General features: G+C 38.2%; 2 long non-coding RNA genes across 2 annotated transcripts; one reads left to right on the forward strand and one right to left on the reverse strand.

Annotated features, from left to right (window-relative positions):
* Positions 1-1,402: 1,402 nt before the first annotated feature.
* Positions 1,403-43,032, reverse strand: LOC116439712. Its single transcript, XR_004238247.1, has 3 exons — positions 42,816-43,032; positions 5,657-5,797; positions 1,403-4,877 (listed from the first exon to the last, which is right to left on the reverse strand). It is a non-coding gene; the product is annotated as an uncharacterized LOC116439712 (long non-coding RNA).
* A 2,008-nt stretch (positions 43,033-45,040) lies between these two features.
* On the forward strand, positions 45,041-75,424 carry LOC116436440. Its single transcript, XR_004237016.1, has 6 exons — positions 45,041-45,192; positions 45,634-45,686; positions 60,942-61,074; positions 67,717-67,819; positions 73,779-73,871; positions 75,352-75,424. It is a non-coding gene; the product is annotated as an uncharacterized LOC116436440 (long non-coding RNA).
* Positions 75,425-144,179: the final 68,755 nt, after the last annotated feature.

The raw sequence follows: 144,179 nt of genomic DNA on the forward strand, positions 1-144,179 counted from the left end.
TGTCCACCTAAATACAATTAGCATTCAAAACAATAGTAATAATGATGGTGACTATTGATTTCAGCACACACTAGCAGTGTAGGCATGTATCCAGGATCCTTGCTATGCTCCTAGAGATTTCACTGATGTCTGTGTTATCATGCCTGTATTAAAATTAACTGGAGTATGGCTTCCTGAACAGAGGTAGATGAATTAAATTAATATGGAGAATACAAGAATGATTAAGTGTTAACTCATCAGTATGATGAAAGTGATTATAGAAAACCTGTTAACTAGATTTTCTCATTTTGGCAGACATATTGGCAGAGAGTATTTTGGGGAGGGATCTAGGAAGGATAATAAAGCAGTGTGATTGCATGCAGCTGGATTTGTTATTCAGACTTTCTTTTTTTGGACTGTGACACTCTGTAGGAGCCTTGTATACAACAATATGTAAAAAAAATAAAATAACCTACAGAAAAGCTTAAATGATTGAGGATGGAAAAATCTTTTAACAGTGACATTTTAAATTATATCAAAAGCAAAATACATTTTTCTGCCTATTATTGACACAAGGAGTCAGTCCTCTCAATGAGACATTCACTCTTGCAAGGAGAAAAACAGGAAAACATACACAATGCTTTAAAATCTTATTCTGGGCATACAATAGAAGTAAACGTACATTTCATTGGCAGAAGACAAATGTAATGATTCATTATCCCTTGCCGTTTCTGAGAAGTACAAATAAAAGTCTGATCTCATCAGCTGTGTCTCTGGATTAAACATATTGCTATAGCCTCTTGATTTTTCTTTCTCTACATTCAGTTTTTCTGAAGCAGATTTAGACTCTTTATTTCTACAATTTAATTTGGCTGTGCAGAAAGAAATTCCTTCTCAAAATGCTTACAAATTTAGACTGACCTTCAGCAATAATCCATTGAAAGAATTACTTTTTCCATATCATGATACTGTTTTCTCCTAACATTGTTGCTTATCTGTGTTTTCCCCTTGAAGCTGTTGAGCAGCCTACTGGAGATTTGTCACATCTCCCATATGCAGTGAAAAATAAATTTGAGCATGAAGTTGAGCCTCTCTTTTATTTGCAGCAGGTGTTGGCTTACTAGCACTTTTAAATTTAGTCCCTCCTGACTATGAGAACAAAATGTTTCAAACTGGCCTGGTTCTGAATTTAAAAGCACTGTTCACATCTGAGTTGGGAGATAAAACCAAGGGGTTTTACAACTTTAAAATTAAAGGAATGGCCTTAAAAGGTTTCAGGAAGATATTTTCTAAGACAATACTCATATGTCAATGGCCCTGTGCTGGGCAAATTATTGAACACAGACAGTTGTATTTCTCAGCCCATTTAAACTTTCAAGACTTTAAAAACATTCCCATTTCTCATCCAGTTACAAAAAAAAAAAAAAAAAAAAAATATTTTTATCTCCAAATTTTCCAGAAAGAAGTAGATACAAACTGAGTCTTGAGTGGTCAGACCTCTGTGGTTGTGGAATTCTGCATCCCACATAATTGCCTTTACCTTTAGATTTGTTGGTGTTCAGGGCTTGGTTTTCCTTCCTTCTTTCCTTTCTTCTATCTCTTCCTCCCATACAGCTTTAAACAGTCACCCCAAACCTGATGGATACAGCTTTTGTTCAATCACTGTTTTATCACCAGAAATCTTAGAACAGAAAACGCTGAAAGAAATTCCTGAGTGTATGAACATGGTAAAGCGAGCAGGGCTGGAGTGTGAGTTTGCACATTGTCTCAGGTCACCCTACTGGGGCAGGAGTCAGCCTGCTCCCTGCTTTGATCGCATCCCATACCAGTTGGCACTATCTCAGTCTCATTTAATTTTTCCTGAACAAAGATTTAGTCAGGGCAGTCTCCTACTGACAGGGTTCACATAGAACCTAGCCAATCAGTAAAGCTGAAAGTTCTAGCAAAACAGGTTGGAGGGAAATGTTGTAAGGAAATGACATGTAAAAGCAGGACAGCTGCTCCACATGGATGCACTTGAACATCAGCAGAGGTTAAGTTAGGTCACATAGCTTGTCATAATTTTTTCACAACATACAGGCTCATCTTTTCAGTGTCAATCCAGTTAAAAAGGTAACCAACCATGTCCCATTAAGTTTAGTTCAGTTTCTTGGTTGCCTGCCTATCTGTTAACAGATGGGGAAGGAAGGGGAAGGAAGATTTAGTGATACACTTACCCAGCACATATGTGTTGGTACCCACCTGTTTCAAGGAGAAGCCATTGAGAGAAATTCCTCTCAGAGGAGGGGGCTGAGAGTGTAGTAGTAAATTGATGTCTCATTTCAGCCTCTGGTTAGAAAACTTCCTAAGAAAGTTGACTCAATGATGAAAATCTGTTGAAAGAAGCACTTGGAGGATGAAGTGGGTGCAGTACCAGGTATAAGTACCAACAGTAGTTACCAGGAATGAGTCAAATTTGGGCCTTCCTCTCTCTGCCTCTGCACATCCCCACTTCTTATTTCTGCCACTGCCGGTAAAGAATGAGAGTCACTCTCCTACAAATGATGAGAAATGTTTTACTTAGATATCAGAAGGGCAAAAGCTCAACAAGCTGGTGTGTAGGCTGGAATGGTGCTTGTAAGAGACAGACTGTGATGTGGAGAAAACACTTCTAGTCTTTTCTTCATTCTTTAGAGATTTTTTTCCAGAGCTTTAAGGAAATTTATTGTTTAGATGCATTCTCTAAACAGTGTGCTGTGTTATCACAGTGCAATATACCATTACTATGATAATGTTCAATACTATGAACTACAATGTATAGCATGATAGCTCTGAATTCAGTGCATTCAGTAGTCTTAATCCTGAATTTCACTGGCTCGTATGCTTTCCTATCTGTGGGAAGTTGGTGTCATCCAGATTCAACGCTGAATTTGTCTTGTAAGCTGGTTTTATGCTAGAACATTAAGTTCTGCCACAAGGAAATTGAGTATCTCCTGCTAGTCAATTAGATTGCTCTTGTACTTACTGACTGATGCATATGGCAACATACCCTGGAATCGTGGCCTGTGACTACAGTAAATAATGGGATGGCTCCTCCTCCGAGACTGAGATGTGAGATGTTATCAGAACATGCACAGTAAAACTAGGAAAGGCTCTCACTTCTATTATATGGCCATGATTTAAATTTATTTGCAATCTCTTGCATAGCTTGAATATAGCTTCTAGCTGGATTTATCTGAATTTCCATTTGCACTTAATTTATTTTTCAGATAGCTATAATACTCTCATTTTAAATGTTAATATAAGGCACCAAAATGATGACTAAAAATACAATATAAGGTAAAAAATGTAAAAAACAAAAAAAAGCATGGAAAAATGCATTGTTTTCATATTAAACAGCAATACAGACAAATACACAATTAGATAATAATGCTCTGCAAAACGTAAACTAATTCTTTCAGCCAGGCTGAAAGGTTCAGTCTTGGAAGAGTCCCTTACACTAAATAAATTAACATGAGGAAGGTTAGCAGAATGGAGCCCTTAATCAAATTAGACAACACTAGACATAATAATGTTTAAAAAACCTTCTGAAAACATGTGCTTTCTTCTCCTTTATGGACATTTGAAGGAAGTCAGTATTTTAACACTATAATTACAGCATGTAACTATTTTGTTTCCAAATATAATTATTAATGCCTCAAACTCATTTTCATGCATCCATAATATCGTGCAATCTGATTTCAGAGGTTGACCTGGTTTTGTACCACAGTTACCTTTAAGTTTAGTTAAAACATGATGACTTACATTTTACAATACAGTGACATTAGAAATACTTTTTCTCTCAAAATGAGTCTTTTCAATAACTTTTTACTGCTGATTTCAATGGCAAACTCTTACGTTCTGGAATAAAAATGATCCATGCTTCTAAAAGGAATATAAATATTTGCTTTTCACTGTGCAAATAAATCAATTCCTCTAAGTTTAATAGTTTTCCAAATATGCAAATAATTCAAATTGTTCATGGTTAGATCAGATTTATTTTCTCACTTCCTGACAGATGAAGAAGCAGAACAGTTATTTATCTTTGTGAATAAATTTAACATTAAAAGATTATTTATCAGACTTTTTGATCTTCAATTAGACTTGAAGGATTAAAAAGACTGATTCAGAATACAGTTTATTCTTAAACAGTGTAAAATCAAAGATTGTAGTTTAGCCGTACGGCAGATTGTCTTCATGTCTGAAAATGAGTAATATGGGAACAATTATTCTCTGTAAAATGATAATTTATATCAGATTTTGTTATTAATCAGCATTTTTGATTGCATTGTAGCACTGAATATTTAAAATTAGAGGTAAAAAATGGTAAATAGGACTATATCAGCTTAGCTCAATGTATTGATTATTTATTGGGTTGCCTAAATGTAGTTTTGATGCATGTATCAGTAACCTTCAGTATTTATATCCACCAAAATTTTCACAGAAGAGATTTTTTTATTAGACTAACCAATGCAGTCAGAAAAATAAACAAGATTTTTTGTCACAAAGTCCCATCTTAGAGTTTGAAATGAAAAAAACCAAACCAAACCAAATTAAAACAAACAACAACAACAAACAGGAAACCAAGCCAAAACAGAACCAAACCAATAAAACCACCCCAAACTCCTTAAATCGATGAAATATTGTCTCTTCTTTAGAACAAATGTGCTGCAATCAGAAAGTCTTCATGTCTTTCACAACTTTGTACAATGTACAAAGTCTTTGAAGCTAGGCAAGGTGTTTTGTGAGCTTTATTCACAGGGTAATGTTCATAACATTACATGATTTCCTACCGTATTTATCAAAAGCAAAAACATTTCTACCAATATGATACTGCTCTGCTTCACCCCACAGTGTCCCTTTACTGTATAGTATTATTCCTGAAAAAGAAAAAGGGAAAACCAGAGGTTATTCACTTTGACCATAAAAAACATCTTTCCTGATGTCTCTACAGCAGCTCAAATGCATTTAATCTTTGATTTTCTTTTCCTTCCAACAAATTCAGCTAGATGACAGAATAGATTTGGAGCAAAGCTAATCCATTATATTTAGGAAAAGAAATCCTTTTCAGACTGAAAATAAATCCTTTCTCACATTATGGTGAATTTATTTGGCTCCTGGAGAAGTCTAGAGAAGATGATGTATGAGGCAATGAAAGGAAGATGACCAATTCCTATAAAATATGCCAAGTTAGAGCCATAATAGGCCTTGAAATAGTCATGTATTCTAATGGCCATTCATCAGCTTAGCCAAACAGTGAGCCTATGAGCAAAACAATGTTGGAACAGTGGTAGATGGTCAAAATGCAGTTTACCTATTTAAGCAGAACAGAATGAGCTTCTTTTAAATTTTATTTTAAAGGCCCAGAGGTTGAGGTTTATTTTGAGAAATACCAGTTGTAACATTCTCTTCAGTGCAAAAAAAGGTGGTGGTTTCCTTCCAGCACCAATCTTTGAGTGGACTGCCCCTCATGCTTTCTTTCTGAAGGTGTTTCCTTCCCCAGCTCAAGGAATGACATAGGAAACAGAACAAATAATTGCCTTTGCTTACATGTCCTCATATGTATTCTGACAAATAGGCTGCCAACATGCCTAAACTTCCCCCTACATTTATTGAAGTAAGATCTAATTCAAAATCTAAAACTTGATTTAGTTTTTACCTTTCTGTGAGAATAGAAGGTCTGCAGTTGTTCACAGGAACTTGTAAAACTTATGAGTACTGATTTGAGCTGGTGTGAAAATCATATCTTCTGAGACTGGGTTTGTTTTTTTCTCATTGGAAATGTGTCTGTCCTTTACACCTGTAAGATTTAGGTTTAATCAGAGACAGAATAGCCAAAAAGGAATGGAGGTAAGAAAATTAGCCTTGTAAAGAACATCTTAACAGAGGGAGCATAGTGAAGATCACTTGATCACTTCTGCAGCATGAATTTTCAGTGTCATAATGGCATCTAAAGTAATGGTCCTGCAGCAATCCAGACTGAAAACACAAAGGCTCAGAGAATCAGCAAACGTAACTCATTTGCAACTGGACTGGTTTTCCTGAATTTCTGGTGGTGTCTTGTCTCATAGGCGTATAGAATAAATGCTGAACGCCACTTTTGGCATCCACTGGTGTGCTGTGTCCCTTGCAGACCCACATTAACCTTATGTAGCCTTTTTGTTTCTCCTTTGATAGTGACCAAGGAAAGAAACATTGTCTTTTTTCCTTTGTTTCCTATTGTTTGAGCAGTATGATCACTTTTACACAGAAATGCCAGGTTTTTTCTGACATTAACAAATTGCCTTTGGTTATGGTAGATGATGACTAAGAGGTAATGGATTATAGCCTGTAAACCTAATTCTTTTGATATATTTTACCATTTTGTTTGAGTCTATATATACTCAAGAAACACTAGCGTTTTAAATTACAGCCTTTCTGTTAACTTTAAACCCTGAATATTTTAAGATTAGCAAAACTCAAAATACAGGTTCTGAAAGTCTTCTCGATGAAAATAAAATCACTCCATCCAAGTAGGCGTGGAAATCCAGGAATGAGCTCAATCCACTGCTCATGTCTTGTAGTTCTTTAAGCTAAAAGAGATTCTTTGATTTTTAATGTCACCTGAGACTGTTTCAACAGAAGGCAAAAGAGCAGACAGCTTCATACACAGCTCTATATAACCATATGTTTTGCTCATTTTTTCTAGTTCTATCATTTTTCAGCAGGTAATATTCAGGAACAAGGTCAAAGGAAAATGTTTAGGAATTTGTGTAAGTGGCCTGCCCCTGTATGGATATTACAAACAGTGTTTGTTATTCTGACAACCACAAATTTACTGGTATCATTAGCAAAAACCTTACGAAGTACTTATTTTTAGTAGCTTAATGTCATGAAGCTGAGTCAGGGGACGTTTGGGTTGGATATCTGGAAAAGGTTCTTCACCCAGAGGGTGGTTGAGCACTGGAACAGTCTCCCCCAGAGGAGTGGTCACAGCACCAAGCCTGACAGAGTTCAAGGATCATTGGACAATGCTCTCAGGCACAGGGTGTGACTCTTGAGGTGTCCTGTGCAGGGCCAGGAGTTGGACTCAATGATCGTGATGATTCCCTTCCAAGTCAGCATATTCCATGATTCTATGATGTAGAGGGATTCCTTGTGGAATATAGGATACCCCAGGAGGGCTTGGGTATCCCAGGGCTGTTGCAGAAGTAACCCTGATGGGGCCTCAGGCTGAAAGCAGGCTTGCAAGGCACCTGCTAGCTGGCAGCCTTGAACAGCCTTGGGAAAAGGTATACACTGGTCAGCTCCCCCGCTGCTTAGAGGCTTTCTCATGGGAAAGGGGCGTGAACTTTGGAAAAAGTATAACTTGGTGTAACTGAATAATAAATCTGGAGCACGATGCTCAAATCGTATCGGTGTTCGTATTGTGACTCTGGCTGGATTCCCCTGCTCCCGGGACCCCCCCTGCTACACTATGATTCTACTTTAGTCTCTTTATTGGGATATGGACCCAGAATTACAGTAATTTTTTTGTTGTTGTTGTTTGGGAAAAGAGGAAATACATCTTATATATAAAGTCACAAGTTAATTGTTAATATATTTAAAATTATTACATTTTATTGCAGTCTGATTCAAAGATCATTGCTAATTCAGGAGTAACTGTGGCAGAAAGAAAAAGAATACACCTATGCCAAAAGAGTTCCAGTAATTATAATAATTCAGTTAAACTCATCGTGAAAACACTTCTTATTTTCTATGCCTTTTCCTGATTTTCTGCTCACTCTTCCTCTGCTCCTCAGGGTCATAAACTTGCTGGTCTCACCCTGGTCTTGGCAGTGAGGATGTTACAGGAAATTGTCAGCATCTAGAGCCCTTGATGAGAAGAAGAGGAAGCCCAGGTTTCTTCTACCTCACTCTAGGATCCATACAGGGTCACATTTGTATGTCTGGTAATACACTTTTACACCATGATCTTTCTTTCCTGGTCTGCAGCTCTCTGTCTCACATGAGTTTTTTAGCTACTACTTCTTTGTTCTCCGTGTAACACCCTTTACTTGAAATCCAGTCCTATGTTCCCGTTAGTGACCACTGGCGGGGTGTTTATGGCCATAAGGTCTCCAGTGCCAGCCATGGCCCCATCTCTTACCATCCCATTCCCATACCCCATGACACATCCTGCATCTCCACTTCTCAAGGCCTCTGCTGTGGCTTTAGGCCTATATTTCTCTACACTGCAGAATAAAATTCCTGGGAAAACCCCAGCTATTGATCCCTACTGAAGCACTGCTGGGTTGCAACTTCACAGTCAAATACCCACCTAGGAATAACTCTGAGGCAGTGCTGGCCTGTGGTGATGAGAGGCAGTAGCAGTAGGTCCCCACAACTTTTATATCCCCAGATGTTTCTTCCATTATAGGAAAGGGATAGGGAGGAGGGGGACTGTCTTCAGAAATCAGAATTATAGGCAGCAACCCCTGCCTCCTCTTTGAGTGGTGCCACAAGCCAAGGTGGTGTTGGCAGAGTGTGGAGCTGAGGACTGGGGTAGATCATATGGGAGGAAGATAGCACAGAAACAGCAGGATGCCCTGGACTGAAATTTTGCTGTTTCCACACTGTGCAATTCAGGGGAAGTTACTCCTTAAAGAATAAAGGCTCTCAGTTTTTTGTGCCTTTATACCTTGGAGAAGACAGAAGAGATAAAGAAGACATCATGGAGTGCTGAAAAAGCAAAAAGCAAAAAAAACCCTCTTTTTCTGGAAGGTTTTACAGAGCCAGTTATTGTGTACAGAGGACATAATACACTGTGAGCTACTGACAAGCTTGTGAGCCTGATTTTTGTCATGAAGCACTTGTATTTCAAAGAATAAAAGTTAGAGCACAGCAAGCACACAAATATCCAGAGTACTTCAGTGAAGAAACGTTTTGCTAATATTTATTACAGGCAGTTATGTAGGGGTGATAGATTACTAGGAAAAGCACCAGATTCATTTTGAAGGTGTTTGCGAGGTTAATATAAATTGAGAATTTGAAAACACCTTTTTCTTCATTTCACATCATTCTGTAGAAAGCGTTTTTGAGAAGGGTGAAAAACTTTGGTTTGTTCCAAAGATAAAGACTGTGTAATCTTCTGGAAAGAGTTGCTGAAAATTTCTATTTATTGTCTGTCCTTCCCTTTTGATCTTCTTTTCTCTGTCTTCTTTCCATCCAAGTTACCAAAGGATCTTTCTTCTCCAGCATCAATTTGAAGGAGGCAACATTCACCTTAAATCACTGGATGGAGGGACCTGAGGGACCTGAGCATTATGAAAGATTCAGACTGGAAGAGTGTTTTTTAAAAAATTAATTTGTAGTGAGAAAGTTTAAATGAGGGAGGGGCAGAAAGTGCTATCAGACCAAAGTGGGGATTTTATTTTTTCCATCAGAATTTTGTTTCAAAAGGCATGATGGTTACTTTGGTCTTGTTCTAGTGTAAAGAAGGTAAAAAATAAAGCCAACTGATAATTTCCCATGAGCCAGAAATACAGTTCTCTCCCATTTCTTCCTTAGCTTCAAATTATACTGGTCTAAAAATCAGCAAATCATCATCTTGAAAGAAGTAGCATTTTTCCTTCAAGGGGTCTTTTTATTTTTCAAGACACCTAGAAATATGGTAGTTACTCTGTTTCTGACATTCTCACTCCTTCTGGTTTCCTTATTTGTATTGTGTTGTATTTCTGAGGGTTTTTTTAGTTAATTAAATTTCTAGAACCATCTGAGCAAAACTACAGAGATTGTATTGCAGCCTAAAGAGATTTTTGACTCCACAGGAATGCCATTAAAAAAAAGAAATTATTTGAAATTCCATTATAAATGCTTCCATGATTCCTAAACATTCTCAAACTTGTTGCTTTTCAAAATTCTCACTCTATAATTTAAAACTGGTATCTTAGAAGATAAAACCCAGGATGTTTCTGAAGAGTACAGAAGAACTTTGCACAAAATATGTGTTTTATTTTCAGAAATTCAAAATCCTCTTCTTTTCTCTCTCTATTTAAGTTGTCTGGTAGTGCATATATTCTCATGACAGTGTATTTTTCATTGTAATCTACATGAATGCTGTTTACTAAAACAACACAAACTTTGGGGATAGGGTTTCAACATTCTCTATCAATAAATTTCAAATTTGAATGGAATTTAAACAATAAATAACTTTTTTTAGCAAAAAAAAAATTTAATTTTCATAGTCAAAGAGTTTCAAATTCATATTTCAAAACGGGACATTATTTTAGAAAATTACTTACACACAGCTAGAAAATGCAATGGAAAATATCCTAAACCACATTTGGATGTGTCAGTTTGGAGTTTGTTATTTTTTTACTGGAAAAAGCATTGTTTTGGTGAGAGATACAGAAATTATGGCCAGTTGGTGTGTGTCTGTGTTACACTCTGCTGGTGGAGAGAGTACATAAGGTTTGCCTCCTTGGGCAGCATCTACAGCTGTTCCAGTAGGAAGAAAAGTCTTGAAAATCTGCGTCCAAATTGGACCATCACTCTGTTCATATTACCATGTCCAGAGGGTCACTCTTCATTGCCTAGACAAATGTTAGAAAGCTAATTTCTGCTTTATGGGGTGGTGAGCAGGCAGGCAGTGGTGGCATAGCATTGGCATGGCCCACCATGGCAGAAGAGCTGTCACATGGAAGAGAGATGTCACAGAGAAAAGCTGCTATGAAGACCAAGAACCTGCCTGGTGTCTGGAGCACAGGCTCTGCCCAGGCTGGTTGCTCAGCTGCCAGCTGCAACCACATGGGCAGCCAAATAAGTCAGCATTTTCTGGAGGAAAAATTCACCTAAAAAAAAGCAGCACATTAAGAAAGTTTACATCCGTTTGTACTGGAAAATACCTTTGTAGCAGTCCTTGGCATGGCATGTCAGAAATGGAAGCTTTCTTTGAAATGTTTGTTTCCATTTGTGTTTAATTTTAGATTTGTTAGCAGAGTTCAGCTGTCATCCAGTGCAACAGGAACAGCAGAGTTCAAACTTAAAAGTTCTCCTAGACTCAATTTTAAACAGTCAGAAGTTATAAACTCTCTTAGCTGATATTTTAATTATAAATCAATGTTTCTTAAAGCACATGCAATATCAAGACCCAGAAAATGGCACTTTCTGTGTAGCAATAATTAAAAAAGAAAGGGAGTACCAATCTGGGGATGCAAACATTAGAACAATGTATTTTCTATATTACTTATCTTCATTTTTCCTGGTATTCCAGTCACCATGACCTGTTGTTGTGAAAGCCAGTAATAAGACCATTGTACTAATGCATGTAAAAAGTAACTAGGAAAAGAAAAACTTGCAGATATTGAGCCTAGGTTTTAGAGAAGAGATCACCATCATGCATATTACCTGATAGACTTTTCTTGTTCTAGTGTTCAAACTTGTAACACCTTTTGTCCCCTTGTACACATAGGAAACTTCTTTTATACTCTCAGGTTCAAAAACTTTCCAAATTTTTTTTTTTCAAGAAGTAACTTATTTTGTACATGAGAACAATATGCAATAATAAAACATCTTAAGGTTACTTTGATAATTTGAGCCTGTTCTGAGACCTGAATGTATAAACTTCTGGCTTCTAAAAAATCTAGAGATTCCACTTTTCTGAGTTCATTTCTTGAACTTGTATTTTCACAAGGAATTGAGTTAACCATTTAGGCATTGTCAGGAGGGCCAGTTAAAACTTATAATTAATAAATCTCTGCTGGCTATACCATTTCCAGACAAAACAAAACAAAAAATCTCAAATGCTGGCATAAAAATGGTCACTGAGATACAGGAGGATGTAATTCAGTGGAAAGGAGACCACTGCCAGGACAAGCCTTTGTCAGCTTAAAATAAAAAGAATAGCCAAGTCCTGATTGCATTGCTTTGCAATGGATGATTGTACTGAGGCAAATGGCACTTTCAGAGTACTGCTAAAATAACCTGTGAATAAAAATCTGCTCTGAGTTCTGTCGTTGTTAAAATAATCTGGGAATAAAAACCTGCTCTGGAACAATATAAAGATAGGGAAGAGATCCAATGAGAGTATGGAATCTAGATAAACCAGTACAGAAGTGCAGTGGGCTTTCTAAGACCACTCCAGGTCTGGCTTTTGAAGAGTGGTGGTTGCTGACAGTGGGGCAGCTGAACATCTTTGCTCCTCAGATCCCCCTGCTGCCTTAACCATGCATATTGACTCTCGTGAAATGTCTCTTTAAATGCCACAGTGTGGAGGGTGTAGTTTCAAACTTCATGCTGTTTAGCTTTAAAAATATACTGTAAAATTCCATGTCAGAGGAACAGTTTCAGGGACAATTACATCTGTCTTCACTGGGGTGGCAGAAAGGTCAGGTTACAAACCCAGAGTAAGTCGTCCTTTCTGCTGTGTCAGAACTATTCACATGTATCTTATGAGTTAGGGACTCGTCATTTTGCACTGCTATTTTTATACACAGCGCGTGATATGGCTGACTCTCTTCTAGTCTTCTGGAAGTGCATTCAGGGCTTTAGATCATGTACAGTATACAGTAACATGAAAAATTTTCTTCATTAGGAGATTTGGCACGCAGGGAGGCCGCTTTGAAGTCTGGTTCTGTAACAAATCTTGCATAAACTCTGTTGTTCAGATGTTGAATACTTATTAGTGATCCTTTCGCTGGAATAGAGATGTACGTTATTCCAGTTCAGATAATGTGTTAGCATAAGGAAGATATTTAAACCACAAATACTGTTAGTTGCATGTCAGACTTCTCAGATTCAGCAGAAAAAGACAAAAACAAAACAAAAAAAACCCCACAACATTTCAAGGTAAACAGGTGTAATTGACCAAAATACAAAAATTTTAAAAACTGCAAGAGATTTATTGTCTCAGCTATTCAAATCTTATTCCAAATATCTACTTACAAGTTATATATTGTCCACTGAAACAGATATCCCCAGAAATTGATTGCCCTGCAGAAATGCTCCTGGCTTACAGTGTTGTGAATTTATTCAATGTTTATGACTTAAAAAGTTAGAGACGGTAGAGAAAAAAAAATAAACTAAATCTGTTTTGACAGAACATTCTAGCTTTTGAGCCTGAAATGTTTACTTTCTAGCATGTAGGTTGGAAGTGTTTTTTTCTGGATCCGTAATGAACTGCCCTACAAAAAAAGTTTGTTTTCAGTGTTTCTAGATCTGTGTTAAGCAATTTGGCACGTTTGCTTTGGAAATGAAATTGCTTTACAATTGTGGAATCAGTATGTTCCTAAACTTATAAGTCTGACAGAATGACAGGGTTTTGACACTGGGATAGCTACAGATTATTCCAGGACTGGCAGATTTAAAATACTGAGGCATGGAGAAAAACATGTCTGAGTGAGGGGCTAAGCCCCACCCTCACCTAACATCAGAGCCTCCAAGTGCAAGTGATCCTGGAACTGCTTCAAACTTGGTTTCCCAGACAAAATAACACTTTATTTTCTTTTATTTTTCTTTCGGTGCTGCTATTCTCAGTTGTTAAAGGTGCTCAGTGGATGCAAAGGCACACGCACTATACAATACTTCTGTTATTCTATTTCTTACCTGGTAAAATAAGACAGCACCAAATAAACCCCCCAAAATATCTTCCATGATAGCAATATTCAATCTCCTTACCTAGTGCTACTTGTCAGTATAGAAGTGTCTGTGAAAGGACAGAATAGCCACTATTTCACATAGCATGCTGTGCTTCCTAAAATGTGGTTATAAAGAGGTCTTCCTGGGCAAAAGATGGGCTGACACACTCTACAGATAACACAACTCAAAGAATGTTAAAGGTGATGGTTCTGGATGCAAAGTCTCTGCCCCTGGTTGAACTTACTATTTTTGGAACATTTGAAAGTATTCTTTTGACTAATACACTTAAGAAGAAACATCCCTGACAAGCAAAATGGACTGATATGAACTCTGCTATGGGATGTTCACAATCTGTCTCCTGCACTGCAAATAATGTTCCCAGATCCCAAAGAGTTTTATATTTCTGTAATGCCTTTGCAATGTAATAACTTAGATTGAAGATAAAATAAACGAAGCCAGTAGGTTTTGATTATGCTGTGCAAGATTGACACACCAAAAAACAAGGCCTAAATTATGAAAGCCCTCCTGACCACAATAAAAAGTTGGTCAGTGGATTGGGTCTGGGATAGAGAAAAATAAGGACCTTTCTTTTGCATATTACCCATCCTAAGGAGCCAGATTTTTTTTGCAGTCTGGCTAACACATGAATTCTCATGTCTCCAGCTTCCTTGTCAGGAAGCCTGTGGATGAATGGTTCTGATTTGAACCCACTTTTATGGGGAAGGAAACACCCACACTAACAAATATCTGGGATGTTTTGAGGTAATGTTTTAAAGTGCTGAGCAATTATGTTGGCACCACATGAAGAAAGACACTGAGTAACCCTTTCTTGCTAGGTTACTGCATACCTAACAGATTTCAGCCACCTACACCTTTACCAGTGCACCAGATGAGAATTTTTAATATGCCTGAAAAACATGTTACTGTTCCACTCTTCTCTTTTACCACTGTTTTTTCTTTCCTAACTGCAACTTGTTAGGAAGTTAGAAAAAAACCCTCAACACCTAGAATAAATGGCTTAAGTTGTCTTTCAAGTTTTCATTCAGGTTAAATTAGGAAAAAATGGCTCATTTTTAAACAAATGAAAAGAGTAAAGCTGTGGTAAAAAAAATGTGCCAAAAAGATCCTGTGAAATGCATGATTGTATCTGGGCGGATAGATAATTAGGGTGTATGAGACCTTATTTTTTGAGCATCTGAAGTGTAGGTGGACTTGAGGAAACAAAGCATTAAAGCTCAATTTTACATTTATTTTATTGTCTTTGCACACTTTTCTCAGTTTCCTGTGGTGCCAGCCATCTGTCCAAGCCCATGTGTTTGATAGGGCATGTCATGGTATGCCACAAGGATCTTGGGTACCATCCTGTTTAGTCCAAAACTCCGACTCTGGATTCTACATGCAATTCTCTTTTATTTTTTATTTGTCATAGGCCTGGGTGTGAGTTCAAGTCAAATATAAAACATGAAGGCATGCTGTCCTTCAAGGAATGACAGTCCTTTATATTTAAAACAAAGAGATAGTGCCAAGAACACAGCTAAAAAAAAAAAAAGTATATATAAAAGATAAAGAGCGCTTCTCTGTGTGGTTTCATGGGCCACTTTGGAGACTGAGGTGTTGGCTGTTGCTATAGCAGGGAAAGTTTTGCACAGAAGATTTAGGTAGACTCAGTACTGCACAAAATAGGATAGCTTGCATGGCAAGATGTCTTAGCAAGTCTGCAACAAAAATTAGAGCTATAAAGCATGCAAACGAAAGGTTTTGAAGTTATGAAATGAATTAATTTTCAAGTAATAACTTCTACAACTCAGTTAACTATATCATACATAGGACCCAATGTGGATTGAAGTCTGTTTTATCAGTTTAAAAGTTATTTGAAAATGAATCAGAAAGAAAAGCTTTTGTATTTCTGTTGCTTATTTTCAGAACACATCATTTTCGGAATGGTGATACTGTTGAATTAGAATGATCCCCAAACAGTGAGAAAGAATAGTATATTGAGAGCACTGCAGATCACAAGTTAGTCTCTGATTCTGCTTCACACATTCTGTATGGCCTTGGGTAAGTGACTGAACATTGGATGCTAAGATTTTGAAACATTTTCAAGAATAAATGTATCTGCATCCATTAGCCAACTTCATTGATTCACTGCTGTTTAAAAAACTCAACTAAGAATTCCTAGAACTGAACACTGGGTGTGTATAACACAATCCAGGACATTTCACAAGATTTTTAGTTGACTTTCACTTTTGAAAATGAGTACCACGTTCTAGTTTTAAGAATTCAGTGAAGTTATTGTAAATTCTCCTCTAACGAGTAGCTAGGCTGAAAGCTGTAAAGCTACACCTTTATTTTACCCTTCATTTGTCTAATCCAGTTTTCAGTTTGGGTTGGATGTAGTTATAACTTTGGCAACTGGATTGAAGTACCCATTACGCATGTTTTACTCTCAGTATAGGTACTTAAGGGAGGTCTTTATCACTCTAGAGTTTTTGATATTCTAAATAGCTTCAGCTTCCAGGATGCCATTACAAGGCATGACTTTTGATTTCTCAGTTTCCAGATTGTCAAACAGCCCTCATAAATTGCGACCAGCTTATGTGGATATGGTGACAGTCACAGCTCTGTCGCTACAAAGGAAATGTAGTCACACAAATCCTACTTGGTGTTGTATATTGGTCTTACAGATACCTTGTAAGAGATTCAGCTGTTGCTCCTCCATCTCTCCAGAGTCCTCTCAAGGGGCTGTTGTTCTCTCCATTGCCAACCAACAGAAGTTCTGTTCTCTCAATAACATCTATTTTCCAGATATTTAACTTCCAGTGGTGGAATAAAAAACATTGCTGTCTGCTTCCACTCAGCAGATGAAGTAATCAATTTTTTTATTGGGAACTTATCCTCTCCTTTGTATTTATTGTTTTTCAAAAATATCTGCCATCACCAAACTTGTGCAGTTTGCTTTGTTTGGCTTTATTCTAAATTGTTGAGAAAAACTGCATGTTTCATAAAGCTAAGAATCAACTCCTGTGGATCCTTGTGGTCCCTAAGAAATGCACTGGCTGATTCTCATTAGTTTTGAGATATGTCATCGCTATTTTTAATACAATCTTGGTGCATCATATTAATATCATATCACTTTAGTTCTTAATCAAAATGTCAAGCAATATTGAGTCATGATCATTACAGAAGCGATGGTTTGTTACACCACCATCCATTACCTTTATTAGAGAAACTGGGATCATTAACAGAACAAACTACTTGGAAAAGATCTAACGGGTTTTCCTGAAGCATTAATCATTTTCTTAATTGTTCATTAACAGACTGTCAGCCATTCCTGTATTTACTGATGCTGGTCAAAGTGGTCTATTTTTAATTACTTTGTTTGAGCAACACTGTGAGGGCATCATTACCCCTTTCTAGTCTTTAGTCCCCTTTCTGATATTGCAAGAATTATTAAAAAGTAGTATTCATTAACTAGAGAACTCCTTAGTCAACTCTTTAAAAATTTACAGGTGGACATTTAAAATATTTTTACCAGTTGCTCTTACATTGTATTGAGGTACAGTTGGTATTTTTAGAAAATCTCTAGAAATACAGAATTTTTTTTTCAAAGATTACTAGAAAAGTTAGTCCTCCTTTATCAGCCGGAGGAAAGACCAAGCAGTGCAGAGAGATGGGGAATGTTCATTACAGTTCATTACAGTTTGTCTCTGCCACTGCTTCATCCTCAGGAGGAGGCCTGCTTTCACTCTTCCCTTGCTCCCCTATCAAGTCTCTTCCGCAGAAAAGAGTCTTCCATGAACTTCTCCATTGTGAGTCCTTCCCATGGGCTGCAGTTCTTCAGAAACTGCTCCAGTGTGGGTCTGTTCCATAGGAAACAGACCTCTGCAGTGTGGGTCACAGGTCCATGTCAACAAACCTTCTCCAGCAAATCTGCTCACTCTCCTCTCCAGCTGGGGTTTAGGGTATTTCTCCCCTCTCCGCGTAAATAAGTGAACACCACTGTCTCTGATGGACTGATTGGCCAGCACCAGGTCTGTCTTGGACCCCTCTGTCACTGGCTTTGTGCGCATGAAGGAAGCTTCTGGCAGCTTCTCTCAGAAGCCACCAGTGTGATACCCCACACCACCAAAATCTTGTCAGGCAAACTCAATACAAACATGAATGCAATTATGAAATTGCAGTACTACAAAGAACTGAGCCACGTTGAGACACAGAGTGGGGTTCTCGTAGCATAACTTCAGTTATGTAAAATTTGAATATATCTTCTAAAATATCCATTTATGCCTTGTTTATAATTACTCACAAGACATGGTTAGAGTACAATTCATCCCACAGGTGCTGAAAGGTTGAGGCTGGCTCAGCTGTCTTTTGTGGGTGCCCATTTGTCTCCAAGCAATCTAAGGAAATTAGGTTAAACTAAATGACTAACACTTATCTGGCTAAAGACAGTTGAAATAAACTCCATCCAACATGGCTGATCCAAGGAAACCTGCAGTACAAACCAAATTTTTTAACATTCCTCATGTCCTGTAAAAAATTATAATAATTACCCAATTCTTTTCAACTAAGATCAGAGTTTACTGAAGTAGAATAAAAGTGTCAGTTTAAATGTAAACTGCATTCCACATTTAGGTTTTATTAATTGGCTTTTCACATAGAAAATAACCCTTAGAGAAATGCCAATTATTGTACAGTGCTTCTCTCTAATAAGAACAAATCATCCCTCCTAAATCAAATGGGGATATATTTATAATTATTGTATGGCTATTTGATTGTATGACTGTGCATCAGGGTTTTTATTAAAAGGAAAGTGGTATTCATTTGAAATTATTAACCAAATATACTAGTTTACATGTAAGTCTGTATGTGCTTAGTAAGAGATTGCCCTTCAGGAAAAAAGCCCCCACCCTTCAAAAGCAGAGTCTTGACTCTGTTTCTCATTCTATGAAAGTGCAGTCCTGCTTCCCAAAAGAAAACAAGTTCCCTTGCTTTTTAAATTCCTGTCTCTCAACAAACCAGGAACACTGTCTAGCCCTCTGAGACAGGAAAAAACAGCGAGACTGAGCCCAATTCACTCCCAGTAAAGAGGAGAAGGGAACTGACATACTTGATTAATCATTGCTATCTCCCTGCTGCTATCAACACAATACAGCACCTGTGGCAAGGAGCCGAGCACCCCTTTATGCTTCTCATTTGATGCACACACTCATTGCATTCACACACTCAGAATGTGATCTTTCATGAGTAAGGAGTTATGTTCAGTAATGAGACATGTCCAGTAATGAGAAGTGGATTTTTCCTTAGCCAAAAGTTATCTGTTTAAAAAAAAAGAAAAAAAAAGCTTTCTGGCAGAGAAGCAATTGCAGATCTTTAAATATTCCAGTGCTATTAAAAATCTTAGACCTTAGCAAATGATTGACAATATTTCAACAACAGGGAAATGGTGACTGGGAACTTGTCTCTGGAAACAGATGGTGCTTGACACTTCTCTGGAAGAACCTGCCAACCCCTTTAGAACACCAGGTCATCTAGGCTGAAGCATAAAAAGAGAATATTCTTGTCCTAAAATGCTTACTATGTAACTTTAAAGAAGCATTTGTGTATTAGTTGCCATGGGAAGACTCCATCCTACCGAAGGTGTAAGTGCTGCAGCAGTCTGGAGAGAGCCTTGTTCTGGACTCAGCTGGCAGTTTGCTGGATGCAGAGGATTGATGTGCTTGTGTAAAGGAAGCTGCACACACATACAGCTACACCTGCACAGACAGATGTTATCTCCTTTGGCTGTGGGTGACAGACATGTGCACGTGCATATTTGTGTGCACGTATGCACAGAGAAACACACAAACACGGGTACTTCAGTAAAGAACATAAGGACTAGCCTGACTTGTCCTATCAGCTTTTGGTGCTGGCTTGGATGTCCTCTTTAAGATACCTTGAAGATGACAGGTATTTACAGACAGCTTACAGCTTTCTCCAGCTTCAGGTGGAAGTTGTCGGGCTCCCCCCACAGTGCCTAAATGACAGTAGGGTTGGTGTGGCTTAATCCCACCCCACATACTGTAGTGTGGAATGTAAACTGTTATCTTCTGCTTTATGTATTCACCTTGTGATATATGTCATGATGAACAAAAATCAGAAAATTGAGGGTTTTATCTGTCCTTCAGTTATCAGTTTCACTTTATTACTGAGATGGGTTTCTCTCTCATTAATTTCATCTGGTCAAAGTGTGCTTCAGTTTGCTGCCTTCAATAATGAGTCACCCTGTTTCCACTGTGGCTTGCTTGCTCACTGAATTGTGGGAAGAGATGTGCTACATGAAATAAATTCAGCTGGCTTCATACACCAGCTTTGATGCCCAAGACTGTGAATGAGAGAACCTCAAATTGCTTTTGCTTTACACTTCTACAAAGGGAAATGACTGACAATAGGAAGTGACTAACAAGTTCTTAATTAAAAACCACTGTAAAACCAGACCTGACACCCCTAAGAGAAAAAAAAAAAGACAACCCACTTTATATAGAAAATGTGTACACCTAGCTAAAGAAATCCAGAAACTGACTGCCCAGTGGCTGATTTTCTCCAACAATTCACTTTAAAGTATCCTTGTAAGCATGTTCTTTATGTTTTGAAAACAAGCTATTTTTACATTGTGGTCCATGTTATCACTTTGAATTGCAGAGGCAAATACGCATTGTGTCCCTATCTGCAACCCTTTTTCTTATTTTTCTTTTTTTTTCTTTTTTTTTTTCCTCTATTATGACATTGTTGACAAACTTTTCATGGGATTTTTTATAGTCTACTTTTCTAGAACTGGCTCTCTGTTTGGGAGTATCCCTGCCAGTCTACAGCTAAGCAATGAAAGAGTAGAGCATGGGAATGTTCCTGAGTTCAGGGACAGGCTTGATCCCTTTTGTGGCTTAAAATTTGGGATGAGAACCAGGCATGTACTGTAAGTTCCTTATGCCTTGCTTTCTGTAAGTTCTTAATTCTGATCGTGTTATTTGAAATTTCATCTGACCCACTTCAATAGTAGATCTAACTTTTGTCTTGATCGTACCTTGAGAAAAGCATTTCCACATTTGTCCCAGTCAGAATTCAATACTCTCTGACCAGGAGGAGGGTTCAGTGTTTATTATGAAATCTACTAATTTGGTGTATTTGTGATTTTGATTTAACAGAAGACTGCAGCAATGTACTGAAATCATAATAGAAAAATAACATAGCATTTCCATACTGTTTGAATCACAGAACAAACACATTTCTCATTACCAGGCTCTGTGTGCTCGCTGTCAGGATGCTGACATCCCCAGTCCCTAGGAAGGCATGTATGGATTAAAGCCATACCAAGCTGTCTTCCAATTCTGTTCTAATAATTGATCAGATTTTATACTTCATGTTGGGCTGAAGCAGGTACATGTCCTCCCAGCCCTGGCACACTGGTCTGGGTAGCTCAGGAAGACATAATTGTGTGTTAATTACCTCAGGGAACCTGATGATCCAACAGTTCAGCTGTCTTATCTAGGAACATTACCCTTCATTCTCCCTGGTGTTGAGATAAGTTTAGCATTCTTCATGATACATTTTTTTCTGAGCTCATTGGGGGTTTTGCCTCATATCTGAACATTCCTCCACTGTGGAGGTGTGCTGGTCAATCACAGCCACACAACAGCTGCTTTCTCCCATGTATAAATTTGCAATACATTTTCCCAAGAAATGCATTGCCTACAGTACAAATATTACACCTCAGGTTTTTCTTCTGAAAGGACACCATGCAAACTGCATGTCATAGGTTAGCAAGCATAGTCCCGGAAGGGACGTCCTTGCTAAGGGGTGCTTACAGTTTCCTCTGGGAACTGATAGAACCTATCAGCTGGCCAGGTTGAATATGGACAATTCTCTAAGCCACTTAAAGTTGTGATCACCTCTGTGATCCACATTTAAGAATAGGCAAACTCCCCCTCCAAGCTCTCTCTCGTTTCCGGTGCTGGGACAGGTGGCTGCGGGCCCCGTGTGGGGGCCAGCGGGCCCAGCCAGGCCCTGCTCGGGCCAGGCCAGGCTGGGCCACGGCCATCCTGGAGCCAATGGACCTGTTCCAGCCATGGAACCCCCCCCACTGCCTTGCCGTGGGCAGCCGGAGCGGCTCGGCTCTCCCCCCTCTCCACTGCGATAAGAAAAATTCAACATTCCAGCTGCAAAGCTGCAAGGCCGAGGTGAGATTAACCCTTTTATTGCTGTGAAGAGCTGAAAACCTGAGGGAAGAGAGAGAGGAGATGCTTAAAGCTGAAATTCTGTTGTGAAGCTATGATATATCAGAGTATCCTGTTGTAATTTCATGAAGATATGGGGGGTGGAGTGTTCAACTCGTAAGCAAAAGCACCTGCGCTGAGATAGGCAGATGCTGACGCAGCTGTAATTTCATGAGAAGTTTGGACAGGGAGAGATGAACCAGATGAGGACTTTTGCTCCAAATGGGAAAGGAGAAAACCTCAGTCCGTAGAGATGAACCAGATGAGGACTTTTGCTCCAAATGGGAAAGGAGAAAACCTCAGTTCCTAGAGATGCTCCCAGAGATAGTCCTAACGATGAAGATGATGAAGACCCTTTGCTCCCAGGGAAGGAGAAGGGCCTCTGTTTTTGTTTCTGAACGGCTCAACCTTAAAATTGTACCCCAAAAAACTTCAAGAGTGGACCCTCGAAAGCAGTTGCGGGAAAAGCTGCAAGTCGGGGGAAAGGACTCACACGCAGGCAGAGAGACTCCTCTTCCTAAATGGACTGAACAATATTTGGAAGTGGGCGGCTGTCTCGTTGTGATAATGTTTTCATAGCATGAGCAAGAAGAGACTTCTCTTTCTAAATAGACTGAACAAGGTTATTATGGAAGTGGTAAACAGACTGAACATCTTAAGGGTTGTCTTTTCACATTGTCAGTGGGAGAAGGGAGGAAGGTGGGGGGAGGAGGAGAGTTCTGAAGGTGGTATAATTTTTTTTTCTTCTTTTAGGTCTGTTAATAAACTTCTTTATATTCTTTCAAGTTTGGTGCCTGTTTTGCATTTCTCCTAATTCTTATCTCACAGCAGATAAACAGTAATGAGTATTTTGGACCAAACCACTACACTGCAGAACACAGCATCTACTTTTACTTGCTGACCCCTTTTAATTATGACTATCACAAGTTGTTAGTCACACTTTACCTTGTGCAAAATCTTCTGAAAAGTTATTTTTTTAAAAATCTTTTAAGGATTATATTCTGATTTAAAATGGGAAAATACAATTACTGTGAAAAAGTAGATACCTAAGAACCCATCATTAGCACTGAAGGAAGACAGGGAGTCAATACAGATAGTTGGCTTGGAAATCTCCTTCTGGAACTAATGCTTTTGTACAGCTGAGTCATATAGTACAGAAAATCATGTAGAGAGGTCATTGTTCATGTGAATCAAATGACTAAGAGTATGAAAATTACAACTCCTCTCTTTTACCCCTCAGAACAGAATTTTTACTCTTTCTTTTTTTTAAGCAGTAGGTGCAGAGTATACAGAAAGTGTTATTTTTTTAGTCCTTTTTCCCCTAAAAATTCCTTTACAAAGAAAACATGCAGTATGATGTTTTACATTTTACATTTACCAGTTAGAACAACATTGTTCTAAATTGGTCACTTCTACCTTTTTTTTTTTGTTAGTCATCTAATAATGTATAGGTTATGAAATAATTTACAAATTTATTTCAGTGATCACTAGATTTATCCAAAGTATGTGTCCAGGTTTGCCTTTATGTAAAGGTATATGTATGGAGCAACATCTCTGCAGTTTCTGAGTAAGGCACTGACATACAAAAAATGTAGTCCAGAGAAGGAAGGGACTCACCCAGATACAGTCACAGGTTATGTCCACAGGAGTAAATTAAATATGCTTGAGAATATTTTGATGCAAACCAGTAATTATTAAAGTTGATTTAGTCACAGATGGATAGTCGAGTTAGATGAATATGAGTTTTCTGTAGATGTTTGTCTTATTCTGGAACTGTACATCATATTGCTGAGCCTTTGTTTTGACTCTAGGTCTAAACTCCTTGGCTGTCCACCTTCTCCAACTCTTGGAATGCCTTTACAAAAGTCCCTTCATGGATGAATAAGGTGGTATCCTGCAAGTATCTATGCTTCCTAATCTCTTTCCAAACACTTCTACAGGCAGTTTTGAGGCAGTTCAGGGGAAATTAAGGATCATTCTATAGGATCTGAGTCTGAACCCTTAAATCATCTTCCACCTGCTCCCTGTCTGCTGAGTGACTGCTAATGGTGTGATGCTTATTTTGGGTCTGGGTCATTACTGGTGAATCTTTAAAAGCCGTGAAACTGAGCTTCTGTTGCCACCAGAAAGGCAAGAAGAATTGGACTGATAATAGCAATGAAGAACATTTTGTGAAGACTTTCCTTTTCTTAGCTGGAGAAATGGGGTTATTCATCACACTGGTTTAATTTATTCAGAATTCATGTTTCTATATTCATTTGCTTAATTTGCAGTCCAAAAGGGAGGCAGTGTGATGCTTCTTTGCAAGAAATGACAATGATTGATGCGTCTTGGAGAAAGTTGTAATTTTTCAGTGATTCTCTGGTCTTTCCTTAATTTCCATAATTTACAAAACTGTAAGGAAAATCAGGTTTATTCTAGTTGGATGGTCTTATTATGGTTTATTTTCTCCTTTTAAGTTAGAGAAAATTTTGACCTACTTCCTTGATTAGATAACCTAAGTTCTTTGCTTCTCTTTAATTTTGGATAACTAGAGAATCCCCTAGATTTATTTTTCAATAAGCTAAACTAGGGAGGTAGAGTCTTCTTTGTATCTGATGTGCTGATGATATAGAGATGTCTTCAGATAGTATTTTATAGCCCTATTATATGAAATATGCCGACTGGAACTTTTAGGTTTCAGAGAAACACCTATAATTCCTATATCATACTGTGACTATGATATACAATAGTGTGTGAAAACTATGATTATTTTTCCTATTTTAGTTGCAGGGATCTATATATGGGCCAATCCTCTCATCAACATCCCATACTTGAGAAAAATGGGCACTTCCTAGGAGTGACTCACCTGGCCTATTTCAAATGTCTGCTTCAGAAAGAGGTTAATATTGCCCTGCTAGGACTTACTGCTCTCTACTGCCAACATGACTGTGTTATTACAAAGACAGACCCCTGCATGGTAAACACCAGCATCATATCAGACTCCTACTTCAGATTATTTCTTATCTGGAACTGTAGTGTCCATAAGTGTACAAGCCTGATATACCCTTTTTCTCCAAACCGGTGCTGGGCTTGGAGCTTTGTGCCATGGCTGTGCCGGCAAAGGAGATCAAGAATATGAGCAACTGAAAATAGTCCCAAATCCCAGATTCCATGTGGGTCCTAGTGACTGCCTGGTGCCTATTTTGCAGTCTTTTGTCTCTTTGTTGCTACAGGCTCTCTTAAATACGCTCTAAACTTGAATGTTTCTTAACTCTATATTCTCTATTTCAAAGGGTCTAATGTATGAGCCTTGTGAGTTTTTGTGCAAAAAGAATGAGTTTACAAAGTGGGAATATATGTTCTGCAAGACAGATAAAAGCTATAATTGTAATTTTTCAATTCAGCCTACATAAACTATACTGAAACACAGGATAGCACAAGGTGCAGATTTGGTGCATTAAGCAACAGTTTATTTACAGATTTTTCTGACCAATGAATAAATAGCCTGAGAAGGACATTTTTTTTGTGGACAATGTGTCACATTCTCATATGCTGTGAACTGAAGGCTACATTATTTTACTTTAGCTAAGTGTATAATCATATAATTAACTCCATCATTATCTAGACTGTTTGGTTAATCCAGACATTTATTTTTAAGGGTATACTCAAGACAGCGTAAATGCGAATTACGATAAAACAGAATTCCCTCTTTCTCTCAACTGCCCCAAGAATTGTAAGTTCTTTGCTATGAAAAGCTATAGCTCAGGGGTTTAATACTTAAAGCTGACTTCGTCACATTGGGACTTTCTAAATATGGATTTGCTGAAGAAAATAAAACACTGATTATCTTTTTTAGAACTAAAAGAAGACAGAACAAAAACAAATGTCTCATTCAATGAACAGACACCTGAAAATGCTGGGTTAACAGCTGGACTTGATGATCTTAAAGGTTTTTTCCAATGTAAAGGATTCTGTGATGCCATGATATACAATGTTCAGCACATCATCTTCCTTTTCATTGGTTTTCTTTTTCCTTTTTTTTAAATGAGCATTGCTGTTTGAAACCTTCTGTATTCCACAGTCTTCTAATTACTTGTACTCACGGTTTCAGCAAAATTAATTTCTATAAAAAGTAGAAATTAATAAATAATAAACAGCTTATCAGAGAAGATACTTTGGACCCTGGTATTTTTCTTAGTATCCAAATTATTTGAGTTTATGCAATATATTTTTATTCTGAGGAAAAAGCATGACATTTTTTGTGTTGAAAATAACAGTAGGAGAGGCCAAAGTCATGGGAGAGGGCCATACCATTAACTTACACTCTTCTGGTGAATGTGATCATCCTTAGAAAATTAGAGACAGATAGAAGTGAACATGGCTCATGAGCCAAAAGAAAAACTTATAAATAAATTTCAACATTATCTTTCTTAATATGATGGATTAGTGAAAAAGGAATAAAAAGCATCCTGACACTTCAAATACGTAATGGAAGAAATTTTTTCCTCTCCAGTGCTACATACAAATGTATACTTGGAAATTTAATATTCTTTGTGTAAGAATCACTTAAGTTTTCACATGTATTTAAACAGTGAAGATGACTGGATGGTGGCCAGCAACCTCTTTCTTTTGTGCATCGGGCTCCCTTGTAAGCACTGATATCATGTGGGTGCTGAAATTTAATTAAAATGCCTATTAAGAAGATATCTCTAGAAATATCTTGTCTTCAGTGGGTAGATATTTAATTTATTTTTAAAATGTTGGTTTAGCTGTGCAAAGCAGAGCTGTCTTCTATAGAAAGATGAATATGAATGAAATCCTCTCCTTTTGTTTTCTAGTGAAAGCGTACTGCTGCTAAAGCTTTTAACTTAGATTTTTTCATTAGCCTGTTGCCATTGGCAGGAATTTCACAGCAACTTCTGAGTCACCAAGTTCAACACTGTGTCATAGCCAAACTGAAAAAACTACTATAAATGTATGATATTCTGTTTAAAACAAGCTGTATTAAGTGCTTTGCATTACACTTGAGGAAAAGAAGGTTTAGAGCCTCACTTTCGGACTACAAAAAATCTCCTTTTTCTAAATTCATGTGTAAACTTACTCTATTCCTTACCTTGCTTTACCTTGCCCCTGGATGTGCAGCAAGCACTGATGTGACTGAATTGCACTTACGTGGCAAGGTTTTGGTGGGTGGTGCTGCAGGGGTGGCTACTGTGAGAAGACACCAGAGGCTCCAAGACGGACCCACTGCTGGCCAGGGCCGAGTCCGTCAGCGATGTTGGCAGAACCTTGTATGTGATAACGTATTTAAGAAAGGATGAAAAATTCTGGAAGAGAGGAGTTAGAAAATGCAAAAAAAAACCCAACTCCACAGAAGGAGAAGGAGGATGTGCATCAGGCGCCAGAGCAGAGAGTCTCCTGCAGACCGTGGTGAAGACTGTGGTGAAGACCATGGTGAGGCAGCCGCGCCTCTGCAGTCCATGGAAAATCTCTTAACAGTGCAGGTGGGTCTGTCCTAAAGTAAACTGCAGCTTGTGAGAGCCTGCACTAGAGAAGGCTCCTGGCAGGACCTGTTGACCAATGGAGAGGGGAGTCCATGCTGCAGCAGATGTTCCTGAAGCACTGCACCCTGTGGAAGGGACCCATGCTGGAGCAGTTGAAGAAGAACTGCATCCCATGGGAAGGACTAACACCGGAGTAGCTCATAGGATTTTGTCCCGTGAAGTCAGGGAAAGAGTGGGAGGAAGAAGAAGCAATGGTCACAAAGTATTACCAACTGACCACAAACCCCATTCTCTGTCCCCCTGCACTTCTCACATGGAGAAGGTAGAAGAATTGGGAATGAGGTTGAAAATGGGACAAAATGAGCAGAAGAGGGCAGATATTTTACAGTTATTCTTGTTTCTCATTATGCTGTTCTGTTTGAATGGCAATCAACTAAACTAATTTCTCCAAGCTGAGTCTGTTTTGCCCATGATGGTAATTGCTGAGTGACCTCCCTGTCCCCATCATGACCCATGAGTTTTTGATCTTATTTTCTCTCCCATCCTGCTGATGGAAGGGGAGTGACAGAGCAGCTTGATGAGCTGTTGCCAAGGTCAACCTACCACAGCTCTTTGTGTTGCACAATAGGGAACGCTTTGGAATTGAATATAAGAATAGTAATTGGGAAAGGTAACAGGCAAAACAGGGACTGAACAATACTAGAGGGCAAAATCGTTGTAGGGAATTTTATTCGCAGCTGTGGTGAAGGGATTAGGGGTGGAGTGTGTGTAAATTGTCTGTATTTGTCAGTGTTGAAATGATGCTTTAAATTTTTTTTGTTGTGTCTGTAAGAAACTGAGGTCTTTAAAGAATATATGATTGCATCTAAATTTAGTTAATTGTTAGCAGTAGACAGCCAGTAGGCAACAGGTGCTGAAATACCTTTGCCAGTCCATGAAGAAAGTTAAGCACTTCCAAAGTGCCCTCCTGTTTTAGGCCGTTTTTAGGCACCTAGCCTAGTGTAATTTTCTTTGCAGGCCTTTTGTTCCAATCCTTTTAAGCTTTTATTTACCTTTATGGCTCTTTGAGATACTGCCTTCTACAAGATCTGCTCTGCAACATATATATACATTTTTCCTTTAAGCTCTCAGGAGTCACTTTCAGCTGGAAGAAGCATTATAGAAGCTATATTTTTGTATGCAAGTTATCTCTTTGTTATAGATAAAAACTTGGTTTTATGCCATAAAAAATTAATTTCTCGATCCACAGGTAACCATAGTGTTGATCGTTATTATTGAAAATGTGTATTTATTTTTCTTGAGCCAGTTTTGTGGTCTTGACTGTGGAAAGAGATTTTCTTTTACTAAATCTAATTTATTTAAATATCAGAAGTTAATTCCATCAGCTTCTGATCAGCTGTAATTAATGATCACTTCAAAATTAGCTCAAAGTGTAGGCTCAAAATGTATTTTAAAATGTAGTGTCTTCCTTGAAAAATCTCTTTCTTTCCTAAGGTGTACCTGCATCCTGGGTTTTTTTTGATCTCTATCATGAATAACTGTAGATTTATCAGCACCACAGTTTGTTTAACGTTGTCAGTATTTTTTCTTCAGCAAAAGCTGAAAGTTCAAGCTCTTAACTACACTCGAAAGTAGATTTGTTATTTCTCCAGCACATCTTTTTTCATCCCATAGATCAGTGTTTAATTGAAGAGATGATTGGAGAACAGAGTGCATTAAGAAAATTTAACCTCTGGGTTCGAATACATTAAAGTTCAAGACAAGTTCCCTGTAACAGTGCATGCATACTGCAGAACAATAAAAGACTTTGAAAGCCCACAAAGTATTTTCCCATGATCACGTTAAAAGCCCATATGTGATTTTGGACTTGCTAATAAAAAAAATTTACCAAAGTTACAGATGTTGATCGGAATTTTGGCTACACCAAAAGTCCTGCTGGAACCATTTTTTCACAGGTGCATTTAGTGGGGCCTTTTTTTTTTATTTTCCTCATTGGCAATAGCTGTCTATAATTTTTTTTTATGTCTCACAGACATTTTGTTTTTACTCTCAGCTTGGTCCCAACACTCCCACTGCACCTGCCCTGCTAGTACTTTATTGTCATGCAGAATTCAAGCTAAATTACTGGAGTCCTGCATTGAAGCAAAGACCTGTTCTTATGAAGCCCTCTCAGCTCTCTCAGACAATACCTGGGGATAGCCAGGAGTTAGAGCAGAGGAGGAACAGTTTCTAAGAGGCAGATAACTATTTTCTTTTAGTACTGGAATCTGTTTTGACTATGTTTAATTTTTCATGTACACAAATCCTTAATATCTCATGGCATGGTCTCCACTTGTGAATTACGTAAAAGTTAAGTGCTGCCTTGGAATCAGTAGTAATCCAGGGGCTTCAAGAGTGGTGTGACACAAATGTCATGCTTGCATTAGCACTGAGCAAGGGTGTGGGTGGGATTTGTGCTAACTGGGTGCTGCTGTCTTGTCTTTGCTGCTTGCTCTCTGCAGTGTATTACCACTGATAGCTGCAGGTGGCTTATCTTACAGAAACATTCATATCACAGCACTCGAGAAAGACAGGACAGAAACAGTTCAGTGTTTCCGGCCCAGCAAGCTCCTCAGGTACTAAGATAAGCAAAAAGGATGCAATGTCTTCCAATTGCATAAGCAGCAGCTACAATACAGAAAACCTTCTTTTGCATTTTTCTCACAAAGGTGTGAACCCAGTAACGTGAAGATAACCTTTCACATTACAGTACATGAAGTAAAAATCTGCATATCTATCCATGCTCCAGGTCATTTCCATCATCCCTCCTTTCTACTCAGTGTGTCTCCTAACATCATCAGCTACCATTTCATCAGCTCCTGCCATCACTTGTTCCTGATCCCTTTTCTAGTTCTCCTGGAAAGAGGACCTCCCAACAGCCATTCTCTGCCTTGATTTCCCTGTGACATGATGTGGTAACTTCATCAGAAAGCGAAATATTGAGTGTTCCAACCAGCCTGTAAAGACTCTCTTAGATGATGAAAAAGTGCACTGTTAAGCTGTAAAAATCTTTATGAGGTTATGCCTTATATATGAGGTAAACAGGAATGTGAGAAGAGCCCCAAAGGAAAAACAGTGCCATAACTGACTGTGCTGTATTTGCCAAAGTGTTGTAGTCATGGTGAGTGCAGAAATGCTTTCCTTCTTAATATATCTAGAGAAGTGATGTTGTGATGATGAAAATCTACAAAAGATAGATAGAGATGTTTTATATCAACTTCTATATCAGAGGTAATACTAGCTTTGCCATTACTGGAATTTTCAGCTGAAAACTAAGGACACTGATTCTTCAGCATAGCATATTTTAGCGGATATCCTGCATTAGAAATAGGAAGGAAAATCTGTAAAAACATATTTTCAGCATCTAGTTGCACCAATTAGGAACAGTATTTAGTTCTGTAACTATGATTTTACAGGTGAGATGATCTGCTTCTTTGTATTCACTTCCAACATAAATGCTGACAGACTGTAAAAGCAGGTGCCTGTCATTTCTCTGACTAGTTTATTCTTCACAGAAAGTTTCTTCCTAAGTTTTGTGTAAAGATGAACTGACACTAAAAGAAGAAAAACAAGTTTCAGAAATTATTTTAAACAAAGAATTCAAAATAAAACTACTCAACTAAATCTTACATTTCCATTGAGGTTATTTTGTGAAATCTTGTTTTATTCATAATAAGACAAGAAAAATAATTAGGATTTTATCATCTTACTTTTATCATTTGACTTTGAAAAGTACTGAGGTTCTACATGCTGGATTTTTTAAGTACCTAAAGTAACTTATTCAGTTTTGGTTTTTCACAATCCTGAATGCACAAATGCATTCAGGAAGCTTTTAAAGTGAAGAAAAGCTAAAAAAGAAATGAAGCTTGACCCTATCGCTTTACTTGCATTCCTTTTTTTCAGTAAGTGTATGCAATTCTTTTTCACCATTGTTGCCTTTTTAAAAAATAATTTGGTTCCAAAATTTTTAGAATTGCCAAATGATAAGTGCAGTGACAAGAAATTTTGAATGTATGTTCTTAAGTGAGGTAGATCAAATGGGAAGAAAAGGTAGGTGGCATGTAAGGTGTCTGGTTTGAGAGGAGAGTACAGAGCAGGACATGATCCGTGAGTTTAGGAGAAGAGGGAGAAAGAGGTTCAGAGTCCTTCATGGGAGAATGGAGGAAAGCCCTGGGATTCTCTCTCACTACAATATTTCTGGTTTTTCCACTGTATAACACATGCCCATCTTCTATTTCCATTCTTGTAAGGTGTTGGTGGCAAGGTTTTGGTAGCATATGGGGAAAATGCATGTGCAAGGAGTGGCCAGGGACTGCCACTCGATGGATATGGCTGAGTGCAGATGTCTCCTAAATAGACCCACTTCAGGACACAGCTGAACCTGTCAGCCAGGCTGGTGGTGTCTCTGGAAAACCGTATTTTAGAAAGGCCAAAATGCCAGACAGCACTTATTTTGTAACAATGCATCTGTTTCCTTTTATCTGATAGATTGTCCTGCCTAACAGATAACTGATGCTGATATTGCAATGCAAATCTTTTTAAAAGACTATAACACATATCAAAAAAGAAAAAAAAGCATTACATTATATCCTAGGAGTGCTTTGGGAAACAGTAGTATGAACTAGGGACAGAGATGTCTTCCTTGCAATCCTCCCTTCCTTCAGAGAGAGTAGCAGGTCCTCATTTAACATCAGGCCTGGCAGAACACTGTATTCATGGGTGTGGAGCAAGGCCAGACTAAAACACACCATTGTTACAGAGGCTACCACTGTCCCAGAGATGGAAAAGGCTTTGAGGTAAACTGAGGTGTGGGAAGTGAAAACTTGTTCTCTTTGGCTTCTGTGACTACAGCTCTCTTGGAGTGTATGATGTCACTGGGGTCTGTACTCTCTGTTCCAGGGCAGTTCAGTGGTATCCTATGCTGCACACCTGGATGTGAGAGTGTGTGCGTCTCTCCCTGTGTCACCAAGTGGGCACAGCAGCAGTATTTCTTTCACAGAGCACCATACATTTCATGGGTTTCATTTGTATCACGTTGGCAAGTGGTGCTGTGAGACTCAGATCCAAAGAAGCTCATGAATCCAATATGTTATGCAGAGATGAGCTTTTCTGCCTGTGTGACCCCTGATGCCACGCTTGCACAACCCTTCCACAATGGGACACTGGCAGAAACCCCTTTTTTTTGCCAGCCTGTTCCCACAAGAAATATTCTTGAGAACATTTTCTGTCATACTTGGTTGAAACATATTTCTCATGAATTTAAATTTAGATTGCCTTTGATTATAAAGGATCTGGTTTCTGGAATAAAGAAGAATGGGAAACTTAGAATCAAAGAATCCACATCACAGATGAAAACCAGCTAGGTCTCTAGCCACTGGGCCTTACAGAGCTGGGGCTCTGGCAGTTTGTAACTTCAAGTTCAAATACCTTGTATCTGCTAAGGTGTGAACTAGATCAAAGCCTTTCCTGCATCTGGAGTCATCATGACTTTTCAGTTTCAAGAATAACATTGGATTTTTCACCCTGCTGCTCTTACAGTCCCACAGATAATATATAAGGGAAAAAATAAATTCTTCCTTCTGGTTCTGAGTCTTCCAAATTTAAGGTTTTTTGATTTATTTCATAACTTTATGTCACTTGCCAATCTTCCATCACCTGCCTTCTTATCCAAACTGTGGATGATAAACAGGCAGAATTCTCACATTGTGACAGGAATGGATTTTGATTCTCTTCTGTCAGCCAAGCTTCTCATATCAAGTATAACATTTTTCATTGCTGAAACTGAGAACACTTCAAAAAGATGGATGGTGCAAGAAGTTCATGAAAAGCTGCTGGACAAGTTCCTGAAATTATAGGTAACAATCCAGAAGAATTTCATATGGGTATCAATAAAATTATTATGTGTGCTAGATATGCTTCACTGTAGTGCAGAAGCTTCCAGTAGGGTGTTTTTGACTCTGTGTGCATTCCCATGTTTGTGAAAATGAGGTAAGAAGGGAGGGCTTAAGTCAGGTGACATGAAGAGTGAACATATCTGTAACAGCAGAGAGACTGTCACAGAGCATTTGGCTTATGTGGCAGGTTTTGGTAGCTGGGTGATTGCAGAGATGGCCCCTGTGAGAACAGACCAGGGCCCAGGTCAGTCACAGCCAGTGACTCCATCTGACCTACCACAGGACACGGCTGAGCTGGTCAGTGAGGCTGGTGGCACTGCTGCAAGGACATATTTAAGAAAGGGTGAAAATCCTGCACAGCAGCTGTGAGAGAGGAGTGAGAAAAATATGAGAGAAAGAATCCTACAAATGCTAAGGTCAGAGAAGGAAGAGGAAGAGGCGTTCCAGGCACCAGAGCAGAGATTACCCCACAGCCTTTGGAGGACAATGTTGGAAGAGATGCACCGTGCTGCAGCAGGTGGATATGCCCTGAAAAATGGTGCATCTCATGAAGAGAGCATGCGGGAACGTGGAGAGGAGCCCACAAAGAAACAGGTTTTCTGTCATAATCAGTGGCCCATGGGGAACCCACACTAGAGCAATGTGTGAAGGACTGTCTCCAGCAGGAAGGACCTCACATTGGATCAGGGGAAAAATATGAGAAGAACTTCAGAGAGGAGATGCTGGGACTACAATCCCCCTTCCTCACCCCACTGTGCCACTCTGCATAGTGTGTGGAAGAGTTAAGGAACAAAATGAAGTTGAGCCTGGGAAGAAGTGGGGATTAGAGGGAAGATTTTTGAGTTTTGCATTTGTTTTCCACTATCTTACACTGTTTTTAATTAGCAATAAATTAAATTAATCTTCCCCAAGTGGAGTTTGTTTCTCCCTTGATGGTAATATTAAGTGATCTCTCTGTCTTTAGACAATCTCAACCCACAAGATTTTTTATCTTATTTTCTCCCCTTTATCCTGTTGAGCAGGGAGAGGGATATAGTAAATGGATGGGTGTCTGTCAGCAAGCCAAAGCCAAGTCCAGTACACAGAGACAATCATGAGTTAGTGAAATAAGTAAGTTTTGATCACTTCCTCCTCCTCAGGAAACATTGGTTGTTGTCATCTCGCTGTTCAGACCTGTGCATCTACAGGGACAAAGTGCAGCACATTCAGGAAATGCTGAGCCTTTCCAAAAAGAGAGGAAGTTTCCCAACGTTGTGATCCCTTGAAAAGAGGTGTCTTAACTGTGACCTCTGTCAAGGATACTTGGGTTACTACTTAAGGACACCTTATAGTGGTGCAGAAAATAGAGTAGCTGTACAGTCATTATATCTGAATTGGTGGTTATATGCCAGTGGGAGGGAAGTCAAATCCTCTGAGTAAAACCACCTGGGTGCAGTTTTGAAATGTGTTCTCAAACAGAAGTGCTGACATAAGGCAAATTTCACAAGTAGAACTAACTGTAGGTCTAACTCTCACTCTTGGTGGATGTAATCTCAAAGAAAAAAAATGAAAGAAATAGATACAAATGGAGATATAAATTATCTTTTATTCTATAGGTCTTATCATTATGGTCCCTGAAGAGATGTGAGAAACCTTACATCTTACATGTGTAAACACTGATACACTTTCAGGAATCTTGACAGGAAGATATGTCTGCACTTTTCTAAACATAACCAAAGCTGATGGTATTCTTAGCTTTTTCCTTCTTATCACCTAATTCCCAGTTGGTTTTGTCTCCTGCCTGCTCTGACTGCTGCAGTCCTTACAGTTTCAGCACAAGAAGCGTCATACTTCCCTCTGCTTCACAAGGGTGGACAAAAGCCTGTCAACAGCCCATAAAAAACTAAATAAAAATGAATCAAACTTTTAAACTAACATTTCCACATATTTTGTACACATTTAAGTGTTTCTAAATGCAAAAGTATTTGAGAAAGAAAAAAGTCTGACTGAAATATGCCTCACTTAGGTTTCTATTTCTGTTGGTTTGCAGTGAAAATGAGTCCTTGCAGGAGGAAGGACATAATTATTTTTATTCAAGATTCTGGGAGTATCCCCAGGTCTTTCTCTGCAAAGTTGCTTCTCATCGGATGGACCCCAGTCTGCTATGTTGCATGCAGTTATTATAAAAGGTACTTAAGTAACAAAGCTCTGTCTGTTACTTTTTTATTGTGAGGTTGATCAAACGCTGGTACAGGTTGCCCAGAGATGTTTTAGAGTCTCCCTCCTCAGAGATATTTAGAAACGATCTAGACACGGTCCTGGCCCAAGTGGCCCTGTTTGAGCAGGTGGGTTGGACCAGATGACCTCCAGAGGCCCCTTCCAACCTCATCCATTCGGAGATTCTGTGAACTGCTCAGAGCTTGGGAAATTTAATCTGCTGGAAAGGGTCTATTTCTCATATTTGCATGGCAAGATTATTTGTTTCATCTACATTTTCAGGACATTTTTCAAGATGAATAAATTGATTTTTGTATAAAAGCAGCTTCACATTTACCAGTGCTTCAACGCAAATACTCTTTAGGTCCCAGAAAATTCAAATCTTAAATGAATTGAAAACCATGTGAAGGAAATCATCATTAGCTAGTCAAACGTTTTTCTCATTTTTCTTTCCATTTCAACCACACTAACATCTCTTTCTTTCCCAGTCAGAACTGTAGATTGGCTTTGTTAGAGAAAAACACTTCCCCATTGCCATTACAGGATCTGTTTTTACTGCTTGTTAATCATGTTCTAACGTAAACTGTGCATAACTAATAATTTTAGATAGCTGTCATTTACCTCTAACCAGGGGAGCTTTGAAACACCTGTTTTAGTGTTCCCGAGTTACAATTTTGAAGCAACACATCCAAGTTTTATAGTGGTAATGAAGTTTTTTTTGGATGTGTGCATGAAAACTAAAAATCAGCTTTTGTAGATGAGTAGAATGACCGTTTCTGTTAATTCATGAAAACAAGAAATTTTAGGATAAACCACTAAAGAAACACAGGGAAATTTATCCATGCATTAGAAATCATTGTACCATTGCAAAAAGAGCATTTAATTTTAATTGTTTATTAATTCTAACCAGATTCCAAGCCTATGAATTCACAACTGTGGGAAACTGCATTTTTGGGACCTCTCAGGTCACCAGGGGTTAGAAAGAGCAGCATTGCTGTGATTTCACAGTGCCGACTAATTAGAAATCAACGACTAACTGAATAAAAGTTTCCCCCATCAGACTTAGACCGTCAGCATAGTTGGCTGAGTGATTTTTGAAGGCAGAGATGACAACAGCTTTCCCAGGAGCCTTCCTGGCCTTTATGGTAGGTGTATGGCCCCTAAACCTGGCTGACCAGTGCTTGCTATGCTTCCACTTCTCCACAGGCTTACTCTCAGTACCCTGGTCATATGTGATATCTTTTTCTGGAAAGCATCCTTCAGAAGGACAAGAGGGTTATTTTTGCAGACAACATGGGATTTAACAGTGAAGTCAGTGAGGGAGGTTTGAAATAGTGGAAAACAGCAACAAAAAATATTTAAGCAGAGCTGTGTATCTTTGTCATTACACTTTGTTTTATTCTGGTATCTAACCTTTGGTCACTCTGATGAGTCTTACTTGGTCCCTGTATCCATCATACCATCAGACAGGGAACACTACCAGCAGCATAATGATGTTCCTGGTGCCATCCCAAATCTGAGTATTCCCTGTCTTTATATTTTGTTAGTCACATGATTCATTATTTAGTATTGCACATCTAACTCTGTGGATTGATAGTTACATTTGATTTAAAGGGAAGTAGGAATGGAAATACAGGGGGAGAACACAAGTATCTCAGCTCTTGTTTGAACTGCATCTAACCCTTTCTCTCCTAAAGGTAACACCTCACTGCAATGCAGTGTGGGTCAGGATTCTCTGCTTACAAATGTCCAGAGAAGCTGGGCTTTGCTTTTGAAAAACCTTTTTTTTCTTTCTTCTTGGAAATTTTGGATTAATTTCCGTGACAGGTTTTTACTGGATTGTTACAGTTCCTCCTGATATCTTATAATGAGAGCTTTATAGTTTAGGATGCTATACCAGAAAAGTGAGTCAGATCCTGTCCTGTGATTAGTTCGTGTGTGCTGGGCAGGCAGAGACATGCTGAACATGTGGATTAACTTAACTATTTTCATCATGATGTGGTCAGTATTTTGGTATCTGGAAATGTACTAAAGAATAACTTCATTTTGCTACTGAAACCTTTACTACATTTTTAATAGGAAAGGTAAAAGTTGGGCTTTCAGTTCATTTCCAGCTGCTGGTTCCTATTTTGCCGTCAATATAATCCCTAAGCTCATAAAACTCTCCATAGGAGTCATTAATTTATGCATCTCCTTTTTATTTGGCCAGACTTACAAGATGTTTACTGAGGGCCTCAAAGACTGAGGCAGAGAAGGGGCTACAACAGTGTACACACCAGAGTTCATATATTGCAAATAATGTACAGGAATGGCTTAAGAATCTGTGTTCCTATTACACTCAACATGTGTACTGAACACACTGGATTGACATGTAAAATTTTGTCTATGTCACACAAGAAATTTTTGCTTGCCTTCCATATTCAATTTATTTCTGATAAATAATTCATTTGAGCAATTAGTTTTGAATCTTTACACCCTCAGTATGAGAGCAATTACAAGGTGAAAAATATGTGTGGAATGTAAGCTGAAATGAGTAAGAGAAGTGCTAGTATAGTAAAATATCTGAATGCTGTGAGGGACTGGAAAGCTGGCTGTCTCAAAACATTTCCGGTGTGTGTGTGCAGAAAAGGAGAAGGTCAGGCCTTGCCTTTGGTATATTCCATCCCTGCCATGGCCACCAGTCCCTGGCACACCAGAGTCAATGCTCTACACCTGCCTCTGGAACCCCATTGTAGCCCCAGAATGGCCAGATGGCTGGGAGTCCCACCTGGGAGAGGCCCAGGAAAGCCAAAAGGTTTGTAACCCAGGACATGAGGTGAGCACGTCTTGACCCTACCTCCTCTTGGAATTTGTATCAGCTGAACACTGCTGGAACCAGACTTGTTCTTTTCTTTGTCTTTTCTGTCTTTCTCTCATTCTGTTTCTTTTTCTAATTCCCTCTTCCCAGAGTTCTGAGTAGCTTAAAATTGGACGGGCTTGGAGTCTACTAATTTGAATGGGCAAAGTTAATGCTTTGAGAAGTGTTTTATATGTTTTAAACTTTTTCCAAAGTCCTCTAATTTTCTGAAGTTGCCAGTAAAGTTTTTTTGTTGTTTTGACCTCTTGAGAATATCTTGTGAGTATTTCTCCCTTGCATCTCACTCAGAGTACGTGAACAACCCCAAGCTCTTTTTAAGAGTCACATTGAGAGAGTTTTCTACAGCCTTACAAATGCACCCGTGCATATCTGACGAGAAGCCCATGAAGGTCAGATAATGAACAGATAAGTGTCAGTCCTTGTGGGAGACTGGAAATGTCACCAGATTAGTTATGTGATTTTGCATATATAAGCTCAGCTCAAAATAGATGCATTTGAAATATCACTGGGACTCTTGAGAATTATTCTAATATCCTTCCAGCATGTGGTTTTTAACAATACATATAATTTTCACTGTTCTTAGGAAGCTTTTGTATACTAGCTAGGCAGATGTGCTAAACCTTTTGAAGAGTCATTATTTGCATTTCCAAACAGATCATATCTCTCTATGTTGCCTTCCTATCTATCTCTTCAGAATACCTGAGCATGAGAGTGAGGGAATTGGATATGGCATCTACAGGAGTTACTCGGTTATTTGCTTTGTGCTCAAATGATTATGGGCACAGGCAGACAACAGTGCTAATGGAGTACAGGGGATTGCTCTCAATGCCATGATTTTGGGAAATCAATCTCAGGCTCTAAAGGCTTAGGACTTTCATGATATGAAACTAAATGGAAAAGAGCAATTCTGATTTCTCCATAGTCGTTTCAGCCATGTGGATCTCGGCCCTCTAAGTGCACACCTGCACTAGGAGCTCTGCACAGAGGTCTACAGGCATCATCAGGCGTTTCCTTAGCAACAGGAGCCATGTGTAGGCTGTCCAAACTGCTCTTTCTGCACCAGGTTTCCTTGGCAGCAAGGATACTGCTTAGAAAGGGAAAAAAAAGGCAGACCAATTCCGATACAGGAGTGAATTTCAGTAGTTTGCCTGTGCAGCCCAGGCTGCAAAAAAAAGGCTTTTGCTTATTGAAATAATTTTTTTTCTAAACACCTATATGGACCTGAGCTTTCCTCTGCTGAGACTGACAGAGAAGGTGCAGGGATGGTAGTGTGTGCCTGGCCCAGAGGAGTGCCACACTGTCTCAGCTGGCTGTGCACCACAGCGTGGTCCCAAGAGATTTGCATACCTGCAAATGCAGCATCTTCCCCTGCAGGTCCAGTGGATACGGTGGCCCTGGGGAAGCAGCTTGCACGAGGACTGAGGAGTTGTGTACTGCCAATGAGCTCAGGAGGAGCTCAGCAATTTGTGAAGGGTAGTGCTTAAATCAGTGAAGTTTCTCTGAGGAGCAGAGGTTGACCTTCACTACCAGTCATGAACCTTTTCATCACAAACCAACCTGTGCTCACCAATGCTGTAAGATTAGGGAGGAAACAGTACAGGGTTGTTGTTGCTGTTAGTGGCTATAAACATACCCACAGTGCAAGTTGCTAGGGTATATCCATCCATCACGTAAGTAAAAAGGTACATCCAGCTCCTTGACAAGGCATTGTTGTATGGTATGGAGAATCCAGAATAAATGTACCAAGCCAACTAGCCTAAAACGTTTGGATATTTCTCTGGAAGACTCCATCTGAACTGTAAACTGTTTCAGAGGTGTTTGAATTTAATTAAAATCTAAAATACACACATTGCTTCATCTAGCTATCAGATAATGAGATTTTATAGTTTATTTCTCAGTAAAACACAAAATAGAAAATGTATCCTTTTATTATTTGTGTATTTGTATTTGATTTAGGGCAACAATACTATCTGAAATGTCAAGTAATGAGACACCCTAGAAGAAAGAATAATGGAAGAAAGCTTGATGACTAAGGATACAAAGGAGTTCTCTGGAAGCAGTTTCTTGCGTTTGTACGGAAGCTCAGTGGCTTAAGGGGCAGACTTTCATTTTTATAAATGAAAGAAAATGGATTCGATATATAATGTATATATTTATACAAATATATAAACACAAAATGTTCAAATTATAAATTATTTATATTAGGAATAGAATATTTACTTAAAAACAAAGCGAGATCAGAAAACTATGTAAACTAATTCATATATTTCAAAAAAGATGAGATCATTCTTACTGGTTTTTTTAGAAATCACAGAAGTTTAGTAGGAGGTCTTACCAGAATTTTTTTATGAGCTTGGGTTTGCTCCCACTGAATTCACTGGACACAGATGACATAATTAATTTCTTCAGAATTTCAAAAAAGACTTCTTTGATAGCCATTCTAGGTTTTTCCATTTGCCCCTTAATAATGAATTTCTGTCCCAGACTATTGCTACCCTCTTCCTAACCACTAAAGCTTGCTCAAACCTCCAGGAATACTTCCAGTGTTTGAACAGGTGCCTGAACCAAGCAGCTGCGGAGCCACATTTCTCCGATGACAGCACGTATCTGCTACAACTGAGGCCCCAGTTCAGTCAATCAGTACAGCTGCTGGAACAAGACAGGTACCACAGACCCAAAAAGCCTCATGGTCTTCATTAGATCCACTCAATAATTTGCTCTTAAAAAATTTCTTGTAAGTACACATACTGTCTCTTGAAATACACCTTTTTGTCTCCATTTTTGCTGATCTGAATGGTTGAACAATATTAATAATGGCTTCTCTATACGTCTGTGAGGACTGATGCATTTTGGGGTCCTGTCAAAGTCCCAGTTTTATCAGACAGCTGAATTGGGACACCTATTCAAAGCAAAGCTTTTAAAATCCTTTCACAGTCTCTCATAAAAATGTACTAAGGAGAAAAGTAAATGCATTTACTTACTATAATAAGTGTCTCCTGCTTAGATGTCTCTAGCATTATTTATTTTAGTGTTTTGTCTTTTTGAAAACTTATATGAAGGCAGCATAAGGGAGTAAAATAGCTATTTGTCTTCAGGGCTCTATAACACCAAGAACATATTTTATATGCACCCTGATGTGTTAGGATTATTTAAATCACCAGGAGAACTAATGAGTAGGTCTTTGTATGTCCTGTCACTCAGCCTAAACTTTAAAATCGGAAATTAGTGACATAATTTCTGTGGCACATAAGAATGGTAAAGAGGAACTAAAGGGCAAGACTTCTTTTACTTCTAATTGCAGTAGACTCATGATCTCTGAAAACATCCTTTTAGCCCAGAACATCCTTGATTACCATATAGAGTTAGCGATCTACCTCTTTTGGGCTATTTTACAGTACTGCGAAAACTATTTGTACAGCCTTGGACCAATTTTGAATAAGTATGTGATAATGCCTAAGCCCACAGAGTGCAATTTTTTAATACATGTTAACATTCCAAAGTGTGAAAATGGCATTATGGAGATAAGTATGAATAAAGAACAAATTCATTTAGACATAGCCTATTGTTAAAATAAGCATTCAGACACATGCAGTCAGCAGTGAAAATCTAACCATATTTCGAATATAAAAATTTTGTTGTAGTGCTGTACTTTGTTATTTGTTTGTTTTAATTCACAGGGTTTGGGGTGAAACCAAGAGTACCACCACAAGAAGCAACTGGGAGACATGACCAGTCACACTCTTTCGGAATCCAAGTGTTACAGAGGTGATTCTGATCACTGACCGTTTCATCTTTCCAGGACATTAAATTAATGATTGTGGTGTTTCCTTATCTAGCAGCTGAAACTTGTTGAAAAATCTTACTTTCCTGTTGTGGTAAGGTTTTCCCAGGAAACCTCAAACTTTTAATGATGACTTTGTTGAAATTTTCTACTCCCTGTATTACAGAGTTACATGCTGGTTAGCAGCTTTGCAATATGGTTTTATTCCAGGCAGTAACAGTAAAATAAACAGAAATTTACCAAAGAACTGAGGTAATAATCTATGACACTTCATTTTAAGATTGATCACTATTCCTGCAGTCTTACTCAAATGCCCTGCTTGGGAATTTTGGCCAGTACACTGCTACACAAATGGAATCATAATACTGCACTGAGTACTGTGCTTCTGAGCAGTCATCATGAGGTTTTCTTGTGTGAAGAACACTCCACTAGCAGGACAGGTTTTTAGAGACAAGGTTTTCTCTATGAACTTATCACTGAGAGCAATATACAAGGCATCAGAAAACCTAGAGCATATTTTCTCTTTCTGTATCTGTCTGCTGCAGCAGTGGAAAATCTATCTGATTTACTATGGGTCAGGTATCTCTGAATACCTTTGCTACACACAGACACTCAGGGGTTTTTTATCTATTTATCTGTTCTTAACATTGGCTATCCTGCAATTCTCAATACTGAATGTAGTCCTTATACATATAAATAAGGCACATGCTGTGGCACACTTACCAGCCTCCTGAGATGCTTCATCAAATTCAAGCTGGGCAGGCACATTCTTAATCAGGCAGAGAACAGCCATTGGCCTCTGCCCTTCTGTGCAGGTCAGGATGTCTTCCTGGCAGCAACCAGCCACTCTCAAAATTGCTGCTTCCCTTTTCTATCAGCTCAATTGCTTGGCATTCACTATTGTGGCAATGGGTTTTTTCTCATTCTGCAGAGACACTGAAGTTTCTACTTGTCATCTGTATTTTATGACTGATGAATACATGCTTCTTCCCTTAATAGATGCTGCTGCTGAAGGTTGTCAGTGAGACAGCAAAGGTAGCTTTAAGCAAGCTAGCCAGGGTGGGTCATAGCAAGGGTGTTTGGGCAGTGGAACAGGGAAGCAGACACCTCACCAAGCCTGACAGAGTTCAAGACATTTTTAGAGAATGCCCTCGGGCTCATGGTGTGATTTTTTGGGGTTGTCTTGTGCATAGCCAGGGGTTGGACTTCAATGATCCTTGTGGGTCCCTTCCAGCTCAGAATATTCACTGATTCTATTTCAAGTGTGTCAAAGTCTCAGAAACATTAAACAAAATATTGTAACCATTTATAGGCATAATGGGAATAAAAAGCAGCCTTTATTGCCTAAACCACACCTAACAATAACAGTTCCAGCTGTCCTAAAATATCTTATTGCTAGCTCACAGTCTGGCAGATTTGTGGGACTTAAGTAGTCGGTAGAGAAGTCATCATGATGGGGGTGGGAAGGCATAGAAAGCATCTTAGTGGATGCACGGTATGTTGCTGTTGGATTGCTATTTGTTTTCAAGCAAACAGATGACTGGCAGGAAAAATATGAACTTATCCCTCTGCTCATTTCTGGTAGCTCTGTTGCTGCATTTTAGCTTACTTCAGGTTGTCTCCAGAGAGACTGCTGCCATCTTTAGTCTGTCCCTGTGGTGAAGTACTGGGTTCTGCTGCACAAGGTGGGCAGAACAAAGAACGTGCCTGTGAGAGGCTGTAGCTCTGACCCTTGGCTAATAATGCCCCACACCCCCCTGCTATGGCTCTGGCAGCAGAGGAGGGTTCTACAGGGAACAGGCTTCAGTGATAGCCTCTGCCATGTCCAGAGCAATGCTGTATGATCTAAAAGCAACAAAAATGTGATGGACATGCCATGGCCCAGCTCCAGTATGGGGATTTTTCTGGGGCAATAAAGAAGGGATGTTTTAGTAAGACTGAAATGCATCGCGGTGTCTATTGTCTGCTTCAAAGGGAATAATTAGTATATGGATATCTGCTTTTCGGGGTTCACACAGGTGCAAATACAGAGAGAGAAGGTGAAGCACAGAATGAGTTAAAGGATCTTCTGGAAGCTTTGTATTAATTTGATACAGGCCCTGCAGAGACCCACAAGAAAGAATGTGTAACAAAGAGTTTAATATTTCTTATGCTGACTAAATCAAAGCCCTAGATAAAAAAAAGCAGAAAACTCGGTTTTCAGTATTCAAAGTCTTTCTACATGGTGCAGGAGGATGACAGGAGAGTGACAGGAGAGCAACAAAGACTTCAAGAGAAGTAGAGAATATTTGTGTTTAAAATATTTGTTCTAATTATAGCATGAAATAAGGAATGTGGGAGGCATTCACAGCTCCTGGTAGAAGCATTTGGGCAGAGAAGGAGAATTTTTTTCATTTTCAAAAGTCTGTGAAATGGTGACTTAAAACAGGAACTGGGGTGGGCAAGCACTGCTGGAGATTTAAGAAAAGAGCAGTTTATTGAAGGGCAGCTTTAAAATATGATCACCATCTTCAAGGTATACTGGAGTAAAGAACTCATCAAAAGAGAACAAATTACTTAACTCAAGCTTCCTGCTTTATTTTAAATGCAAAATTCGTTTTAAGGTAAAGTAACTGGTTAATGAAGCTGCCCCAGACTGCTGAGCACTCGCTATTAATTTTACTAATTGAGTATGCTCACAATTGTTATGTAATAGAGTAGGCATTACAGAGAAGGGGTCTTTTTCTAAAGTTTCTTGAGCACTATCATAGAATTTATCTTACAGAAATGGATTCTTTGGGGGTTATGGTATGCCCAGGGGCCACCAAGAAATTGTTAGCTGATAACAAACATTTACAAAATATCTTTCTGAATAATTTTGTTGCTTTTTAATGGGTTTAGCTTTGTTATTGAGGGGTGTTTGTTCCTTTCGGGTTCTCCATCGGTTTATTTTAGTAAGAATCCTCATGCAGTAACAGCTTACTTGTAGAAGGTAATATGGAATTCAGAGGTATGAGAATCTTTAAAAGAGAAGGTTTTTCATAGAAACCTTAAGAAAAAGTTTCTGGTTAGTTAAATTAGGATCTCTCTCAAAGTGAGCCTTTCACAGCATCGTCTCTTGGTAAGTAGCGACTTCTGAGTGTGTGGAAGGAAGGACTGAAGCACGTGAGACAGAGCTTTGAAGGAAGAATTGGGGAAAACAGCCAGTGCAAATGCTGGTTACAGTTGTTATGACTCTCTCCATACTGCTCGTAATCAGCTTTCTTCATAAATATGTGCTCAGATTTATAGTCTTGGATCTTTTTATACTTCTTGAAAGTCAGTATGTGGCAAAACCAAAGAAACCCAGAGTGTGGGAAAACAAAGTACTGGGAAATACTTGTTTCAAAAAAATAGTGACATCAGGGAAGACAGGTGCCATATAAAGACTCATTAATTCTGATATACTAGATTTCTGTGTGGCTAATTATCTGACATTGACTCAAAATGAATACATTTTTATATAATTTCTTCTGCAGTGTGATCAGGCTTAAAATTGAAATGTTTTTGTATTCCACCCTAGATGTCTGGGAATCTTTCCTTGCCGATATAAGGTTAGCTCCAAGAAGAAAAATGGTGTGTAAAATTCTACATGGAAAATTTTAATGCACGGAATCTAACCAAAGAAATATGCATTGCCTCCCCAGAAGAATGTTTCTCTTCAGAGAACAGTCAGTATTTTTATAACATATAATCGATACCTTTTCCTGAATGTTTAGATTAGACAGACCCCCTGACAAAGGATTGATTTGCCTCTGCTGAAGCATATATTCACTATTAATAATGACAAAATCCTAGGAAAATGCTTCACCTTATTTGTTTAATTAGCAGGCTTGATACAGTGCCATTTACAGACACTGAGATAGTTCATTCACATACATTTTGTGTTTCCTTTTGTTCTGGTTCTCCATGCTAAAGTAAAGAGAAGTTTTATTCACCTTGATGGTTTCCATCTTGCTTTTCTTTTTTTATGCTTCAACAGATCCACTAAGAAACTATGTGCTGTACAAGGACATTTTTCAGAGATGCTGAAAAATTTTTCAGGCCTGAATCCTTGGTAGCACTTAGATCTGTCAGAGCTCAGCATGAGTTAAGTACATAGTGCTTTAGACAGTCTGGGTCTCAGCCCTTTGTGTGATAAAATTTTCCAGTGCTGTAGCAAATAGTAATAATCACTCACAAAAAAATTGATAGTGGTGGTAGAACAGAGAGAAAAATAAACTAGTCAGTAGGCAGGCATTGGTCTTAGCTGTAATGGTAGCTACTTTTATGTGTTTTCATGCATATTTAATATAGTCCGTGGTGTGTGCTTGCTTTTCATCTATTTTTACAAAGGCATAAATGAAAATATTGTGAAGACAAGTATTTCTAGACCACTTTCACTTCTAAGTTTTTAAGTGCTGGCACAACACTTAAATATTTCAGAGAAATTTCAGTTTCTCCTCCAGACACTATCTTTCAGAAGAACAAATTCCAGCAGATGCAAACCTGGAACATCCATCTGGAAGATGTGTATATATTTTTTTCAGGTGTACAAACAAAGAAATGCTCAGCTTAACAAATTCTGTGAAATTAAATTTATCGTCTCTGAATGCTCAAGAAGTATCTCATGATTCTGTGAAACTGTAATGTTGAAAAGCTTTTCATACCTGGAGTTAATTAAAGGAACCTAGGTATGAAGTTACAGAAGCCAATACTCTACAGATATTTCTTATAATATTTTCAACTATACCCCATTTATGTCATGATTTCAGTTTGCTGTGAATACAAAAACTAAGTCAAAATGGTGAAAAAAAGAAGCTAAGAACTTGTGTATAATTTTTAGATGTACACAGTTGAAACATTGTATTAAATGTGTGTACCTGTAATGTCCTTATGTAAAGCTTGTGTTTTCTCTATGTCCTTTCCTCTCAAACAGTGTTTGAATGTCCCAAGCACCCTTTGTTCTCCAGACATATCATCATCAACATCATCATCATTATCATCATAATCAGTTAATGACAATTTACAAAGATATTTTGATCTAGCTTTGATTGGATGTCTCCAGTTAACTGGAAATTAGCAAATGTAATGTCCATCTACAAGAATGTTGCTGTCATGGAACCCGAAGTCTTGTAGAGTAAGGACAAGTCCCCAAGACTTCCTGTGATTTTATTGTTTTCAAGAAATGTAATGAGAATAGCTCAATAGCAAGACAATATTTTTTACTGCATGACATCTATTTACATTTAACATCTAGAATTGAGCTGCTTGATCAACATCTCTTTACTAATCCAAATTATTCAACTCTCTGCTCGCTGAAAATTGTTTCTTTTCACTCCATACAAACAGGAACTGGGGTTTGTGGGATGGTGCATAACCTATACCAAATTGCAGAGAGATTATGTAAAAGCTTATTCTTTCACTGCAGATTGTATGTGCTATAACATCTCTTTTCCCTATGCAGACATACTACTTTAAAGTTGTGGTTGGTTTGAAACTCCTGCAGAGGGCTTACCTAAGTGTAAATAGGATGAAGAAAAATCTCCCTGAGGGCACATTTTCAGCGTGATAGTAGAAGTAATCATTTTGATCCTGTTAACATCTAACAGGATTGTTTATAAAACCATTCCCCTATCTACCGCTTGCTTTAAAAGTGCCTAGAGGACTGCCCTTAAATATCATGAGACTTAATCCTACTCCCAGACAAAAGAAGCAGGACCTTAGCCGTAGTGTGAAAGCAGAACTGAGTGTAGCTCATGGAGGTGAGCTAACTGCAGGCATGGGGAAATATTTGGCTGCATTTTAAAAATAAAACTAAATGTGTAAATCCTTAATATTGTTATCACCTGAACTCACATGGTGCACTGATAAGGAGAGTGGGGTTTCATCAGGACTAAGCTCAGAGACAGATTTTAGTTTAGGATTAGTATATACATTTTTTCTACCATGTCTATGTACTAAGAGTAGGATATAGCCACCAAGCTAAGGTGTCACAGCTGAGTGCCCTTGATAGCATTCATTTCAGAGCTTACTGAACTGTGCTTTCATATTACTCTTCCCCTGTTTCTCCTCAATTTTGTTTGCTTGTATTTTCTGAATTCTTTTGCAAATTTACACACAATAGCCCAAGATAAAATTTCAGCCCATAGATGTTTAGACAGCTTTGAAACACAGTAAAATAGACTCATTTGCCCTCTTCTGTTGCATACTACATCAGTATATTGCATTTAATCTTTCAAAGTAATTATTTTGGAGAGAAGATTTTAGGATGCTATTTTATCTGGTGCGGTGGGTTGACCCTGTCTGGATGGCAGGTGCCCAGCAAAGTCACTGAACCACTTCTCTTCAGATGTACAGAACAGAGAAATTATAAAAAAAGGCTCATGGGTCAAGATAAGGGGAGGGAGAGATCACTCATAGATTACTTTCACAGGAAAAACAAAACTGACTTGGGGAAATAAGTTTAATTTATTGCCAATCAGATTAGAGTAGGGTAACAAGAAATAACATAAAATTTAAAGAAAACTTCGCCACCACCCGTTCCTTCTTCCTGGGCTCAGCTCTGCTCCTGGATTCTCTACCTCCTCCCTGCAAGTGACTCAGGAGAACCAGGAATGGGGACTGCAGCCAGTTCTTCACACAGTGTCTTTGCAGCTCCTTCCTCCTCAGGGCAAGACTCCCCACACTCTTCCCCTGCTCTAGGGTCTGGTCCCTCCCATGGAAAACAGTCCTCCACGAACTTCTCCGATATGAATCCTTCTCATGGGCTGTAGTTTATCGTGAACTGCTCCAGCTTGGATTCCCCATGGAGTCACAAGTCCTGCCAGCAAACCTGCTCCAGTATGAGTTTCCTATGGGGTCACAGCTTCATTCAGGCATCCTCACACTCCAGTGTGGGGTCCCTACCACAGGCTGCAGATAGGAATCTGCTCCACCATGGACCTCCAAGGTGGTACCCGTATCCTCATTGCTTTTGACTACAGCTGCCCTCCTAATTATACAACATTTTGGAAAAGTGCACAGTGTTTCTGACATTCATTCTGTAACTGTTCTTTGAATGCGTCACATGAGGTTTTGTCATTCTTGACTCCCTACTGTTAGAAAGCATTAACAGCTGCTAGGCACCTTCAAAGCTGATCTAATATAAATTTGTCTTCCTTTGATAAGCTCAAGGATTTTGTGAGTTCCTTGGTTTGTATAGGAAGAACCTTTTTCCAACTTGTCACTCAAGGCTATATGATGTGAGGAAAGATTCTATAACTCTTATGCTGAATTTTAGTGATTTACATGCAACTACTCTTGTGAGTAGTCCCAAATAGTTCAACAGATGTATATGTTTGAGTAAATGGTGTAAGGATTAAATAATCTAGATGAAAATAACTCTTCTTACATACGTATGTTTGAAAGTTATCTAATAATAATATCATATTCTCTGAAAAATTTATATTCAGCTTTTACTCTCTTTTTAAAAATTCAACTCTGAAAGCTTACGAAGTATTTTTCATTTCATTCTGAGATTAGCTGGTTGCCCTTTAAATCATGACCTAAATCTTTCCTCCGTATCTCAAGATCATGTCCCCACTGGCTGCTCTGTGATGGGAGCTCCTTACGTGTGAGAGCAAATTCTTCCTCCAGCTCCACCTAGAGGTATGAGTTCAGGCTACTCAACGCTGCTCAGAATTGAGACCACACATAAGTTAAGTCGCTAATTCTTTTGGTTCAGTGGCAAACACCTTCTTCAAGACATTTTAAAAATAAGGTGATGGAAGCAACAAAATCTGTTGCTCACAAATTTAGATCACTTGGAGCATTCACAAGCACCCAGAATCCCGTTCAAAGCTTCAAGACACTTTCCTTTCTAATACACATAGTCCTTAAGAAATACTGACATCTGCTGTCAATATGGGACTGGAAACAGCCTGGTAGGATGTTTTGTCTAGCTTACTAAATTCTGCACCTAAGATGACCCCAAGTTTCTCTGTGCTTCAGAGTATATTATTTCTCCTAAAATAAAACATGCTGGCTGTTAGTAGAAGTGAGTATAACTTGGGGAATAATTTGAAAACAATATGGAACCATTTCCTTTGTTGTCATTGTCCTAGGACTACCTGAGAACTGGCAATAACCAGATGGAATTTTGTGTTGATTTCTAGTTAATAGCCATTTTTAGAGATTTTTACACTCTTTTAAGTGTAAAAATCTCTAAAAAGATATTTTACACTTTTTTTTTTACGCTCTTTTAAGTATTCACCCAATCACATCAATAATAGAAGTTATCACTAATAAAGAAGAGAATCAACATGCAGATTTCTCTAGGTTTTTGTAAGTTAAAATAAATGAATGGATGAATGGATAAACATAAAAGAAATAAAGACAATAAGTAAAATAAAAGTTCAGGATATTGTCAGGGCTCTGTTTTGAAAGCCTCCATTTCTGTTGATCAAAAATCTATACTTTAAATTACATACATACAAGTAAGACTCTTCTGTGTAGTGTCACTGTTCTTATTTGCTCACTAAGCTTTACGTGGGATTTAGTTTTGGGCAGTTAGGTTAAGCATCTAGCCAAAGGTCTTCTGAGATTTCCTGACAATTGAGTAAGATAGACTGCTTCAGCAAGCAGCTCAAGATGTCTACGAAAGAGTCGAAAATCTCTTGCTGGATATGGCCAGGGTTTTCTCATTTTCTCGCTGCTGTGATGCCTAAAATTAAGTGAAATGAGTTTTGAATGAAAACTGTCACTGTGGCTTCGCAGTCTGAACAGGTAACACTATCCAGAGATTGGAATGGGCTTGCTCTTTAGGTCTTGGTGGCTGAGTGTGTCATAAAGAGAAATAATTATGTTTGGTTACTGGGTTGCTTACCATCAAGATATCATATATAGCTTGCACTAAAAAATATTAATGAAAATATTTATTTCTCTAAACAACAAATATTTCCAAGTTATTTGTCAACTGTTCACACACTCCTTATTACATGCCTTGTTTCACGTGTCCTAAGTGAAACATATTTCACTCTAGAAGACAATCACATAAGAGCAGATTGGCAGTAGGAAGGCCACTAATTCCTCTTATATTACAAATATTCAAAATAACTCTGTGAAGGTCATAGAAAGGCAGCACAGATTTCAAATACATATGTGATAGTTATTTGGGTGTTTTAAGGATTATGAAGTTATAAACATCTATCTGATTTGGTTCCATTTTTCCTACTGTTTAAAATATTCCATACCTCATTAATTTGTCAAGGCTCTTAGCTATAAGAAGTCCAGGTTCATCCTATGCTAAAAAAAAAAAAGCAAGAATCATGCAAGCTTTGAAGGTTTGAAGGTACAGAAGGTACAGAACAAAAATATACAGTCACTGGGTTTTATTAATCCCTCAATTAATTCTTCAACCAATAATTACAATAAATCTTCTTTTAAATTTTATTTAAATTTTAGTTTATGTTACATTATTTTTCTTGACAGAAGGACTAACTATACTGAAAAATAAGTAAATCAATAAATCAGAGGTGATTGAAACATTTTTAACATGTAGAGTGGAGTTAAAAAAAGTCACACATTCTTTTTTAGTTTAAAAAGCCATCTTGTGATCTACCTTGATTATTCATGAAATATCATAAAATATTCTCTCTCAAATGAAATTTTGATTGGTGATGGCAATGGAAAATTTCTGATGTTCTGTGTCTCCCATTCTCTGCTTTTTGCATGCCCCTGTGTGCAGAGTTCAGTTGACCCATTAGGTTCCAGCTGAAGACAAAGGTGTCCATGTGTGCTCCCAGGTGAGGAGGCCAAACACATCTTGGGCTGCATCCAAAGCAGGGTGGGCAGCAGGTCAAGGGAAAGGATTCTGCCCCTCTGCTCTGCTCTGATGGCACCACGCCCTCAGTACTGTGCCCACATACGGGTTTCCCAGTACATGAAAGACGTGGACCTGTCGGAGTGGGTCCAGAGGAGGGACACACAAGTATGCAGAAGGCTGAAACACCTCTCCTATGAGGAAAAGTTGGGAGAGTTGGGGTTTTTTAACTGGCACAAATGAAGGCTCTGGGGTACCATACTGCAGCCTTCCAGTACCTGAAGGGAGCCTGTAAGAAAGGTAGGAACAAACTCTTTAGAAGGCCTGCAACTGACAGGACAAAGAGCAAAAATAAACTGGAAGAGGGTGGTTTTAGATTGGACATAAGGAAGAAATTTTTACAGTGAGGATAGTGTGACACAGAAACAGGTTGCCTGGAGAAGCTGTGGATGCCCCATACCTGAAAATGTTAAGTGTTAAAAGTGAGGTTGGATGGTGCTTTGGTGCAACCTGGTCTAGTGAAAGATGTCTGTATGCATGGCAGGGGGTTGGGCTAGATCATCCTTAAAGGTCCCTTACAACACAAATCATTTCATGGTTCTGTGGATATCCTAATGTGAAAATGAAGGAAAAAGGGACTGGGGAGATAATTTTGTCATTGTGAAAAGAGCCACAATGTTACCAGGAGTGGTGGGCAGAACTCTACACAGCTGTAGAATATTTGGCATTACCTTAGTGAAGAAAGGTGATAATGTCCCATAAGAGACTTGTTTCATTGTCTCAGATGTTTTCCATTAGATTTTTCTCCATTCCTTGTGAAGCCTTTATTTTCTATGATGCAGACAGCTAGAGTAATTCAATAACACATATATTCATTTTCTCAATTATGCATCTCAGATGCTGAGATAAAGAAATGGCCAGCAACATCAAAGACAAGTATTGAAAGGATGAAAATGGGAGAACAACCTCTTTTTTGTAGGCTGAGGGAAAATATGGTAGAAGTGAGGAAAAGGATCATAAATATGTGGGAGTGCAGTAACAGTTGCATATGGCTGAAAAGAGTGGACTGACAAGAAAGTGAAGAAACAGAATTATACTAAGAGCACTGCAGGGGAAAAAAAGATTGCTATTATGGAATAGAGGAGTGAAGGCATAGAGCATTTGTGGAAGAACAGGAAGAAGTAGATTGATGTTTATATAGAAACACTGATGATAAAAGAGGAAAATACAGGTTGGAAATGGGTGGTTGTCACAGCTAGACTATCTACAGGTCTTCTGTGGTTGCACCTCCAGTAGTAAATTAAACAGTGTCTGGAAATTTTCTGGGGTGCTAGCAATACTACTATATACTTTAGAATTATTTGAATGATCCTTGAAACGACTTTCATGCATTTCCAAGTCCAGTAGGTTACCATACATTAAGCATGGTTCCCAGTAGGCTGTCCTCATGCACACACCCTGGAGATAAAAGTATTTCATCAAGTCTGTATGAAGTGCTTTATTCCAGGCTGTGGTCCTGAGCACATTTCTTTTACCTGTATAGATATAACCAATCCATCTTGTTCTGAAGAGTAGTTGTGGCTAAAAGTCATTGTTTTTCTTCCAAAACCCTGAAACATTTAGAGTTAGCCACAGGTAGACACATAAGAAAGGGTCCAGGAGAGAAGTTCCCTGAGAAAAACCCAAATAGTCAAGGCATATAGACAGCAATCTGCTTTGCCAAATGACGTAAAAAAAATTGCAGTTTCCCAAATGTCAGAGGGAAAGGATGCAACTGCTCTGGGGTAAAGGCTGTGCTGCTGTTTAGGCAGTTGGAGTAGATGACTCCTGTAGGTCCCTTCCAAGTGAACCATTCTATTGCAATGGACACTGAAGAGGCAGCCCTATAGTCATGCAAAGTTTTTTTTCCACCTAAAGCAAATAAAATGTGGTTATTTTCCCGTCTTATCATTCCAGAACTTAATTTCTTTCAAACCCTTCAATTTTATGGCTGTGGGTAGAGACACATGCTGTGTGTACACTTACAAGGACCCTAGGAATAGAGGAACGTGCATGAAACCACTTTTTGCTTTATTCTTTTCTACATAACTTCACCTGCAGTTTTCAGCAGCTCTTTCACATAGGCATAAAGGAAGGCTGAGTCAAAGAATTAAATGCATTTTATTCTTCACAGCATGTAAAGCATGTAATTAGAAAGGAAAGGGCCTATTTGAGGTCACAGATTGCAGAGGAAAACAGCATTTACTCTCAGCCCACAAAAGGTCTAGATTTTGATTGACTTAATTTGAACCCCTAAGGTTCTGGGGGAGAAGGAGAGTTCAGTTTCCTTTGTTTTGTTTTGGGGGTTTTTAAAGAGCTAGTTCCCAGAGAGTCGTTTTGAATATTACAAAGAAGAAGTTTAAAAGCCTTTTTCAAATATCCTCTTTGCTCCACAATAAAAATATCTGAGCATTCAAAGCTCAATTAGCTCTACACTTTAAAAGTATTTTCTAAAAGTACAATTTACAAGAGCTAAAGAAGCACTCTTTTCCTCTTTTTACAGCAGGATTATCATATTCACTTCAAGGAATTTACAGACTAGGTATGTAGAAATACGTATGACAGGAGAATTTTAATTTAGCTGTTTACCCTAGATTACAAAATCCTGTGTTGCAAAGACTCCTAGATCTCCCCATTTCCATAAGACAAGATAAGTAGGCACATCCTTAAAATGTTCCATAGCGCTCAAAAAATTAAGCAAGGATCCCCATATACTTAGAATCATAAAAATGTTTAGGCTGCAAAAGACCTTCTAGATCATCTAATGCAACCATTAACCCAGAACTGCCAAGTCCACCACTAAACCATGTCCTTCAGTGCCACATCTACATGTCTTTTAAATACCTCCAAGGATGGTGACTCTACCACTTCCCCGGGCAGCCTGTTCCAATGCTTGAAAACCCTCTCCATGAAGAAACTTTTCCTGATAAAGTCTAAACCAGCCTTGTTGAAACTTGAGGCCATTTCTGCATGTCCTAGCACTTGATACTTGGGAGAAGAGACAAACACCCACGTTGCTACAACCTCCTTTCAAGTAATTGTAGAAAGAAATAAGGTCTCCTGTGCAATTCCTTTTCTTCAGACTAAATGCTCCCAGCTCACTCAGCCACTCCTCATAAGACTTGTGCTCCAGACCTTTCACCAGCTCCACTGCCCTTCTCTGGACTTACTCCAGCGCTACATGTCCTTCTTGTAGTGAGGGGTCCAGAACTGAACACAGGATTCGAGGTGTGGCCTCACCAGTGCCAAGTATGGGGGACAATCTCTGCTCTGGTCCTGCTGGCCACACTATTGCTGATACAGGCCAGGATACCACTGGCCTTCTTGTCCACCTGGGCATACACTGGCTCATGTTCAGTCAACTGTTGACCCACAGCTCTGAGTCCTCTTCTGCTGGAAAGCTTTCCAGTGCCTCTTCAGCCAACCTGTAGCACTGCATGGGGTTGTTATGACCAATAAACTTGTTACCTTGTATGTGCAATATTAAATGCATCAACCCAGAACTTTTAACACTGTAAATGTTGGACAAGGCTGGTAGAGAGCAAGTGAAGCAAAAACAACTTTGCTCACAAACCTCAAGACTTTTCAGTCATCTTCTCCCTAAAGGTCGTATTTCCCATTATTCAGCAATGTAGGTTCTAAGGACACCTATTCAATTTATCAGTTAAATTAACTTATTTAGGCAGTATAATGATCAGTAAATGCTGAAAGTTTGCAAACCAGATGATATTATGCACTGGAGCATAGCCCACCCTCAGGATCTCACTTCCTTTTAATACACAATCACCCTGCACAAACAGCACCACACTGCCTTCCACAGTTTTGTTGGTTTATTCCTCCAGTCACTGAAACCTCTCTGCAGGCTCAATGGTTAGCTTACAAATTGGGGTTACATGGTCAGATTGTGCATATTCCCTCTTCTCCCCTCAAGATCTCCGTAACCACCCTTGGAGCTCTAGTCTGCTGGATTCAGACATACACCCCACAAGGTGAGACACACTTCATAGCAAATGTTTCTATTCAATCTGTGAGAATCATGATAAGGTCTGTACTGTGATGCCCTTTACTATTTATTTATTATACTCCCAAAATATGTTAAATTTTGTAATGAAAGAGAGGAGGAGAGGTCTCTTGAAAACATAATTTTAGAAAAGAAGCAAAAAAACCAACCTAGGAGATAGAATTGTTGTATCTTTTTTAGTGCACCACTGGAAGTTTTCTCTTTGAAATAAAGTCCATTTATCTGAATCTGAGGAATAGACATTTTAGGTATATTTCTCTTGTTTTGAACTATTGCATTAATGAAAATCATATTCTGTTGTTCATGCATTCTAGTTTCTGGAACAGCTAAGGACATATTGCAATAAAAGATTTCATGCTACATACTTCTCAACAGGTGTCAGCAGGGCAGTTTACAAAGTAAGGAAAGCATAAACAGGGCAAGGGCTTTTATGCCATGACTAAATGAATTTCTAGGCAAAGTGTTTTAAAAGCATGAGGGCAGCTGAGTGCTGAGTAAATTTGCATTTGAAAATGTACCCATTTATTCTCTTCCTTCAGTTCTTCAGATACAATGAGTCAGGCCAAATGCTGACGTAAATGAAATCCAGGCTACTCAATTCAGAACATCCCACAGGTGATGGCTGTGTTAAGCCAACAGGGCTGGGAAATTAATTAGAAGCTGGATCCAGCAAATATTTAGTCATAATTTCTCCAGGAAAATAGTGGATTGGAGGGCTCAAAATAGCATGGTCAGATGCTGTCGTCTGGATCAAGCAGTGTGATTTTTGCCTATTCCAACTGCTCCTTATTTATCACCTTTTGGAGATATCCTGTTCTGTAGCTTTTCTGATCTCAAGGGCTGCATGGAAGTGGTTTCTAATGTGCGCCAGGCATGCTCAAAACAGGAAAGGGAACACTGAAATGGCACTGAAGCCAAGGGTTTGTTTTCCCTCCCTAGGTCTGCCCGGTAACTTCACACATTTTTTAAAATGCATGTGTATATATATATTTGTATATAGTGAATAGTTTTCAACTGTGCAAGGGAACAAAATGATGAGGGCACTCCTGAGGTAGTTTGCAATCATGACCTTAAAAATACAACTTTCTCATACATGTGTTCTCATTTGAAAAGTAGTGAGAAGGGATTAAGAAAAAAACACCCATCAAATGAGTATCTCAACATGATTATTATCATTGACAGGACAAGCTGTTTGACACTGAAGCACACCAAAATGATGACTTGTTTTCATTTTAAAATCTTCCTTTTGGGAAAGAAAGATTAAAAAAATCATTTCATTCACTTGAAAGAAATTTTCCTTTTTTTTAAATTTTAAATCACAAAAGTGTAATCGTAACTATACATACTGAAAACAAAAAGAGTGATTTAGGGAAGCTTCTTTAGCACTGGAAATGCACCATCACTTGTACGTAATGTTGGTAATTAAAAAAGATTCTTTTGAAGAATCTGGAGTGCAGAAGATTGTCTAGTGATGCCGTAGAGTCAGAATACTATTAATGTATTTTACTGAAAATCAATTTTCACTATATTGTGTCCCTATTGCTTTAAAATACAGACATTAGTGCTGGTGTAAAAGAGTATGGAAATTGTGGTGATACAGACATGCTTTCTCTTAAAAAGAAAGATTACTCTTATTTGTAGTGCAAAATGCCCTATTTAGTAGGCACCAGTTATTGGGTTGATTGGAACAGTGTAGTGAGAGAGAAACATTAAATTTCTTTACCAAAGGAATCATTAATAGACCTGGTACATAATTTTTTGTATAAATGCAATATTCTTGTATCTTTTGGGGTAGAAGGAGGAGAAGGAAAAGAAAGATTACCACATTTCTAAGAGAATTTTAAATCGTAAACTTTTAAGATATCTACTAATGATCTGACTAATAGGAAACAATATCTGTTATAATAACTTGCCCATACATTAACAAATAGACATAGCATAATTATTTCAATTTTAGAACGAAGCTTGAAAGGGTATTTGGGTTTTAAACTAACATTTCATTTAGAGAAAAATGCTGTTTTTTCAAATTACACTACTCAAAAGTAATTTCAGGACTCACACAATCACAGACCTAAGCAGTCATTGCAGCTAACATTTATATGAATTGCCAATAACTCACTGAAAGGGAGTGAGCAACACCTTCACTGAGCATCCTGTGCAACTCCTAGGGTAGGGAAGGCTTTCAATTAACTTTACAGCTCTGCAGCTTGGGGGAAAAACCCACTTAAATCCTTTTTTCATAATGGCCTACTGTAATGCAGAAGCCAGAATAGAAAAGGAATGATAGAAACATTTTCCACATGCTTGGGTTAGAATGTCTTAGTTTTGTTTCCATATGTGTGATGAAAGACTTCCTGAAATTTATATATGGCCTAGTGTTTTGAAAGTTCATTCTGCATACAAGTTAGATGACCTAGTTATCAACAAGATCCACCAGGCAATCTGAATGGAAACACAGAATAAATTGAGACAGAGTATCACAAGTTCTTCTCAGTCAAAAACCCTTTTCTGTCAGTGTACATGCCAAAAAAGTTGGTGTCACAATAATGAGAGTTACTTAGCACTGGAGCATATTTAAATTATTCAAACTCTGTTAATTTAGGTTTAAAATACTCAGCATTTCCATAAAAGGGGTTGAGCAATGCCCATATCAGAAGCCCTAGTTATCACCAACCTTTTCACTATCCAGTAACATCTGGGGAGTAAAAAGGCAGAATTAATAAGATATGTACCTTAGACAATGCTTCCAAAGCTGCATGTGTACCATTACGGATCTCTTTCAGTATTCAACTATCTCACTAGTGGTGACTTATTTTCAGAAATGTGGAGTGAATTGTTACTACTAATTAAATGAAATCCAAATTATTTATTTGATTACTAGAGATTGGTAGTGAAATTTGTGTCAATTTTGAACGTGGGATGGATTTATTTTAAGAGATGCTCAGCATCCGACATTCTTTGGTGCCTACAAGAACTGCGTTAATGATAGCTGCCTACTCAAACAAATGTTGGAGGACTGCGAACCATTACTTATATTTAGGTTTTTTACTTTCAGCAGAAATATGTGGGTGATACAAAGGAAAAGATGTTCTAAAGATATCATAGAATAAGTATAGATTGTCTGATGAGCTTGGAGAGTCTAGATCACTTTGTTTTAGATGGATTTCTGTCAGAAATTATTTAGGTATATCCTGATGAGTTGGATTGGATTACCTGTAGCACTTGTATTTCCAGCAGTTTTATAATTCTACAGATAGGAGAATAAATATTTGGGGTTGGGATAAGAGGAAAATTGCCCAGTTTCCTCAGCAAGATCAAATTAAGTACCACAACTAGAATAATCTAATATCTAATGGTTTAATTTGGAAATGATGACATTTCATTCCAGTGTACTGAAAGGTCTGGCTGATGTTACTGAGAGAGCTCTCTCAGTTATTTATCAACGGTCTTGGGAATATGCAGAGGTTCCAGATGACTGGAAGCTAGCAGATGTTATTTGAATCTTCAAGAGGGCAAGAAAGAAGACCATGATAATTATAAGCCTGTCAGTGTCACTTCAGTGCCTAGTAAAATTATGGAGAAGATTATTGGGGGAGTTATTGGAAAACACTTGAAAGACAATACAGTCATCACTCAAAGTTAGCATGGGGTCATAAAGGCAAGATCATGTCTCACTAACTTAATTTCCTTTTACAAGAGGGTTACCTGACTAACAGATAAAGAGAAGGCACCAGACATGGGGTTTTTATTTATTTTAGAAAGGCTTTCAATACTCTCTCTTACAGTATCCTTCTATAGAACTTGTCCAGCACACATCCAGTTATATCACACAATGTGTGACCAATTGTCTGAAGAGTTGGACCCAAAAAGTGTTGGGAGACACGGGTTAAAAAGCAGAGGTTGGTGAGGAGATTGTCAATTGCTCAAGTGACCTTGCAATTGGGAATAGCTCTTGATTGGTCTGTGAGACCAGTAGGCCAGGAATCCTCTAGCATGGACCACATTTAACAGTGCCTGGGTCTTTGCTTGTGAGACTCTGCCCAGTCATTGCTTTACCTGGTTAACAAGATAATGAAAATAAATTTACTCTTTCCATTCTAGCCACAAGTTTGTGGTTGTTCCAACTGCCTGCTTGTGTTGACTCACACATAGAGTTGCAGTAAATAGGGCAACTTTTGGTTGGTGGCCAGTCACTAGTGGTGTTCTCCAGGGCTCAATTTTATGGCAAGTTCTCATCAATGGTTTTATCAGACCTGGATGCTGGAATTTAATGCACACTAAGCTTGTCAGCTAAGCTAAATTAGGAGGATTTGTCTTCCTCGAGGATAGAGAGGCCCTTCCACAGAGACCTTCATGGATTGAAGGGCTGGGCAGTCACCAACCACATGAATTTTAACAAGGGCAAATGCCAGATCCTGCATGTGGGATGGCATAATCCTGGAGAAAGGTATGCACTGTGGGCAAAAGACTGGAGCGCAACCCAGCAGAAAGAGATGTTCTGGTTGATGACGAGCTCAGTATGAGTCAACAATGTGCCCTGATGGCCAAAAGGGCCAACTGTATCCTGGGGAGCATTAGGCCCAGTACAGCTGGAAGAAGTGATTTTCACACTGAAATCAGCATTGTTGCAGTCTCACCTCGAGTACTGTGTGCATTTTGATTTCCAAAACATAGGATGGATATAAAAATATTAGAATGTACCCAATTTTGCAAGTTGCCCTGTGGGGAGTCTATTATCCTTGTGGGTCCTTTCAGTATATTCTATGATTCTAGGAATCCTGGAATACTGGGAAAAATTTTTAGGAGGGAAAACATTTCCCAAGGAAACATAAAGAAGAAATTCATTCTTTTAAATGACAATATGTAGTTCAATTTTGAAAAAAGTAGCATGGTTTATTGCCTGAATTTTTCACTATGCGTTTTCTAAGAATTTCAAAAATATGTATGTTCAGAAAAATGCATTAATCAAATGCTTAATTGTACTAATTAGGCATCTCTTCCGGCCTGATGTTGTGAGAATGATATGAACTACTTCTATGCATCTGGAATGGAAATTTGATCAAAAATTAAAGGGAAAAAACCCCCACTAGAGAAAGACACACCCTACTTGGTTTCTATGAATGGTAAGTTAAATGTATGTATTATCTCTGTCTTAGAACAGATTTTGCTTTATTCTTTACTGTTTGAATTTCTTATACAAAGACTTAAAGCAGATCTTATTCTTCATTTATTTATTTATTACATTTATTCTCGGAATTCTTTTTATTACATTCACCTAGATACAATTTAGGTTTGTGATTTACTGTCAAGTTCATTATTTAGTATTTTGTGCTTTATGGTGTAATGGTGTAGAGTTTATATCAAAATATTTATTGTGTTGACTGCACTGTATTGTCCTCAATATTATGTATTTCAAGCTGGTTTTAAATCTGCACGAACATATGTAAAACCTTTAGAAATTTTCTTTTGTACTTTCTTATTTGACAAGTGTTTCTTATGAAGTATTCCATTTAGGTGATTGAAAGTGATTTTAAGGAAGCCGTGATTTATTTATATTAGTAAAAAAGTAACATTTCACTCTTTTTTTCCGATTAATTATGTTTTCCAGTCCACCCAGTTTGGGGATAAGAAAAAAGACTTTTTCTTACTTCTTTTTTTTTCATATTTAATTTTAATTTTGGTCTATCTCACTGAGTTCTGGTTAAAGTATAGCAAGTATTGTCTAAACCATGTGAACAAATTATACCCCAAACTAAACTGTCATAGTTGATTAAAAAGAACTTATTATATGATTTGAATGCCTTAGTGGGCTAGCCAAGTTTGGAACCACCATCATGTTTGCTTTTAACTAATGATGCAGAATATGGTTTTTAATTAAACTCCGTTAGGATTGATTTAGTGTTAACAACTTATTGAGACAGTTACCCTGTGATATATCACAGAAGTGAGGAGAGATACTGCCTTACATGAAAAAAGAGATGCTAGAGAACATTGCAGTGGGAGGACTTAATGATTAATGCCTACCATTAAGATATACCTATCATCTGTATATAGTCCATCTTTCTTTCTTCTACCAGACCTTGAAGACCTGTTCAACCCTGAGCATATTCTCAAAAAAATCTCTTTGTAACATAAAGATAATATATTTCCAGACAACAGCAACAGAACAGATTGCCTAGCAGAGAGTAGGAGATAATTCAGCACCCTTTTCCTTAGACAAACGAACCAACTTACGAGCTTAGAAACACTTTACTGCTTTATCTCATTGGCAGAGTTTTCTCTTTGGGCCACAGAGTTTATTTGCCCACATACACCTCAGATCTGGCTAGATTAATGAAAGCTACAAACCCCTTAAAATATACAAAGTCCTTACATTATGTCCCAACTGACTTTATAACAAAAATATCCATAAAACTCGATGCATGGATACTTGGATACACAGCAGTCCTGTTTGTGAAAATCCTACTTCTATCTCATCTTTTTCACAACTAAGATTACAGAAGCATGGGATGGTCTGAGTATGAAGGGACCTTAAAGACCATCTTGTTCCAACCCACCTGCCATGGGCTGGGACACCTTCCACTAGACCAGCTTTCTCAAGAATCCCATCCAACCTGGCCTTGAACAGTTCCAGGGATGAGACATCCATACCTTCTCTGGTCAACCTGTTCCAGTGGAACATTATGATTCTCAGAAAATGTTGGATCGAAGGGAAAGAATTCTTTCCCTCTCCCCAGAAAATCACTGCATTACTGCAGTCAGGGAATTTCAAAAATCAAGCATGTGTGGAACACGCTCCAGAGGAACAAGTGCCTAGGTATTGACAACTCTTTTAGTCATTTTATCTCCTACCCTTGTTATGTAGCATGGGAGATAAAAAGTGAGCAAAACTGAGCCCAGTGGAGCACGAGACTCGGTAAGGATATGGAAACTCCCTTTACAGTAATTATGCAGGTACAAAAGAGGCCTGCAAGAAGACACCTGGGAATTACAGCTTGCTGATCACCATCTATCAAACACTGAAAAAGCACAGCCATGTGATATGGTGGAAAAAATGAATGAGGCATCGATTGACCTGTGAGAATTATTCCCTCTCCTCCTGTCCTAGATATTGTACCTCACATATTCTTGGGTGGAGGGCAAAGGCTGGAAACACTCCAGAAAGTCAAATATTGTACAAAGGAACAAGATCCCAAATTTAAGAGGGTCAGTGGAACTGAGCAGCCACATGCACATTTAATGACTTCAATTCTGTCTTCTCTTATTGATATGTTTGTGAACCTGATCACTTTGACCTCAGGAACAAAGGGCTATAGCATCAGTACTAAGAGTATGGGATTAGCTCCAAGGCATTTCAGGATTTGATTGGTAAGGGCTCACTGCTTTGATTTCATGGCAATAATGAGTGAAAAATGAATAGGAGCCATTACCATAGGGTGAGTTGTTAAGGAATTTCAGTCTTGCGAATGTTGATTTCAGAGTTCAAATCTACTTCGATCTATCTGTCTTCTAATAAGTCCTATCATAGAATATTCAAGTTCCTCGGCTGGTACACACAGACAGACACACATATTTACATACATGCATATCCATGTTTAATCTCCATGAAGTAGAGTCAGAATGAAGTCTTTCAGTGTTCTAACTCAATGAACTGTAGAGAGCAGGGCATATTTGACCACAGAACTATAAAGCCATCTTATCTTCAAAAATCTGAGCCCAGGAAAACTTAACACTTAATTATAATGCTTGGCTCAGACATTCCCATGCGTGGCAAACTGGGACTTAGAATGACAGAATCACTAAGAATTGCTGGGGTTGGAAATGACCTTTAAGATCATCAAGCCCAACCATCAACATAGCACCACCACCATGCTCACCATTAAACCATGTCCTCAAGTGCCATGCCCACACATTTTGAACACTTCCAGGAATGGTTACTCTACCACTTCACTGGAAAGCTTGTTCCAATGCTTTACAACACTTCCCATGAAAAGAATTTTCACAATATCCAACCTAAGCTTCCCTTGGAGCAAGTTGAGGCCATTTCTTCTCATCCTATTACTTGTTACCTGGGAAAAGAGACAGACCCCTGCCTCACTACACCCTCCTTTTAGGTAGTTATAGAGAGCGATAAAGTCTCCCCTCTTTTTCTCCAGGTATGAGAAAAAGTAATGGGAAACTGCCAAATAAAATCTTTTTCTTTTACTTGAGTGAATTTTCATCTTGTCTGTAAAGGGATCTTCATTCTCTATTTGTGAACTAGTACTCTGAATTAATCGGTTTTTTCTGTATGAAAAAGAAATAATTGCTTTAGAGAAAACACATTATCATTTTTGCCTTCTTTTTGCATGTATTTTCATGGCACGGTCATATACAACATTTTTGTTTTGTATTATGAGACATTCTGTAAAGAATTTATTTAATATTGCTTAGATTTGCAGCAAAACTTCATTAGTACTCAGAAATACATTCATCTCATTGATTTCCCTGCGTACCAGTCCACCACCGGGAAAAGACAGCTGCACTTTAGCGGTAATTGAAGTAATAGAATCACATTCTTCGTACTTATCTGTCATCATCTATTTTCACCTCTGCATCTGTAGTGCTTTGTGAAATGCCCTTTGCCATTCCAGATAGTTGCTAAACTGAATGCTTTATGAACTGCATTAAAAATACTTTTGTAATTGATTTATTGCAATATTCACATAAAATGGCAACAGAGGGGAGGAAGAAAGGAAGTGATTAATTGTATGCACTTCAGAGGTGAAAGCTCTTATTTTCTCCAGCTAGTTGTTGCTTCAACTAGCAACAAAGTTCAAAAAAGGCTCTTAAACTGTATTAACATAAAGACACACTTCTGACTAAATAAAGCTTTGGTCTTTCAGACATTTTATACTTTTCTGTCATGGCAAGCAGTCTAGTGTTCATGGGTGTGCCATGCCCAGGTTGGGATTTGGGCATCTCTCTTGTATGACTGTAAAACTGTTTTTTTTAAATATCTGTGATGAAGATATTGAAATCTTGGCCAGTCTTTCTAAAATTCCTGAATTCCCTGTATAGCAACAGAAGACAAAGTAATTTCATTTCAAATTAAGAGTTTAAAATGAGTCTTCATGAAACTATTTCTGCATCAAAAGCATTACATTGATGAAATTGGGTACTATGCTGTAAGTGATTTTTTCCAAATGTAGGTGAGTTGTAGAAGCTGGAGAGAGCTCCATGAATGCAGGGATACAGACGAATAGGAAAAACACTTTGAAATCAGGCTGATTTGTTCTTGATATATCTTTTGTTGTGACAAGAGATAATTTTGAAGTCATCTGGCATGCAGCCTTGATTGCCCAGGACTAAAGAACATAACTTTAATAAAAGTATAATAAAAAGGCTCTTTTCTGCATATTTCTACCTGTGTGTATTTCCTCAGGAAATAGTTCAGCCATCTTGTACACATTCACTGATACCCCTGAAGATTGTTAGGCACCGGAAGAATTGGCAGCCTGAATAAAGGTCCTCAAATAACAGCACATCAAATTTCTTGCTCTTACGTTATGATTAAAATCCAACAGAAACAGAATGTTCTTTGAGGTGTCATTGTGACTAAGGGAGAAAAAATGCCATGAGAAAAAGGTTATCATGAAACAGCACACTGCTTTTACAGGTTCTGTTAAAGGACCAACCTGAGGTGAGCCAAGACAAAACTCCAAATCAGCAATGGCCAGTTGATGCTGGATGAACAGGGAGTAAAAAACTGAAATGCAGATCTTTTGAATGACAGAAAAAATGCAGGTTTCTAAGCAATCAAGTAGGATCTTGCACCCACATGGGCAATAGTTTACTCTCTACAATTAATCAGATCTGACTGCCTTGGAATTGGTGGGTGGGACACCAAATTTTCCTGTCCAATATATGACAGTCAGGACTGCAAGGAAACATTTTATTTGGCCAGGTATTCACCCATGGCTCTTTCCTGTGGAGTTTAAAGTGCATTCCTTTCCTTTGCAAATTAATCAAAGGTTGCTCTTTTAAAACCTGATCTGAAATGTCGCAGCTGCCTTTTCCACAGCAGCTCAGCACTTAGAGAAGATGGGTTGAGCAACACTGATTCCTGCTGCTCTCTGAGATATTTTTAGGTCACTTTTGTTTCCTCTTTGTTGGCTGATCTCCTCACCAGGCTACCTAGCCCAGGAACATTTTCCTTACTTTCCTCTGAAACTGAGACACTCCTTATAAATATTACTATGGACAGAGAAGAGATCAGGATATAAGAAGGACATTGACCTTCTGGAGTGAGGCACAAGGAGGGCCACAGAGATGATCAGAGGGATGTAACATCTCTCCTACATAGACAGGCTGAGAGAATTAGGGTTGTTCAGCCTGGAGAAGGCTCTGAGAAAACACTATAGCGTCCTTCAAGTACCTAGAGGGGGCCTGCAAGAGAGATGCACAGAAACTTTTTACAATGCCACATAGCGATAGGACAAGGAGTAATGCTTTTAAAAGAACAGAGAATAGGTTTAGATTAAATATTAGGAAGAAATTTTTTACTATGAGGTCAGGGAGACACTGGCAGAGGTTGCCCAGAGAAGCTGTGGATGCCCCATCCCTGGAAGTGTTCCAGGCCAGGTTAGATGGGGCTTTGAACAACCTGGTCTAGTGAAAGATGTCCCTGGGACACCAAGGGAGATTGGAACTAGAAGAGCTTTAAGGCCCCTTCCAAGAAAAACCATTCCAGGATTCTTTGATTTTATAATCCTGTGAGGGAACATTGCCCTCTGATGCAGGCTTCCCATGAGAGACAGTCACAGTTCTTTTCCTATCCTGAAGGGTTCAAAGACATTTTATGATCAGACACCATGTACTAAGCATGAGTTAAGCACTCAATGGCACAACCACTATGTCAAACTGGGGCAGATCTGGGCACTTATAGAATCAGGCCATGGTATCTGGTGACATATACATTGTTCAAAAATATACAATAATATGGTTTTTTAACCATCTCTGGAGTTAAACAGATGCAGCCTAGCACTTCTCAGGATCACTAAGGCACTAAATTCTTCCAAGTCTTTCTTAAGGCACATAAGTCCTTTTTTGGATCTGGCCCTTAGCTTCATCCAGACTTCTTCCAAAATCTATTTATAGCTGCTCGTTATGGCATATGACATAGCGCATAAGCTTCAATTTGCTCAGATGGACATACACTACGTATTTTCCCACTTTGACTTCAGGAGGAGAGAGTGACACAAAGTGTACTAGAAGTTTATAAAAGTTGCAGACAAAGTAACATTTATGTGTTTCCAAGAAACAGGTAACTCCTGGCTGTTTGTTCCTTCCATACATTTCAAGAGTCTAATTTGAGGGAATTAATTTATTGCCTGTTTCTTGGAAATTCTTCCTATGAATTAAGTTTTGAATGTTAAACAAATTAGTTTTATATAACTTTGAAGAATAGTGAGCTTAAAAATAGTCACAGTTATATATTCTGGTCCGTAATGTGGAACAATAGGTTACTGTTGCTTTTTTACCCTTTATTATAATTAGGTGTTTTATTTTGCTGCTGCAAATACCCCTTGTGCTATTTGGACCAAGAAAGGTACAATAATATAATGGCTCATGGCAGAGATAATGCTCATAATTGAAAGGGACTAGTTTATTTTTGGAACCAACACTTTAAAAAATGCAAATATATAGATATTATAACTAATTATGGTTATATGGGTTATGTATTTTCAGCTTTAATATATTTTTCTTCCTTATAATAAATCCAGATAAATATTATGCCTACTAGATTTTTCGTGAGACAAGAGGGATCTCATCCGTAACAAACATCTCTTCCTCACTTCCCCCCAAAACCCTGGTGGAGTGCATTCTGTAAGTCAACAAATCTTTAATGTCAGATTTATAATGTGGATAGGAAATCAAGATTCAAAATACCATACTCATTTCACATTTTTCTTCAGGAGATGCTTATTTTAAAATAATTACCAGATCATTTTTAAGACTGCCTCTATATATGGTATATTCTCTTTCTCTTGTATACTCTTGACCCAGAACCCCTCATTTTCCAGAACATTCAAACAAAACACACTCCAGAGTGATCACAGACCGAGATGTAATCAGGATAATGTCACTACAAAGTTGGAATGCCATTAAGCTACGCAAAGAAGTTAATACCACTTTGAAATAAATATTCAGATTAAACAATGGAATGTATGGAAGGCCCAGATAAATTATTTCTATAAAAGAAACTACTGAAAATATCACCATGTGCTTGAATAAATATCAGATATTTGCCATCTAATTTTCTGCCTTACATATTGTTTGTTTGAGCCTCACAATTACACAGTGATCTCTTTCAACTTCGTTACAGTCCATAGTCGTTTCTTCCAGTGATCATTCTTATGGCACGATAGGTTTTTCAACCTCATAGACATTCTGTTCTCTGCTGGTTTTCCACCCACCCTTCCCTAGTAACTAACTGCACAGCAGCCCACTCTCAGCAGCTCTTTTCACAGATGAAATATAGATCTTGTAATTGTAATACAGCTTTGATTTCCTCGGACTTCTCATATGTTCATCTGAAAATTTCACTGCAGTAGTTAACAGCATCTTTACTTTACACTTAAGAAATAAAATATCCATTTTTAGATCATCATAGAATCATGGAATGGTTTGGGTTGAAAGGGACCTTAAAGATCATCTAGTTACACCCCCCTGACATGGGCAGGGAAGCCTTCCACTAGACCAGGTTGCTCAAAGCACTATCTAACCTGACCTCGAACACTGCCAGGGATGGAGCATCCACAACTTCTCTGGGCACCCTGTGGCAGGATCTCACCACCCTCACAGTAAACAACTCCTTCCTTATGTCTAAACCTATCCTCTGTCAGTTTAAAACCATTCTTCCTTGACCTATCTGGATCACATCAAGCTTCCCGTCTACCAACACCCCAAGATGGTCAATTTCTCTTGATTTCACTGACCGATGCCTTTCCTAGATGGACCACACTATTTTACAGGAGTTTTCTATCCTCCAAGTTACTTCTAGCACATAACAACTGAGTAATTATCATTTCTTGAATTATCTAAAATTGAATATTCAAAAGCATACATGTATTATTTTATTAAGCACTCTTTGAGATCAGTACTAAAATGCTTATTTTAGAATACAGAAGGAACAATATTAGACCAAAAAAGCCACTTGTGAAAATTTTAACCCTGGGTTTTGTTTTTTTTTTTAATACACAGTCCTGAAAATACAGGTATTAGAGAAAATAGAGAAATTTTATTTCTAAAAATGTTCTTCTCCTACACGGTGCTTCAAATCTCACACCTCTAACCCCAAAATCATGAAGACAACTGGATCCAGACAATTTCTGAAGCTCCATGGAGCCTTCCATGAGGTACATTATTACAAAGATACTTCTTTGTACTCTCAGTGCATCCCCACATGCTGTTCCACATCCTTCATTTGTAAGTCTGAATCACAACATGTAGCAGCAAAAAGACCTACCACAACCTAAAAAGATTATCTTTCACGGGATGTTTGTACTACATGTCAAAAATATTTTATCATACGGTATATCCAGAATAAACAATGGATTGTACCTTCAAGATATAAGATAGAGGGGATGAAAAGTCCACCGAAACCAAAAGCACAGAGTTTAACGACAGACAATCAGTAAATCATGAACTACAAACATTCATCAGCCAGTCAGTACAAGTATTCTTCAAAGAAATATTTGTTTAAACTATTACATAGTACTTCTATTTATATACATTGATTTTATTTCTACAGGCTATTTACAGATTCTTTTCCTCATGCTGGGGCATGTTTGCTTAAACACCCATTTCTCGCTAAGATGTTTTAAATCAGTTAGTGTCAAAGAAATATTCAGATATTACTATACAGCATATGTATTACTGCATGTTACACTCATTTCTATTTCAGTCAGATTACGGAAGCCCGAGCACTTTGCTATTTGCAAGGGACATAACTTCAAAAATCAGAAGACCATACTTAACATACTCATGGCAGTTAATTTCTGTGATTTCTGGGGTGTCTAAATTCAGAACTGTGATTTAAACCAGATTTGCCAAGAGGTACATTTTCTGGCTTCATATGCATTCAATATATATTTAATAACATTAATCACATTTTGGTCACAACATCTACTGATATGTTAATAATTCAGTATTTTTGAAAAAGAAACCATTCTTCACTTGGTGAGTCAAAATAGGGGATAAGAAGAGTGTCACCATTTGCAAAATCGCTTCAGTTATCTTGTACTTGATCGGATGGACAGCTGATGAAAAAGAAATTCCAGGACACATTCCACATAATTTAAAAAACAAACCTTTATTCTGTGATTCTTATTTCTTGCACGGGTGTGCAGAACACTTCCTCCCATGCTCTCTCAGTAAATAGAATCTACCACTATTTAAATCACAGTTTTCTTTTATATTCATAACCAAACTGGAAAAAAATTAAGAAATCAAGATATTTGGGGTTATATTAGAGCTATGCTTAATATTTACAAGAACTACTAAATATTTTAAACTGCTGCATCTTTAAAAAATACAGCAAAACATAAAGGGTCAGTCTTCAAAAAAAGTGCTATTTAAAAAAAAAAAGAGTTAAATCAAGAATTGCAAAAAGTTTGAACAAGATATTCTGACATTATTTTCATTTTTTCTCCAAAAGCATTTAATGTTATTCAGTGAAATGAAGGGCCTCAGCACACATTAGGTCTTATATCCCCAGGCCATGCCCAGACAGCCATGTGTGCGACCAGGGCACACAGAACGAAAGCTGCCCACCACTGTCATTCAACTTTGAGAGCATTACGCCAGAAATCTAATAGAAAAACTATCAACATTCATTTGCTGGCTACATTGTGTCTGCTCCTGGGTGCATAGATATGCACTGAAAGACCAGATGGTTGGATTAGACTCAAGTCTATAATAAAGCAAAACATAGAGGATTTTGTACTTTTTTTTTTGGTACTGTTTTTTTTCCTTTTCTCCCCCATTTTTTTTTCTTTATAATAGCTGTTCTGAATTTTCATAGATCCGTTATCTTTACATGCCAAGATTTCTTATTTCTAATTTTTTTATCATTTTGACTGAGTATCTTATAGCCTTTTTCAGATAAAAGCAGCAAGAGTGTGTTAAGCAATAAGGTGAAATAAAAACAAGCATAGAGAGATGATCAAGTCAAAAACTTGCGGGTGAAGAACTTGGAAAAAAATGCAAAAAATGCATGATTCATTAATGATTTTGAGCTTATGCTGGTAGCAGATGCTTGGCTAGACAAGAAGGAACAGAAGTACTGAGGCCAATGATGAGCAGTGAAGGACTTTGAAAATCCAGCCTGGTTCATGTCTTACTTTGGCACATATCAGGGACATTTCACTGCAGGTGATGGAGCAGTCTCACTGAAATCTGCATGAGACCAGTTTGTTCTCTTCCATATTATCTCCTGGGCTTGTAAAACACATGTAAACAAGTACTGAAAAAAAAACCCCACCATAATTTCTTTGCAAATAATTTCTTCAGACAAATCAAATAATTTCTCAGATACTGAAAATCTAACTAATCTGACATGATTTGTGAAAATTTAATTCCTACTACTATAATTCATAATCAACTAGGAACTTAAATATTGACTTAAAAATGCAAATTTTGCCTTGAAGGATTGAAAATCCTTGTCTGGAATGATTTTTGATCAAAACCCTGGACTTGAACTACTGATTTTGATGGCACTGAAGAAGAGAGTTTTATAGATTCACTTTCTTTAGAGTTAAATGGCTTTGATAATTTAAAAATAATTACATCGTTTTATTTTACTTTTTTTGCCAAAGATATGATTGTCCTAAGGAAAGACTCCTACAGTCAGATTGATTACACTCTGGTATATTTACCAAGTCGGGATTTTTTTTCTTAGATAATTTTTACATTTTCAGAAATGGAATTCTACAGCAAGAATTTCATAATTTTTAAGCAATTTTGGGTGTCATTCTTATGGACTCTAGGTGTGTTGGAGTTGGGGACATCATTGCAGAATTGCTGGTTTTTCTCCTAAAGATGCACAAGTGAATAAATGAGAAAAGAAAACATGGACATCTGAAATTTTTATGATCAAATATTCTCACTTGAAACTACAGATTTTTTTTCCCTTCAGACTTCAATCTGACTATATTCCAGCTGATGTGGTCAGTGGCTTTGTTCCCTAGTGAAAGGATAGCACAGTGTGTCTTGGAATTTGAAACCATTTCTGTAGTAGACATAAAGTTTATTTCACTTGGAAAGAAAAAGGATATTTGCCTTTGACTTCAACAGATGCTTTCTAGCTCTAACCATTCCCGTGTGGATACACACCTAGCAATCTAATAAACCACAGAAATGCATTACTGTCCTCAACTATTTGATGTCTTCCTACTTCAGATCAGATCTATAATTTATAAAGGACTTCAGTTAATTCCAGACAGTAGGCTCATGTTTCACATGTCAAATACCTCATAATTTAATTTAGAAGAAATCAGCAGTGCTGACAACTGAGTAGTCAGGAGAAGGAACTGGAGTGCACCTCATGGCATGGCATGGCAGGAACTAGCACAAGTCCCATCATTTTTTACTTGTTATGTGTTGATTTTTTTCTGTCAACTTTGCATATCAGATCAGTAATTATGTGTTAGAAAGGAACATAAGACCATTCATCCAGGGTAAGCATGATCACGAATGACAACATGTCAGAGAGACAGAATGTGTTGACAATGACATATCCCTGGAAGTCTACTTTTCAGTCACGATTCATTAAATCACATTCAAGAGTACATTAAATAGAGGCCAACTTACCTGAAAGCTGTTAATAGGAAAGCATATGTTTCTGTGTGTGTACAGAGGCATACTTTTAATGCATAAATGGAACCTCAGGAAAAAGATACATGAATTTGGTTGTTGTGTAATATAATCCTTATTTTGAGGTAATTCATTTAAGCATGAAAACAATTTGGAATGGAATCGTTGGAGGGAGTCCAGATTAGAGCTGTTAAGATGATCAGAGGGCTGGAGCGCCTCTCCAATGTAGATAGCTGGGAAAGTCGGGGGTTTTAAGCCAGGAGAAGAAGAGGCTCTGAGGAGACCTTATATCATTTTCTAGTACCTAAACGGAGTCCCAAAAGAGCTGCACAGGGCATAGAGTGATAGGACAATGAGTAATGGCTTTAAACTGAAAGAGGTCAGGTTTAAATTAGATATTAGAAAGAAATTCTTTAATGTGAGGGTGGTGAAACCCATGAACAGGTTGCTCAGAGAAGCCGTGGATGCCCCATCCCTGACAGTGTTCAAGGTCAGGTTACATAGATCCTTGACCTGCCTGGTCTAGTGAACGGTGTCCCTGTCCCTGGCAGGGGGGTTGGAACTAAATGATCTTTAATGTCCCTTTCAAGCCAAACCATTCACAATGCAAACACAGTACGGTGTAGTGCGATATAATCTGGTTCATTTCAACTGTACTTTAGAAAGATTTCCTTCAAATTTATGTCGTGCTATTACCAGAGACGTTTGGTCATTGTGAACCCTTCAGACATTTTTAAAAATATTTTAATGCAAGTACTCATTATGGGGTAAAAAATCTCCTGATGCGATATTGTTGTTAACGCAAGTGACAGCATACTAAGCAAAATGCAAAGAAGGAAAAGTCTGAGAAGCAGTATCTCAATACAGCACACAATGGAACTGTCACTTGTACATATTTGCATTATCCAAATTGTTTGTATATAGGATGAAGCAGAGCTAAGCTTAATTTAATTATCCTTTAATTTCTCAGGCAGCTCACTGGACACCTAATTTTGCTTTCTGAAGCTCTGCTTCTGCTTCCCATTCTCCGTCTACTTCAAATGTAGAAGATTCCCCAAACCAGGTATATAAGCACGGTTTCATCTCACACTTAACTCTGGAAGATGCATAATTCCACTTGAGATTTGTTGTGAGGTACATTCCTGAGCTACTCGACCTGACTGAAGTGCAGCCCTTCAGCCAGCATGGATTGCAGCACTTATGTTCACTTCAAAGCAGAAAAGCACAGGCTGTAACCTGGAGATCTCTGTGCTGCCTGGCACTGCAAAGGCTGTTTTCTTGTTAGCTGCTACTCTCTTGCTGACTTTGTAGGAGGAAGAGGAGGATACATGGAGAGCAAGGAAAAGTCTTTATTCTTTTTCAGTTTGAAGTTGTGTTACTTACACAGCCTTCTTTGCAGACTAAAGCCTAGATGATGTGTAAAAATGTCATTACCAGTCTTACTGGTCGTACCAGAGAGTATTTGCTTTGTTAGGACATATAAAGTGAGCACATATTCTACTTTTACGCTGATGTCATGACTTTGCTTAGGATTTCATTCTTTGAAATTTGGTTACATCAGCAGAAGAAGCTCAAAGGACTAGCCAAAATATGTGAACAAAGCTGTGTCTTCTCACCAGCGCTGCCAAAGAGAACTGAGTTTCTTTTTCATGTCTCCAGTCATCCTCTGGTTTGATGTGAAAGAATAGTCTAGAGAGAGTTTGATTTGACATTGAAACAATGAATGACACAGAGCATATATTTCTTTCTTACTTGTTCATAATGTTGCAGCCCCTTTGTTTTTGTGTTCCAGGTTTCACACCTATGCTGACTGGAAAAGCAGTGCATTGGTGGGGGGGGTGGGGGAGGGGGGCGGGGAAATGCTTAAAATGTCATACCTGTTAAAAGAAATGGAAGCCAAACCAAATAAATGCCACAGAAGAGTGGTTACTAAACTCTCTGTTACTAATTCTAACAACTACGGTTCAATATGAAAAGTCTAAACATCACCATCCCTACCCATGCTGGCTTTTTCTCAGGAGAGGAAGAGGCAAGGGACCTTTCACTGCAAACAGAGGCAGCATCCAGAGAGCCAGCTAACAAAGTGCTGGCCCTACAGGTGTAGACTGTAGCACACCCGAGCAACTCAGCAAGGGTCTTCAGTGACCATCCTCTCCAGCTTAAGCAACTAAATTCTGTCTCTGGAACACTTAGCCCTTCTCAAGAACACTTAGCGTGAACTCAAGCACACGTAAAGCTCTCAGTAGGGTTCTTTGTTCAACATCTGAGAATCCTGTTTAGCTGAGTGGGGTGATAACGTTGCAGATGACTGCTGTTTAAGTCTGCTTCTTCTTTTAGACTCTTAAGAGAATAAGTAAAATATTTAAGTCTGATGTGTTCATCTGTTTGGTTTCAGTTTGCATTCACCCTTCACCCCTTTCTTCTCTCTAAGTTAACCTGCAAAGTAATAATCATGTCTCTGATTTCCAGGTATTGGTTTCCCTATGTGTCTCACTTGTATTTAGGTCTTCTGTGTGTAACAGCATTGATTCACTGTGTTTCAGATTCCACTACAGATCAACATGACAGACCATTTCTCCTTGAAAAATTGTCTGCAAATTGAGATGGGGGAAAAAGATGAGATGAAAGATTTACTGACATTTAAGACAGCAAACAGCTGCATGTGTAATTGTGTAGTTAGCATATCTTTACCTAGTTTAAAAATATCTTTCTAAAAGTTCATCTGTACCAGAGAATAAATATTTTTATTAGCATACAGTTAGCCAAGCCATCAGACTGAAGGCCAAACTAGTGCCAAGAAATCACTTTGTTATAGTTACTACACATACCACAGAGATGCAATTTAAATTTAAAACACCTGACTCCTAAGCCAGAGTAAATATTTTACTAAAAAAAGAGTAGGTTCTTTTCAAAATGTTCAGAAAATTTCTTACCTGAACATCCTTCAGTCTTTTCAACATTCAGTAAGTGCAGTGTCTTTTTCTTCCCTAAAATAATTGCTTTGTTTCAAAAGCCTATTCTGAAACTCATCCCCACAGGTGTTTGACCATTGTCTTCAGGGAGTCTCTTCTGCATCTTCTGTGTTGCTTGGTGATAGGATTCAAAATAATTCTGATTCTGGAAAGAGTGAAATAGTTCTGGTGCCTTCACACCCTGCTCTGGAAACCCTCAGCTCACCAGTATTGCAAGATCGGAGGGTGCTTTTCTGTTCACTGAATTTTAACACTGAAACACCAAAACAACTTAAAGGCAAAATTAAAAATCTCATGCATTGCACAAACTATTGAGTCAACAGCCTTTTACAAACCTAATTTGGAAAGAATACAGATTTTAGGAACTAATTCACGTGGCCATGGAATGTTTTAATCAAAAAACCTACATGTATGTTTATACATGAAAGATGTATCACTAACATAAAGATGGGACTTGTAAAGTGTTTTATGTACAGTATGTATATATACAGGGGTGTATTTTGTGAGAAGCAGACTTCAAAAGACTCTCTATCCTCAACTGTAACAAAATTAAGATAACATACATATATACTATCTTTTGATATATTCCTTGAATGTTGTGCTTTAGTTTGTAATACTCATTTCCAGTGATGAAAATTAATTAGTCACAGCTTTTAACTAAAAAAATTAGCTGCTACTTATTATTTGCAAAAGTCTGGGCCACCTAAAATGCTTATTCATGAAAATTAGAGATAAAAGAACATGTTAAAGAAGTACTTTGTTTAAATTAAATATAACATTAATTTAAATTCATCTTCACATAGGAAAAATACTGTGCATAAATAATTCTGTAATTTAAGGTTATTAGGAATCTCATATATTGCTATTCTGATATTTTATATATATATTGTGTGTAAATGTGCGTGGAAATAGTCTTTTGAAGAGAATATAATTACTCATTTCTTTCACTATTTTTATGTATTCAAGTGAAAATTTGAATATGAAATGAACGTTCATCAGTTATAAGCTTTTGGACCCAATGGATAATCTGGAAGGGCTCTCAGTAGGATTTTCATTATTATCTTTTATGATATTTATTATATTACTCTAATCAAATATGTGCTTCTCAAAAGGCACTCGGTGGCAAGACCAGTTTCTGAAAGTAATTTTCCAGATCTAGAAGTAGGAGAGGAATCAGGAGTGTACACAAAACGGAAGCAGTCTCTGGCAAAAACCAAAAAGTTTTTTGGAACCTTAGATAATAGGAACTCTTTGTAACTATTTTCCCAGCACTCTTACACATGCTGATACAAGTGAGGAACAGAAAGGATCCCGGGTAAAACAAAATCCGCTCGAGGACCTGCTTCATGGCACTGCATGTCAGTTGCTCCACAGTCCACTTAGTCCTATCTACAAATACACTCCATGGCTATAAATTAATTATTACAGTTTGTCTTGGTTTGAGGCATATTTGGAGGGAAATGTCTGAAATGAACATCCCTCTGTTAGAAGGCAGATTTCAGCAGCCCCTCCCCCACCAGGTTTGAAAATAAATTCCTCAGAGAAAAGTGAAAAAGAACTATTTATTTAACAAGCAAAGTGCACGCAGGCACAGAAGAAAAGAATGAATAATGTTAGATAATAAAACCTCTCGCTGTGGAGAAGACCTGGGAAGATTTTCAAAGTCCTTTGTGGGTGTGGCTCTCTCGTCTCTGGAGCTGGGGTGCAGCTTGGGCCCCTCTGGACTGCAGTGTGGGACCTCCCAGTGATGTTCTGGTGTTGCTGAACAGTCCAGAAGAGGAGAAGAAGAAGAAGCTAAAGTCCCAGGAAACTCCTTGCTCCAGCTACGATCAAGAAGCTAGCTAAAAAACAGTTTTAACTCTCCATCTCTCTCCTGAGAAAAGGAGCTGAAAGCTGAGGAGAAGTAGGAAGGTGTTTCCTCTGCTCTGCCGCAGGAATGCAGGGGTGTGTGTGTCCTTGAGCACAAACTGCTCTGAAAAAAAATTTGCCGGGCTTCTCTCCCCGCTTCTCCTGAGAAATAGCTTAAAGACACAGGAAGGCACAGGATTCATGTCTGGCATAGAGCAGGTGATAGGGAATACAGTATCATAGTCACCCCAGGACACAGCTGCAGCGAGACTGAAATGACAAACCAAGTCAGTTTACGAACAAATTTATACATTCTAAAAAATGACAGTCCCCTCATGATCACAGCAATTTTCCTGCCATCACACTTTGCTGTGCTTTCAACTACTGTCAGTAATACTAATTATTCTTTTTCCATAGAAAAATTAATCATATTATTTACTAAATAGGTTTAAAGCAGCACAAAGGAGTGATTCACAATATTCCTCTCATTTTTCTCTTTGTTCTATCCTGACGCCCTCCTCGATACAGTAATTACTAGACATAGAGCCTCTCTATTTCTATCTATATTGCTTTGATTTATAACCTATCAGCCCATTATTTGGTTCAAGAGGAACCCTCCGGAAGCATAACTGCACTGTTAAGTCATGACTGGTTCCTTGCTAATCCAGCTGCCTACTGTCTATGAAGAACTGTTCTTGGAATCAAACTTCAGACAGGTCAAGGTGCAGAACTGCCTTATTTCCTACAAGGGGTGCAGAATTGTGAACACAGATACCTTGAAATGATGATCAAGAATACTGTCTTGGAGATTATTTTAAACAAGGCCATAAGAGGCAGAATATATATTTAACAAGTCCTAGGATCTAGGGTCAGGTCATTGATTTTTTATGTATTTTAATCATTAACACAATCTCAGAATACAATCTCTGCATATGACAAAGAAACCATCAGATCGAACAGCAATTATCAACAATCATAAATGAAGATGTTGAAGAGCACAGGGCCTAAGATGAAGCCCTGTGGAGCCCCACTAGTGACAGATCATCAGCCTGATGTCACCCCTTTCACTATAACCCTTTGTGCCCCACCCGTGAGCCAGTTGCTCACCCATCCAATGATGTGTTTATCCAGGTGTGGGCTGGACATTTTGTCCAGAAGGATACTGTGAGAAAAAGTATCAAAAGCTTTGCTGAAGTCCAAACAGATTTCATCAACTGGCTTTGCAACATGAAGTAGGTGGGTTACCCTGTCATAGAAAGAAATCAGGTTCAACAAGCAGTACTTTCCCCTCATGAAGCTGTGCTGGCTGTGAATGATGACTGCCTTTTCCTTCAGGTGTTTTTCAACACTTCCCAGAATAATCTTTTCCGTGATTTTACCAGGCACTGAAGTTTCTCAGGTACTCCTTCTTGTCCTTCTTGAAAAAGAAATGTTGCTTTTGAACCTGAAATTTCAAGTGGTTGGCAGCTGGAAAGAACCTCACGTTTTTGCTCAGTTTACAACAGTCTGTCTCAAGGAAAACACTTTCATGTTGACAAGACCCCATTTTACAAGATAGATTACACTAAAATATGTTTGGCAAGCTCTGTAAACAGAAATAAAAGACTGTTGCCAGAGACAAGAGGAAGAAAATCCATCATTAAAAGGAAAAAAGACATGTATCCGGCGGCAGGGAAGAACAAACATGCATATACTACTTAGGATAGATGACAAAATTAAGCTAGCAGTGTAGTTATCTACAACAGAGAGAGATGCCCTTAAAAGGAGTGAATCATTTCTTCCTAAGATGTACAGTGAAAGTAGGCAGAATAATATACCTCTTCCCACAGACAGTAAAGGCAGTCTAAGCAAGATGGCCTAATGCAGATGTTAAATTCTCAGCTCTGTGTGTGTACAGTCAAACAAGAGGAATCCCATCCATGGGGTCACATTTGACACCTTTTACCTATAGATCCATTTAATTGAACAACAAAGGTAAAGAAAATTGTCAAAGGTAGAAAAGCATGTGCATTGTAAGTGCTAGGACAGACATACAGGCTCAATGCAGATGGGACACACAGCATGTTTATTGTTTTATAAAAACCACAAGTGAAAATCTAGGGACTTGAATGACAGAGGCTGATGCTTTCAGAGGAGCTTCAAGGCTCCTTGTAGATTTCCAGCTTTTATGGCAGTGTTAGAGCAAGGCACGTCTCATCCTGCCTCACCAATATTGGAAGTTGGTACCCTAAGTTACCTAGCCTGGCATTTTCAAAGGAACTTAAATCAGTACCGTAGCACAGAGCAGCAGAAGACATATCTAGTCAACATTCTACCACTGTTTCTTTAACAGGTATTTCCTAGAAAAATTGCCTTTTCACAAAGCCTGAACTGAAGCCTACTCCAACTGGTCAAGCAGAGGTACTCATATTAAAGAGTTTCAGTTTCAGGAAAGTGAAAGACTTGAGTATCTCTAAGTGTATTTCTTCCTATAAATGAAATGCTTTTTTTCAGCCAACACAAAATATATATAGGCACAGATTTAACAGAGCACTTTACTCTTATCATTGCTACCATGACTTTCAGCGCCTAAAATATATCCTTATGGAAAATCTCAAAGGATTCAGGACTGTGACAACACTGTTGGCCTCTTGTCCTCATATGTTTCACTACATTTGGAATATTTAAAACTAAATACATGCACCATAAAGGTTCAACTGCCGGAAAGGCAAGCAAGACTGCAAATCCTCCTGATTCTACTTCAGTAAAGACCAGCTTCCTGAAAGCCTTCATACCTCTAAGACTGGTGCAATCCTTTACTTTACAAAAGAAAAATATTTACTCATCCAAAGTAGCTCTTAAGTCCAAGATGCTGCTGCCATAATGTCACAATACTTAGAAAGAGTTTAATTCAAAGGCAGAACTTTTTCTTTTAATGTGACTTTCTACCAATGGGAGAAAAGTCAGCTGAGGAAGGAAGACACCACCTCCCGGAATCTGATTTCTTAAAAAGAAGAATTAGTTGCAGTAAGATTAGTCAAACCAAGAGCTGCATTAGAAATCCTAAAACTTAAGGCATCTGAGTCGTCCTTTCCTTCTACCCTTCACTCAGTTTTCCACTGGCTCATGCTACAGATATTTAGCTTGCATCTTGAAGTTAATATTCAGGGAGTGGAGACAAGGAAATCCATTCACAAGGCTATAGATCAAAGCCTGAAATTTCATGACACACAGTCATCTTATCAGAGACTGCTGACTCAATTTTCAGAGCATGCAGACAGTCCGTGGGCTTCCTGGCTCTCACTTATATCTGTATTTCTAAGTCAGTGAAGTCAGTCCTTAGAGATTTCTCACGAGTCATTCCCCATTAAAAAGTCTTTGGTACTTAGCTGATTCATAAGCAACAACTCAGGACTTAAATTTCTTGAAGTTGATCTATGTGTCTTTTCAGCCTCTAGTTTTAAAAGGTTGATTTAAATATGAAAAAGGTGCTACAGAAAAGCTGGAGCGGGACTTTTTGCAAGGGCATGTAGTGGTAGGACAAGGGACAATGGCTTTAAGCTGGAAGAGGGTAGATTTAGGTTAGATATTAGGAAGAAATTCTTTGCTGTGAGGATGATGGGGTGCTGGCACAGGTTGCCCAGAGAAGTTGTGGATGCCCCATCCCTGGAAATGTTCCAGGCTGGATGAATGGATCCTTGGGCAACCTGGTCTAGTGGAAGGTGTCCCTGCCTGTGACAGGGGGTTGGAACTTGATGATCTTTAAGATCTCTTCCAACTAAACCCATTATATGATTCTATGATTTCATGCATAAAAGCCTTGCTAAATGACTAGAAAGAGTTTTGCCTAGTGGCTGTAACTGCTGGCACATCTAATCTATAAATTACTCAAAACACCTTTGAATCAACACCTGCTTGGTTCTGTTTTGTATGATTTTAAAACTGCTTTTTCAGAGCAGATAGGCTTAGACATACGTAACTGCTAAGAAACAAAAATAGAACATTACTAAGGAGCTAATACTGCACCTCATGTTCCAGGACTTTTCTGACTTTATTTCCATCAGAAGCCTGTAGCATTGAGCAATTCTTTTAGCGTGTGCTTGCTCTCACTATGATTATGTGTAAAGTTACATGATCTTCTCAAATCCATTTTTCTTCAACTTTCAGGAAAAAATTCCCATGCAGGATGGAACTGCCTGCAGACACATATTTTTAGAATAGCTATGCACAGTAATATACAAGCCTTGGTTAAATGAAATATTCCTTCTAGGTTTGTACTGGGCATTTGCAGATGTTCTGGGGATTGGATATGCAGATGTATGATTTGAAAGACATCCTACACTTACGGCTTCTCCTACCGTTGCTTTTTTGTCCTTTTGAATTTAGAAAAAGTCTTTCTGACATTCCATCAAACAGCAGGACACTTGACATGGTTGTGATGTATTATATTCCCAGGGTTATTAGTATGGAAATAAGGCTTATTTTCTCTATACTTTACACTGCCAAGCAGCATTCAGGGATCCCTGGATGTTGCAGGCTATTTCTAAAAAGTCACTTAAAGGCAGGCTCAGTGTCAGTATATTTACCTTAACAGGATGGAGGAGGAAAGTGGGATCTATACATTTAAAGCAGCTAAAACCCAATCAAAATTTCTAAGTCCACAAGCTGTGAATATACACAGAGATACATATTACTAGTTTTAATGGTATGGAAATGAGTGGTGACAGGACACCACCAAGCACCAGTGGCTAGATGCAGGAAAGGACGGATGCAAGGACTGTGTATCTAAGCCATGTGCCTCTGTGCAGGAAGAAATACTTATCTGGCAGGGAATTTACCCCATGCAGAATTTTACAGATGCAAGTTCTTATTCACGAACCATGTTGCACTGTGTTATGCATTACAGACGCAACTTCAATCTGTACCACCTACCTGATGTAAAAGACACTGCAGTTAACAGCTATACTTCCTACATGTATACAGCATTGTATTTCTGTTTGTTCAGTCTTATTTTTTCTAGGAAGACAAATAATGTAAACTTAGGATTAAAAAAAAAAAAACCCAAAAAAAAAAAAAAAAAAAACCAACCAACCAAACAAAAAAACCCCAACAAAATAGCTTTCCACAAAACTTCAACAGAAATTTAATGCTGCTATTAACAGGCAGCGTTTCTTGGTTTGAAAAACACTTTTTGCTGTTTTCCAAAAGCAGCAACTGTCTTGCTCTTTTTTTTTCCCCGAGTTCGTCTGATCTACTTATCTCATTTCCAGCTTAGTCCAACAAAGCCAAAGATTTCAGAGAAGATGGCAATGCGCTCTGCAGGTTCTATTTGCTAAATAAGGAACATAAAGCAGAGGAAGTCTTGCCAGAGCTGGTTCTGTCTGGGTTATGAACCTAAATGAATTCAATAAACTTAAGGAAACTTCTTTGTCTCTGGAAACAAAGTCATGAAGCATCAATGTGAAATAGTGCTCCTGATCTCAAAAGAAATATATGCTCATCATAGAATATTATGGGCACTGAGTTAAGAATTAACAAGTCTATAAAGCAACTTTCAGAAAACTGTACAGTGGCTGCTTTGAACGCCAGCCCAAAGCATTCAGCCAGAACTGAAGGAAAGGTGCAACATTTACTATTTTACAAATTTTGCAGGACTTTAATTGGCTACAAGAAGGTGTGGATTCTGCAAAGCAAAGTGTTGTCTTCATAAAATAACTGATTTCTGTTATCTCTTTAGAGTGTCACTGTGCTGATGACACAATATACAAGTTATTACAAATCATATTTTCTTCTTGTTAGCAATATGGTTTGAATTCCCAAGTTTAGGAGACATTTCTGAGGTAGCTGCATATAGGACTATTTTGGATCAAAAGAAAAGAAAAAAAAAGTAAGTTTTTTGATTCACAATGCTGTCTTAACTGAGGCTGAACTAAAATTAAGAAGTATTCTCTAACACCACAGATGCTATTTTTAAGCCAGTAAAATTCACCAAAGTTCTTCCCTAAAACCTCTCCCAGGCAGTTCAGCAACTGCTCATGCTCAAGCCCTCCCTGGGTGTACTATTTAGGACCTCTTTCATTTATGACCCCTGAAAAGTTCAAACCATTAAGCAAAATTAGAATTTACCCCCACCTTATTAAAAACACCTAATCTGAAAAACCACATGGTTTAAGTATAGCAACACTCTTGTGCTGCTCCTGCACAATTTCCCAGTCATTAGAGTAACTCTTTCCAGACACAGAAGGTTCAAATTTAATAAACTTCTCTGCTTGTGGGAGCATCAGTTACAGTTCATAGAATCATAGAATTATTTAGATTGGGAAAAAACATTTAGTTCATCAAGTCCAGCCATGAACCCAATGCTACCAAGTCCACCGCTAAACCACGTCCCTCAGTGCCGCTTCTACACATCATTTAAATACCTCCAGGCATGGTGACTCTACCACTTCCCTGGGCAGCCAGTTCCACTGCCTAACCACCCTTTTGGTGAAGCAACTGCTCCTAACACCCAATTTAAACCTCCCCTGGAAGAACTTGTCCCATTGCTTCTGACTTTGGAGAAAAGACTGAACCCTCTCGCTACACGCTCCTTTCAGGCAGTTGTAGACAGTGATAAGGTCTCCCTGAGTCTCTTCCTCTCCAGGCTAAACAACCCCATCTCCCTCAGCCATTCCTCACTGGACTTGTGTTCCAGACCTTTCACCAGCTTCATTGCTCTTCTTTGGACTTCATTGCTGAGCTTTCCCACTTCCTGGAAATTGAAAGTACCAGAGAGGTGACTGTACTCTAATGTGAAGGCTTCTTTCCCTTTACTACTGAACACTACTACTGGGAGTAGCAGAAGTAAAGATTTGTTGAGTGAAAGACTTTGGCTTTCTAGCAAGGTGAGCAGGACACTTGCACCAGAGAGGAACAATACTAGTGTTGTCCCTGTGATCCCCTCGTTGATTATTTTTGTGTCTTTCATACTTATTAAACCAGGATAAGATTCATAGATCTTTTCCTAGTGACAAGGGAGACTACTGCTTTCATGCAATTGTAAAATGCATTTCTTCTTATGAGATTCAAAGCCTTTCATATCCTGCAGTTCCACTCATTTTGTATAGAAGCAGAGCAGAGTTATTTCTTGAGAAATATTTTGTGCTCATTTTGAAATAGAACAGTTGTGACAACCACTTGTTACTTGGCTTGACTTGAGAACTCTTTTTGTCCCTTGGGGGCAAAGCAGATGGAAATCTGTACAAAGTCTGGAACACCTCATCAAAAAAGCACATGAAGATCCATATCTGCAACAAATACGGCAAATGTTTGGACCATACAATTTATCTGCTCTGTCTGCTGCTGCCTGCTCACTTGCCCATCCTTCTGGACATTGAAAGGGCTCATTTTTCTTCTTTATGCTCCCCTGATTCATGGGCTGAAGTATGACTGAAAGTCACCAGAGGATGGTTCTGTGTATTACACCCCTTTCTTATAACAATACACAGCTGAAGAACATAAAGCACTAAGTCATAAGGAGCAGATCCTGTCAGCCACTTCTGAGCAGTAGTTTGTGTGTGTGTGTTGAACCATTCATTACAAAAGAAAATTTTGGAGTGCCTGCTGCTTATAGGAGAGGTTGTTTCCAGATCATATATGGCACTGAGGGACATGGTTTAGCATTGGACATGGCAGTACTGGGTTTACAGTTGGACTTCATGATATTAAACATCTTTTCCAACCTAACAATTCTATGATTCATTTTAGATTGCTTTACAGAAAAAACAAGGTTTAGGACATCATCCTTTCTTTGATATGTGTGTGTGCCTGTGTGCCTACATTGCCTACTTCTGCCGCCTTCAGCCAATTCTGACATTGTGGGAAAGGTCTCCCAATTCCTGTAAATTTCATGAGGCAACTGCACAGAAAAGTACTATGTGTGTCTTGGCAGAGGAAAAGGTCCAGCTGTAGGAGGTCTCTCCTTGTCTTACATTGATCACAAGGGTCCCGAGCCTTCCAAACAGGTAATTTTTGAGTGGTGATAGTATGAGACAACCACAAAGCCAACTGCTGCACACAAATACACAACAATCAAACTTCAGATATTCTACCACTCATGTAAAGTCTTGTTAATATTCTTGTTTTTCTAAAACCCTGTCCAAACTGAGGAAATTGAATACTACCTAAATATTATTAATATTGTCCTTGGCTAACATTGTATCTGACAATATTTAAGGACAGAAGAGCAGTAACAAACATTAGCTAATACTTTTGAAGTATATTTTATTTTCCTAGTCCAGAAAACCCTTAAATATATTCTATTCTATCCTATAAAGGGGCCAGTACAAAGCCTTCACTTTTATAACAGTTCTAAAATTCGTCATTTTCAGCCAAACTAAATCAAGTAGTATAGAGAGGTAGATTTCTCCCAGTGTTTGGGCTTCTTTGTGGATATTAATAACTTGGATGATGATACAATCTATTTCTACATTAGCAGATATAAGTATTTTACACCAAAAATATGCTGTTTGGCAGATCTTTTAACTATGAGTCAGACAGACAATTGTAACCCTACATCAACAATGTCTGTCAGGGCTGTCTGTTTGTAAAGACAGTCTTTTTGAGAAGTGTAATGCAAGTTTCTCAGATGGCAACAATCATCAGAGTCCCCCGAGCTGTCAGAGAACTATAAACAATTCAAGTTGTAGTTCAGCTCCTTAGCAAAGCCCAAATCACCTCCTTTAATGCATATTCCAGAGCTTAAGGCCCCGCAAATCAAATCAGTGTTGCTACATAAAATGTTGGAGCTCGGAGCAGTTGGCCTAGTTCAGGATGTCACAACAGCAGCTGCAATGCTGTCAGCTAATCCACAATTAGCTTAGAACATCAGTAGGTGAAATGAAATAAGCATTCATCTTGCCGGTGGACTACTCAAATCTGCATACAGTAAATTATTTTTTTCCACTCCTGTTGAAACCCATTTAGTTGCCTACTGAGACTGCAAGACCCTTCATTCCTATTTCTGCTCCATCAATAAAGTCAACCAAGCCTAGGAAATCATATACGTGACCAGATGAAAAATCTTCTCAAGTCTGCGGACCAGTTACCAAATGTTCACCATCTACTATGTGACCTGAGGCACTTCCATCACATGTGGTCATATTCACTACAGACACTTACACATAAGTGCCTGCATCTGAATTATTCCATTTAAACCAAATCAAAAACTGTGCTCACTGTGCTGACAAAATTGAGAAGCTCCCTTGGAATGATAAAACTTCCATTGTTTCTGTGGCCTGTATGGGTAGAGAATTGCAAGAGAAGATTCAAATATCTGGTAGGACAAGGGTGACAATGAGAGAATAGCTAGAATAAAGTTAACAACAGAGGGTTCCCTGGTTCCCTCTGAAAACCTTTGATGAAATATGAAATGTTGGAGGTGTGTGCAGAACATGAACAAGAACTGCCATTTCACAGAATATCAATGGAGTTCTGTCATGGGGAATCAGAACAAGTCAAGGCAGCAGTGGCTGATGGCTCTTACACAGTAATGCAATAGTTAATTAGGACATAAGGTCAGAGACAGCATGAATGTGTTTTATGTAGTAGTAATGAAGATAGAACAAAGAGAATTAAGTTATGCACAGGCTAAAGTAACAATGGTTTTTGCCAGGGATCTTCCTCTGGTCTGTCATTTCTGGATGTGGTACTGGAAGAATTAAGAACCCTGTGGTATGTGTCAGGCTGTAGGCAGCCTGTGTGAGAAAGAGAAAAAATGAATCACACAGCCAGTACTTCTTACATAGCAAGATGGGATTTCATGCTACCACTAACATTCATGCAGTATTATAAGACCACACAGTCCTTTCCAAAGTACTATGACCTATCATAGATGCATGCTTAAAACCCAGAAAAAAAAATGGAACATCCAGCTAGGATAGGCTGTGTAAAAGCTATTGCTGAGGCTAATTCTGGAAAGAAATGAGTTTAAAGGAAGAATATGTGAAAAAACTGAGGGCATTTTGGAAGTCAGAACTGTGATGTGATTAGGTTATTATGCTTGACTGTACGGGCACTAAAACAAGTGATCCCAGTAAAATCTCTTAAGGAAAGGAATTAATACAGACAGGAAAAGGAACAGAGATATAGGGCCAAGTATAGTGCTCATCAATTCAGATGTCTATTGGTTAGTGGATGTATACTAGGTAGGACAGGATATGGATTGCGTTTTTCCCCTCCTAATTGGAGCAGAAGGACAGGTGAGTGAATTTTAATGAGAAGATCTTCCATGAAAGCCACATGCACCTACCTGGAAAGTGATAAGCCAGCGGTCAAGGATGTTGAAATATCTCTATTGCCATGTAACATAAGCCGGCCTTACACTGCAAGAAACTGTTAGAAAATGAGCCCATGTGACCATCACAAGGCCTATATCTCACACTGTATTCTTGAAAGGTTGTTCTACAAGATTTAAGTGTAGTCGTACTTGACTGTTCTTTTGAGGTGTGGTTTCAACAATGCAGCTATCTTTGTTTTAACAATTTTGCTATACACCAAATAATATTTGCTATATAAAACCCTTTTGCTAATGCACAGATCCTTCACAACTCAAAGAGTACCTGACTGCCACTACATCAATCATGCTATTATATGTGTGGTCTTTTTTTCAAGCGTTATTAATTTACCATGAACTTTACTGTCAAGGTATTTTGATAAGGCAAAAAAATACTGTCAATGTTTTTCAGGCATGTCCTGTTCTTTTGTGGATCAATCTGAATTATGAGCAAGTGTCAGGTGAAAACTCATGCACTTCTATTCAAAAAAGCGCCAACTTGTTTGACTGTTAAACAGGCCTAAGCTTTTCTCATAGCAGTATTTTGATCATTGTTTCCCATAGCAGATGCTAGAACATAAGTCATGAAAACTTTACAGTCTAAACAGCCAGGTTGTTTTTCTAAATTGTATGTAAGAGTTTGGAAACAGGACGAAAATGAGCATTTTAAAGGCAAAAAGCAGGAATAATGAAAATAATGATTCACTGGAAAGGAAAAAATAAATATATTTGCTTATAAAGAGAGGTAACTAGCTGTGAAAAATGGACAGCTGACCTAATTCTTTCAAAACTGTAAGTTCTTCAACTGAGTACTTGATAGCAGAATGAGAATTAACACAATAGATCTTACAGTGTCAGGAAATCAAAATAAAGGGGCAAAGATTATTTTGTGTGGACTGAGGCAACGGCCAGCCATAATTCTGCCTAGTACTGTCTAACTTTAGCGTACTTGATCCAATAGCTGCCAACTGTGAACAGAAAAGAAAAATTGTAAGATCCTGCTTTAACAGGGTAACTCTAGAATGTAAGCAAATAGCACAGGTTGTACAAAAAAATCTAAAATTGCAGCTACCACATTGTACATCATTAAAATTCCTCCTCATTCTAGCCTTTCCCCTCAGCTGGAATAATTCTGACACGAGCAGTTTTGAGGCCATGTATGGAGCTCTGAAGACAGATCTCCAGACCCATTTCCTGAGCCATGAACAAGGATAGTTTGTCTTCAAGCTGCTGTAATGGATTGTACCCTGACCTATCTGCTGATGTTCAGTTCATCAGCAGCTCGTTTACAGAATTACTATCAAAGAAACCTGCACTTGGTGACCATTTAATGCACCACATTGAAAGCTGTTGTAGGTCAGCTCTTGCTTCAGAACTGGTTTATCCAGCCCTGTAAGAAAAGCAGTAAGATATCTGAACACAAAGCTATGCCAGTCACCCTCACCTGTGCACACAGAAACAGCAGCTCTTGTTATCTCACCAAGTAAAATATTAAAATAATTCATACTCCTTAGGGTCTGTATACAACTGGCAAGAATAATGTCCTTGCAGCACCTGCATTCATCAACGATCATAACCTTTGTGAAGAAATCCTGGCCTACCTTACAATAGAAATAAACAGATGAACAGACTTCTTTAGAACTAAGACAAAAATATTTTTTAAATCCAGAACCAAGAACTAAATGTCAAACTCTTGTTTTATTGAATCCCAGAGGTATTTCTGCCCCTGCTATGTGTCTCTGTAGCATTCTCCTGCTATGGCCACCTACACAGTTCTGTAATCCTCATTTTTTCATCTCTTTATGTTCCACCTCTGAGGGAGGCTCTGTAAGCCATTAGCCAGCAGCTCAGCTCAAACTTGCAAATGTTAGACATGCTGAGAGGACATGGGTAGGAGGAAGGAAGACAGAAGGAAAACAGTCCCGTGAGAGATGCTGCATTACAAAAATACCTGAAAGCCTTTCTCCTAAGGACTGTGATGTTTCTTTCCTACTCCTTGCAGCATGTCAGCATTTCAAATGCCACTGCGTGCTCCTGGAGACCAACCAAAGCTGTTGGACCTTAAAGAAGATGCTGTATTATTGCTGTCTGTTTACTGGGATCTGTGCCACCCAGCTGGCCCCTGCAGGAAAGACAGGAAGGTCTGAGTTTGGATTTGTTTACCATCCTGGTGGCGCCTTCCTGACAAACAGCAGCAGCAGCAATATTCCAACTCTTGAGCTGGCACTTGATGGCGTCCCTCCCTGTGCAGGCAGTGATTCTTTCTTAGGACCCTGACTCTTATTTTCTTAGGCTTTTTTGTGGGTCTGCAACCACGTAGCACAACTGAGACAGTCTTGCTGGCACTCAGGCAGTGTCAAAAACAATGAATTGGATGGTAAGGAGGCAGTCTGGGTCAAGATCAGGCCCAGAGACAGCAGTTGAGGTTATGTGCTGACCGGTGCTGTCCCATCAAGCCTGCAGTGTTGAGGGAAGCCTTGGGGAGCCAAGCCAGAGGGTCAGGGTCAGGATCAAGGATGCAGGAGACTGGGTGCAGGCACAGCTGCTGCACAGCTGGTCCCTGCTCATGCTGCATCCCTTCAGCTTAAAAGCAGATCCCCAGGGAGAGAAGCATCACACCTGCCCCACAATCGTTCATGTCTGGGAGGAGCTGATCCTGTGTTCAATTCCTCTCAACTCCCTAATGCTGCCAGAGATACTCCCAGGAGAATGATGCACTCTGTGTCGTGACAATGACTGCCTGAGGACATAAATCCACTTTCTTTTTGGCTGGCTAACAGGGCAAACATCTGTCTGTAACAGCAGTATGTGTTCTTGCTGCTGTCACTGGGGAGAGATGGTGGGAGGTAGACACAAAGATCATCACAACACTATAAAAAATGCAGCTTTTTTCTTCTGCACTTGTCCTTAACTCTTCCATATTCTGAGAGGAAATATGTGTGTGGATTTGCATAAAAACCATAGCATCTGCTTCCATTCTTGGCAGGAGGAAACATGATACATATTGCAGGACATCCTCAGCTACATATCCTTCTGCAGAGAAAGGATTGAGATGAGTTTTTAAATTAAAAAGAAATTTATTAAAATCCTGGTAGTGTTTAAAAGTTGTCTGTTAAACAGAAGTCAGTCCATTTGCCACCCTATGACAGGAATTTCACCATGTGCAATTTAACTTTCCTTCTGGCTACACCAAGTGTGTAAGAAATCATTTGACAGAGATTAAAGGGGAAAACAAACTTTGTCCTACCTTCCCTGCAATAAAAAAAAAATCATAGAATCATAGAATTGTATAGGTTAGAGAAGACCTCAAAAATCATTGGATCAACTCGTTAATGAAGTACTGTCATGTTCACCACTAAACCATGTCCCCAAGTGCCACATCTACACATTTTTTGAACATGTTCAGGTGATTCCACTACTTCCCTGGGGAGCTTGTTCCAACGCCTGATCACCCTTTACCCTTTCCTTGTCTGAAATACACAAGACCTAAGTTCTATTGGATGGAGGATTTAGGAAAAGTTACATGCAAAATCCCAGGGTTACTGATCACTGTAATCCTAAAGACCAATGAGAAGAAGAAAATGGTTTCTATTTAAATTCATCCTAGACTAAAAACAATTACTCCTCTGACAAGAAAGAAAGAAAGAAAGAAAGAAAGAAAGAAAGAAAGAAAGAAAGAAAAGAAAAAGTAATGTAGAAATTTTTCTGACACTCTTATTTTCCCTTCTTTTGCTTCAGGTCAGACAAACCAATGTGGACACCAATATCATTCATGATTAATAAAAATTGAAACCATTGAATTTACTGAATACAATTTAATATTTAAACACAGAAAATGTCACCATTAAGACTGTGTTTCCTCAAATCTTTTCTTGCTTTATACAGGGCAAAGAATTGAGTCAACTATCTTTATTTTATCCTTAGGCTTCATGGATAAAACATTCATCTGCCTTTCTATGTTCTCCTAATGACCACATTTGCTTTAACAATTAATTTCAAATGTTAGCAGTGTCCTGTATAGGAAGAATGATCTGGAACATAATGGAAGATAATGCTCCCCCCCAGATAATTATACTTACTTAAGTGTTCTCATTAGTCTTAAAGGTCAGCTTACAGCACTTATACATGTTAAAATATGGTGGCAAAAAACTCGGAACATACAGGCCTGCTATACTCTGTTTCTGTGCCCTGAAATACGTTTGAATAGAAGGCATCATTACCTCAGTGAGAGACAGCACTCAGGATAGTACTTGTTATCTCCAGACTAAAGCATGAGAAGAACCCCTGGTCTCAGAACCACTGCACAATCCAAAAGTCTGAGTATATTCCTTCTCTACTAGGCTGGGGAAGCAGTTGAATTTTCATTACGTGGAAGTTTTGGTTTCATATTTTCCTCCCTTACGAAGAGTTGCGTAGGAGTATAGCCATCCCAAAATTCTCCTCCTTTCTCACTGGAGAATACACAGAGTGAGAAGAAAGATTTATAGAGAATTGGTTCCTGTCACTCTTAGAGGCTGCACAGGTTGCTTATTTTTAACATTAACACAGTCAAGGTCATCACGGTGTTGAGGGAAAAGGCAGTCTATTTCCTGGTGCAATCAAAGTTTTAATTTGCAATCAGATCTTCTTAATAGAAGTAAAAATGATACTGGATTAGGATAGGTCACAGTGACCGGGTTGCCTGGCTTCTTTTCATCTTGTGTGACTTTGAGCAAGTTACTTATCCTCTCACTGTTCACCCAGCACTCTGTGATTCATGATGTGCATTATAACTGCAGCTACAAAAAAATGACTCCAGCAATCACTTGTCATTTAGTTGGATTTTATTTTTTAAAATGTATACACCAGACCTTGAGAATTCTGCCAGCTAACAGATTAATGACTTCACAATCCCAGAGCATTACACAAAATTTATTACTTAGTTCAACTAATTTCTGCAGAAGCAGGAATGTAAAGCAATGACTTTTTGACTGAGGAAAAACACATGTCCTCAATTTTCCTTGTTAGCCTTACCAAAAGTGGGTTGTTTTCTCATAGCAAGTCCTGGAGTTTCACATATATGGGCTACTTCTGGGCAACAGTAGAGAGACCTTCACAAATAAACATCATTATCCTTAGAAAGGACTGATTTGGGAAAAAATGCTATTCACTAGAGACAGCCCTTCTGCTGGCCATTTTTTTTTGTGGAAGTGTGGTTTTGAAGATTCCTGCCCTGCTTAGTGCAGCTGTATAGATTCCTTCCCAGAGTGACTGATGCTCAGTTAAGCATTCCACAGCCACTCCCGTTCTCCTGGAAGGGAAGATCCTACTCTGGCAGCCAGCAGACAGTCACATCAAGCTGCTCCTACTCTGACAAGCCAAGCTGCTGCCAGTTGAGCATCTCGGAAAGCAAGATAGGTGTCTGAGAAATCTTTTCCTCTGGAATCACCATGCATTTCTAGTAAGCTTTTCCCTTCAAACTGCATATCTCAAAGTAATCAGTGAAGCTAAAATCCAGACAGGACATGACAGGAGATGCATAGAAAAACACCTTTTTTGGGAACATGCATGCAATATGATTCTCTTCCATCTCGCTTTGCTTTATTTCTATGAAATGTTCTCCCTTATAGCTCTGTAAGAGAGGGCTGTCTGTTATTTGACCCCAATGGCTCTTTGGGGGCAATAATTTTTGTTTCTGTCAGCATCCCTCACTAGGCGTTAAGAAAAACAAGTACAAGGATGACTGATCTAAACGTGTGCATCCTGCACTTATGCTATGGCATTTCATGACGTAGCTCCTAAAAGAGTTCTCCATTCTGTTTAGAATATGGATATAGATATAAGTATGCATCACAAAAGTCAAATGAATAAAAAAAATCAGTCCTTGTCTGAAACAAGCAGTTTCTCTGTATGCTGCTGTGGTCTCTTGCATCCTGGATGGAGGAGGGCCTGCAAAATGAAATGAATCATCATAACTTTTATACTGAGCATGAGTTCCTATGAGCAAAATATCTTGCTTCAGATGACAGCAGTAAGAAAACAACCCACTTTCCCTCCCCTTTTAATCCCCTCCAGAATGCTGTGACTGTTTCCTTTACCACAGACAGAAAGCTATTCTGCACACAAAGACTCAGAGAAATATAAAATGCTTTTCCTTTTATAGGCATTTTACATTTGCAGAAGTCAGCTAAACACAGTCTATCCCTGATGAAAAGTCTGTTTTTTGCCAGAACTGGTGAATTTGGGTAGAGGGCTGCATCTTCATACAGCTTAGAGAACGACTGTTTACTGTGGGTTTTGTCTTGCCTAATTGCAACATTAACTAACAAGCCTCTTCGCTCTCCTACCAAGCAATGCTGAGACCTACGATTAATGAATATATATAGTTCCTTTCTTTTCCTCTCCATGCTTTCTTCTTGGCATGCAATTCATACTCAGAAAGAAGACTATGCTGAAATGCTCAAAATCTTGCAGTTTTAGGAGCTCATATGATTTAAGGAGCAGCAGCTTTCCTCAAGCCACTAACATGGAGATGCAATTATGCATACAGGGAAGAGCTGCCAGCAGAGATAAGGCAGACAGGGGTAGGTGTGAGCTGTAGGTCTGATTTATTAGGCACTAATGCAGGCATGCGCTATGTACTGTACAAACAAATCAGGACTGAGTGCACATGCCTAAAAAATCGTTAATTTTCTCAAAAAGTCCTGTCCTACTGGGGATACAGAAAGATATGTGACAGAGACACACAGGACTGTGCATTTATGGGAGCCAGTTTTGGAAGCACCATTTTCTTTCCAACCTGCAAAATAGAGCAATTGTTGAAAAGATTTGCACTTTTTCTCTCTTCACAGATGTCGAGTTCCTATAAGTAATATTTCTAGTAGGTTATTCAGTTTATCTAAGCACAATGCATTTGAAGAAAAGAACAGGGCTTGAATGATAGAAAACATGTTTCTATGTTCATCACAATCATGGTCCTCAGGGTAAAAAATGTAATCAAATTATTTGTCTTCACTGAGGGACGATAAGTGCTGAGCCTGGCACTTTCTGTACAGCTGTCTTCTGTATTATTCATTAATGTTTTTAAAGTTTTTCAGCTCAGTACTATCACCTCAGCCCTTCCCAAAAAACGTTTCCAGTGTCAGAGATGCCTCTGAGATTATATCAACCATAAAAGGGATTGTCCAGATTCAAACCAGTTAAGAATGTACCATTGATTTGGATACTTCAATTTGTTCTTAAATCTTCAGATTTCATTGAATTTTGGCAATTTTAGTGAAATCTCTGAATGGTGAGGTATATCTACAACTGCAAACCACTCTTTCCTTGGATTTCCTAAGAAAAGAAAATTTGATAGTAGCAGTGAGCTACTAATATCATAGATGCTTCCCTTTGCCAGTAATTAGCATGTTCCCATTAACTGCCTTCACCATGAAGGTGCTAGGCGAAGTCCTGGACTGTCTTCTGAACATAAGTCTGAAACAAGCAATAACTTGGCTGATATCAGATGATTTGGGAGCATTAGTCCATGAGAAACATTTGATGCCTTGGGTTTTAACTTTTATATTTTTCAAATCCTGTACTGCCTAGTGTGTAACTCCAAAGTTTCTTGTAGCCTGTTTATTTCTGCTCTCTCAGGCTAGGTAGACATAACAAAGCCTCTCCAGGCCTGCTCTCCAAGGACACCCAGACCGTCCTAGGCCCAAAAAGTAGAAAACAAAGAGCCTCTGAGAGGGGGGAAAGCTGAGGGGAATTACATCATTAAACTGAAGCTTTAATTGGAGAATTAACCTTGTTATGCAAATGAACCAAACCTATAAAAGTGTGAAGAACTCGTGACCTGTTGTCCATCTTGGGGTCCATCTTGGCAATAGCCTCTGGCCCCCAGGGGGTACCTTTGAAGGCCTTTCAAATAAATATCTACCTTTATTCTCTTTCTCCTGTCTAGTCTCTGTTTTTAGGTGGCCTCTTCAGGCATGACATTCAGTGAAATTATAATTTCTGAGGTTATACCCAGACTGTTTTCCTTGTAAAGGACTTCCACCCTGACTTAGTATTTCATCCTTCTATTTATCTTGCATCTCTTACCTTACATTAAATATAGATGTATAACATAGCTATGATTTTTTAGTCTCCTGAAGAACAGGCCACAAAATTTGATGTTGCTTACAGTATCTATTGTAGACATGCAGACATCTCATGCTGTAATACCCAAAAACAGGAACAAAAAGGATGTGCTGAAGTAAGCAGGCATGATCTGTTACCTTGCCTTTCAAATCAAGGAAAGTCAATAATATATAATGAAAATCCAGTGTTCTGTAATGGAAAAAATTAAAATCAAGTACACACACTGCAAAAGACTGGAGAACACACAAGTAGGTATAGAAATTTACACTTTCTAAGGAAAATTTTGTCCATAATTAATTTCAACTTTGAAATAAATCACCACTTAAACTCATTATCAAAACATGTAATTTTGAGGCTTTAGAGAATTTAATCTGTTTAACATGCAAATCATATGCTCAATATTGGGGTTTGATTAAGTACTTGCAGGTTTTTCTACCTTGGAAACAAAAATATAATTTAATATTTATATTAAAGAACATCTTTCTCACAACATTTCCAGTTCTTTCTTCTCCACAAGCAATTATTTTATTTTTCAATAGCCACAGCTGCAAATCATATAATTCCAACAATTGCAGGACTCCACCAAAGAAGAGAAGTCCAAAAGCGTAAGTTACAGTATAAATATTTTTACAGATACAGAGGAACCCACATATTACCTGCTGGTATACATGACCAGCTTATTTCTGGATAAATGATCATTTTAACCAAAATCCAGGTTAGATCACTAGGGTACTGGCAAGTTATATAGATGAGACTTGTAGTGAAATGTAGCAAAAAGGAAAGTAAAACGTCTTTACACCTCACTGGATTTAAAAGTGTGAAATATTTTCAATCTTTTTTTCCATGTCAGTTGTTGATAAATTCAGTTCACACAGTCTTTTTCCATCTCTATATATGGACAAATAACGACAGTCAGAAATGCCACAAGCCCATAATAAACTGTGCCCAAGTTTCCCTGCACTGTATATTTTGACATAATTTCTCACGTGATTGCTGTTCCCACCATCCAAATAATGATGTTTTTTCTCAGCTCAGCAGAGTGTTATCCAACAGAGTAGTGCCTGGGATGTGGTGGGCTGATATTCAGTCTGATCCTCTCTTGGGAAAGGTTTGAACCCACTTTTTAAGAGAAGACCATCACTCTAATGAGCAGACACTGAACACCCTTTTCTCCTTCTCCACTTGTAATTTGAAATAAAGAGCCTTTGCTGCATCAAGAAAAAGCAGGACCAGAAGATCAAAGGAGGTGATTCTTCACCTCTACTCCAATTTAAAGTACTGTGTCCAGCTCTGAACACAACATAAGAATGACATGGACCCATTGGAGCAGGTTCAGAGGAGGGTCACAAATATGATCAGAGGGCTGGAACATCTCTCCTAATAAAACAGATTGAGAAGTGAGATGATTCATCCTGGAAAAGAAAAGGCTCCAGGGAGACCTATTAGGATCTTTTCAGTGTGTAAAGAGAGCCCACAAGAGACATAAGGGAGGGGCTTTTTACAAGAGCATGTAGTGATAGGACAAGGAGTAATGGCTTTAAACTAACAGACAGCAGGTTTAGATTAGATATTTGGAAGGAATTCTTTACTGTGTGGGTGGTGAGACACTGGCACAGGCTGCCCAGAGAAGCTGTGGATGCCCCATCCCTGGAAGTGTTCAAGGCCAGGCTGGACAGGGCTTTGAGTAACCTGGTCTAGTGAAAGATGTCCCTGCCCATGGCAGGGGGCTTGGAAGTAGATGATTTTTAAGGTCCCTTTCAACCCAAACCATTCAATGATTCTAAATTTCCAGCAGAAAAAAACATGGATTTTTCACTCCAATAAAGTAACTCCCTACAGCTCAGGGACTGTGTGAAAAATGCCAGTTTTTAAGATAATGCATCATAGTGACATGTCTTACTGAGGGTGGTGATCCCCAGTGTGTTGAACAGGGTTTTTGAGGATCCCATCCTCAAAGCCTGGAACAGACATCTGTGGAGGGATCCCCTGAGCTGTTAAGACAAGCAACAATGAAGTCAACCAGCAGTGCAGCTCTAAACTCTATTTATATACATGAGGCATGTTCGGTGTCCAGGACTGTGCCATTTTAAATGCATCTCTTTACAAAATAACTACCTGAACAAAATTGATATAAAATCTGTATGCCCACTATTTCTTAGAGATAAAAATAATTGTGAAAACCTGCATGAACACTCATCTATGAAAGTTAATTTCTCAGAAGAACTGACATAAATTTTAAAAAACACTGGTGTTAATTTTGGCACAGAATAATTTGGAAAAAATTACCAGGAAGGCAAAAATTTCTTGATTCATTGCTTGCTTATGGGTAACACTTGTCACATAGGATTTCTTACAATATGAGAAGTATGTGGTGTACTTAATATCAAGAAAATTTATTTATTCTGTAATCTGACATGGTGATATCCAAAAGTCAGCAGTGTGGGGTGAGCTGATCAAATGCTGGTGATTTCCTTGTTGTTTCCAACTTCTCATAACAAAAAAGGTAAAATTTATCAAATGCTTAAGTATTCTCTGTGGATAAAAATGCATGAAAATATTTGTCTTAAGATATCTGGTCCAAATTATGAATTATTTTAAAATCCACTGATTTCATATGAAGTGTCTTTCTGTGACTGACTGATTTTTATCTGGATCATAGATTTTAAAGCCAGAAGGCCCAATATAATAGTTTGTACTGATTTTCTGTCATAAAACCATAAAATACGAACTTTTCTCCCAGTGAATACAGGGAGCTTTGATTGAATGAAAATTAATACTTTTAAAAGCCTAGACCATGCTAATCTAATGATTTCTTGTGCTAATGTACTGCAACTCTCAATAAATATTTCCAGTGTCTAATATCTCATGCAGATGTTATTTCCAGTTTGAACCCACAGCAGTTCTATTTTCAGCCATTGGGCCTAGATTTTATTGTGATCTTCAAGACCAAGGCTGATCTTTCAGTACCTTTTTCCTTAAAGTTTTGCAGTTGAAAACTTCTTAGCAAACATCACCGAAGACATCTGCCTTAAACTTATTCAAAGCATCAGTGTGGGTTATTGTCTGATAGAATTCTCCTACCAATGGTATCATATTAATCTAATTTTTCAGGCTGTTGATACACCAATGCACAATTCTTACTATTTCTTTTGTCTTCTTCTTCAACACTGCTCTGTTTTGAAGGTTTATATACTTCAATATAGAGTTCTCGCATTGGATGTATTTTTCAATTTTGTTGCAGTGGAGCTAATATAAAATGTAATCTTCTGCCAACACTTATCTGAGGAACCAGCTGCTTTATTAGGCAGTACAAATCCTAAAATGCAGCTTACAATTTTCCCATTCTAACTAGTTAAATATGTAAATATAGAAACTCCTAGAAACACAGACCTGAAACACAATATTATTGCCATTCTGAGAATAATTTAACCGGAAATTGTCTCCTGCCTCCTTTGTTTTGGTGTTATGCCAATTATAATATTATATGATTTTTGCATTTTAGAGCCATCCTCCTTTTCCATATCAGACTATTTCACAATTATCCAAAGAATTGTTTAACAAGGTCTCCTGATGAATTAAAAAAAAGAAAGGGGGAATTCAAACTTTTTGTCAGCTCAGTTTCTCTTTGTATTATGCTATGTTTTTAATGGGGATTTTTTTTTCTTTCTTTATAACCAGCTTATTGTTTTTCTTATTCAGTCCTGTTTATTTATCTTGCATAACCACTTTAAAAAATTTCAGTAGCCCTTTATTCATTCAGCAGAAATATTTACTCCTTTAAAAGAAAAATTCTCTTATCCTGTATGCACTGCGTCAAAGCCTTTTTGGTTCTGTTCATTTTGAAGACATGACATTTCTTGATAATCTTTACATTAAACTAGTTTGTGGTGACATTTTGAAGTACTCATTATCCTGTCTGAAGTCTTGTAAGCGTTAGCCTTTAAATTGGCTTCAGCTTTATTATAAAATGGAAGCTAAATATTCAAGTGGGTGACTTTGGTACATCGTGAAATTTTAATAGATGTACACAGTTAATTCATTAGAATTAAATGTATATGAAGGACACAGTTCCCCAGCCAGAGCTTTTTTCCTATTTTCAAATAACAACCATTGAAATTCTGTTGGGATTTTATCCATTAAAAACTCATACTAACTCTGGAAAACTCAATTTGTGTTCCTTCCTGCAACATAGATTTTTGTGTATGACTGGCACATAATTCTTATTACCTTAGCATATGAAACTCTCAGGATTATATTTACTTATTTAACAATCTACAATCAAAACTACTTCTCTAATTTCTATAACTCACCAGAATGAGATAAAAACATCAAAGTTATGAGATGATAAAATCCCATAAACCTGGTTTCCCATGAATACTAAACGCAGATGGGCTTTCTAAAGGACTGGCTGTCACCCGCCTAAATTACATCAATTGTGTTGAATTGAAAGGCCACTAAAAGTTGTCACAGGTACACTCATTTTTCAGCTATATTCTGCTCTCAGAATGGTGTCAGAAGCATAAACATCTGGCTCAATATGTAACAGCCACTCTCCAGCAGATTTCTAGAATTGGAAGTTAGCTACACCGAGAGCCAGTCCACAGCTGGTCAGTCTCCTTTCTTTTGTCATTAGCCTTCAATTCATTCAGCACCCATGAAGAGCAGATGAACCAGCAGAGGAAACTGGGAATTATTCTTCCACCTCCACACTAGTCACACATACTCTGACCTTTCACCAGAGAAAATAAAAAGATCTTCTGGTTTCTCAGATGAAGAAAACAACAAGTGGATACACATTCTTGATGGAATATTCTTCAGTAAGATATAAAGTCTACTTTAAGCTTAATATTAGAAAATGAGACCGCAATGAATTCATAATTCTCAGGATGATCGTTTATGACAATGACTATATTTGACAGGAAAGAATACAAACTCTATTAATAAAATACCTTTGGCAGGGAAAAGTAATAATTCCAGAGTATAAAATTTCTTTTCATCTGTGTTTGTTTAATCACAGATTTTGGCTGCAGCAGAAGAAAGCACTGATGATATAATTTGATACTTTTCTTCTCTAATCTTACCTCTGTTGAAATACAGATGATTTGATATTTGGATTTTGACTGAAATGTCTCAAACACAGATGTTTTATACAAGTGCATTTTCAGTAACTTTGATGGCATTGTTCTCAATTTATGGTGTCATGAACTAAACCCAAAGCTCTTCTAACTTGAATGAATGATGGTAAAAACTTTAAAAACTGCAAATGCTATGATATTCTTTCAGAATACGCAACTTATTCTGACCCCTAAAAAACTCCTTCCTTTTAATTCTCTGTCATTAGAACAGAACTTGGCGTTCCCCTTCCTCCCTTTTTTTTTTGCCTTTTCATTTTTTCTTTCCATTTAAGGATTGCTCTTCACCCAAAGGCTGGCTGGGCACTGGAACAGGCTCCCCAGGGAAGTGGTCACAGCACCAAGCCTGACAGAGTCCAAGAAGTGTTTGGACAACGCTCTCAGGCACAGGGTGTGACTCTTGGGGTGTCCTGTGCAGGGCCAGGAGTTGGACTCGATCCTGGTGGGTCCGTTCCAGCTCAATTCTGTGAGCTTCATCTAAATGATACTGTCTAAATGATACTGTCTGTAATTTTACCATTCTTCCCAGAGGCTGTCACAGCCCATTCTGAGCCATAGGGCTCAAACTTTTGCAGTTCTGCCATACCACAGGTGGACCTTGTTTCCTTGCTGCAGTACCACTAAAGAAAGCATATCTCTTACTATTCAAAACTAAAAGCATGTTCTGAATATTTTCACAAAAATCCAGAGCCATTATATTTTGGCTATATTTCCATTACGGTTCTGTGTATTTATATTCTTTTTCCCCTTAGATGAAGTTCCAACCAAGGACGAAATTCTGGACAATGAATTTTCTTTTTGAGAACATAAGTTTTGCTGACAACTGATTATTCATTTTCCCCCCATTTCCTTATGTTTTTACATCATGAATATTTCTAGCACTGTCTTCAACACATTCCTCTCACAAGTACTGTCAGTTTGATTTAAGAAAAGAAGGCTCCGTTCAACTCCATTGCCCAGAATTATACCAAGCTCTTTAACACCACAAAATACACTGTGGGGGATTCATAAACTCATAGAATGGTTTGGCTTGGAAAGAACCTTAAAGATCATCTGGTTCCAGGCCTCTCCTGTGGGCAGGGACACCTTCCACTAGGCCAGGTTCCTCAAAGCCCCTTCCAGCCCGGCCTTTTACCCTTCCAGGGATGGGGCATCCACAGCTTCTGTGAGCAACCTGTTCTGGTGCCTCACCACCCTCACAGTAAAAAAGTTCTTCTTTATATCTAATCTAAACCCGCCCTCTGCAGATGTTTTATCTTGTAGCAGAGAGCATTTAGGTGCACAACTGCATCCAGTATCTTAATAAACCATAATACTATGATCCAAGATATCTGCATGTCCACCATGTGTTTGTGTGATTTTGTGTGAAAGTTTACTTAATAAGGAAGAACAGACAGAAAAACAACAGCTTCTAAAAAATGTCCATGTTGAGGAGCCCTTTCTGCAGTGTTACCCTTCCAACCCCCAAGGCAGGGAAGAAATTTTTTAATGGAAAAGGAGGAAAGGGAGTTAGGGTATAACTTGCAGATTACTGTGCTCTCCTTTTTTTCCCCGCTAAGAGTTTTAAAAGCCTAATTTTGGACCATCAGGAACATACTGTTACAATACCGAATCTCTTGCAAAGTTTTAATTCTTTAGTAGGTGTAAGAACAGAAATAAGGAAAATGCAAATCAAGACAATTCAATAAAGGAAGACAAAGGGAGGCCAAGTAGGCAAAATGTCATGGACTGTTCTCATCAGGTCCCCATCAGTGCTTTTGATAGCAGCATAGTTCTATTTAAAACTACAAATAGTATACCTTGTCAACACAGATATATTTTTTCTATTTCAGACCCAGAAAGAAACAAAAAGGTAAATCAAAGACCAGTCTGAAATGACCTTATTTTTGAGTATTAGACACACTATTACATGTTTCTTACTGCTCATGTAAAACAATGCCTTGCTCCTATTTAAGCTATTAGATCACCCTCTTAAATCATAATCCCTTCCATTTCAGGCACTCATTCCTTTAGTGAGACCAGTAACTTTCCTTTAACTGAATCATGCCTTGTATTTGACTAATGCAAACCTTTTTGGAGAGACATATAGCTTTGATTTAAAAATAGCAGGAGATATGCCATTTCCCTTACAGAAGCTCCCCAAGCTTAATCACTGTCATTGTTCGAAATCCTGTCTCTTTCTTTCAGCTGTCAGCTGCTAAATTATGGAGGCAGTCAGGATGGTAGTCAGTGTACCCCAGGGAAGTAGTCTGTCTCTGGGCTCTGTCTCCAGAGAGAGGACCCTCGTAGGGATAACTCAGAGCACCAGAAATTTGCCTTGTGCTCTAATTGTCCCCATGAGCATACTTTATAGATGGGAGAAAAAACCTTTTAGAAGCAAGGCCTGGGGCTGAGAATTAACCTGTGCAAATTTCACACCCATCTATTTTTCCATGGAGGTATGTGTACTGTGTAATCAGGCTGTCTTTAAGTTCCCTTTTTAATGAGACAAACAGTTAAACTACTTAAGTGCAACTTCTCTCTCACCAATCCAGGAACTATCTATTTGGTTTTTCATTGGAATTTTTAATTTAGTTGGTACAGGAAACATACACACATCTTATTGGGTTATCTCATTATCGCATTTAAATGAGGACTCACCACATTTGTACAAAGAGGCAACTTTATTCTTCTTATTGGATTCCTACCTGCAATCTCCTTATTTAAACATTCAAGAGACCCAAAGGCCAAATTGCTTGTTTAGGTGCTTTTTGGTTTTTTTTTCCAGGAATACAGTGAGGTCAAAATTGATTTCGTCTTCTGGGAGCACTGAATTTCCTTCAGAGAGGGAAGGCACAGTCAGAGGTGACCTCACAAAATCATTTACTTTGAGGCCAAAGGGGTTGCTTGAGCCTACATCATACAACAAAAATATATGATTTTAAAATATTCCTCATTCTTATATCTCTTGCTTGCCTGCTGTAATGTCTCACCCATCTCCCAGTTAAGATTTTCCCCATATCTATTCAGCACATTCACTGAGTTAAATTAAAACAACTATTTCTTTTTTCACATTAGCTGTACGTTGAGGACAATGCAACACCTTCTCCTTTTTGTCCTCCATTATCTGTATCTTTTCCAAATTAACTGTTTTACTTTTTTTTTTTTCTTTCCCAGGTTCCAGTCTTTGGATGGCTGTCTAACATGATTTCCCTCTTGTTGTTGCCCTTGTCCAACATGTGAACCTGTCTGCAAAGCAGAGTGGCTGGAGGTGGACACAGTACTCTACACAAAGCCTCTCTGCTGCCCGATACACATGAATGGAAATGATTCCTTCATGCACTTTATGTTGCTGTTAATATATCCTAGACTGACATATTACTTCATTTGGAGGCCTTTGTTTTTGCTTTTTACAGCAGCATTATGTTTCTCTTACTCAGTTTGTGGCACTTATTATTCCCAGACCCTTTACTGCAGTAATGCTGCCGACACGAGTCCCAGTTTTGCCTTTATGCATTCCGTTTCTCTGTTCTAACATGAAGCACTTTGCCATCATCTGCACTACTTTATTCTTGTTGACATCAAACCATCTGTCTAATTTAGCACAGACATTTTGAATTTTTATCCTGTCGTTCAGTACTTGTGAGGCAGGAAGACACCCATAAATTTTACAAATCAGTCCTAATGAGAGGTCACAGTCATTAACAAAACTATTCAATAACACCACACCAAGACAGACCTCCCTGGTACTTACTGGAAATGTCCCTTTTCTCTGACAGTGAACAGCTGGTAAAGAGTCTTTTAGTATGGTACAAAATGTCCTGCTTCTTGTGTGCTTTTCAGGCATTCACCCATTTTACTTTATTAGAGATTTCATCATACAGATCTAGATAACAACCAGAAAGGAATAAGGTACCATAAATAGTACAGCAAGATAAGAGTAGAATATTTACAATATATAGCAGCTCACAGTTGGTTTTACTTTATTACAGAAGTGCAATTTCTGTAATAAAGGCAATGAAAATGTACGAAAGCAACTATAGAAGCAGTAAGTGTGTTTTCCAGTTACTAGTACATGATGGGAAAAACAGCACTGCTATAGAAAAAAATGAAAAGGTTATCAAATTTACCCATATTGTAGCTGTACAGGAATTATCTACAATTTCTATTTTTTTATCAAATGTTTGGAATATAATCAGTTCCAGTCTCATCTTGTTCTTGTTTGCTTTATGGGCTGTCAGAGTATCAAGAATTTCAAAAACTAGTTTTTCCAAAGCATATACATGTCTCCAGAGAGAATGGAAATGACATTACAGCTAATATGGTTTCCTTCTGGCTAGCACTTTTCTTCTGCCTCACTGTGCAAAATCAGTATAAAGTAAATGCAACATTGCAGCAAAAATGGACCCTGTTTGCCTAAACACAAAAAAATATGGTTAGTTTAGCTTTCTTCTGAAAAGATTCAGAGATGTGTTATAAACAAAAGTCTAAAAAATTACTGTAATGGACTTTATAGTTGATTTGGGGAAATCATATTGGTCATAATGAAGTCATATCACAGGCCTTGGTTTGTTTAAACACACCTTTGTGTATTTCTTGTTTGGAAACGAAGAACCATATCAGTAATAATTTCATTTTTCTGTTTCTCTGGAAGAGCAGAGAGTGAAACGCACATTATAAGTTCTGAAATATGATTTAACAAAACATCACTTGCACAGCTTTCCACTGACATCAACTTTTCCTGTCAGTGTGTGCAGTAATGTTTTGAGAAAGAGGTATCTGAATAAAAGCCTGAGCAAACATGCTCGAAACACTGTTCTAATTTGCCAAATTGTCTAAATCACTGTCTTTCTGGATTTTCATTGTAATTGCAAAGAAATTTGCTTTTTATAAATGTATATCTTTAGTTTACATTTAATAAACAAATGTGTTAGCATTGTCAATATTACCCATGTCAGCCCGTTTATTCTGTGTATATGCACATGTACTTCTAAATAATTGTCCAAATGCAATTATATACACCAGTATGATTTAAATGGGTTTATATTTGTGAATATAGAAAATATAATTATATAATTAACAGAGTGTGTGTCTGTGTGTGTGTGTTGGGAAATAGTGACTTAGACTGAGAGCAAGGCAAGAACTACAAGGTTGGCCAATTTGTTTTTCAGTGAGTAAGAATTAGGAGCAGTATTCAGAATTGCTGAAAAGGTAAAGAATTTGGAGACAGAAATTAGGCCTATGACCAGCTTTGTGAATTCAAACGAATCAACACAAACTGCATGCTATCAATGCAGAATAAGATCTTGATGAACAGATAAAGTCCATTACGCCTGTTTTGGAAAAAAATGAGATCAATGAAACAAAGGATATTTTTGTCTGAAGGGATGCTTAGTTTTGGTTTTAGAAAATGAAACAGCAAAAAAAACCCGTCTTAGGCCTATTCTATCAATGTGGAGATATCATAAATCTGCTCTCTGAAAAACTAGCATAATTATGGTTTCTGCTTTATGTATTGCTAATATGTATTAATACTTCAGCAGGTTATAAAAATATACATAGTAGTCAACTCAAGATTACCTTCTTTGATTGATTTTCTAAACTGAAAAACACTGGCAAACCACTCTGATATCAGTATAGTCTTAAGAACATATAATGAAAATGAACTGAGTATTTGCTCCCAGAAAAAGATGCTGTTTTAAAATAATTTGAGATCCATGTAATAATAATAATCATCATTATAATTACTATACAAATCATAACCTGCTTAGGTTTAATAAAACATATTTTGTTAGTTCATTTCAGTTAGTTGCTCAGATCAGCCTCAATATTAAAGTATAATTATAGTATATGCAAGGTGAATTAATTTCTCTGAAATTAATTACCATGGAGATGGCCTCATTATAATCTATGAAGAAGTGTTCATTTATTTTTTAAGAGCTATGTGTTTCCATTAAATGCAAATCAAAAAGACCTTAAAGTAAATAATTAAAAGTTGAGGTGTCCTTTACAGAGATCTTTAAGCAAAATAGAAGAAGAAAATTCTACCTAAAGTAAAATGACAGATTTTCTCTAAGAATCAAATCCCAGTTTTGGATTACGCCACTCTCCCCGTGCAGAGAAATAATTTTATTGGCTTCTGTCATTTGCTCACTAAGGGCTGATCAGTACAGACTCTTTTCTCAGTGTCCCTCTTGCAAAAAGCTGATGATCAGAGCCTTAACAATTGCCTGCCAGGGTTTCTCTAAATTGCAGGTTAGATTTGATGAAAATACAGAGGAGAAAACTCCTGGTTAAAACACTTACTGACTCCACTAACAAAAATAGGAGAAAAGGCCTCTACTACTGAATATCAGTTTTTGTTAGCTGGCATCTGAATATAATGAAATCTATAGTTCAAATATACTCTGCCTCATGTAGGCATCCACTCAATGCCTAAAAATTGGTTCCTTAGTAAAACAATATTTGTGAAGGCAGTTTAGCGCAGCCAGTGAAGAAGCAGTGCTTTTAGAGGTCTTCACAAGAGCATCTTTAGCTACATTTAAATGCACAGGATCACCCTCAGGAAGTGCTCAGGTAGTTTCCTCTCTCCACCTCTGTTGTCACTACAGGAGTGTGTGCGCTTGCATCAGAAGAATTGTTTTTTTGGGCATTTACAGTGTAGACATGTGCAAGTGGTGTCACCTGGGCAGGAAGTGCCATCATCGAGAGACTTCATGGCAAGTTGCTTCTGGAGTGCCACTGCACCGCCCTGGTAAAGAGTTGAGGTGAAGAAAAAAGCCACACATTTCAAAAGGTTTCCACATAACCCTGGTACAGCAATGACATCAGTCCCTTATCACATTCAGACCATTCTGTTATTAGCTAGCACTCCAGAGTTCAGTGGAAAATAGAAATATCAAATCACATGGCAGTTAACTTCCTAAGCATCATGTGACTTCCAGACTCTGAGGTCTAATTTCTGGGTTGGCTTTTCTTTTAGCATATTAAGGCACCTAGAAATGCACATAGGAAGTTTTCAGAAGGACCTGCCATTACAGACCTTTTTGAAAAGTGTATTTACATACCTGAGCATGTGGCACGTTTTTCAGTGCACATGAAATGTGTTCGCTTAATAAAGAGAACTGGTGAGAGCAATTAGGTGCCTGTTCACTGACTGCAGGATTATAGAATCCTGAGATAACTCAGGCTGGAAGGGACCTCAGAAGGTTTCTAATACAACCTCCAGCTGTGATCAGACCAAGTTGCTCAGTGCTTTTATGTAACTGAGTCTTGGGCTTCTCTGGAGATTGCACAATCTATCTGGTTGACCATCTCTGTGAGGCAGAAAAAGCTTCTCAGCTTAATTTAGTGTATTCTGAACTTCAATATTCTGGCTTCATCCTCTCAGTACTGAAGGGCTCCTAAGTTCCCCCAAATCACTTTACTTGAGGATGAATGAGCCCAGCTCCTTCATCCTCTCCTCATAGAAAAAATGCTCCGGCCCTCAACCATCTTTGTGGTCCCTGGTTGAGCTCCCTTGAGTTTGGGTCTTTCTTATATTGGGGTCCCAAAAATGGATGGCTTATTAAGGTGTATAATTTCAAATATTATTTTTTCTGCCACAGGGCAATCCAGTATTTTCCAGTTCTTTGCCCACAACACTTGAGCTGGCCTATATAGCACAAATTGAGTCCATGCCTAAAATGCCACTATACCTATTTCTAATTAAATCAATATTGTGCAAGTCAGTTTGTGGGAAAAGCCATTGTGTTCCCCAGCCACTGGTGAATTTCAGTTGCATTCAGACCACTATCTGTGACTTAAAAGCCTTCAACACAGAATTGTTCACAACAAAGCCAGGCACTGAGAGAAATAACTAAACATAATTCAGAGCAAGAGTGGCAATCCAGTCTCATTCAAAACCCTTTTTCCTCTTAGCCAGAAATAGAGTAGCAAAGAAAAGAAGGCTGAGCACCTGGGAAGTGCTGCCTGTGGTTGAATTGCACTGTGCACATAACTGGTGATGTGGGTGAATATTCAGTCAGAAGTAACTCAGATGAATACCTATTTTAAAGGTGTCTAAAATGCCTGGTGCACATCCAAATTACAAAGGACAAAGTTAGTACACAAATTACTTGCCTTTAAAAGTGGCACACTGTATTCTGTTCTCCGAACGAAAAATTCTCAGCACTTGGGATTCTGAGCAAGCTGTTAACTTATTTTTCACCCTAATTAAGTGCACACCATACCTCGCTTTTCTCAGTCCAGCATGGACTGACAGAACTTCTGTAGACAGATTGCTACACTTACTGTGCAGCATGAGCACGTTCACTTTTTCTACTGCCAAAAAAATAATAATTGAAAAAGAACAATAAAAAAAAGGAAACAAACTTAGAGAAAGGCTAAATGGGATTATCAATGCCCTAAACATAAATTGCTATTCTGGAGTAATCAGATATGCTCAGCCTGATTCTAGGGGCTCCCTAGGCAGACAAGACCTTCTTTTTTGTGCCCCAGGTTTTGTAAGTAGCAAAGCTGTAGCCTCCATTCCTCTCTGAGCCTTCTGAAATACATCCTTGGACTGAGAAGAATGAAGAAGACTGTACAAAGACAGTAGCCAAAAAATCTGATGCTAAAAAAGAAGAAAAGAAGAAAAAGGTTGGAAACATCTTAGTTACTGAACAACTTAAAATTTTTTTCACTTTATTATCATATATTTTAGTCTTAGATTTTTCAGGAAGGCTATTTTGTTCTTTCAGAAAAGCAAGGAGATTAGTAAAAGTATTGGCAAAGCAGGAACAAGATTCAACTTAAGGCAGGGCAAAAACATTGTAAGAGTTTTATTAACATTTTTAATGTATTTCTTTCTCTAAGAAACCATATGGATTCAATGTCTGGAAGGAAACAAACAGAAACCTATGTAGAAATCAGAATTGCTACAAGTTGAGTAAGTGCTGGGTAACTTTTTCTGAGAGTAGAATTTAAAAAGATATTACAGGCTTGAGAAAAGCATGGTAATACATGTCCAGTTTAGAGGTGCTAAAGAGGGACATATCTACTATCTCTGCATTTTGAGCACTATAATAAAATGTTACTATTATTTATACATGATCAACTGTTCTGTTAGTGGTGTTGCACTGTTATTTCCTTGGTAGAAAGATCTCATGATCTCTCTAATTTTCTAAAAGGCCTGGAAAAGTATCTGCTGCGGCTCACCAAGGAGTCATGAGGTATTATTTTAGGAAACATGGAGGAGCTGCTGCTGAGATAAATAAAGGAATATATTATCCACTACTAAGGCATTTGTAGTGATTTCAGAGACAAAGCAGATAATCAAAATTTCATTCAGTTGTGGGACATCTAAAAATCATAGTATAATTAGGCACAATCCACAGGTTTTTTTGTTAAAAAGATTGTCTGTAAATTCTGTTTATTTAACCAGTTATGGTAACCAGTGTGTGGTAACAAACTGTTCACAGATAAAACCAGTTTCTGCTGAAATTTTTCCATATCAGATGACCTGAAGGAACAAAAAAATTCTTCCCTTCTATCATTTTCTGTAAGGAGATGGTTCCTGTTTCAGTTTGCAGCTTTGGATCTATACTCCACAGTGGAAATAGTTGTTTATTTGGGCGGTTTTTACTAATTTATTCTCATTTCGAGGACTAAAAGCAACATTTCCCTGATGTTCATTTGAAAAACTGTGATAAACATCCCTTTTGGATTGTGAATAGATCGGAAACTGGAAGAGGGTGCACAAAGTTAATAAATCAACTGCATCAGTGAGTTTGCTGATAGTGTCATAATACCACCAGACAGAAATGCTCTCAAATAGCTGTTAAGTACCCACAGGAGAAATAAAGCTCCTGTACTTGAAGCAAACTGGCACTGAATGTCTGGGAAAATGTGAACTAGAAAAAGTAAAAGGAACTCTTAGATGATGAAAAAGAGTAACACTGAGAAGTGAAAAAATACATGGGATTGGAACTTCTGCCTTTCACCAGCCCTTGAGCACAAATCTACTATGCACATGTAATGTGTATATGTGATTGCGTGCAAGAGTATGTACACAGTGCCAGAAACATCTGCCTAAAAAGTGAACAGGAAAGAGAGAAACTGAAGTAAGCCTCAGGTGGGTGAGAAATAGATCTTGGGCTCTACTTCTGAGATGGTTCTGTTCAAGAGAAAAATGTGGCATGGTACAGACGTTACAGTGCATTTTTCTTCACCACAAAGTATCTGAACATCTAGAAAACATACTAAAAGAAAATTATTTTGGTACAGAACTTGCAGAACGTTGTTAAATATTTTCTTGTTTTCAGTTTCTACTGAAAATATGAAAGGTCATAGAAAATAAGGCTGGACTGGGATGTCAGAGGTATTGCCTAGACCAGCTCTTTATTACAATACAGTTAACTGCAATTAAAACATTTTGGACATCTGTTCAAAGGTGACTGATCACACTGATAAATCCTCTGGTTTGTTGTATTATCATTAACTTAAACCTGATCCTAGTGACAAAAAACAAGTTGTTTTGTTAGCCTGAGAGCATTTTGTTTCTTTTGTTGTTGCTGTTGTTGTCTGCATTAAGCTTTTATGTCAAAGTTAATTTCATGATTCTAAGACAAACCATAAAACTAAAAACCAGTAACAAAGAGTGCATAAAGTCCTGTTAGATTTTTGCCTTTTTTTTTCATTTTGTTTTGAAACCTTTTTAGTGCAATTATCAAAAACCATTAGATGGGTTCAGTTTAGTGAATGCACCGCAGAAGGAAATATCAGTTCTGTGGGGAGCTGGTGTTCCATCTCTGGAAAAGGGCTTGCTGTCAACAACTTCCTATCCATCATGGAGAGAGCTACACTGTTCATGTAATTAACTCCGCAAATGAACCAGAAAGCAATCAGTCAGTGATATCTCTCCAAAACATGCAATATTCACTGACGACACCTCTACAGAGAAGAATCATTGAGCCATATAGTTTGGTCAGGAAATGCATTAATTTATGTGAATATAAGCTTTGTCTCTGTGTGCATGGAGTTTTAGCAGTAGCAGGATCACACATCCTTTCTCTCAGACTTGATATGTTGTGCCAGATGGTACATGCACAATCCAACTGATTAATAAGTTCCTATAAAATGATCAACCATATATTTTCCATATAACTTATTGAGGTATCAATGCAATTCCTTTGTGAAATTGTTCTTACTGGCCTCTGCAGTTCCCAGTGAAATACTAGGAATAATAAAGAAAAAAAATTCTGTTAGCTATTGATGGCCTTTTCAATACCTTAAGTCCTTAAACCAAAAGAGAAGCTGCTGTCACCCAACAGCAGTTGGTGACAATGGAAAGACTCCACCAAACAGAAAATTTCTGAGCATTGCTCTCTGCAGGAATTTATCCATATATATATCTATATATCTTAATTTCAGTTGTTGGAAGAGTGAAAAAAAATTCAAGTCAGCCTCAAACCTTCCAAATCAGACTATTCTGTGATTCTGTGGAAACAAAGCAAACAAATAAACAAAGCACTTAAGATAAATAAATTTTTGTGCATAGTCTGTGCTTTAATCTTTTTAGACATTTTCATTAAAGAATTGTACTCACAGAGAGATGATATTATGAAATACTTTAAAAACTTCCTTCGCAAGAGCAGAAAAAGTTGGAAATGGGTCTCCTGTACTCTGCTACCAGTGAAAGGCAGCAAGAGCAGCAGCGTGGTCCCTTGAATTTTTGAGAATTGCATCCTTATTCCTGAACATTTATATTTTTCTGTGTTTATTCTACATCCTGAGTTAATGTGTGTTTTTGACCAGAATAAGAAATAAAAATGTTCATTAGATAAAAGAAAAATTTTTGTATCCTGTTTGGGGCTCACTCTTCTAATTCAATAGGATAAAAATTACTTTTGAAATTGGTTTTTGGGTACAGTTTCTGTTGAAAGACAGCTTTATTATTTATTTTAAAGAATACTTAACAAAAAAAACAAACACATCCAATTTCAGATGGTAGTGTCTTGGATTTCTGCATCATGTGCTCCAATGTTTTGATTTAGGCTGGTTCTCACCCTACTTAAAACAAGTCATGAAAAATGCATTTTATCTATTGATTTTGTGCTTTTCATCTTTACAGTTCTTGAGGCCTTCAAGAAGTTTCTAGTATTTCATTTCAGAGTTTCTATTTCAAATAACATTTTTTGCTTTTAGTAATTAATGCTAAGTTATAATTTGCTTGGATAAATAAATTCCCATTTATTACTTTATATTTATTAAAAGGAGGTAGTACCTCTGGTCAAGGAGGAATTTCCCAACATTCTCTGGTCTGTGCTACCCCCTTCACACCTCACACATAACCTGGAACCACCTACGCTTTTTTTCACAGACGCACCACCCCCTGAAGTGACCATAACTCCAGCCTTCTCCTGCAGGGGAGGTGACAATTCCCAGAACACTGATGAACATCTCTTTCTGTCTCTCTCCTCTCCTGTGATAATAGTACACTGTCACAAGTGAGCCATCTATTTAGGAAAAAACCACTTCTTACAGAGTAACAAATTACTTCAGCAAAGTAGTGCAATGCAAAATCTTCAAATAGGTCCACGTGAGGAGCTTTCTTTTTTGGGGGTGCTGGCCTTTGTCAGGTTCCCTCCCCTGCACATGGGCCATTTGTTGGCTGACTCCTCTTCTAGGAAGAGCCTTTAAGCTGCAGGGTATCTTTTTTATCATCTTGTTCCCGGCCAGCAGAACAGCTGAGTCCTGTGGCTTGGACACATGCCATTGCCCTGCAATTGCCTCCCTGAAGTTTGTTGTGTGGTTTCTTATCTATACTGCTTTCAGGCTTGTTTTTCCCATTGCAGCCTACTAAGTCAGGCCGCATTCACTCCACAAAGTTTATAAACCAATACACAGTTCACTTCTCTGGAAAGGTCAAGAGCAGGCTTTCTATGACTAGCACTGTTCAGTATTCTTGGATGCTGGCATAATATTTGAGTCTGTCATGTAGACAAACAACTACTTCAGCAATTTTGGTACTTAATACCTTAAGATTTAATGGTTGCTTGAAATAATTATTTCTTTAGAACATTTAAATTGATTTACACTATTATTTCATATAAACATCAAAAATAAATGTTAGGCATTGAGACCTTTTTTTGTTTACGGAGACATGATGCATAGTGATGAAACAATCTCTTGACCAGCAAAATGTTGCCAAATTAGCAGAAGGACTTGTTTTCATAATTAAAAGTTAGAAATAGATGACAAAAAAAAATCATGAAATGAGTTGGTGCTTTTGTAGATGAAGATATTTTGTGTGGTGGACTAAATAAAAGGCAGATGTCTTCATAATTCCTTTCATAAAGACCAAATTTTATCAATGTGCCATTGGAAATATAAAACTGCTGTCAGTAGTAAAGCCAAGTGTCTTCACCTCTTACAGATCTAATCACTTCACAATTAAAACTACTGATATGCTAAAGTTTGTTTCTTTGTTTGCTTTTACATCTTTATTTTCAGGATGCTCCTTCATTCTAATATAATTTCACCCAGTTTTAGGGTTCAGTGAACACATTATCTTTGCACAGGACTGTGCAGCAATGCCTTTCTTTCTTTTCCTAAATGATGTGACTCAGTTTCCCAGATCAGGGTGAGATCTCTCATGAAATTTTTCTTTTTTTTTTTTTATTTCGATTGTTTCTGCATCCTTTGTAAAGTTTTGGCTTTCTTAGAAACGAATCAATAGCACAGTAATCTGAGGCAGACGGCTTTGCTGCTTCTCAGGGTACACCACCTCTGCAAACCAAAAAGAGGCAGGGAAAGACTTAAACCCCAAGTCTCCAATCACTCTAACTCTTAGCTTGCTCCTCTGGATCTTGCTTTGTTTCAGAGGATGGTTCATTTGCTCCTAAGTTTAGAAGATTAATAAACAGTTTCCCCAGGGCTGCACTTGTTTGCACTCACTCCGTCTCACACGGAGCATCCTCAGCCTATCTCCAAAGGCTTTGGGTGAGACTGCCTGCCAGCTTTACTGAGTGGAGCAAATCCATCCTGTCTGGCTCCAGTGTCTGTGAATAATGCCTGTGCCTCCTTTGCTGTCACTGTACAGAAACAGTCTCAGCGTTGAGGCTACAGCCATCCTGGTTTGCTCTTCTAACGCTTCAGTAGACACCAGTAACCAGAAGGACTGTTTGAACAACTTTGACTTGCAAATATTTACTTTATAGAGATTATAAATGACCATTTACAATGCAGCCAGTATGTCTTTTTGCACAAACGAATACTGTTCAGCAACAGCTACAGAGTTACAGCACAGATCTGAAAACAGCAACAGCTCCCACACATTGCTGGGCAAAAGGTAAAGGCATTTGAAATCATCATGACAAGAGCAATTTTAGGGGCAGTGTAAGAAAGCAATCGAAATATTGCAAATTCTAATCAAATTCTAATGAAAAATATCCTGTGAAGACATTCTCAAGTAATAAAATTTTAGTATAGAACCTCAACTGAAATTTGTACAAAAAAACTGAGCAAAACTTTCTCTTTTTCAAAGCAAATGTCTCCAAGTTACATGATTAATTCACCTCATCATAGTGCAAAATCCACTCTACAAAACTGTGATTGCAGGTTTTTGCCTGCTAAAACATTGATGGTTGCCGCAGTAATAAGGCAAAATGTGATTAATGACTTCTTCTTTCTTATGAATTTAATCTTTCTGTGCTCTTTGGTCAAAAGGAAACAAATTCAAGGGCTCATATCTGTGGTTATGGCAAACTTATAGCAGTGGAGATGACAACAAAAGTCATTTCCTTCAGCACTGTCACTGAAAGACAGTCCGATGAAATTCTGAATCATTGCTATAAATGAATGTCAAGATTGTTCTCTCCATGCATAAAACAAGCTTATCAATTTTCCAAAATATTTCCCTTACAGTATTTTGAATATTTAGAGAAAAACATATTAATATTTGCTTTGGTCAATTGCCCTAATTTTGAAAAAATCTCTATGTTTCAGAGTTTATTCCAAATACTGAATATGCAGGATAAGCTTTTAATATCGGTATAGCCCTTGCATTTCAAGATTGCAAGTAGATACATTCCCTTTGATTGTGGGAAGACACTCCATGGGCCACAAAAGTCTTCAATTTTTCCCTCTCTAAGGAAAATGCAGAAAATACTGACTGTGGGTGCTGCAGTGGCACACTTGGGAGGAATAGGGCATGATTATGGAATAGTGAAAAATTCTATTACCTATAAAGGGAAGTTTTTCAAAAGGCAGATTCTTCATTTAGCATTCTGAATGGGGAGCTGTATTTCATGTGAAGCACTGACAAAACAAAACATAGCTCCCAACAGTTGTGAGAGAAAATTTAGAACTAGTTCAAACTTAAGCAACAAACAAAACTTGCCAGCTTGGTACCTTTGTATCACTTCACTACATTATCTTTTATACACTTCATTATATAGTATGCATCTCCATTTCTATTCAGCCCAGTTTCTCTGCCAAAGCAAGAGTTTAAATACAAAGAAAGGACAGAACTTCCAACAATCACAGAATATTCTGAGTTGGAAGGGACCCAGAAGGATCACTGAGTCCAACTCTTAAGTCAATGGCTCACAAGGGGATTGAACTCCCAACCTTGACGTTATTAGCACCATGCTCTGACCAGCTGAGCTCATCTCGGGTTTGTAGACCGTCCATATGGATTAGGTGTCTGAGATGCACTGTAACATTCTGTACTGAGAAAAATTTTTGCATTTTAAAGTGGTCCCACTAGCAAGAAATAACATGCCATAATCAATTTGCATATTTTAACACCAATGTACTATGACTTTCTATGATATATTAGTCTTCCTTCTTAAAATCTTTTTCATACACTACATATTACAATATAATAATAATATATCCTATTTAATACTACTAAAAGTAGTATTTCAGGTTCTTAATTTTTTTTAATATGTTACTTATGCAAAGATTATTGAACTGAAGATTTCTTTATACTGTGCAGAGAGAGAGCTTTACATGTGCCTGACTTGTAGCCTCTGAAGTTAGACTTCTGCTCTGAAAACCTTTACTCATCCAGAAACTATGAAGTGGTTTTATTTCCACTTTTTTTTTCTTTAAAATGCAGAAAGGAGCCAGCCTGATTAGATGACCATAACAGTTTAATAAGCACTTAAAACAGCCTGTCTAATATTATCTCTTCTTATTCCATGCATTAGGAGTGTTAGGACAAAAATTACTCACTGAGATTTCCTTTATTTAATGTTAACGTTTTTAGGAGGCTTCATCTACTGCAACCAGTTATCATGTCTGTAAGATGCAGTGCTGAGTTATGAAAAACATAAAAAGAGATAGTGACTCCAGCTTGCTGAGGGCAAGGCTGGCAGCTGAGATGTCTGCCTGGGAAGGGTGGGTCTGAATAACCACAGGAATGGTAAAGTGGATGCCACCTCAAGTCCAAACATCACAGCAATGAACTGATGGTAAAGCAAAGTACCAGCACACAGATCCTCTTCAAATGCCTGATTTTGTGGTTGAGAGGCAAACAGGACCTGTGTTGCGTTTGTGCAGTGGCTGAGGTTGTTCAGAGACATTGCACAGTCTTTTCAATCAGGAAAGGCAGAAAACTGCCAGGACTGCAGACTTTGCCATGCACAGGAGTAGAATTGCTAAGGCACATGGAAAATAAGGATATGGTGTGTGACTCTAACATGGCTTCACTAAGGGCAATTGAAGAATTTGATGGCTGCCTAAACAGGAGTACGGCTTTAAGAGATAAGAGAAGAACACCTCTCCTATGGAGAGAGACTGAAAGACTTGTGTTGTTCAGCTTGGAGAAGAGAAGGCTCTGTGGACACCTTCTATTGGCCTCCCAGTACCTAAAAGGGGCCTATAAGAAAGCTGGAGAGGGACTTTGGACAAGGGCATATAGTGATAGGACAAGGTGGAGCAGGTTTGAACTAAAAGAGAGCAAGTTTAGATTAGACATTCTTCACTATGAGGTGGTGAGGCACTGGCACAGGTTGCCCAGAGAAGCGGTAGATGGTCCACCCCTGGAAGTTTTCAAGGCCAGGATGGATGGGGATTTGAGCAACGTGGTCTATTGGAAGGTGTCCCTTACCATGGCAAGAGTTTGGAATTAGACATCTTTAAAGTTCCTTCCAACCCAAACCATTCAGTGAATCTGCAACTCTTTGAATTTAGTTTGGAGGAATTTAATATAATGTAAGTATTTGTATACTTATACACAGTGTTAAAAGTCCAAATTTTGGGTATGCATACTTTTGTCCTGCTTTGTTCTCACAGATGTGTCCAAATGTTTGGCTTTTCTAGCACTCTGGTAACTAGAAAGATAATGCAGCTCAGTAAAGAAATAAAAAAGCAAAATAATATGCATCACTTTAAGATTTAGACTTTACTCACTGACTTCTTTTCATGGGAAGTGCATCTGCTCTTTCATTTCAAAGTACAGGTTGCACATTAGATGTAAAACAGCAACCCACAAATACACTTATTTGAAGAAGGAGAGTTTAGTAAAAGGTACTTGACAAAGATGAAGGCACACAAGTTGCCATCAGTTAAAAAGATTGAATGCACATCCAGCTGTCATCGAAGTGAGTACATTTAAGTGCCTTATTGAGAGGCACTCCAGCTTCTCCTGTCTGGGATAATACTCACCCTGCAAGTGTTTACATCCCTCTAGGTATAGACTCAGCTGCGCACCATGCTCTTCCAGTAGAGGCATCTTCCTCGGAATTAAGCTATAACAAATTAATATGGTCAACGTGAGCTTGGTTTCCAGAGTCTTTTTCCATCCAGATTTTATACTTGCTATCAGTGCTTCACAGTTAAATGAAGAAGAACCTAGAATCCCATAGGACAGTGGGAGAGCTCTCAGTGTAAGACACCTAATGAATGATGATGTGCATTACATACGTGCCCTTCATGAAAACCCAGGGAACATGTGTTTTCCCCGGGTCTTTGGCAATAGGATGCTCTACAGTGATTTCTCAGGATCCCAAGTTATCAGGTACTGGGAATCTGTTCATGTTTCTGGCCACTCTGTGACTTAGCTGCTGTAGTTGCTTATCTGTAGACAAGCAGACTATAAGCTGTACCCAGAGAAGGGAAAAAATATCTGCAGTAAATGAGATTAGTAAGGAAGTTGTGGTTGTTCTGACATAAGTCCTTGAGGTCCTTTTATGCCATCACACAGCAGAGTTTATTTAGTGTGATTCACAATGCTAGAATCATAACACTGAAGTGTGACTCCTGTATTCAGGGTACGAAAGAACAAGAGGGAACTTTTTAATCAACACACATAGCAAGGTTTGTTAGAACCATGAAATCCTGGCCTAAGTTCTCGAGGACTTTTGAAAAAGATACAATAATAAAAATTCTGTATTTTATGTTTCGTGCAACCTAGAGGATTTTCAATATTAAATAGAATTGGAAAAGCATAGGAAAGTGAATTAAAAGAACCAATACAATACAAGAAGAAATCTGGGAAATCTTTTATAAATCACTATGCATTTTCAGAGATGAGCATCAGTGGAAGGGAACATAATGTAACCAAGTTTCACAGCAACAACAGTAAATTCAATTGCTGACCTAACAAAAAGATACATCCTGTAAAGGCTGATGACATCTGAATGCAACCATATTAAGAAATGTCTCAAAAATTATTTTGAATGCATCTAGCGTGCACTAGAAAAATATTCTTACTCCTTTTCAAGTCAGGAAAGTGACAGCATCTGATAGATGGATTTTTTTTAAGGGATTTGCAGACTTGCTGTAAGAATATCTCTAAGACAAACGTTTTGTCTTAGGAGATAAAAAATACAGAAAAATGTTAGTGAGCCTGGTACAGTCGAGTGTCTGCAATAGTTAACTTCTATGAAGTGGAAGATGAGACAATGCAGACAAAATTTTTAATACCATTTAACATTTTTCAGTAGAGCCATTCAATCACATTTCCTATTTTCCATTAGAACCACATAATGGCTTTTTCTGTACTAATATCTTAAATGGTGTCCAGGAATGTTCCCAGACATTGGTAGATGTTCATCTATACTGTCAAGTGCCTGAAATGTCCCCTGATGTGATTTTGGCACATGCACAAATGCACCACTCTTCCTAATAATTCCCAGGCATAATACCCAGTTAGAGGGTGCTGCAGGGGCCTTTCCCAGAGGGTCTTTTGCATGTGGTCCTTCCGTTTTTGGAGACTAGAAAAATCAACAAAAGCTCTACCAACTGGCTGAGGTGCTTGGGATGCACATGTAATTTTCTGTGCAAACACAATCATGTCAGCAACGAAAAGTTATGGGACTGGTTGCCTTGCACTCTCACTGCTAAAACAGAAATAATCCATCTGAAAAGATATTTATATTTAAACTGGTAAAAGTGAGAAGAAAGTGAAGCCTGAAATTCCAATAATGATACTAAACAATGTTTCAAATTAAGTTTTTTCCAGCAATTACACATGGTATGTCTGCTATTTGACAGCATCATGAGAAGGAGTAGCGAGCAAAGAAACCAAGTATGCAGATAGTTGATTTTCATTAATGCAATTAACTGGGGAAAAAGAACAAAATTACATCTATAATATATATTATTGTTGCTGTTATTGCATATACCACATACAAATTCACATATAATAGTTTGTCTCAGAAGCAACACCTCACTTTTGTCATTTGAGGAATTCTTGACAGGAAGGTGAAATCATTTAGAGACAAATTATCCCTACAAATGAATCTAAATACTGTTTAGAAACAGAAAACAAACCAAACATTAGATAAATAGAACATACAGAAAAATACTGATGGCTCAGAAAAGAAGCCATGAGAAGAAAGCAGATAGCCTTGTCATGGGCCTTACTCTTGTCTTACACAACAAGTTAAATCAATGCAGCCTTTGAAAATGTTACTCTGTGTCCGCGTGAGTCAGTGCAGGAAGCAGGATTTAGCCCTGCAGCAAAATTGCTCCATGCTTCTATGGACTGTGTGTGTGAGCTATATATAACCATGACCCACAAAGCTTGCTTGGCAAAGCGCTGGACCCAGCTTCCTTGCAAGCATATGGGATTTTATTTTGGAAGACTGTTTTTTTCCAAAGTATTTCTGCTAAAGTTGAGATCCAGCTTCTTATTGACTTGATGTTCTGGAAAGCTGGGCTGTGTGCACATACTAGACAAATGTCGCTTGGACTGGTGCCCATTCTCCACCCTCAGGAAAAGTGGTCTGGCATGGCTCATGTCCATATGGCTCCACTATCCACCTCAAAATATGATGCCCACATCTATCCTGCCTATCAAGCAGAGTCTGTGGTCAATGCCATCTCCAGAACTGCAGGCAAACATGGAAGTGACATCTGGGATTTGCCTGGGAGGGGGCTCATTCACTGTATAACTGCAGCAAGGAGTATGATGGTAACTGAACTTTGTGAGTGACCAAAGGGTGGTGTCTGAGCCTAAACTCTACTCCAAATTAGTCTCCCAGCACTCCTGTACTCCTACTGTTCTTATGACTTGTGAAACATTTAGGCCTTGCTGGCTTGCTCCTGCCTACCCTCTTGGACATTAAGAAATGCTTCACCAGCAGACAGCATTTCAATTAGCATGAGTAAATTTGGTTTTGCTTGGTCTAGAAAAGTAGGCATATAAAGACAGAACATCATGGCCTTGACAGAAGCTAGAAAATGTGTTGGCAATAACAATGTCCTTAATAGAAATAGATATCAAAAGTACACATCTCAAAGCAACCAAGTTAATAAGGAAAAATAATTTGGCCTTTCAAAATATCTGCTTTTATTTAAGCCTTTTACCTTGATAACAGCAAAGAAAGTATCAAGTTTTCTGGTACAGAAAACTATAGGAAAGGTGAACCTAGTAGACTAACTAGCTGCTTTTGGAGAGACAGAATAATTTGGAAATGCCTAGAAACATCAGATCCCTTCCAAACGACCATAAGAATTATTGCATATTCAGAGTCAAGTCTGTGTTCTTGATGGCTGCACAAAATTGGATCTCTGTCAGAGTTCAAATTATATCAAAACTGTATGAACAGCAGTGAAAAGGTGATCCCAAAGAAAAGAAGGTAGTTAACTGTTTCTTCTTCTTTTGTCTCTTTTCACTATTGATTCTTTGAAAAACAACACTTGGATGATTTGACATGCTTCTGCTTTATTTCTGTAAGTACTTACATACATGTAACTGTATGCATTTATATACACATGTATCCACATGAAATTTAGCAGCTATTTATATAAATATAAATCTCTGTGTAGTCTCCTGCTCTTAGTAGCACTTGAGAAACCAGAGCAGCATAAACTGTTTCTGTTACATTGCTGCCATGATGAGGAGATAACAGAAGAACAGGCGACCTTTGAAATTTTGTCATGAGATATTTCTGACCATAGAAAAATCTCTATCGTTTACTTGGACAGCCTCAGAATTCTGATTTTTTACAACAAAATTTTCAACACTATGATGTTCTAATGATTAGATTCAAACACATATGCAATTTTTTTATGTTTACTTAAAATAGCCAAAAAATTATCTGCTGTAACACAAGGAACACAGTTCTGTAGGACAATCATAATGAAAAACTTTTGGCTGAAAGCCATTCTGTAAAACTTTTTAGAAATTTGAAAAATCCATTTCCTGTCCTATTTTTTTAGTAAATCTTTATTTTTTTCAACTATAAATGAAAAAATAAAAGACATTTCTCCTTCAAAAACATTTTTGAATATTTTTTCAACTACAGGAACAGTTAAATGACCATTGCTTTGCCTTCAATCATCTGTCAACAAGAACAGAGCTAAAATTCTAATATTAAGGGGACACATGCAGTACACATATTCCTAGAGAAGACAATATTTTTGGCAGCTTGTCTGAGGTTTTGTAAAAGTCATCATTTGTGCAATCTGAGTAACTTCCTTAGTGAACCATCAGAAATTGTTTTTCATAATTGCCCATTTTTGAAGGTTCAAGCAATCTCTTCATTTCAAACTCTTCCGTAGAATAGTAAATGTTCTTAGAAATTATGTGGTTTAATAACTTTTACCCTCCTAATTATGAAATAAATATTAGCTCACCAGCACAAGCCTTAATACAGCTATTATATGGATCACAGGCTGGGGATCTTGGCTGAAATATTTAATGGTGGAAATGAGACATTTTCAGATACTAAACCAAATACTAGTGAAGACATATGCTGTAATAAACACATCTACATACATAGTAGCTAGGTGTGAAGAAACTGAAATGTTCCTCCAGATTGCCTGTACTTGCAAATTGCTTTAAACATTTAGATGAACAATTTGTTAGGTATCAGTCTTTTTCATGGAGCTGGTTTTGACATCTAGCCTAAAATTCGGAATCATGATCACCTTTCTTTGCTGTGGTTTTTCCAAAATTGACATACTATGCCAAAATTTCATCAGACTCTGTTTTACTGTAATGAATATGTAGTTCCTTTCATACAAGTCCATTTTATTTCTGCAATAATATAACTTCTATTTAATTGCAATCAAGTCTCAGACAGTTAAAACCCTAAGTAGATGTTGTGCTGAGTTTTTGGGGTACAGTCATAGCTATAAATCTTATGGCATGCATATAACTCATATAACATGCATATAAATCATATACCATGCTTAAAATGTTTGAATGCTGTGTTAAAAGTTGCTTTGTATCCTGATATAGTCTAATTAACAAAGAATAATGGGAGAAATTAATGCCTTTCTTGTTGCTATTTATTTGACAACTCACTTGGCATACCTGATCTATCTACCCAGCAGGAGCTAACAGGAATGGCCAAAAGATTTTGATATGCTTTATATGCAAAGTAAAATATAAAGTGAACAGTGCCTGTAACACTACTTTGGGAATAAAGTTCTTGAGAAAAACTAACTGGGATCCATACAACTGTCCCCTCCAATGCCAAAGATCACTCACTATTTCCTTTCACTGTTTCATGGACAGAAAACTGTAGAAAATAAAGAACCTATCCCTGGAGAAGAGGAGGAGAAAAACTTTTTAAACTTATAGTGAGAACAGAAATATTCATTGCAATGACAATGCCAGTCACAAAAAAAGCCAAAAATCATCTCCAATAAACTGTGTACTTTCTTGCTTTCTTTGAAGTTACATTAAAAAGTTACTATCCCTTTTTTCCACCTAAAGAAAATGGTTGATGAGTATGAGTGTGACAGGGTGGTCATATGAGCCAACTTTCTGGGACATAAAGTCTTACTGTATGTGCAAATCTTTACTTACGTAGTTAGTTTTGCTTGTTTTTCTTGATTTTGTTTTTCTTGTCAGAACTGCAGAGATTGGGCACGGAAAGAATAACATCTATGACATGAAAACTGTCCACTCAGCTGGTGCTTCTTCTGGCCCCTGTCAGGACAGAGCTCAGGCCTCCTCAACAATAAACTGAAACATGTTTAAGTGACACCAGTGTTGCTGTCTTTTAATTTGTGGTAAGAGAAGAACTAGAACTTATTGTAGGCTTTTTGTTTATATTTCTATCACGAATCATAAATGGCAATTAGTTTTATCATATCATTAAGTTTCAATATCTGTTTAATGATCAATTTAATTTTTACATTTTGTTACATCTAATTTAGATGATTAATTTTTTATTTGAATTTTTTCAGGGTGAATAAAGAAGATGGACTTAATAAGTATTTAATCCATCTTAAGAACTACACTGATCTGACTTTTAACAAAGCCATATACCAAAACAATTGGCACAGGGTTACAAGACTCATTACACAGCAAAAGAAATGAAGTTCAGCTATCACAAATGAGATGAATGTGGCTCCACGAATCCCTGTCGAGACACTGCAGACCAGATTAAAACACTCTTGCTGCCAAAGGAATTCTTTGCTACAGCAATGTGTGACCTGTGCATCAGAATGCTTTATCTATGTAACACTTGGTTGAGATTAAAAATGTCTTCTTTTTTTATGATTTTATTTTTTAAAAAAGGGATTGAAGAAGTTGTCTCTTGATAAACCTGCCAGGGCTGTTAAGAAACAGTGCTATGTGAAATTAAACCCTTGTTTCTTGTCCTGTTTCTGTGTGTGGCCCTAGGGAATCACTAGATAAATGTCTTCAGCCAGGCTGCTTCTGCTTCAGCCTTTCTGTTTGGCTTTATAATTTACATGCTTTTTCTACAGACCACAGATTCACAACTCCAGCTGTGGTGATGGTGAGTTGCCCCTAACCATGCGTTTTGTCTTTGGATTTGTTGCTTGCCCAAGGACTAAGGGAAGTCAAACCCCCTCAGGACTCAGAGGAGGACACAGAACCATGATGTCCCATGTTCTCTCTGCCTTGGCAGAAATCTTGGGGTAAGCTTTCATGTGATATGAGTACATCAGCATGACAGACACTTTATATAAACTGTGATAAGTTTGAATTCAAATCCTAGACTCAAACTCCCTCCAAATATTGAAGGACTTTAAAACCAAAGGGAAAAAATTGTATGCAATTATGTGTTAATACTCACTGAATGAAGGGTGTATCATGACGACCAAATAAATGGTAGCAGAAAAATATGATCAAATTAAGTTAGCAGAAAAATCTGATTAAATTAAATCTTTCAAATGAAAAGCCCAGTTCTGTCTTAATAATCTTTGGGACCTGAGTTCACCCAAGAGAACATGTTCTTTTCTAGTCTTTCAGATGCTGTATTTGTTTTGTAGTTTAATTATATCAATTCTCTCACAATTCTGTATGATTCCCTCCCCTCCTTGTATTTTATAATTTCCTACTGCTCATTCAAGCCTCTAATACTTTCTAATATTAATAAGAAGACCGATACGATACCGCTCTTCATAGTCACAATGGTTACCTTTTTTCACTGCTGAATATAGTGGCAGTTCAGACAAGATTTCCTATCAGTCTTGGTAGAGTTGCAAGTTTCCAACAAAACAGAGCACTTTGTCAGAAGTGCTAACAAACCTACAATGGATAAAAAGAATTCTACTTTCAAAAATCTTGTTTTCTCATTTGTTCCTTCTGTCCTTTGGCTTACCATAGGAAAATTAAAACCTTCCAGAAGATGTTTTGACTCCAAAGTAGCCAAACCAATGGTGATTTTATTTCCTCATAACTTGTTTTAGAATATAATTAGAATTTTCTCTCTCTTGAAATCCATTCCTTCTGCAAGGCAAATTAATAATGTTTAGACATGAACTGGCAGGTTTTCATTGTTAAAGAATGTTATGAAAAGGTTCTCAAAATCTTACATTTATTCCTCTAAGAGTCTTAACTGTTCTAGGTATTATACTCTCACATGATGCACTTCTGGTAAGGTTTGCTCTACAGGATTTTCGGCAGCTTTTGGAGATAAACACAACTGGCAAAAAATATATTTGCAATGAACCAGTGTTGAAGTTAGCGCCCTTGACACTGTTTTGGTCTAGAATAATCAAGCCATTTTACAGCAAAATCCTGAACAACCTGCAGTCCCCATGCATGGGCCTCTATAGGAAGTGGTTTGTGCACAAGTGAATGCCACTCATGTCATAGGTAACTAAGCAGGAACTGTCCATCACATTCCCTCAGCCCCAAAAGGGATATTTGGATCTGAATCAGTGACTGTGCCTTGAAGTATCTTCTAACTGCCTGCAGCCAGAGGATTCTTGGTTCAGGGAATCAACCTTCATCTGGTCAGATGTAAACACCTTGAGCAACCTGCTCAAAGTTTTCTTTGCTCTACCAACATGCTCCCATGGTGCTAAATTATTTGCTAAGTTAGACATAGCTGATCTACAGACACTGAGGAACTTGGCCTGTATTTAAAAGTAAAATTGTTTAGAAACTACAAGGAAACAGTCATTTTAAGTGATAAATCCACTATGCACATAAGTCCTTGAACAGCATCTCAGTATCTTTTGAAAAAGTGTCCTCAGGCTGTTCAGTTTGTTGACCTTTTTTAAGGATTTTAAATATTATAAAAATCCTAAGCCCTTTCTCTGCAGAGGGAATGTCTGGCTGATTTTGGGGAAAGAAAAAAAGCAGATTAAATGCTTCTACACAGCTTTAAGTAAGAGTGTAGGTCACAGAACATACTGAAAATATAATGAAGGGACATGTCCAAGTGCCCTTTGAACATATTCCATTTGGTGAGTAATTTTTAAATCTTCATAAAGAGCAGGTTTCAAAATGTAGTCCTCTGCTAATTAAAACTTGATGATATTTGGCTGCACTCCCTCCAGATTAGGGTTTTGGCTATTATATCTAGCTCGGGAAATGATTTAATGCTACTCATTGATTTTGCTGTAATATTTAAGTAAAGGCCAATGCTTTTCAGAAAACAGAGAAAATCACATGCTAAACTGTGCCCTGGTCCTGCCAGACAGAGTGGGGAACAGCTCACTCAGGGCAGCTCTCAAACTGTACCATACTCCCAGTTTTGACACATCTGCAGGGAACGCTGCATGGCCAAGGCACAATGGGCACTCTCATCCCATCTCCAGCTGCATCTCAGGACCCGCAGCCACGAGCAGAAGCAAACACAAAGCACAGACAACCTGCGCTGAACCTCCAGACAAAGCTGCTCTTCCCTGGAGACATCAAGTCACGTGCTACTCAACAGCCCTCTCACATCTGCTGCTCCGGGATGCACCCTGGGATAAAACATCATTTCTTTACCATCAATAAATACGATATACACTACGAATTATGTTCACTGTGCAATGTATATATTTAATCTGAATATAATATTTCCTTTTAAGTACAGGTGGACTTAAGAGACCACTGCGTAGCTCCCCAAACAAAACAGCTCTATGCTGGTGTGAGCACTGTGGAATTTATTCACTAGCAGATCGGCCCTGATGTGTTCTTTGCCCTTTTCCCTTCTGCTCATAAAGTTTCTATCTGTAGTAACTAAGACCCTTACTTCCCACATAAATCCGAGAAACTTTATGATGGCTTGACATAGTTCCAACGGTTTTATCCAGATCACAGTTACTCTCAGAACTTGAAAGGAAATTAATGAAAAAAATGATTGACTTGAACCACTGGAACAAGGGAAATATTGGAGGGACAGGAAGGAGCAGAGACAGAGAGACAGTATGATGTTTTGTGCTTTTTCTCTGATAATAGTTGTAAGGTAAAATGGCTACACTAAATCTTACCCTATTACGTTGAAGTACATTTTCAGAAAAGGTAAAAACTCTCCAACCTTTTTTAAGTTCTTCTGATGCACTTTCATAGTAATAAGGTGAAGTCTGATCATACGGATAACAACAGCAATAACAAAATACAGGAGCAAAGTCAGCTGAAGCAATGACAGACTAAACTATACAAGAGACTGTGCAAAGGTCAAGACAAACTTTTGTGTGCCTGGGATGCAGGGAGCACTAAGATACCTACATAAGGTCAGACAGGTAAGTACAAGAAAGGCTTTGTGTGAATTAATTGAAACTGTCCCCATTCACTTTTCACTCCTTTTCTTTGTCAATATGGCATTATCAGAAATCACTGGTTAGGAAAAGTAAACCCAGCAAAGTCAGTGGCAAACAATTTTTTTAATTTTTTTTTTGTCCATTTGGTAATTAATAGAAGGTAAAAGTAATCATGTTTGTCCTTTTCTCCACATACAACCTAATCTTCTGAGCTTTGTTCTCTAATTCAGAAGTAATGTCTGAAAATAATACTGCTAAAAGAAGTTTTAATTATATCCATTTTTTTGGAGATTGCAACTCCAGAATTAGTTCAAAAAGGAAAACTGCTTTAGAACAGGCTATTCTGGATTATAAAAGATAAAGGGCATAAAATCCAATCCACCATCTAATCCACTAGTTTACTGTGTTATTTGTCCTTATACAGGTTGTGAGTTTTACCAGTTTGCTTAGTACAGAAAATTCATTAAGACAGAGAATGAAGTTCTGGCTTATCAACACCTTGCAAGCAGCCTACCATAAACACTGTACTGAGTTTGAGAGAGTCACTACTCAGTGTTCAAGCTGTACAGATGGCCAGCTAAATCTCATGGCACTGCTAGCAATCCCTGGTTAAAAATGTAATCATAAAAAGCTACTTCCAGCCAAACTGAATTTTTGGTACTAAAAAGAGACATTTTCATTTACCATTTCATGATTAAATGAAGCTCTTATGGTCAAATATTCACTTGACATTACCAAGTATATGAGCAAAGTCTCCATCCATTCTAAAGCAGTGGCTGAATTTTAGAAAATGTAGTATGAAAAACAGACATAGTCCAGACCAAAGGTATTCAGATCAAGATGCATTTCTTATAATATTTCAGAGAAACTATTTCCAGACTTATAAGGACTGGATCTCTTCTTTGCTTTTTTAACTTCTACGTACTTTATTCAGATTTTTGTGTATGTAAGTGTGAGTTTCCAGAATGTTATTATTTTTTAGTGTGAGTAATCTTAGAAATAAAAACATTTACAAGTTTTCCAGCTTTCACAGTGTCAGGCATTTTAAAAATAGCTAGCCACTGTTCTCAAATTCATGTAATTAGATCACGGTCAGGTGTAGATTGATCATATTTGTATGTTTAGATTACCATGCATTTTTGGGAAAGACGTAAAAGAAAATGTAACTGTTTGTACAGGCACAAAATCTCAAGGTCCTAGAACTAGAAATACAAGTAGTTCTGGGACACCTTGTAAATCACAATTTTTATGGTAATATTTCTACATTACTAAACATTTTTCTGCGGGTTTGTCCAGTTTATTTTCACAATTTTCAAGTGTCAAAGATTCTTCTTTACAGAGAAATAAGGTGAATCCAACTCCAATGAGAGCTCCAATGAAGTAATTACATTTTTCTTTTCCTTCGGGTTGTAAATCCATCATTTGACCAGTTGTTCTACTTGCATTTCCCCTCATCTATCTGAAGCAAACTCAGAATCAAAAACTTTTTCAAAAAACTACAAGAACTTCCTGCTCTTCACACGAGACAGAAATCTCATCCCACGGAAGGACTTCTCAGAGTGGGAAACAAAAACACAGGGACAACAACTGTGACTTCTCTCCTTTCTATAGTGGTAATCTTGCTTCCCTACAAACTCTTCAAAAAGCTTCTCCTCACTCCACTAAACGTGCATCCATGTCCATCATACCATCCCTGTGACCTGAAAAATTGTCCTCATCTTTTTCTTCTCCCTGAGTTCTGAAACATCTGAAAGACACGAATGGAGCACATTGAGTGACAATTTTGAGTTTTTAGAGAAACCACTCAAAGATCAAAGGTTAAAAGAGTTGAACTTTCAACCATAAGAGTGGAAGATGAATACAGTGCCAATTAAAGCCTGAACAGAACAGATAAGAACATCAAAAACCATCTTTCTTCTCAAACTAGCATTTGATGCAATAATGCTCATTTTCAAAGCAGTACACAAGCATTAATTATTTCTCACAATACACCAGTGAGATAAAAAAAAGTCACTAATGCTACCCAATAAAGTAATAAGGAAGAGAAAGACTTTTTCAAATGTATTAGGATGAAAGGTCATAGCGAGGGACTGTGTGGGAATTAAAGTTGTTTATAAACAAAAAAAGGCAACAGTGAAACTAGGGATAATTGTTAAAGCAACAAGATGCTGAATTCTGGTCACTAACAACTGGCTCTAATCAGAGCCAGCCATTCCAGTCTCCCTTAGAAGGCCTTGGAAAAAATAGTTACTTGGAAAAAAATAGTGACTTCTAAGTGCAGTTCACCCCACTTGGATTTCTGCCTTTGAGCAGTTCTGGAAGGGCCCACAACTTCTTCTGGCTATAAGAAGGGACCAGCTGAGATTAGGGGTTTTGTCCTGATTTCTGCATTATTAAATGAGGAGACAAAACTCAGTTGCTTTGTATGTATTTTTTGCCTTCCTCCTTTTCCACTGGGATCTTTCTGGAAAAGGCTGCATTTCATTATGCTTTTATTCAGTGCATGCAGCACAGCACAGCTTTCACCTCTGCCTAGGGCTCCGAAAAGTTACCACAGGGCCAATACATTTCTGAAAAAATAATTTCCTCCAGAGAATGATAATTAGAAATCAGCTTTTCTGAATACATGAGAAATGACAAATACCTTGAGGGAAATGAGGAAAGAAAGGTGAATGTGGCAATAATACAGCTGTGTGATAGTGTAATGGAGTGTAAGTGAGAACCTGTGCAGTTTGGGTCCTTTTGCTGCAACTACCAAATGATTTTGCCTTTTAAAGGGAATAAAATGTCCTTTTTTATAATGACTAAAGGCACTACTACTCCTAGAAAACCATAAAATTTAGTGAAATCATGCAAACTGCCCAAATTATGGTATTAATCCAGATTAAATATTATTATTGTGACTTTTAAGAATTCATATTGATATAACCCAACTTGGCGAAGGAGAGCATTTTACCTCAAGTTGAGTATTAAAGTCATGGAGTTACTATACTGTACACCTGGCATTTCCCAGGAAAAATTCAGATTCAGTCTCATGCTTTTTTGCCCTGGTTAGACTGTTTTTCCCAATTAGTTCTGTTAGATTCTGGAATACCTTTGTTCAGTAGTCAACATACATAGCTTAATTCTTTTGGATTTAGTTAAAGTGCGGCATGGTAGTAGTCTAGAGTATGATTGTCCAACAGCAGCATTCCTCATGCCTGTAGTTTTTCTACAGAACTGCTGGATATGACTAGTGAAGCCCAAGTGCACAGTACCAAACACCCTAGTTAATTCAACACATTTATGCCTTTCAGAAAGGAGCAAACCAGGGCCCAAATAGACTATGCAATAAACCAAAATGAGCATTTAAACCCAGATTTTTCACTTTGTAAACCTCTCCTGAACTCCCATCATTGAGGTATCTGAATCATCAGCTTGCAAGTTGAGTCATTCCATTAATTTGGGCTTGAAAATGTTTAGCCGAATTTAAGAACAGTGAAACATATTTGTAGGCAAATTACTAGGAATGAAATAATCAAGAATCTAGTACACAAGCCCTAATCCTAATAACTATAATTAGGAACCCTGTGGTTATCTGAACATTCTGTACTTTGATCCCAGTACACTTTTTGTTAGTGAAAGAATTGGTGTTACACCATTAGGATACTGATCATTTTCTGACTGACTTCTTTGCTTTGAAACAATTCTTTTTAAATTCTGCTTTTCTCAGGAGAGTTTTCCCACAATGCATTGAGATGCAGTGTGACAATGAAAATGCAATGGAGGGTGGGGAAACTTGCCTCTCAAAGAGATGTGTCATGGCAATTCACCTCTCCTGGACCATGCAAGAAGCTGAAGCTTTTGGCTCCAGATTCAGATCTTAGCAGGTGTGATCCAGAAGTGACTTTGAACCTTTGTATGAGCTGGAATCTACTGAAGCCTTGCCTTAGTCTCTCCCTGTGACAGCCCATCACATTCTGGCTGCATGTGATTTTAAATGTGTGTGCCAGAGGCTACTGAGCTGCATGCTAACAGCATCTGTCTGTGTGGAATGGCACAGCTGCACACATGACTCCGTACAGAAACACCTGACAGCCCAAAGATTCAAGCAAATCTTCTTACATGGTAGAAAAGAAGGTATGCACTTTTGGCATTTACTTGAAAATATCCAGAATCTGCTCATTTTAAGGATTTATCTCAAAAAAAGATGGACAAAATGAGTGAAAATACAGGCTAAAATATGCATTATATATAATATATATTATCTTTTCTCTATATGTGAACATTCCCACTGGGTAAACTGGTCCACAGCGTTACCCTGAGTATTTATGCAACTTATACTTGTAAGTTGGAGAGGGCAATGACCACTGAAATTTCTGTATTGAAACAAAGCATCATTGGGCAAACAAGACTTTCACAGCCATTCTTTGAAACCAGACAGACTCACACACAGTGTCAGTGAAATCATTCCTATAATGTAGAAACATTTTGTGATACTGGCTGGAATAAACCACTTGTTCCCCTAGAGAGGCAGTGGTATCACCGAGCAGTTACAAGTATGGTTTAGTTATTTCTGTTCCTGACCCTGAATCTAGAAGGAGTATGTTGGTCTACCAATTTGCAAGCATCACCACTTTACATCATTCTGACCAAATTAGTTTTTCTCTTGGGGAAAGGCTAAGTTGCCAAACTGAACTTCAGAAGCAAACACAGTATGAACTGCTTACAAAAATGCATCAAAATTACCTTTCCTTATCCTCATCTGCAATGAGAAACTACAGTCTCCTCTTGCTGAATATTTCCTGAGTGTATGTTGTTTGAGGTATCAGTTTATGAATGCTGGATCTATAATCAAATTAGGGTTATATAATGTTAGCATGGATTATACTATGATGCTGCTAATACTACTAAGTGCAATGAAGTATGACCTAGAAACTTCTGCACACACCAGCACATTGAGTGTGAACGAATTCCTTCAGAGCATAAGATTGCTAAGGCCTCTCTACTGTACAGATTGGCTTTCCATGACTTTTTATCATTCACAGGCATCAAGACAAGTCTTACAATAAAGGAAGTGTTTAAAGAGCTATTTGTGGCTGTTAGGATACATAAAATGACAACACTTTTTGGGCTGTTGTGAGATTACCAATGAATCCCATCTGTCCTCCCATGTTCACTGGGCATACCAGGAAAATTTAGCAGGAATAATTGTCACCACAATCCATTTTAACCTCACAATGCTTAATTTTTAAGATTATTTTTAAATATGCTCAGATACATTTATCGCGATGCTGAAAGTGTCAGGGAAGAAACAAGAACCCTTTTCTCATAGCTGGAGTTTTATAAATAACTTTAAATGAATGGCCTGAAGTAAATGTCTCAAACTTTATCACACTGCATTACTTTTAGAAAGATAAGACATGTCAGAAAGAGAACTATTATAAACTGAATATATGCCATTATTGAGAAGAAGTGACAAAAAAAGAAACAGCAATATGCTAATAATAAACCTACAAATGAGAACAAGTCATCACAGAGTTTACAATCCTTTTTTTTTTTTTTTTTTTTGGGATAATTATATTTTTTATGTGGTATCTTTAGTATCTTTACTTCAGGAACTCAAATTACTAAGAAAACTGCTCCATCATATTTGAAGGATTAAGCCTGTAAAAGCAAACAACAATTGCTGTCATAACTGCAGATTGTTTCTGCATCCATATAGTTGTCAAGCTTCCTCCCAAAATGAAACTTTTTTTTTTTTTGATCCCTACATCTTAGAAAATCATATCAAAAATATTTCTGATTATTGGTCTGCTTCCTCACAGCTTTCTTAGGACCTAAACTCCAAGTTACAGTGAAGGTAATTGTTTCTAATTTATTTCTTTAATGAAACTCTCTTTCAAAATGATGTTTCCTAAATTACACATCTACATGACACATCTCTTCGAGAGGCAAATTTTCCCACCCTCCATTGCATCTCCATTGTCACACTGAATCAAGCCTCATTATAAATGTAATACAATTTCATTTAGGTGCACCTTAAAGCATAACATTTTCCTAATAAAAATTTCACTCCAGGATCTATAAAGTAGCAGGCTATTGTCTCAAATTAGTCTTATTATCTTGTTTGTCTGAGAAAGAAATTACACTGAAGAGAAGCAAGCAAAGCATGCAAAAGCTAACAAAAGCAATCCCATCACAAAAAAAGAAAAAGAAAAAGAAAAAAAGGAAAAAGAAAAAAAAAGAAAAAGAAAAAAGCTGGTATTTCTCATCAACATGAAGAAAACTAAATTGGACACAATGAGACATATGCCAAATAACTTAGGAATGAGTTTTCTTCACGGCATTTAGCATCTACAGCATAATTACTAAAACATTTTCCTGGAGCAAACACAGAAAATTTAGAGTGAGATATTATTTTGCATGCTAATTACACTTTTTGTACATCATTAAAATGGCTTTGAAGACTATCTGTTTCAACAATTATATGCCTTAATGATGAAAAAGAAAACAAAAGTAATTATTACGAAGATTTCTTCTTCAGCTCTCAAAAGGCAGCAGGTATTTCAGGCCAACACCTGGTTGTATTCCTCACTCATGCATAGTCATGGCTATTTGCAGTGCTGGCACAGTCTGGGACAGCAAAATGTCTTTTTCTTGTCTTCTCATGTCACTCATTTTAACCTCATCCCACATTTTTAAACAGTCTCTGCTAATTGTGAGTCAAACCCACTTAGAGAGTAATTTAGCTAAAGTCCTCTTAGCCATACTCATTTATAATATTAAAAATCTGGCACCTGGTCTTATCACTAACAGAGTCCAGGAGATTTAATCAGGGGTGGATTTTCTTGAATGACAAATGAGGTAAGTACTCTTTATGCCCTATGGCCATGGAGAGGTCGTGCTGCCCAATGTGCCCTTTGCAGCTGCAGCTGTTCAGAGGTGACCAAAGAGCAGAGGGAACAACACATCCATGCTCAACTTTAGTGTTCTGGAGCTGTCCCCAGAGCCACCCCAGGAGGTGACCCACCCCTGTAGAACCCAAGTTTCCACCCTGCTCTGGCCCCCACCCAAGTGTCCATCCAAAGTGGCTGCAATAAAGCCTGGAACAGCTCCGCATCAGTGACACCACTCACAGAGTACAGCTCTGAGGCTGCATTCCACATTAAGGCCAGTCAGTCCTGCCCACCACTCCCACACCCTCTTGTTTCCCAGTGCAGACAGGTGAAGGCTCCCTGAAGCTGTTCCTCTGCCCTTGCTCCTCTTGGCTCACTGCTTTCACTGGGTGGTGTAAAGGAAGAGAATTTCCACATTTTGGTTTGGAACAAGGTAGGTGCAGGACCCTGCACCCAAAAACACACCCACCCAAGGTTTGCTTGGAGATGTGTGTGTCTGTCTCCCACACATACACTCACTTGGCAAGTCTGTCTCATACATACATATGTAACCACATATACCAAAGTTCTAAGCCATCTCAAACCTCACAGATACAAAGATGAAGACTTGCAGCAGATGATCCTCCCTAAACTTGAGAAACCAGAGTTAAAATTTCTAAACCTCCTTAAGGAAAGCATATCAGGCTTGGCATTCTGCAGCTTCTTGTGGACTTCTGTCCTACTGGTCCAGGCTTCAGTGAACTGCCACACCGCAGTTACAGGTCAGGTCTGGATATAAATTCTCCATTTTCAGCTATTAGATTTTTTTTTTTATAGAATAGCATTTTGTTGATCACAGAAACACAGAAAATGCCGAGTTGGAAGGGACCCACGAGGATCATGGAGTACATCTCCCATCTCTGCACAGCACCGTTTCCAAGAGTCACACCATGTGCCTGAGAGCATTGTCCAAATGCTTCTTGAACTCTGTCAGGATGGTGCTGTCCAGAGCCAGGAACTGACCACTTCCCTGTTCCAGTGCCCAACCACCTTCAGGGTGAAGTACTGGGCTTTGGTGTTGAGATAATTTATTTTGAAGTTAACGAATGAGTGAAGAAGATTGGACTGCAAGGGAAATGAATTCCACTGAGCGAAACAAGTACAGTAAAGCTGCGTGCCTAAGCACTTTCAAGACTACTGTTCAAGCTCCTCATGCATTTATCTCAGCTGCATATATTGACTCCTTGTGATAAAACTGCATAGAGATGCATTTTGTGCTTAAAGAGAAATGTAGCTGTTGCCACAGGAGAGGAAATTAATTTTGAAACACCCTTAATTGTTACTGTTGTCAGTCTGTGAATTTGCTACCTCAGCAAAGGTAAAAGTACTGCAGAACATGTGCTTGTTCTGGCAGTAATGTGATTTTAACATACTTGTATGCCAGACTTGGAACAAAGGTAGTCCCAAACAGCATAAATTTCTCAGGAGAAGCTTTGCAGGAATTGACCCTACTCTCAGTTCACACAACGGCAGCATTTTTCAGCATTTAGCCTGAAAACATTTTCTTATCTAACTCAGAGAGAGTCATAACAGGTAAGCATTTGAATTTGCCATCAGTAAACACCAAAGAGAGGGAGTACAGATGAAATCCAACTTTTCTTGTGACCAAAGGGAATTTCTGAAGTGTCACATATGAGAGATTTGGTTTCACAGCCACAGGTACTTACCTCAATTTAATATCTAAATCATCCTTTAATCATAGAACACTCAGCCACTAGTGATGGTTGTGCCTGTGCCAGATGTAGTAGCCAAGAGAGGGCGATGGGTTATGTGCAATGTGATGACACAGAAATGTGTTGCATGGACCAAGTATTATGGTGGATGAGGAAGTTTTTAGGCAAACTCGTTTGCCCCATTTTTTTATATTCTCTCTTGATATGGCTTTCTTCTGGCAAAGAATAACCTTCTGTAAAACAGGAGGACATGAGGCCATCCTGTGCTCAAACTGAGAATCACAGAAGACCCATAACCCTTCACGAGAAGCCGCCTTACTTGTGGAAGATGTTTCTTCTGCTGAGAAGGTGCTGCAGTAAAGTCCTAAAGGAGATGGCTTTGGTGGGTCGATGCCGTGTTTGTCCCTACAGGGTCCCTCGTGGAGACGCTTAGGCAGCACTCTCCTGGCACCCACACGTGCACACAATCTCACCTTCACAGGTGGTTGTGAACAGCCACTCACACACACAGCCTAAGCACAAACTGAAGAGGCGAGAGGGGCTCTCTGCGTGCAGTTCTGAGGCGCTTAATGGAACCAACACACCTGAAGGGAAACAGAGGCAAGAAAAAGAACAACAAGCGAAAGCCCGCGCCTGTTTTATCCTGAAAACTCCCAAAAGTGGGCGGAGCATCCAAAACCAATAGCCTGAGGGCTGGGGGGCAGAGGCAAGGTTGAATGGCATAACAGGGGCCAATGGGAAAAGGCATGGGAGAGGGAGAGGGAGAGGGAGAGGGCCAGTGATCAGCAGAATCTAGACAAAGGGAGAACTTTCTAGCACAGTGTTGTAAGGAGAGAGCACTTTTAAGGCAACTTGAGAGGTATAAAGCGGGCTTAGCCACCACAACAAAGCCCAGCAACATCTGCACAAATGAGTACAAATGCAGCCTGTATAAGGGGAGTTCTGCTCTCCAGACACTTCATGGCTCCCACATTAAACATCCCAGAGCCTCTCAAGACTCAGGCAGGCACCCCCCTGTCCAATCTGCAGAGCTGGGCTCACATCTGCTCTTGCTATGATACCAGAAATCTCTTGCTCCCATTCCCACTGCCTCAGCTGGTGCAAAAGCAGGAGCAGCATTTGCATTACCCCTCAGCTTTTGCCAATGGCTAATACACTGCAGAGCATATATCCAGCACTGCTTGCAGAGCGGAACATCAGGTGCCTAACAGTTATGCCAAGGGAGGGATTAAACTGCAGGGGATTAAAGGGATTAAGGCACAGGAATTCTTATCTAGCGTGGTCCAAGTGGATTTTGGGTTGTAGGAGGACTGCAGACACTGAGGTGGAGAAAACTTACGGCAGCTACAAACTGCATTCTTGGTACCACTGTACTTTGGTACTGAGTAGCGTGCCTATATGGCTGCCATCATCCATGCAGGGAGTGATTCTGGAGAGCAGATCAGGTAATGTGGAGTGGCTCTGGCCCACAATGCAGCAACCTAGCCTCTCTAAAATGGGTCCTTTTTCACTATTCATGATCACTGTTCATTTGAGAAAACTGCAGAAGTATAAAAAAAAAAAAATACATGTAAATTCAGCCTCAATGATAGAAAAAAACCCCTCAAATAATAGTGCATGGCAAGTTCACTCAGAGTTAAAATAGGATCTCTTTACAGCATTGCTGCTTTCAGTCAGCTTTCACAGCACAAATGCATGCACCTGAATGGAACTAAGCGCACTAACCAGCCATAATATAATTTTTTATTATAATTTGAAAACAAAAATTCTCCTCATGCCTGTATGTTGGGAAGAAAATTCTGGTGATGACTTAGCAAAAGGAAATTCATAAGGTCCATCTTAATCTAGCTGAGGATGCTCAGGTACCCATAATGTCCAAGTGTCCTCAGCTGGCATACCTGTGGTCCCAAGTCAGGAGAGTCTTTGTTCTGGAGAGGCACCCAATGCTGTGTAAGTGTTTTTAACAAGAAGTTATAGACATAGTCCAGATGAAGTCATGGCACTTAGCTGACATTTGATCAAATTTAGACTGGAGTAACATATGCTGAGATGAAAGAAGTACATTTCTGTATGTGGGACACTGTCTTCTGTGCCACCGGGCTGCTCACTGCTCTCACACGAGAGTGAGCCTGGTTGTGGGACTGTGATGAATACCTTGAACACTTTCTCTTTTTAATGGGACGGTTTCCAAAAGAGGATTATGTTGTTGTTTTGAAAAAGCATCAGTGGAAGAGCACTCTCAGCCTCACTTTCACACACATTCAAAGAGAAGGAAATGTTGCACTGGAGCTTGAATACGTGATGATAAATCTATCCCCAAGAGCTGGGACGTGGCATTCAGCTGGGAGATGGTAATCACTGATCCCAGCCTCCCATGAGCTCTGTTGTGCTGCTGAGTCTTGTCAGACAATAAATGGTTTGTTTATTTGCTGGTTTCAATCAAGTTTCATAAACTTGAAGGAGCTGTATTTTGATTTTGCCTCCAAGCTGTGCAAGAGAAAAGAAGATGCTTTACCTCTACTGTAGCATCCCAAAGTGCCTTTTATCTAAACATTTCATATACAAGATTGAATAAACTGACCATATCAGTTCTATCTCTACAAGCATTACACTCTACTCCTTTTAAAATGAGTTTTCTTTTTAATCTACCTTTTATTTTTAGTCTATACTAGGCATAGATTACTCTCTTTAAAAGCAGCGCTGGGTCATTTTTCTACTTACTCACTGTCTGACATAATCATTGCTTTTAATCTTTTGTTTTTATCATTTATTCCCACTGGTTTTCCCTTGAGAAGTACTTGAGCATTTATTAGCCCTAAGGTAGCCTTGGAATTTCTGACAAAGCAATCTGAAAAAAATTCATCTCTCTGATTCTGTCAATGTCAAAACAGGAACTGAATTTTCCAGAAATAATTCAGTTTTATTTACTGAACATGCTTGCAACTTTGGAATTCTCGGCTTTACACATATCAGAACACTTTTGACTGCTAGCTGTTGCAAAGCAAATCATTGTCTTTAAAACAGACCTTTTTAGAAATGACTTTTAATTTTTTTTTTTTAAGTGAAGAAAATATAGTAAGAATCTTTTCATATTACTTTATCTTGAGGGCAAGTTACATTTTATGTTTCTGCAAATAAACTGGGAAGCAAGAATGACCTTTAAATAGACAGTCTGTGGTTATGCAAATAAATCAGTGTATCTTATAGTAGACATGCTCCAGAATTGCAATTACGGTTTACCATATTAATTGCCATCAGTAGATTCTTATGTTACTACAGAGAGACAGATTCTCAAAAACAAATATACAAGAAAACTCCTTGCTGGCAAAACATAGACTGTAGAAGGAAAACAATGGCTGAAGATCTGCAGAAAAACTTGCACATATTTAAGTGTTTATGCCCTTCTAGCACAATTTTAATACTATATAAAAATGTATATTTAAAAAGCACAGAGTTGATGATTTTCTTCTCAGGAGTCACTAGGTGATCAATGAATAAAGGCTATATAAGTCTTCAAAATTAGATAACTTTTCAAATACTTGCTTTCTTCCTCTGACATTTTTTTTGTCTGACCTGTGGTTACAGATTTATTTTCATATTAGTTGTCAAACTAAATGAAAAGAGGGAGGAGAAGAAATGAAAACCTGATCCACTGACTTCCAAGAGGCCAAGTTTCTAACAATTTTGAAATCTAGAGTATCTAATAACCACAGGTTATCTTTCCAGGCACAGGTTATTTCTTCCTGGATAGAACAAGCCTACATCTGAGCCTCTTAGCAGCAGACTAACAGAGAATTTTGCCAGCAGTTATGATGTTGATTTTCTGCAAAAGCTTTTTTGTTTGTTTGCTTTACTGACATCTGGTGATACATTGGCATAAGAATATTCTGATTCTAAATCAGAAAAAAGGATGGGTAAAGAAGAAAAATAATCTCAAAAGTTGCTAGAATTGTCCCTTCCTTGGTAATTTCCAAGGTGTTTGGCAAATATCTCTGGTTGTAGGAAGCATCAAAGACAAGCAAAATATCCAAAACACCAAATGGCAGGAATGCAGCTACCATTAAGATCTACTACACATTATCTGCCTTTATCTAGATTATTAATCCTGGACAAATTTACTTTGGACTCAATTATAATGTGGGAGGGAACATGTTAGATGCCAAAACTGCTCCCCACAAAATGCATTAAATCATGAGAGGAAAAGGCCAGGCTGGCACCTAACTTCCCACTGTCCTCCCATTTTCCTCGGTGAATCTGAAAAGGTAGGATGCTATACTGTATACAAACACAGAAAAAGTTCTAGAGTTATTTTCTGGAGACTCTGCATTGGTTTTGGTTTGCTTTTGCCTTTTTTGCTTTCACTTTTGTTGTCTTTTGCTGCTGTTTTAATAGTTCAATATGCTTATAAAAGATTAGGCCAAAATACTTCATCATTCTTTACTGTTCTGCTGCTCCTAAAGGGAGTTTCTTCACTCAACTTCTCTTCTTCAATCTTTAATCCTTGATCATTTCTCTGAATCCTTTAATATGTTGAATAAATCCTTCATTGCCTCATCAATTTTTATAGCACCTTACGTATTTGCAAGTGTTCTGAAATGTCAGCAAGCTGCTTTATTTCTTGTCCTGGAAATCTGATGGAAAATAAGTGCCTTACATTCTTCTTTTTAAAGCCAGCTAGCAGGCTGAATGCATACCAAGGCAGAAAGGACTGTTTCGGTTACCCAGCCTGACTTGTGGCAAAGGACAAATCAGAACATTTGACTTGACCATTCATGCACAGACATTTGCACCAATCCTCAGTGCATGGCTCAAGAGTTCTCTTGCTGCCAACAAAGCCCTCCAAAAAACTTTGGAAGTGGCAGCTGGCTGCTGCTATAAAGCAATAAGAGGGATGCTGCCCATAGTACGTTGCTTTCACAGTACAGTGCCTGTGGGCAAGCAAGGACCTCTTAGTCTAGACCACACATGGACACGATTTGAGGGGTTACATAAATCTCAGACTGTACCCTTGTGACTCAGCTGAAGAAGGCAGGAACCATAACACTTTTGTTTTGAACTGTTTGAACTGAACAAGTGGACTTAAGGAAAAGAATGCCTAGCTTAAATAAGACAAAATCTAAATCAGGCAGATTCCTGATCTTAGCTGCCTTAGGCTCTCCTTAGATGTCTGATATTTGCTGTCTCCCCATATCCCCCTACCCACTGTGTTCTTAGTGCCACTTCTCAAAAGGAAAGGTGGTCTTCAAAGGTTTCTCAATGGACTGGATAATTTTTTTTTGCTTCTAGTTTATTCCTCTGGATAATATAAAGAAAAGATAATTTCCTTCAGCCCCAGACCTGTTATTCCAGGAGCCAGCTGTGGCTTTCTTAAACATTTTTCTTTTAGACTTCCCAGTATGTTTCCAGCCATTGGATATCAAAGACTTTATATGAGATTGCACAAAGATTGCCTGACTGTATAGAACGTCTCGACCACAATCAAATTAATGTTTAATGAGTTGCCAAGAAGTTAAATAGATCATGAAAAGTGTGCTTACTTCACATTACTACTTAATTATTAGAAGCCCTGAGAGCCAAATTAAATTCTCTGATTTTCTATAAAATGCCTGGTGAGTTTTCCCCCTAGATTTATGATAAAAAAAAAATTTAATTTGAACAGAAATGCTTACAAGGTCTTAGAAAAATTCACTTCCCCCCTTAAACATGCATATTCTTAGATCCATTTTTAAAAAATTTCTACCTATTTCTCAAAAATTAGTCCTATATAAGATCAGATCTTCCAAAGATATTTTAGTTGCTTCATCTGAGAATGTGGCAAGATTTTACACTGGTTTTTCTCTTCAGTGTTTGCAGCTGTCTGGTTTGCACTGTACTGAAACACTTGATTTTCTATGTTCAAGTGAGACATTTCTGGAATCAGGAACCAAATATTTCCTGTTAAACTAGGACCCAAAGTCTGTCTAACCATATCTAATGGGTCTACTTTTTGTAACAACATTTGTGGCTGCAATATTTAATTAGGGACAAAAAGTTATTTTCTTTTTAATTTAATTTATTTGCTTGAATGAATCTCAGAGGTACTTCTTAAAATCCATCATTTCTCAGAGACAACTGAGGTGGAGGAACTGCTGAAGGTTCACTGCACATAGATTGTCCAGATTAATAAAGAGAAAATGTAACATAAAAGCTGAAGAGAAATAAAATTATAAACCTCATAACTTCAGAGAAATACCCTCAAAGAAATAAATGAAAGCTAAACACTCTGTGTAAAGCACCAGCAAACTGTTGTTTCTCCTGTCTGAGTAGGTGAACTGTTCTTTCTGGTGAGTAATGGTTTGGCCAAATTTAGAAATATATCCTCTGAGAGAAGGCACAACCACCCCTCGCCACCAGGTTCAGGAAAAAATAAATTTTCCTCGAAGGAAAGTGAAGAAGATAAACTATTTATTTAACGAACACACGGGAAAGGAAAATAATGTTAAATGGTAAAATCTTTCTCTGTAGAGGAAAAAAACCTGGGAAAGTGTTCGAGTCCTCCCTTTGGTCTCCTCGGAGCTGGGGCTTGGCCCAGGGCCAGGCCCTCTGTGCCCGGTGAAAAGTCCTCCCGATGTGCTCTGATGTTACAGCAATCAGGCAGTCCAGTAGAAAAGGGAGAAAATCCGAAATTCCAGAGAAGGAAAAGTTCAACTCTCAGTCTCTCTCCGGAGAACAAGAAACTGAAACCACTGGCCAAAAGCTGACTGGAAAGCAGCCAGCTGGGTGCTTCCTCGCTCCCCTGCCCCAGCTGGGGAAAAAAACCTGCTATCTTTATGTGACCTTGAACTAGCTGCAAACTGCTTTGAGAAAGTTTTGCTCAGTTTTTTCCTTCCCCCTCTCAGGCTCGGTTTAGAGGCATAGAAAGGCACAAAAATTAGTTTCTGGGCATAGGCAGTGATATGGGATACACATCATAAGGTCACCCCAAGACATGGTCAATATTTAAATGTTATGCTATAATATTAAAGCAAATGGGAAATTTAATGTAGAAAAAAAATTATTTCTTTTCTTTTATTCT

This window comes from Corvus moneduloides, chromosome 2 (genome assembly GCF_009650955.1).
Source record: "Corvus moneduloides isolate bCorMon1 chromosome 2, bCorMon1.pri, whole genome shotgun sequence".
NCBI lineage: Eukaryota > Metazoa > Chordata > Aves > Passeriformes > Corvidae > Corvus > Corvus moneduloides.